Here is a 118,958-nt window from a genome sequence, read left to right on the forward strand (position 1 = left end):
TCCATGACTTTGGCCTCTACACATGGTGGTTCTTCTGATAAAGTGGTTGCTTGGACCACTCTTGGGAGCAGTCAAATGAAATCCTAAAATAGAATGGACATTTGTTTTTAATCTGAACACCAGCTATTCTCCCTTCTACACCCCAGCTTTGCTTTGGAGAACCTTTGTGAGTAGATAAAACTTTGGTAGGATTGTGGAAGTCGTACCCTCCTCTGGCTAACGGGTTGAATAGTCCAGGCCTGTGTTCTCTACATGGAAACAGCATCGAGTGGAATGACAAGGGCTGTAGCAGCTCATTCTCAGCAATGGAAACACTGAAGCATAGGCCCCTCATTGCTATGACCTCAGACCTACCTGCTTCCTGCTACTCCTTGAGATTTTCAGCTTTTCTTCAATTCTGTAAGCTACTTTGTATTGCCAGTAAATTCTTTTTTTTATTAGTCAGATTTGGTCTCTACTACTCACAACCAAGTAACCCCAAGAGATCCCAAATCCCCACTCATGAGCACTTTCACATCCAGTCCTCGGATTTACTATTAACTCACAAGATAATACCAGGCTCTACGTGTACATGGAAAATGTGTGCCTGGAGTTGGGTGACAAGAGGTCCAAAAAATCTATTGCTCCCTGAAAATGAAATGAATACAAACCAACACATGTATCATAATGCTGTGCTCTGAAAATTGCACTTTTTTATTTTCAGTGCCAGGTAGGGAAGCACTCTACCCCTGAGCTATATCCCCAGTCTGAATAGAACTTTTGAGGTTGAGTTAAGTCTCCACCACTGCAATAGAACTTTTGAGGTTGAGGAAAGTCTCCACCACTGCAATAGAACTTTTGAGGTTGAATTAAGTCTCCACCACCACAATATGGCAGAAGAAGAAATTATTCCAAAGTATAACTAAGGTAAAATAAGCTAGAATCCTGGAAATCTCACCTCAAAGCAATAATGACATAAGAGCAAAAGTCTTAGTGACCCCCAAGTAAAGCATTCTGAAAAATGACAGGATAATAAAAAAAATAAAAGATAAAAATATGGTACACTACAGTCAAACTGCTCAAATGGAGCTGGTCTTTAGGATGTAATTATGAAGCTGATGACTTCAGGAATTTCTAAATGACATCACTGTTCAAGAAAGGAGATGGCATTATTTTTTAATTCCTTCTTTCTTTGTCCAAATTCCCAGAAGACAGTCTGGCTGATTCTGACCACAAATGATTGCTTCCCCCAATTATCAGATGCCTACCTATGGTTCAATCCCCTGAGGCCACACTTGAATACGTAATATTTAAAAAAAAATTGTGCAAAGGCCCAGCTCTGAGAGAGAAGATAGTCATGAGAGGTGGTGAACAGAAGTGCATGCTGCAGCAGGGTAATTTTAGAACAAGAAAGGGTATTAGAGATGAGGTCCCAGTTTCAGACTAAGGCTTCAACTACGAGGCGACATTGTCACTTATAGGATTTATGATAGATAGAGAGGGTCAGGTGAATAATTGCAGAGCACTGTGGCAGAGTTAGAGTATAGCTAGAGGATTATTTTATTAGTAAACACAGAGCATCTATTCACAGCATAAGTTTCAGTGGAGGAACATATATTATGTGATGACAGATGTAGCATAGATTTTGGAGTCAGGCTCCCCAGGTTCAATTGTGACTTACCATGTATCTCTGGTTTCACAGAAGCTCTGCTGTGTTACCTTTTATGTTTACCACCAGGTATAAATGAAATCACTGACACAAAGGACTCGTTGCAGTGCCTGGCATTTTATTATCATGAAATATAAAAACTTTGCTGTGGTTTTAGCTGCAAAACAGCGTATGGACAAAATCATTTCTCTCTCTGCCTGATTCCAGTTCTCCATCACATCATAAACTCATAATCTTGTATCAACCTTTTGCAAAAGAAATCAATGTGATCTCAGGAATAATTCTTTATTACGATGACCTCTTAGAATAAAGTAGGATGAAAAAAACCAGAAGTCCCTATTTCATCACTTAAGCATTGGTAGTAGATGTTTTCAAGTGATGAGGGGAAAGGAAGGGCATTTCTCATTAACTCCTGGCTCACAGAGTGAATGTTAACACCGACTCCCACCTTTCACCCCCTGCTCACACCCACCCCCTCCCGCTGCCTTCATCCTTCCTGTTAGCATCTCCCTAGCACTGTCCCAGCTTCTGTGATGTACCCTCCTAGGACTATCTTCAATAGAGGGAAAAAATACACTTTTTATTGATTTCATTTCATATACATTTATGCTGTTGGTTGGCTGCTTTTATGTTACATCCAACCTTCAGAATTCAGGTTGAATATGTCATGTCATGATGTGCAGGAGGCTTCGCAGAGTCCAAAAGAGACTGAGGCCTGCAGAGAGAGCGCCCCTGGACTTTAATGGGAGCTGAGTACATTCAAAGGAAGAATTTTGCTTTCAGTGTATTTAACACTGCTTGCCTGGAGTTCTGTCTCCACAGGGGCTAACATCTGTGTAAAGACAGCAGGGAGAGGAGCTCCTGACCTAGGCCCTGCTGAGAACAAAGCCAGGACACCTGAGAATTAAAGGGCTCCCATTCTTCAAAGCATTGCTTATCATTCCCCTGAATATCTAGACACTTTTAGTGCCTCTGCATGCATCACTAAACAATTCGTACACAGCATCGTTGTGCGAGTTTATAAACTTGATATAAATGGTATTGTACTGGATGTCTCCGATGATTGTGAATTCACTTGCTCTTTTTGATCAATGTTATGTTTTTGAGATTTATCCGCATGGCTCTGGTTTATTTATTTTAATAGCTGTATAGCATTTTATTGTTCATAGTGTTTTATTTCTTAGGCAAATGATGGATACTTTGGGTGTTTGTTATATTCTTTTCTAAACTTTATAGGAAGTCTGAAATATCGATTTAAAAAACAAAGTGAGTACTATCCTATGGACTTTCCTGGATGACATAAGGCTTCTTGCTGTAACACTCAGCTGCCCTGGTAAGTAGCACAGCTACCCATGCTTCCACATTCCCAGCTCTGCAGGCTTGAGCTCAGCAAGCAATAATTTTGTAATAATATCTAGTGTATTTGTTGAACATTTATGCTAAGGCCAGGCACTGTGCCCAGTGCTTTGACAGGGTGATCTCATTTAATCCCCGTAACAATCCTACAGGGAGGAGAGTATCATTATTACCCTGCATTTATAATTTAGCAAACTGGGGCTCAGAAATTTAGTAACATGGCCAGTATCTCACAACTAGGAACATGCAGACTCATGATTTAAAAGAAAGTCTCCAGGATTTGTGTTCTCACCACCATGCCATTGTTTGAATAGTTGGGAGAGGGAGTCATGCCCGCAGCTTGGTATGGACACACTCAGTTTGCCTCACCCAGACACCAGTGGTAGGATGGGAGGATATAAGGAGCACTGGGATTATAATTCTCACCCAAACCCTTGTAAAGAAAACCTACTTTAACGTTGTTTGACCTATATATTAAAATAGTTCAAAGGACTAGACACACCCATGTCCACCTCCACCCCACTGAAGGCAGGCAGAAATTACCCCATCTCTTTTTCCATGCAAGGCTCACCAGGGCTGGGAACTTACTTCAGGGTCTGGCCCAGGTTTTTTGAAGCAGGGGCTTTAGGCTTTTGAAATTTTTTCTCCAAATAAGATTTTATTTGCCAGGTGTGGTGATGCACACCTGCAATCCCAGCAGCTTGGGAGGCAGAGGCAGAAGTATCTCTAGTTCAAAACCAGCCTCAGCAAAAGCAAGGTGCTAAGCAACTCAGTGAGACCCTGTCGCTAAATAAAATACAAAATAGGGCTGGAGATGTGGCTCAGTGGTCTAGTACCCCTGAGTTCAATCCCTAGTACCCCCCGAAAAAAAGATTATACTTACAATTATTTTCATTTTTTTAAATATTTTTTTCCTTTTGGTACTGGGGATCGAACCTAAAGGTGTGTTACCACTGAACTACCTCTCCAGCCCTCTTTATTTTATTTATTTATTTATTTAGAGAGAGAGAGAGAGACAGAGAGAGCACGAATTTTTAAATATATTTTTTTAGTTTTCGGTGGACACAACATCTTTATTTTATTTTTATGTGGTGCTGAGGATCGAACCCAGCGCTCCGCATGCCAGCCAAGCGCGTTACCACTTGAGCCACATCCCCAGCCCTCTCTTTATTTTTATTTTGAGACAGGGACTCACTAAATTGCTGAGGCTGGCCTTGAACTTGTGATCCTTCTGCCTCAACCACCCTAATCTCTGGGATTACAAGTTTGCACCACCATGCTTTCTCATTTTCATTCTTCTTTTTCCTTTAACCATTCTTCCTTCTCTTCTTCCTCTTCTTTAAATGCCAAAAGCATTTACATTATTTAATGTGAAAATTTAAATATGCCAGTTTCATAGTTCTGCTTTGACATTTTTAATTTTGTAATATATTAAGAGCTTTTAAAATATAGAAGTGGCCTGGACCTCTGAGAAGCCTGGCTTTGGCTCTGGGGAGTGGGAAAGGCCCTAGGATCTCAGAGATCTTTCCCTGAGTGCAGGGAACTCCCTTGGGTGCCCTGGAGAACCCTCGATTTTTCACAATAGCTAAACAACACAAAAACTCTTGGATGATACTGAATTCACTGTCTGTAGACCTAATAAAAGGTAACCTGAAAGATATGAGAGTTCCTGTTTGTTTCTTTGTTTATTTTATCATGTGTTAAATCCAAATTAACCCTGGCTGTGGATGAGTAACTATCTGGAATTGCTCTTGCAGAGCCAGCCTTGCAGGTGACACCTCTCTCCAAAACCTGTGCCAATGTCCCTGCAGCTATTAAACCCATTCTACAGCTGCACTACCAAAATCCAAGCCAGGGGGTGAAAACAGAAAGAAATTTGATGCCTCTGAAAATTCAGCATTTTCTTCATCAATCAGACAAGACTGCCTCTAAGCCTGGGATCTGATCCACAGTTGTAATAATTCCAAACATTTCTGAGAAGGGCTGCTGCTCCTTTTAAAACACTGCTGTAACTTCAGCCACTTGTGACAAAACCCGGGTGAATTATGAGACACTTTCATGCTGGTTTGCAGAGTGATTAAAACAAGTGGCCTTGAATGATAGCATATGTTATAAAGAGATGGAGCCTTTTGGTTATAAAAGATGTATCAATCAGGGGAAAGCAAATACAAATTAAAGTTTGATGAGCAATTGGATATTAATTGGTACTAACTCTGCTTTTTATGTCACTTTGATGTGGAGTGGATCATAAACATGGTAAGCGATACTAATAATGTATATTCACTTCAATACAACTTTATGGCTCCATTTATTAAAGAAACCAATATTGAGATTGAGTTGAGAGTGCTCTTTTCCTATTGTACCTTCACCTAACTCCTGCCATGCCGCCTCTTGGCCACTGCCTGCGGGGTCCACTGAAGTTCGTTAGACACGCAAGAGTCACTGCCTGGTGTTTCCTTTCTGCATCAATTCTAAATTACAGTGGGAATCAACTGAACAGCAAACTGGGACTTTATGCTTTTTTTCTGAGTTTTTTTTTTTTTCACAAGTTTGTCTACTCTTCTAAAATTCAAACAGAAATCACAAAGGAAGGAATGTCAACCTGACATCAAGGAGACACTAAATAAACATTGCAGTATAGTCCTATAAAGAGCCATATGTTCTATGTCAAATAGAACTCAACATATTTTATTTCAAATATAAAAATGACTTTTTTCCAATCATAAAAAGGCAAAGATGATACATGATTACTGGTAAAAGAGAAAAAGAAAAACTATTCTTTTAAAAAATTAAAATGAGAGGTTACTGGATAAAGTTTCTTAATGTCATTTTCTCCTTTAACAATTCCTTTGCTTAATTTTCCAAGTTTCATATACCTGGATTCCTAGCCCAATTCTGCTATTTCTTCTCTGTGTGATTCTATGCAAGCTACTTAATCCCTTTGTGTTTTAAAACTTTCCTATCTGTAAAATGGGCATACATTCTTACATACCTTAAAAATTATTATAAAAATACAAAAAAATTTATAATAAATTATCATAAAACTACATGATATATTTTTAAAAACATTCTTTAAAACTACTTAACACTCATGAAAATAGAAGGAATACCAATACAGCAGAGGAAGGAAGCCAGGGAGAAGGGAAAGGGGAGGTTCTGGGGAATAAAATTGACCAAATCACACTGTTATATTATGTGCATGTACAGATATGTAACAACGAATCCCACTGTTTTGGATAATCATAATGCACCAATAAAAAGGTGGAAATCCTATTTAATACTTAGCACTATGCTTGACCTGTTCTAAACAGTTAACTATTTTTATTAGGACAATATTATTTATAATCAGTGTAGTCTATTCCATTATATTGCCATCCCATAATTTATTTAATCAATCTGCTATTGCTGGTCTTTCTGGTTGACACTAACATTTCTCGTTAATACATGGCATTGTTATCTTGGGGGTACCAGACCTTCGGGAGCCAGCAGGTCTAAGACAACTTCCAAGAATACTGCTCAGTCTGTCCCACAATGGCTGCCATTACTTAGAATTTAGCACAGCCACTTGGGACTTACACACTGGTCCTGCATTTGAGGCACACACTTCTGTATAATCAATGTAATTTACTAGTTTTTTTGTTTTGTTTTTAAACCAATACCAACTTGCCTATGATGAGTGAAGTGTAGCCCCCCTTACAGGGAGGCTGAGTAATTTCTCCAGATCCTCAGAAGACCAAGAGGATGCATTGCTGATACTAGAGGTGAGATTTGCCTGCCCTGAGTGTCAGAACCAGGCAAATGCTAATGTGTCCCTCTTTTCATAAAAGGAAATCAACTATTAATCAGGAAAAAGCCCTCAGGGAAGTATTTTACTGGGCTATTTGTCTCAGAACCTGTATTTTTATTACCTACTCATTAATTGCACCAGCTTATTTATACTAGATATATATTAATAAATAGCAGGATAGGAAATGAACACTAAACTGGGACAGGGTTCTGTGTATATGTATCAGCTCAGAGGAGACCTCACCACCACCACAGCTGTCAGGCAAAAAAAATGGGCTGTTTTACAAAGAAAAGGGAGACAGGAGGTCAAGGGCAGGCCTAGGAGGGATAGTTGGGTTTTGGATCTGTTTGATTAAAAGGCAGACTTGTGTGGAAAATTAAAGAAACAGATTGATAAACAGACACTTTTGATGCAAGGCCCTAAGCAAACAAAAGACATGATGCATCTCAGTAAAACAGGCTTTCTCTTTTTGCCACTGATGGACGCCAATGTCATAATTTTCCCTTAAAACTAAATGGCCTATTTTCAAAATAGACAGAGTCCCTGCTCCTTATATCTGGTCTTAATTCAAGAAATATATCTAACCGTAGTCTAACAAGAGTCAGTTTCAGAAGAAATTAATGAGGAACATCCATTAAATATTTATGCTCTGAAAGAGTAGGTTCACTAATGTTTCTGCTAATCACCAAAGCTAAACAGATGTATCTTCATAAAGACACTTCTGAAGAATAGAATGAGCATAAAAGAGGCACAAATAGGAAAAAAAAAGTGTATATATAGTGATGACAGGAACTAATAATAGTGAATGCATCACTGCCCCAAGACAATATTTGTTTAAACTGGAATGAACAATAAAATTGTCAGAGCGAGTTCTCTTCGTGTTTTCCAATATTTAAATATTATATTAAGCAATAATAATAATAGGAGGTAAATTTATGGGAGCCAAAACTAATGCTAGGAATGAATAGAGTTAGCTGCCTACTCTTTTAAGCAGCATTTGGAAATTTCTATAACTATTCTAAAAGCAGCCTCGTTTATGGTTAAGTTACCAGCCTCGTTCCTGGTAACTTTTTAAATTTTAAAGTCATCCTAGGCAAATCTGAAATGATCCAAAACCTCATTTTTGCTTTTATATAAATGTGGCCAAAATAAAACCTGTTGGTTCCTTTTTTTTTTTTTTTTAAGTTTGTGAAGATGGTGTAACACAGCCTCCCTGTCACACTCTGATCTGGGATACGGAGTAGTAAGGTGGGGCCATTTGTGAGAGCTGGGCCGTGTGCATTGAAACATTCATTGGCCTTATCACTCACTAGCTTTGTGATTTGGGCAAGTTAACTTCTCAGCCCTTTGAGCTCCTCATTGGCAAAATGGAATAATACAAGTACCCACCTCAAGTACCCACCTCTTCAGAGCTGGGGTCCAGTAACCACAAATAAAATGAGTTCTTAGGACAGCCTAGAATATGTGCTCAGTTTTTGTGAGTTATTATCATCGTCAAGATCAGCTTACTGTGGTCAATGGACAAGAATGACAGTGGTGTGTATTTTACCCAGAATTCAGCCTTGGTACAGTTAAAGCTTTCACCATGTGTTGCTAGCACAGGCTCCACCTTACCTCCTTGCATATTCTCCGTCCCAGTGACACTTCCCACAATTCTTTGAGTGGAGCATAATTCCCCTTCATGTGCTAGGGAAGATCTGCAGAAGGTGAGTACTGACGTGGTGACCAGGATGGGGTCGTAGGAGACATGATTTGCTAACCTTTTTCCAGTGCTCTGCCCTTACCCATGCTGGAGACTGTGAATTCGAGTCCTTCAATGACATTAGTAGCACTCAGATTTTATATGCAAAATGTCACAGTGACTGTGTCCTTAACCCTCTTTGGGAACATAACCCATATCCTGCTTGCTGAATTATGTGTCATCAATATATGGAATGATTTTAGAAAGTATTTTTCCATGTTACATGACTGAATCACTCAGGGAAGTTCACTATATAATTTTTTTCTCACGCATACATGCCTATGTTTATACTTAGCACACATGTTTATATTGACAGTATGTGTGTATGCACTCAAACTCCTCTTTTAGGACTATCGAATTAGAATCTTCAGAGCTGGGGTCCAGTAACCAGCATTTTTTTAAACATTCCCTAAGAACCCACTGGTGTGCAGTCAGAGTTCAGAGTTGCTATTCAAAGACAGTGATTCTCAACATCTTGTGCAAGGTACATTTTCTCTGAAGAGTGTCAACATTTACGAAAAATCCACTGTCATAAATTAGGGTAGATCTGAGGTTATCCCCTACAATGAAGTCACTCTCTCCTTTGCATTCTCTAATGCTTTCTTGCATGGAGAGGAGAGGGAATTATATTGCTAGTACATAAACTGGCATCCTGTGTAATCTCTGTAGTATTCTTTGGTGAGTGAGTGCCACTGATGGGCCGTTAATAAAAGTGTTGTCGGGCTGGGGATGTGGCTCAAGCGGTAGCGCGCTCGCCTGGCCTGCGTGCGGCCCGGGTTCGATCTTCGGCACCACATACAAACAAAGATGTTTGTCCGCCGAAAACTAAAACAATAAATATTAAAAAGTTTTTTAAAAAAAAAAAAAAAAAAAAGTGTTGTAATACTGCTTTACTTACCTGAAAAAAAAAATTGAGTGGATTCAATCGCTAGTCATGACAGCATACTGCTCATGAGCATAGACAGTCCACATCAAGTGGGGCAGGGCAGAACCCTATCTACCTAGGACAGACCAACAGCATATTCTGCTGTGGCCTGGAATGACCATCTCATCTTTCAAGCAAGGACCTCTGTCTGACACAAGTCCACCATCAAACTCTTCCTAAGGCCCCTCTATGATTTCCTCCCCATTTCTGCTCAACTGATGGCCACAGCTGAGGATTCACCGGAAATCCTAGAGGAAATTGAGACCTGACATAATACAAGAATGGTAGATTGCTTTAGTGTTCATCCTCCCACTGCTTTCCATCCACCCCTGTGACATATCCTTTAGCATCAATGATTCTTGAAGCAGATGCTAGGTTGTGAAATTAAAATAGAAATACCACAAAGAGAAGACAGCTTATTACCTAAAACCAAGCTCTCTGGAAGTAGTGCATTAGCTTATTTATCCAAATGTGGGGAAAACACACAGGGGCTGTGCAAAGCATTCATGCCATTAGCTGAACTAACAAAACAGAAGTGAGTGTGCAACTAAAGCTTTCTCTGTTACTTCTAGGTTTTTATTAGACAACACAAACTACAGGTCATGCAACTGACACAGTTTTCTGTACACAGACCTACTGAATTCCAAGAACTGCTCCAGTGTCAGGCAACTTTTTATGTAGTTCTTCCTACCCACATGCTTCACATTTCTATTTCCCTCTCCATACGTTTCTAGCCTACAGGACATACTTAGTTACTGGGTAGTCTGTAAAAGTACATAGCTCTCACATGGCAAAATGCAATTAATCTGAAGTAGAATCACAAGCACTTTGTAAGCCATAAAAATTTTAAAAAAAAATCAGTGGATATGTAACCGATGTGATTATGCAATCTGTATACGGGGTAAAAATGGGAGTTCATAACCCACTTGAATCAAAGTGTGAAATATGATATGTCAAGAACTATGTAATGTTTTGAACAACCAACAATAAAAGTTAAAAAAAACAATGAAGAGACATATTTTAATGACCACCCCAAATGATGATATTTATGGGTTTTGTGCCCCATTGCAGCAAAACTTTCTAACATATCTATGCATTAAAAAAAATCACAATTTTCAAGCCACGTTTTCATCTAACTGATCCTCACCAACTTCAGCTCAGGAATTTTTACTCTAGGATAAATATTACCTTTAAGAAGAAATATCTAGAATTGCATTCATTACTGAAATATCTGCAGTGTCTTAAAATAATAGTTAAATCAGATAGTGGGAAAAGAATGAAAATTTAAAAATTATTTTAGAGTTTCTCTTCTTAGTGTTGCCAGCTTCTGATTGCTCAGAAGATAGAGATAATTCTTATAAAAATCTGAGCTACCAAGGTTATGCAGAATCAGCATGCATGGGGAGGAAATGGCAAAGATCTATCTATCCTCTGTGCTTATCATATAATGTTATATGCCCTTAAAACAAATGTGCAGACGACACTCATTTGTTCCTGTCATAATGCAGTGGTGAAAAGTTCTTCATAAATTCTCAAAGTTGCTTTATGGTATAACTACTAATGCATGGAGTAGCAATAGCAAATGATCTTTTCTTGCATGAAAGCCCCAGACTCACATGCAGTTTGTCATCCTGCAGTGGAAAGTACTATAACCATGTAAAGGTTTGAACAAATACATAGTCCTTGAGTTTGTTGTATCAGTTATAAGACAGGCTTGTTCTGCAGATGCTTACCTTTTTGGGTTACAGTATAGTGTTAAAACGCAATCTACAGGTAATATTATTGGCAGAAAAAGTCCCTTCATCTAATATTCCAGATCTAGTTTGGTAAAGCCATTATCAAAAATTTCACACCTGCTATCCCTGGTTTTGCTTTTAAATTTGAAGTGCAACTCTGCCTCTGGCTTCTGGGTAGTCACATTAAGCTAATCACTCCAATTATAAGAAAGAATAAAGCAGAAAACAAAGAAGAGGGTCTCCCTGCCCCCGGTTTATCCCTGAGGGAATCATGTTCTACAACCTCTTTCTTCCTTCTTCCTACAGAAGAATCCTTTGCCACAAGAAATTGGTTTAAAAAAAAAAGACTCAGAGTTTTCTAAATAGAGAGCCATATTGTCCTAAGGAAGTATAAAATAGAGAAATACAAATAGTCCCACAAAAGAACAAGACTCCCTTGGGTCACATTGAATGGACTGACTGATTTTCATGGTAGTGGGGATTGAACCCAGAAAAACTTTACCATTGAGCTACATGCCCAATCCTATTTCATTTATTTATTATTAATTAAATTTTTTTATTGAGATTAAACCCAGGAGAGCTTTCCCACTGAGCTACATCTCCGTCCTTTTTATTTTAATTTTGAGACAGGTTCTCACTAAGTTGCTAAGGGTCTCACTAAATTGCTGAGGCTGGCCTTGAACATGTCATCCTCCTGCTTCAGCCTCCTGAATTACAAATGGAATTACAGATGTAGGCCATTGCCTGGTGAAATGATGATTCTTTGCTGTGCGTGCCTCCTTCCTTCTCGTCACTTTTTATACACCTCTATTAAAATGATCAGGAAGCCAAGAACAGTGGCATACCCTTGTAATTCCAGTGACTAGGTAGGCAGAGGCAGGAAGATCACAAGTTAGAGATCATTCTAGGCAACTTATGGAGATTCTGTCTCAAAAAATAAAAAGGACTGACAATGTAGCTCACTGATACAGCACCCCTGGGTTCTATCTCCAGTACATTTCAAGATGTAATGTGTAGAATATTTTCATGTGTTTAAAACATTTTATATTATGGATTGTACAATAAATCATTTGCTTAATGGTTATGATAGAACCCACTAAAAATAAAAAGTTTGTTTTAATAACATGTTTTTTTCCAGAATATATTGAGATGATAATTTTATAAAGTTGTGGGATGGCAAAAATGACAGCTTTCTTCTTTGTCAGTACTTTTCTACCTTTTTTACCCAGAAACAAAGTTCAAGAATGAGTTGTGCAGTTATTTCACAGACTTTGTACTAAAAACATATCTTATTCAACAGCTATTCTATTATCTACCAAACAAATCTATTCTCTATATAAAATAATATCAATTTTTGTATTATAATTATCCTTTGATTGCAACCTAAAGCACAATTCCTTTTTATATGCAAGTATATACACCTCACAGAATTAAGGCAAAGAAAAAAAAACCTCTTTTTTACATAACTAAAAGATTCACTCTAAAGGATTCATCAGACTGGAGCAGATCATATCATCCAACAGAACAACCAGTAAGGATCTTTTGAGGTATAACTGTTAAATGCATCAAAGAGCAAAAGACTGGGGAAATATCTATGTTTCTATGTGATATTAAAAAAAAACTGGTAGGAATTCTGTTTAACATAGTTCTTGAAACACTATCCAGAGCAATTAGACAGACAAAAGAAATTAAAGGGATACGGACAGGAAAAGAACTCAAATTTTCACTATTTGCCAACAATATGATTCTATACACAAAAGACCCAAAAAAATTCCAACAGAAAACTTCTAGAACTAATAAATGAATCCAGCAGAGTAGCAGAATAAAAACTCAACACCCATAAATCAAAGGCATTTCTGTTTATCAGAGACAAATCCTCTGAAAGAGAAACGAGGAAAACTACTCCATTTACATTTACAATAGCCTCAAAAAAATATTGGGGAATCAACTTAATGAAAGAAGTGAAAGACCTCTACAATAAAAACTACAGAACACTAAAGAAGGGAATTAAAGAAGACCTTAGAAGATGGAAAGATCTCCTTTGTTCTTGAATAGGCAGAATTAATATTGTCAAAATGACCACACTACCAAAAGCACTATATAGAATTAATGCAATTCCAATCAAAATCCCAATGACATTCCTCATAGAATTAGAAAAAGCAGTCATAAAATTCATCTGGAAAAAATAAAAAACCCAGAATAGCTAAAGCAATCCTTAGCAATAAGAGTGAATCACGTGGCATCACTATACCAGACCTTAAACTATACTACAGAGCAACAGTAACAAAAGTGGCATGGTATTGGCACCAAAATAGACCAGTGGTACAGCATAGAGGACACAGAGACAAACCCACATAAATACAGTTATCTTATATTAGATAAAAGTACCAAAAACATATATTGGAGAAAAGATAGCCTTTTCAACAAATGGTGCTGGGAAAACTGGAAGTCTATATGCAACAAAATGAAATTAAGCCCCTATCTCTCACCATGTACAAAACTCAACTAAAAGTGGATTAGAGACCCTGCACCTAATAGAAGAAAAAGTAGGCCCAAATCTCCATCATGTCAGATTAGGCCCTGACTTCCTTAATAAGACTCCTATAGTGAAAGAATTAAAATCAAGAATCAATAAATGGGATGGATTCAAACTCAAAAGCTTCTTCTCAGTAAAAGAAACAATCAGTGGAGTAAATAGAGAGCCTACAGAATGGGAGCAAATTTACAACCAATCAATAAATATATGAAAAAATGCTCAACATCTCTAGCAATTAGAGAAATGCAAAATTAAAACTAAGATTTCTTCTCACTCCAGTCAGAATGGCAACTAATAAGAATACAAACAATAATAAGTGTTGGCAAGAATGTGGGGGAAAGGGCACACAGTTACATTGCTGGTGGGACAGCAAAGTAGTGCAACCAATCTAGAAAAGAGTATGGATATGCCTTGGAAAACTGGGAATGGAACCACCATTTGACCCAGCTATCCCACCCCTCAGTTTATACCTAAAGGACTTAAAAACAGCATACTACAGAGACACAGCCACATCAATGTTTATAGCAGCACAATTCACAATATCTAAATTGTGGAACCAATTCAGATACCTTCATATATGAATGGATAGAAAAATGTGGTATATATACGCAATGGAATGTTACTCTGCATTAAAAGAGAATAAAATCATGGCATTTGCAGGTAAATGGATGGAGTTGGAGAATATAATGCTAAGTAAAGTAAGCCAAATCCCCAAAACCCAAATGCCTAATATTTCCTCTGATATAAGGAAGCTAATTCATAATGGGGATGTTGGGGGAAGCATGGGAGGAATGAATGAACTTTAGATAGGGCAAAGGGGAGGGAGGGGAAGAGAGGAGGCATGGGGGTAGGAAAGATGGTGGAATGAGACAGACATCATTACCCTAAGTATATGTATGAAAACACGAATGGTGTGACTCTACTTTGTGTACAACCAGAGATATGAAAAATTGTGCTCCATTTGTGTAATATGAATTGAATTACATTCTGCTGTCATATATAACAAATTAGAATAAATAAAATTAAAATTTAAAAAAACTGGTAAGAGAGAATTCTAATTTGGAAAGGAAATTCCTTCAATTGGCTGCAGTAACTCATAAGACTGTCAAAACAGACTGTATTTGGTTCCTTTCATGGCTGCATGTATTGTGCACCAAGGATTAGAAAATATTGTTACCTAAGATCTGGTTGTCTATATACATAGTTGATTATTGTGATGTATTATACAAACACAGAGGTGCAAAGTCAGGTATGAAATGTTTCCTTCTCTTTTTTCCAACAATGCTAACACGTTCTGTTAGGTGATTCCACATGACTTAATATCCCACATAGGAAATTCAATTGTGGTTGAAAATAATTCCATTCAGACAATGTAATGAAGCTTAGATGACGTGCTAATGGTGATAAACACTTCACAAAGTACCTTTAATGATACTATCTCATTATAATGCTTCCAATCCTGTGAACATTAAATGGGTACTAATTTTAAAATACCCATTTTATATGAGTAAACTGAGTCTTCAAAAGGCTTAATTAATCTCAGCTCACATAGGTAATAAGAATTGAAATATGAACACAGTTATCAAACAGTGGTTAAATACCATACTTGTACAAACTTAGTAGTACTTAGTAGTACTATATTTTTTTCACTAAAAAATATACAGAGTATATCATGTTACCATAATAGTTTTTATAATTTCATTTCCAAGTTTGCAAACATTTCTTCTTAGCACCATTAAAATTGTGGTAAATAAAATGAAAAGGAGCCAAATCAAAGGCAGAGAGGTTGCTCCTTATTACTTCTCCTAGTTCTTCATTAAATCATTTATTCAATAGTTACTAAAGGGCCTCTGTAGGCAGAATTTTTTACTCTGTCTTGCCTAGTGTTTTCTTAGTTTCTTTGTATGGCACACATATAAAAAAATCCATGTTTCTGGGCAAGAATGACAAAGGATGTTGAACATAATCAAACCTCATTGTACCTTCCAGCTATTTTAAGGGCATACATTTTATTTGGATTCTGACTCATGTAAGCTGCAAAGAAAGGAAAACAATTGAAATCTTTTATTGTAACCAATTCTGCCACCTTAAGCCTATGGAACACGAAATTATTGCCAATGACAACAATCAAAACCTCAGAATGAATAAAAGGGCAATCCCTGAGTCATAAAACAGGAGAGACAACAGGAGGCTGAGGCAGGAGGATGGCAAATTCAAGCCAGCATGGGCAACACAGCAAGACAAAATAACTGGGAAGCTATGTTCGTAATGTCAAAACAGCTCTGTGCACATCTTAATGCCCCAATTAGAGACCATTTTTAGAGGAGCAGGAAGCATTGCTGAGAAATTAATAGGTGTCTAAACTCACAAAAAGCTTTCCAAAAATAATAAAACTCAGAACAGAAGTGTTCCATAAGGAGTCCTTATATAAGTATGTCCTCATCCTTAAGTAGATTTTAATAATTTACTTCAATCTTTAAATAGACTCTCTCTTCAACTTTATCTAATTTATCAATAATATTCACTTGAAAATATAAAACTAAGAGTGGATTAAACTTCTTTGACATACTTGGAGCCTCAAGAGACCACACAGCACCATTCTATTGAGATGACTCCAAATAATTTTCACATGAATGGCTAAAGTGCAGAAATGTATAATTTATTAGGATTTAAATAAATCACAGGGACAGAAGTGCTTCAAAGCTATTGGTAGACAATTTTCAAAAAATAAAAAAGTTATAACTCTAAGAAATTAACTTCTCTATATAAAATTCTTCCCAATCTTTTATATTCAGAGCAAAACAGTTGATAATTCTTTAATAAGAGCACATAAACTTTTTTTTAACCAGTCAATGGTAGAAATATTTTTAAAATACATAATTCAGTTTCATTTTTAGTTGGAATTACCTTTCTAAAACAATGTACTATGTTACCAGCAGAATGTTATAATCATCTTCTTTTATCTCAGCAATTTCCTTGATATAGTTATATTGGAAATATTCCTTTTGGCTATAAAATTTGTCAAAAACTAAAACCTTTTCATTGGGCTGTCAAAGAACAAAAAGTCCCCACTCTCTCAAGACTGATTACTCTTCTTTTTTTCAGATGACAATTGTTGCCATAAAATTATTAGTCAATAAACATTTCTAGTTGCTAAAACAGTGAAAACTAGAAAGCATTACTAGAGGATTATAAGAACATTACTAAAATTAAAAAATCTGAACATATAACAATTCTATAAATAGAACAATGACATGAACATCAGTTTTATTCATTGAGAATATATTCTTTTTAAAAAATCTATGGCTTAAAAACAACTGTAAGAGAACACTGCTATTCTCAGCACTTTGCCTAGAAAATTTAGTATACTATATGAAAACACCATTAAATTAAAGCATGTAAACTTATTTATGTACAACATGATTTTTCTAATGCCAAGGTTAAAAAGAAGAAGGCACCAGAAATATTGAAAAACACAAAGGAGCAGGGTAGAAATACTGCAAGATTATCATAATTCAGTTTGCCACAGGGAAAATAACTAAGATAAAATTGAAAATAAAATAAACATAGGTTATGATATAGCCAAATTGTTGTGAAATGTATCAAACTGGCTGGCTGTACACTGTGGAGGTCACAGAAGATTATTACTTCAAAATGTTTTTCTACAAATTAGCATAAATAAACCTTTCTCTGTGGTTTCCTACATGATGTTGCTCCCCAAGGGAGCTAGGTTCCAATCCAAGGCAGATAAGCCAGATGAAACCAGAATGGCAGTATTTGACAGACACTAATATAAAAGATCAGTGACATTCCACAGGCTTGCAATTTTCCATTTTATTAGAAGCAGTAGACCACAGAGGTTAAGAACATGAACTCTGGGGCTGGGGTCGTAGCTCAGTGGAAGAGTGCTTGCCTAGCATGTGTGAGGGACTGGGTTCTCAGCACCATATATAAATAAATAATAAAATAAAGGTCTAATGACTAAAAAAAAAAAAAAAGAATATGAATTCTGGAGTCAAACTCATGATGTTCAAACCCTGATCCCATCACTATAGGTTGTGACCCTCAGAGGAGTCTCTCCAAACTGAGTCTCTCCAAAAATCCATTTTCAAAACTAAACAAGGAGATAAAAGCATCTTTCTCAAAGGCTGTTGTAAGCACAGAGTGCAGGCAAATTACTCAGCTCATTACTTGGGCCAATCAGTCTACATTCAATATATGGCAGTTATTCTTTTTTAAATGAGTAGTTAGAAATCATAATTTATTATAACTGAAAATATTTGCTTGGAACCATGGTGTTATGGGAAAGTAAGGTTTATTACCTAAGGAATTCCAAAAGAAATGTATGAGAGATTTAAAAATACTATATTTGGTACCTTCATAGATTTGTACTTTATAAACTTAAATGGTATTCTTTTATGCACTTCTGAAGATATTGCAACATTTTCATCATGTTTCCAATCATTCTCTTCACATTTTAGAAACTGAAAAAGTTCAGTTATGTATACAGAAATAAACCAGGCATCTATAGCCAACTGATTCTCAACAAAGGCATCAAAGTTGTACCCTGGAGAAAGCACAGCCTCTTCAATAGTGGTGTAGAAAAGCTGGAGATCAGAAGGTTGAAACTCGACCCCTCTCACCATATATAAAACAAATCAACTCAAAGTGGATCAAGGACCTAAATGTAAGAGCCAAAACTATGAAATTACTAGAATAAAACATAAAGGAAACATTTCAAGATGTAGATATAACAATGGCTTTTTGGATAAGACCCCAAAAGCTGAGGCAACAGAAGCAAAAAAAGGCAAATGGAATTATATTAAACAGGTAACTAAACAATCAACAGAACAAAGGAAACAACAGAACAAAAAAGACAACATAATGCATGGAAGAAAATACGTAAACTATTCACAGACAAAGGATTAATGTGTAAGATATATAAGGAACTCAAAACCTCAAGGAATAATCCAACTTAAAAAAATGAGTAAATGGGGCTGGAGATGTGGCTCAAGCGGTAGCGTGCTCGCCTGGCATGCGTGAGGCCCGGGTTCGATCCTCAGCACCACATACAAACAAAGATGTTGTGTCCGCCAAAAACTAAAAAATAAATATTAAAAATTTTTTTTAAAAAATGAGTAAATGGGGGCTGGGGTCGTGGCTCAGTGGTAGAGTGCTTGCCTAGCATGCATAAGGCACTGGTTTAGATCCTTAGTACCACATAAGAAACAAAGTAACGTGTCCACCTAAAATTAAAGATAAATATTCTTTAACAAATGAGCAAATGATCTTAACAGATATTTCTCAGTAGAATACAGATGGCCAACAAGCATATGACAAAATGCTAAACATCAGCCAGGCACAGTCACACATGCTTGTAATCCCAGCTGTTCAGGAGGCTGAAACAGGATTGCGAGTTCAAAGCCAGCTTCAGCAAAAACGAGGCGCTAAGCAACTCAGTGAGACCCTATCTCTAAATATTTTATTTTTTTAGTTGTAGTTGACACAATACCTTTATTTTATTTATTTATATGTGGTGCTGAGGATCAAACCCAGGGCCCGCCATGTGCTAGACAAGTGCTCTACCGCTGAGCCACAGCCCTAGCCCAAGAGACCCTGTCTCTAAATAAAATACAATACAGCTGGAGATGTGGCTTGGTAGTTGAGTGCCCCCTGGGTTCAATCCCCAGTACCAAAAATAAATAAATAAGAAAATAGGATTGGGAATGTGTCTTAGTGGTTGAGAACCCCTGGGTTCCATCCCTGGTACCAAAAAAGGGGGATGGGGAGGTAGACATCATTAGCCATCAGGGAAATGCAAATTAAATCCATGAGTTACTTCACCCCAGTCAGAATGGCTATTTAAAAAAATTGCTGGGAAGGATGAAAAGAGAACTCTTACAGACTGTTGGTGGGAATGTAAATTAGAACAGCCATTATGGAGAATGGTATGGAGGTTCCTCAAAAAGCTAAAATCTGGGCTGGGGTTGTAGCTCAGTGGTAGAGCGCTTGCCTAGCATGTGTGAGGCACTGGGTTTGATTCTCAGCACCGCATATAAATAAATATTCATTGACAACAACAACAAAAAAAAAAGCTAAAATGATCCAGTCAACACACTTCTGAGATATCCAAGGAAATGAAATCAGCATATCAAAGAGATACCTATGCTACCATGTTTAATGCAGCAACATTCACAACTGTCAGGGTGTCCCTTGAATGAATGAATGTATAAGGAAAATATGGCATGCATACACAATGGAATATTAGCCATAGAGAATGAAATCCTGTCATTTGCAGCAAAATGGAGGAACTGAAGGACATTAACCATAAGCCAACACAGAAAGACAAACGTCACATGTTCTCTCCCATATAGATGCTAAGGAAGAGAGTCAATTTCAGAAGAAATAGTAATCACCAGAGGCTAGGAAGGTCAGGGGGAGTGGGGGCAGTGGAAGAGAAAGCTGGTAAGAGGTGCCAAAGGCCATAGGAAGAATTAAGTTCTAGCGTCCTACCTCAGAGTAGGATGGCTATCACTCACAACAACATACTGTATATTTCATGAAGGACTAAAGAGGAGCTTGAAGCTTCCAAACATAAATGATAAGGAGATGGAAATGATAATTACCCTGTTCTGATGAGTACTCACTGTATACATATATAGAAATATCACATTTTACCCTCTATGTACAAGTATGTGCTAAAAATAAAATTAAAATTTTAAGAAACATAGTGGAAAAAAATCAATACAGAAGTTTAAAAAATCATAGATTTTTTAAAAGAAATAGGTTATTAATTTTATACAGGGTTTTATTGTATTTCTTATAAACTTACAGGGATACTTGGTTCAAAAAGTGTGAAAATTCAATGGCACAATATTAGAATATGCACAACTTTTTCATAGAAATTAAAATTGGTTTGTTTCGAATCATCGAAGGCTAAGGTGAACTCTAAAATAAGTACAATCAAAGCCAAGTAACTTTTATTGATTTATAGACACTAAGTAGTAGTAGTTGTTGTATGGACTTCACAGGCATTTCTTTTATGTGTGTGTGTATACTTTCTGCAGTGAACTGAATTGCAATAAAAAGTAGCACCAATGCACTAATATTCTACCTCCTTCCCAAGAGGACAAATAACAAAAGTACAAAATCTGTATGCAAGTTTAAAAAGGCACACAGAAGTTGTCTTTTTAAAATAAAATAAAACACCCTTCAGGTTTAAGGAAGAGTATCAAGTAATTAAGAAGTTAATGCGGCTAGGGTTGTGGCTCAGAGGTAGAGCACTTGCCTACCATGCATGAGGAACTGGGTTCAATCCTCAGTACCACATAAAAATAAAAATGAAGATATTGTGTCATACACTTATAACTAAAAACTAAATATTAAAAAAAGAAGTTAATGTATGCCTTTTCATTTTGTAGACTAAGGACTAACTTTAGACTCCAGACCACTTTTCTGAGCAAAAGAGTTATTTTATACTCAAAATAGTATTTATAATTTCACAGTGAAAAAGACAGTAATTTAAAAATTCAACCCATCCTGCAACTCATTTCCAAACTAAAACCTTGAAAGTCCAACAGTGGATATAGATAAGAATTTTTATCTAAAAGAATAAAACCCCAACTGTTTATTGGGTAGTAAGCCTAAATGTTGTATGGTAAACTTGTTTGGGGTGTGCTATATACTGGATTATAATATGAAATGTCTCATTGCAACTTGCTGTGAAGATTCAGTCACTGCTCTAAGACTAAATCCTGTCTTCTGGAGCCCCCTACAGGCTCTTAGGCCTGGTGGTACACACCTATAATTCCAGCAACTCAGATGCTGAGGCAGGATTCCAAGTTTGAGGCCAAACTGGACAACTTTGCAAGACCCTCAGCAACTTAATCAGACCCTGTCTCAAAATGAATAATAAGGGCTGGGGTTACAGCTCTGTGGTAGAGAGCTTCCCTAGCATGAGTGAGGCACTGGGTTCGATCCTCAGTACTACATAAAATAAATAAATAAAGCAACTGTGTCCATCTACAACTAAAAAATATTTTTTTTAATATTTTTAAAAAATGAATAAAACTGGCTGGAAATGTCACTCAATGGTAAACAACTCTAGGTTCAATCATCAGTTAAAAAAAAAAAAAGCAGAATTCCATAAAGTGGTTAGAAAACTGACATAAAAAAATGAAGGCTTACTTTCATCCAAAACAAGCTATTAAGGTTGACTTTTCTTGCTCTTTCACGAAAAGGAAAGATAATTTAACATAAACACAGAAATAGCAATGTTTGTCATACTTAATGACTACCACAACCACCAAAAACCAAATATATTGCAAATAATCAACAAAACACTAGTCTGACCTTAATTTCACCTGTATCAAGTCACCTATCAGAATGCTGGAAAGGCTTAGTTAACCTAAGGTTGACTGCAGAAGAGGTAAGGGGCCAAAAGGTAGAGATAGATGATCCTACTGAAAGCAGATTTCTTCACAAAAGCAATTTAACATAAATGAAGGCTAGTTCATAATACCATAGTAGTTTTTTGTTGTTGTTGTTTTGTTTTTTTGGTCAGTGATGGTTGGCCCCTAACATAGGTCTTTGAGATTAAAAACAAGTCCAAAGTGCTGGGAAACTATGTTGGCCAAATTATATTATTATATTGTGTGTATGTACAAATATGTAACAACAAATCCCCATCACTGTGTACAACTATAATACACCAATTTAAAAACAGAAAAATTTAAAAATAACAAAAAGTACAAATGAGCCCATCTGCTCTACAGTATAATGTAGGTCCCATTTGGTCTCAGGCAACCTTGACTCTTACTCAATATTCCATGTTTCCGGGTATGATGGCACACTGTACTCCCAGTGATTCAGGAGGCTGAGGCAGGAGGACCACAAATACAAAGCCAGCCTCAAGCAACTTAGTGAAGTCCTAAGCAACTTAGTGAGACATCTCAAAATTTAAAATTTTGAAAAAGGAATGGAGATATGGCTCAGTGGCTGAGCACCCCCGAGTTCAATCCCTGGTACCAAAAAAAAAAAAAAAAAAAAAATCCATATGTTGATATATATAGTCATATCTGTTTACTGTTAACTAAATCCAGACTAGGTAATATGCTGGAGTTCAAAATGTGTCCTTGGTTTTAGCACAATTACCTCAAAAATCAGTAAAATCATCAATAAAATCAATAGTTTCTATTAAGGAAAGTGCCGTCTAAGTAATAACATTTGACTTGTCTTCTTTAATATTTATTTTTTGTTGTAACTGGACACAATACCTTTACTTACTTATTTATTTTTATGTGGTGCTGAGGATCGAACCCAGGGCCTCCCATGTGCTAGGCGAGCGCTAAACCTCTAAACCACAACCGCAGCCCCTTGACATGTTAAACAGATATAACTATGTTCAGAACCTTGCTCCCTGAAAAAGGCCCCAGAATTTTATTATACATATATACAGGATAGGATCACTTAACAATCTATTCAAAACAAATGGCCACATAAAGCTTATTTGCCATTTACATAATACATACAATACAAATAAAATTTGTTTATTTGAAAAGAATGAAATAAACTTTTTAATGTTTTCCTGAATAAGCTGAAAATTATAAATGTCCTTCCAAACAATACACTTAAGGAGAATTATAAAAAGAGCAATTTTTTAAATGAGAAAATAGGAACCCCTGTGAAATATTCCTCCTTCCCTTTCCCATCACCACCCAGTCCTCAGTGTGTAAGATCACTGCCTTCTCTAGTTAATCCTTACAAAATCTTCATCACATTTAGAACTTAAATATCTTTTAAGTCATCTCTTCTAGGTATTCTTTCTCTTTTTCCTGTTCTACATAAGGAAAATGTCCTTCCTATTATTGGCACACAAAGTGAATATCTTCACAATAATATAACTTTTCATAATATTGTTTGTGCTTTGTATCTAGGATACTAACATCTATCCATGACCAAAAAAAATATGGCTATCAATGGTCACTTACAAGGAGCACTTTAATAGACTTCTCTTTCATTCTCTAGACTACTCTGTTCAGGGAGTTGTTCTCCTGGACATTTAATAGCCAGTGATTCTGAACCCAAATTCATATTGAATAACATTCGTTCATATACTTGAACCCAACAGAAAGCACACATACATACCTACTGCTCACACTCTCTCTCATGAGCAAGCATACACACGCATATTCTTTCTTTCCAGAACAAGCCAGAATTACAGCTCTTTTGGTGATTGTTATAATTTTTGGAATGGTTCATAAATTTTCTGAATTCTTAAATTTGTAATACTTTCATTTTTTTCTTTTTTTCCCAATTGTGAACCATTCCATATTGCATCTTTATTGCAAAAGTCAACATGCTTCTTAGAAATTCAGATTGTAATCAATAAAACAAACATTACATATATGAATTTAAATGTATAAACAGTTAGAAATTCAACAATATCTCCTATTTTACTATTACACAAGTTCACAATTTTGTAAAAACTATAATACAGGCATACTATACATCAAGAGGAACCACTATTCCTTTTCACATGATTTTTTTCTTCTTTTTTTGAAATAATGATCCATCATAATGGACCTTTTTCACTTTAACAAGACTGTTTTCCAATTTATCATCTTAGCTGGTGACAATATTTTCCCAATATGAAGAAATTGAGAGAAATTTTGTATTCCTTAAGGTTACCTTTTTAGGCTTGGGCAGAAATCCAGTAACTCAACCTGACCTAGCCATATTGATGGCTTTTATTGCTTATCAACTACACATTAAGAAGAACAGCAGAATTTGCCTCTGATGTTGTATATTATTTATGTAAATAAAGGTGTCAAGAAAAAAAAAGTCATGGTAGTTATTTGCTTTTTAGAGAATTCTAAGAGTTTGAGAGGGTGCCGGTAAAAAAATTCCCAAAGGGGAAAAAGTGTGTGGTGTGTGTGTGTGTGTATTCAACTACTTAATACTAATCTTAAATTTTATAATATAATTAATTCATGTTCTGAATTCATTTGAGAATCAAGCATGTTTTAGAACATTTAGGACATTTTAATATTTTTTAGTTCTATTTAAGGTACACTGAAAATGAAGTCTTATAGAAACGACCTCAAACCTTAATGAAAAAAACTATCTATCTGTTCTTCACTTCAGCACCCTTCTCTTTCATCCCCTGCCCCCAGTAACTAAAAGTCAAAGAAATTCTCAACTCACTCTATAGTGAGAGTACAGTTGTCAACTTTGAAGTTAAAAAATCATATGAAAAGGAATCTCATTCTGTTGAACTGTCAGTCTACTGAAAATTTTCTTACAGCTCCATTAATTTACTGTAATTTTCAGTTTCCAAATACAAAAATACAACAATTCTTATTGAAATCTATACGCTGGTAGTTTTAGTACACAAAAGAAAAAAAAAAACCAAACAAATTATTTACAAAATTATACAGTTTAAGAAAAAACTTTGTACAAAAAATATATAAATCCTTTGTTCCCTCTATCACGTTTAAATTGTCAGGACTCAAAATATTCACCACAATGAATCTTTCAAAATATATACTGACTGAGCCACAGACATCAAGAAAATTTCATTAGAGATGATGGAGGAGTAAGGAGCAAGATTGCTTATTCTAGGTACCCCATTCTAATGTTCTCCTTCTTTTATAAGCTTATTTTAGCTTCAGTGTTATCAGAAATATAACAATAACCTAGAAAGAGGAAGTCCTTATTATGAAGGGAAAATTACACGCACTTATAAATGACCCTGGTTTGACACATCATTCCAGGAAAATATGTAGAAGGAAAAGGATGATCAGAACATGGGATTTAACTTTTTGAAGCTACGTAAATCTAGAGTCCTGAAGGTTTTAAGTTTCTTAGTGAATAGTTTCTCTTTTCAGAAACAAATCTTTACCTCAGGAAACAAAATCCTTGATATAGTGATCACCAAGAACCTTCTGAAGCCAAAAGGTTTCAAATTTTCACACCACACACATATAAAAACACAGATGTGTATATCCTTGAAAAAGTAACATCCTATGTACATTAATCATTTTATTTCCCTAGGGGTCAATACAGTGTAGTGTTGCTCCTCTGCTTTTCCATCTAACATTTAGAACACAAGGACATAAATTTACATATATATTTTACTTAACAGATATACTATACAGTGTACAGTAAAAATGCACACAGTAAAGGAAGCTGTCTACTAAAGGATGCATATGTTCATGGATAGCAACAAGCTACAAAATTACGAAAATATAAGGTCATCTGATCAAAGTCAAGTTATGACTCCCATTTATTACTAGCATACCCAGCCTCCTACCCCACCCCCATCCTACCCCCAGTCACCTCACCATCATGGTTTAAATTTAGGAAAAGAATTTCAGACACATTTTAACCCTTTTGTCTAACTATAACTAAACTGAACCTTTAAGGGGTGGGGGGAGAAGCTGGTGACTCTCCCCTTTTATTTATCAAAATATCACTTATTTATCAAGGTGGTGTTTTAAAACTTTTTATTGGGGAATGACTCTTGATGGCCCAACTAAATCACTCATCTCAATAATGGGTAAGTCACACCTATGACTAAAAAGGCAACAGGAAGAAAACAGGGAACGAGAAAGGGTGAACAGGTGAAAGCCTTTTACATTTTGAGTTTTTAAAAAAGGGGATCAACTGAACCAATTCACTAAATATCAAAGCAAAGATCAGCAGCAGGAAAAGTTTAGGAGTTATTAATATGAGGATAGAAATACCTCGTAGCTAGCTACCATTGCCTTGTAGCATTTGAGAACAGAGTTTGTTGTGATTTTCACTGAAATAGTACTACTGCACATAAAAACCCTGAAAAAACTGAGAGTGAATACAAATTGGGCTGCTCCACAGTAAAAAAATTAAATTTACTTTTCTTCCAAGACAACTCTTGAAAGCAAAAGGGTATTTTAATTACAAATATCTCCTACTGTCTGACGACCCATTCATAATAGCTGAGAGTTAAGAGATTCCAGGCGATTTTGACATTTAATGAAATTTTATCAGATTATAATCCAAAATAAAATTTCTGAACACCCTGTCATTTACATCATAATCCAACACCAATAGCAACAAAAACAGGTGGTGTGGAAAATAAGGCTCTAGAGATTATCCATGTCATTCCTGTGGATCTTCACAACTGCATAAAAGTCACTAGGCCTTTGGTGCTTTAATATCATGTACAATTATGAGATGTGTTTAAATAGCAAACTTGCTGTCCTTAAATCTACTGTGTTGAAAAGAAAAATAAAAAAAAATTTTTTTGGCTCATTGACTTCTTTAAATAATTTTAAAAAGTTGTTCTTCTAAACAATATTCCTAAAAATTATACAGCTTGCATCAGATTTCATCTTCGCCATGAACGAGACTCATATTCATCTTCATCTTCATCATCATCATCATGCAAGAACAAATCTGAGGATTCTGTTTCCTGAAGAAAGAGAGGGTAAAATTCGCTTAAAACATTAAATACTTATTAGGCCAATGGAGAAACAGACTAGTATACAAAGACCAGGCTATATTTACAAGTGATATACTCAAAAGTTATCTCTCAGGGCAAAAAAACACCCAAAATTTTTTTGTTGTTGAACAGGCTGGTAACTTTTTTTAGAGTATAGTATGATGTTTTGGTACATTCAAACATCATTTTTTTGTGTGCTAGGGACTGAACCCAGGGCTTTGTGCATGTGAGACAAGCACTCTACCAACTGAGTTGTATCCCAATCCCAAACATCATATATTGATCAACTCAGGGCACTCAGATTATCATCATCTCAGAAGATCTTTCTTTGTGATGACAACATTCAAAACGCTTTCTTCTAGCTATTTTGAATTGTATGACATTGTTAATTATAACCATTCTGTGTAATAGAACACAAGAACTTATTCTTCCTGTCTAGCTGTGACTTTATACTTGTTAACCAAGCTTTCTCCCTTTCCCCAAACACTTTTTAAAAGAATATAAATTCTCCTCTGCTAATTTTAATATATTTTCATTCTAATTATCATCAGGAAAATAAATACCTATGTGTGTGAATGGTAGAAAAAAATTTAAAAATATCTATGAGCAATGTCTCTGATAAATTAATTTCATTCCATTAACTTGAGGAAATAAATGGTCAAACTACTAAGTTTTTCCTTTTATGTTTATCTAATTATTTATAAGGAATAAATATATTACTCTCCAATGACACTTGATATTCCAAATCATATATGAGAATCTAAAATTTGACACAAAGTAGCCACAAACATTACAAAAATACTAAGACTTAGCTTTCTTTCTGTTGTGAGGATTTCTACTTCTGCTATATAAAATTACCCATGTAGTCAGAAGACACTTGATCAATTATAAATTCTTGACATCTTTTAAAGCCAAGACTACGATGAATCAGAAGTAATTTGCAACACAGCTTAAGTGTTCACTTTAATAAACTAATTAGAAACACAACAGTAAACCAGGCACAGTGGCATATGCCTGTAATCCAGCAATTCGGGAGTCTGAGGCAGGTGGATCCCAAGTTTGAAGCAATCCTCAGCAATTTAGCAAGGCCCTGAGCATCTCAGTGAGACTCTGTTTCAAAATAAAAAAATAAAAAGGGCTGGGGATGTAGTTCAGTGATAAAGTGCTTAAATCTCTCCATTACCAAACAAAAAGAAAAAAGTAAAGAAAAACCAATATTAATACAGCAAAATAAATTTTCTTGTATTTTAAGACTGATTATTATTTCTAAACTGATCTAACTAAAAGCATGAAAAACACCATATGTGCACGTGCATGCATATGTATGCGTGTGTGTGTGTGTGTGTATTTTTTAAAGTTGTACTATTTAGTGTGAAGGAAAATATCTAATTGGGAAATGAGACGTGATCTAATTCAAGTCTTAATCATTCAATCATTGAATTTACCTCTTCCTTGACTTCTTCTTCCTCGGTCTCAGTGGATATAGATGGTACCTTGGGCTTGTGCCATGATATTTGTAGCCGACGGTCTTTGAACTTTGACCCTTGGTTTGCAGCCTAAAATATATTTTAGAAAAGCATGTAATTTTGCATCATATTTGTAATGATTTTGTCAAATTCTATATTATTTAGAAAGTATAATGATCTGGGGGAAAATATGTTAAGGTGAGTCCACAATCTATAAAGAAGGAAGTCCCTTTTATTTAGAACAATTTGTTCTGGTCTGTCTTGGACAGTCCACCATTTCTATATAAGTCAGTAAATTTTACCACTTATCACATTTGGGATGATGTATATAGTCGTCGTTCTATATAAGTCATGATGAGAATAATAAATATTCTTTTCTTGATTATTAACCTTTGATTTTGATAGGTACAAATTTAGATTCATACCTTAAAGTATCTAATTCTTTAAAAAGGTGAATCAAAGAGCCAGGCACAGTGGTGCATGCCTATAATCCTAGCTACTTAGGATTCTGAGGCAAGAGGACTGCAAATGCAAGGCCAGCCTGAGTAACATGTCTTAAAATAAAATTTTAAAAAGGGCCAAGGATATATAGCTCAGTGGTAGAGTGCTGGCCTAGCATATATAAGACTTTGGGTTCAATCGCCAGTACTGTAAAAAAGAATAAGAAAAGAAAAGGGAAAAAAAAGGAAACAGTCTAGCGTCCATTCACTTCACTGCTAAAGATTGAACCCAGTGCTTCACACATGCCAGGTAAGTATTCTGCCACTGAGCTACAGCCAGGGCCCCTTATTTACTTTTTAATAAAGCTATTCCCATTTCCTCTTCTAAAGTGCTATTCAATGACAAGTACTCCCTAGTACATCTACCTATTCAATGAGCATTAATTAGACACATATGTCCTAACTAAAGGTAAAACTGCTCTGTTTCAAATGGGCTTCTTGGTACTAGTTTCTTAACATTTTTTTTTCCTCAGCAAATTTCAGTTGAAGGCAAAAGTTTCATTTTAAAGACAAAGTAACAGAGACAAGAAAAAAAGGATTCAAAGTTTCATGAAAGTGAGTGCTTAGTTACTTGATAGCTTTTCTATCAAAGGTACTAGATTGCAAAACATTCCATTCTGCGTGCAGTTCTGAAAAACATAACAGAAGGGGTTCTTTCTAATTTCACTCTGGTTTGTCCATGAAAAAAACCTCTGATAAACCTCATGAAGCATTTTTCAAATATCTCCAAAGAACATGTGGACCTAAGGAAAAATTCTGACTTGAGGACATACCAAGATAATGCATCAAAATGACCCCCAAAGATACATTTACCATCCTTGAGCAATGTGTGCAGCAGATATCCTTTGCCTTTATCATTTAAACACACAGCCCAATTCATAGATGCTTTCAATGCTTCTTTTGTTCACTGCTGGATTACATAAATTCTTAAGTAAAAATATATTAATTTTATAGCCAGAAAAGGCCACAGGTTCTGTACTCCAAAAGGAATTTTAAGGCATTACCTATACTGTATACATTTTTTGAAGGAAGAACTAGAAATTTAAGTTGTATGCTGTCTGACACTAAGAAATAATTCTCACCAACTAACTTATAACAAATAAGAATAGCAAATTACAATAAAGTATGTTCTGATGACACTGAGTCAGGAACATATAACTGGTGAGAATCTAAAACAGATGTGATTCACTCAGCAGTTCCACATGTATCCAGCAGAAATGCTTGAACATATGCAATAAAAGACATCTCAAGAATGCTCACAACAACACTTTATAAAAGTCAAAGTGAAAATAACCCAAATATCTATCAGTGGAATGATGGAAAAGTAAACTGGCATATGTATACAAATGAATAATATAAAACAATAAAAATAGCCAACTTATGTTAAATAACATCATGGTAAACAAAAGAATCAAAATCCTAAGAATACATACTGTGGGACTGCACTCACATAAAATTGAAAGACAGGGCTGGGGTTGTGGCTCAGTGGTAGAGTGCTTGCCTAACACACATGAGGCACTGGGTTCAATCCTCAGCACCACATAAAAATAAATAAAATAAAGGTATTGTGTTCATCTACAACTAAAAAAAGAAATTTAAAGACAAAACAATACAACAATGTTTAGAAATGCACATTTGGGTGATAAAACTACTGACAATTCTTGTTATTTTTGGTAATTATATTCTAAAAAGTTACTACAAACACTGAATGAGCATACCAAACCAGTGCTTCTAGAGGTAATACAGGGTTAGATTCTTCTGAGCCTTTAGAAGGTCATGGTATTTTTGTGAACTAGTTTAATACTTAACACTCATTTTATGTGTCTTTCTGCTTAAATACATCTTAATATATATTATCATCTAACACTGAACCATATATATTAGTATAGACCAATCTCATAGAATCTCATAGGTATTAAATGAAAAGAACATACACAAGACTAGGTACAGTGATGCATGCCTATAATCTCAGTGGCTCAGGAGGCTGAGGCAGGAGAGTTGCAAAGCCAGCCTCAACAATTTAGCAAGGCTCTCAGCAACTTCGCAAGAACCTATCTCAAAAATAAAAAAATAAAGAGAGATGGGGATGTGGCTCAGTGTTTAGGCACCCCTGGGTTCAAGCCCCAGTACAAAAAAAAAAAGAACATATGGAAGAATGTTATATAATACGCTATCACTTCTATTAAAGAAAAAATAAGGCCCTAAGCAACTTGATGAGATGCTGTCTCAAAATGAAAAATAAAATAGTGCTGGAGATGTGGCTCAGTTTTTAGGCACCCCTGGGTTCAATCCCTGGTACTAAAACAAATTTTTACTGGCATTTATAGGTAGGAGCTGGGGGCTAAAAAGGTCTTCAAAAGACTGTCCCACATAAAGAATAATCATCACACTTAAAACTGACTGTCAAATCCGCCACACAAGTTAGCACATGCCTATAATCTACCAAAACTGCATTTTTATCTGAAGAACCTTCTACACGGTAGAATGTGCAGAAAAAGTAACTTCCTGATCACTTGTGATAGATAGTGACAGTAAATATGATAAAAATCTACATTATTAAAAGTGTTTAAAACAAAGTCTGATGAATGGCAACCACTGAAGCATTATACAGAAAAGTTTTTCCAAATATTAAATTCAGAGATAGGATAAATTTTGTTCTGATAAACACAAAAGAAAATTACTTGCCTCACTATAAGTTATCATTTGAATGTATAGTGAAATTGAAATGTTTTTCAGACACTCAAAAAGATGAGAAAAAACTTTTTTGAGAAGCTATGGGGAGGGCTGGGGATGTGGCTCAAATAGTAACGCGTTCGCCTGGCATGCACGGGGCGCAGGGTTTGATCCTCAGCACCACATAAAATAAAATAAAAATGTTGTGTCCACCGAAAACTGAAAAATAAATATTTAAAAAATTATCTCTCTCTCTCTTTAGGAAAAAAAAAGAGAAGCTATGGGGAAAAGCTAACTGTTTTTGAGAAATTTTATATTACAGAGGAAGTACTCAGGTGTCTCAAAATTGGGGAGGTAGGGGCTGGGGCTGTGCCTCAGTGGTAGCGCACTTGCTTAGCACATGTGAAGCACTGGGTTCAATTCTCAGCACTGCATACAAATAAATAAAATAACAACTTAAAAAAAGAAGAAACACGAAAAGCAGAAGTGAAAAAAATGTTAAAAGAATCAGCTAAAAAGTTAAAACATATGTCTAATGAAGGGAAAATGAGAATGAAACAGGAGACTTGTAGTGGGTAAGTTAGTAGTCGTCTGAGTCTTCAAATTATGCATATGTATGAACTTTTATGTAAATAAAGTAAGAAATTTCCTAACAAGCTTGGCATAGTAGCACATGTCTATAATCCCATCACCCTTAGCAATTTAGTGGGGCCCTGCTTTAAAAAAAAAAAAAAAGACTGGAGATAGTAGTCCAGTGGTAAAGTGGCGCTGGGTTCAATTCCCAGTACCAAAAATAGGTAGGTAGGTACATAGATAAGATTCTTTCCTTTTTAACAAATCCTGACTTAAATCAGCAATAACAACCACATGTGATTCTTAGCTCAGAGGCCAAACCATGATTAGTTTAATTCAGTCATGGTAACTCTGTTTCCCTCCAAGACATTAGTTTAGAAATGGGTATAAGATACTTCTGGCTAAGGTGCATGAAGGTACATCACTGGTTGGGAGTGATGGTGGCTGGCGAGGTAGGTAGAATGCTTTCTGGAAAGGTTTTCTTCTCTTCCCTACTTTAACAACTGGCATAAGAAAGGTAGTATCCTTACTTTTCTGCCTTTGTGCATTCTTGTTAGATGTTGTGTATGATGTTTGTTATTGCTGCAGTCACCCTAATACCATGAGGAAAAATGCCCAAGATAACAGAAAGACCTTGTGTAGTTAAGTTTCTGAATTAACCATTTCTCAAACTTCTCGGTATGAAGTTGTCATCCTCCTCCTCCTCCCCCACCCCCAAGCCAGGGGGGAGGCAGGGGCAAACCTCCTTGTGTTAATGCAGGAATGTCTGGAAGCAAGTGGATTATGAGAACTATAACCTTACCAGTCCATCCTTCTTTAAATAGGCTGGTGGGGTGTGGCTGGAATAGGTGGGTAAGTGGGGACATGCCTTGGAAAGGTGCCCAGTGGTCCTTATCTCTGTGCTTCCTTTTGGCCATGAGGGGAGGAGCTTCCCTCTCCTATGCCCTTCCCCCATCGTGTTCTACCTCAACATGGGCCTACTGCAATGGAGTCAGCCATCCATGGACTGAGACCTCTGATTCAGTGAACCAAAATAAATTTTTCCTCCACTAAGTTGTTCCTGTCAGGTACTCTGGTCACAGCAATGAAAAACTGACAAAAACACTCCGTGCCTCATGATTTCTTGAAAAGGGAGAAAATACATGTTTATATGTTCAAGTTATTTATCTGTCACTTGCAGCCAAATGTACTGAGAGAACCATGTATTACCTTTATAACCAGGAAAGGAAAAAAAAAAGTTCCATCATGTAACACTGAGTATAATGGTTAAACCACACTACCACAATTCAACACTCTGCAAGTTAATTGATACATGCTACTTGAAAAATGCCAACACCAAGTCCAAATATTCCAAACACTTAGGAAAATAACTTCCCTTGTTGAAACCTGTCAAATGTCTCTTTAAACCAGAGATAAACTATTGTACCTTAGTTCTTGCCCTGTGCCCTTAAGTAAGCTTTATGACTTACAACTTTCAGCTGCTGAACAAACCTGCAATGTTAAAATACTTAATGGAATTCTTCATAAAGATCTTTAATAATCCTTAAATCTCTGAGGTAAAAAACATATAAGCAAAGATTCTCTTTATAAAAATTGTTTCTGAATTGATTTTGATATTTAAAATACATAAAATTTTATTTATATTTTTATATATTCCGTGTTTTTAAAACAGATATTTAATATATAAAATAATTTGAGGTAAAAAGTCTGATTTTAAAAAATTTATATGTTCACTGAAAGTTAGAGATAGGGCCTCCAGAATTAGATTCTTACACTAGCTTGCCTATAACCCATCAGTTTTTTATATAGACTTGGTTATATATCTATATCTATATTCACATACATATGGTTCATCCTTTCACAATCACTAAGAACAGCATAAAAATATTAAAAAGAAAACAATTAAAAACTTGAAATCTGCTACCTACAACTAACAATTCAATGCACTTTTCATTTCAAGTTTATATGTAGTTTGGAATCTTTTTTTTTTTTTTAGTACTGGGGACTGAACCCAGGGGTACTCTACCATTGAGCTACATCCTTACCCTGTTATTTTCAAACAGGGACTCACTAAATTGCCCTCGCTGACCTCAAACCGGCAACCTTCCTGCCTTAGCCTCCTGAGTTACTGGGATTACTGGAGGTACCTAACATTTTCTTAAACTAATAGTTAATCCCCAAATTTTCCCCATATTGGTCAACAGTCTTTTAGAACATGACTTTAGGGGCTGGATTTGTAGCTCAGTGGTAGAGTGCTTGCCTAGCACATGTGAGGCATTGGGTTCGATCCTCAGCACCACATAAAAATAAATAAATAAAGGTATTGTGTCCATCTACAACTAAAAAAGAAATTTAAAAAGAACATTTTTTAAAAAATCTTTATTTTTCTTTGTTTATTTTTATGTGGTGATGGGGACCGAACCCAGGGCCTCATGCATGAGAGGCAAGCACTCTACCACTGAGCTACAACCCCAGCCCAAGAACACATTTTTAATGACAAGCAAAATACTATTGAATAATTACATGGTTCCCATTTCACTAAGAGTGCTACAATGAGAATACTTAGGCACTATTTGTACATAACCACAATTCCCTTATGATAAATTCCTAAAAGTAAACTACTGGATAGAAGAACAAACTACAAGGGCTTCTAGAATTAGATTCTTACACTAGCTTGCCTATAAACCATCAGTTTTTTATATAGATATGGTTATATATTTATATCTATATTCACATACATATGGTTCATCCTTTCACAATCACTAAGAACAGCATAAAAATATAGATTTCATCATCTTGGCCTTTGTGGGATATAAAAGAAATTAAGAAGAGTTCATTTTAAGTATGCTAAATTTACTCACAATAACATCTGCACACTGTTCAAAGAAAGCATACTAAATTACCCAAGTAGCTAATCCGGGGGTATTTTCCTAGTACTCAGTATTGTCAGCTGACTCTCAAATCTGGACTCTCTTTATAATAGACTATTGTTTTCCAAGAGTCAAGGTAAACAAAATTAATGAGCATCAAATTAATAAAAACACTTGGAGTGAAGCCTTGCCCTTCATGATTTGGCTCACCATCTTTAACACATTTTAAAGTAGAAAATATTTTCACTCAAAAAAGTTGTCTGAGAAGAAACCTAATTATCTTGGTTCTGGCCTTTAATAACTGAATGGCCTTAGTTGGCATTTTAAGCTTTGGTTTTCTTCACATCTGAACACATAAAATGATACATAGAGATTCATGTTTTCACTTTCACATTTATATAATTATTTAAGATTAAATGAGAGCAATGTATAAAAATATTCTAGCTCAATGAATATAGAATAAGTGGTTGGAAAGAGAATATACTCTGTATGTCAGAATAATAAAGACATCTGCCTGTAACAAATTTCTATTTGTATGTTTGCCTTAAAGGAAGTGGGCCGCCACATACAGAATATAACTAAACATGTCTACTGGCCTAATAAATTCTTTGTTTTTTTTTTTTTTTTTTAACCTCTATTCCAAATCAATTTGGGGCTGGGGATATAGCTCAGTTGGAAGACTGCTTGCCTCGCATGCACAAGGCCCTGGGTTTAATCCCCAGCACTACAAACAAAAAAATTAATTTTACTTATTGACTAGAATTATCTGATAAACCATGTAATAATCCAAGAACAAAAATCAAATGCAGCTTTGGAACAACTTGTCACCACACATGCATTTACATGGAATATCATGGAATTATAAAGCAAGATCTACTTTTTGACCTTCAAATAAATTAGTAAGAATTTACTAATACGCATATTTTTACAACTAAAATTTCTAATGTATAAACATTGGTATTTGTACAGACTGTAGCAAAGAAAATGCTGAACACAGTGTTTTTGCAGTTAGCATTTGCTGCTTCAAAAACTTACTGAGAAATGCTGAAGTAATTCATCTTTTTCCTCCTCAATGAATCCCCTAACTGTTAGTGCTTTGGGGCGGTGGTCCACCACCATGTGATTTAGTGAGCCCCTCCCTCTTCCTCCACGGCCTCGGCCTCTTCCTCGACTTTGAGAGGACATGGTCTTTCCTCGACCCACAGGTAAAATACCTAATCGTGCAGCCTGAATAACAACAACAAAAAGTAGAATGTAACATACATTGTTAGACTAAACCTTCGAAAACAGAGGAAAAGCTAACTTTTGAGATGTTACATGTGGTGGGTTAAATCTCACCTCAACCTGTAACTGATTGAGTTTTTTCCGTAATTCTGTTGTGTCTTCTCCAGAGGATAACCTCTTATGAAGGTCTAGTTCAGTATCTAATAACTCTTTCTGGGCCTATGGAAAAATTAAGAGTAAAAAGGTATTTTTTAAGGTAACTTCCAAGATTTTATCAGAAAATTACAGTTTTACAATGACACATCTGCCTTTTGAGAAAATAAGTGAGAGGATGCCAAGAAACATGTGCTTTAAGGAAAGCAACTTTACAAACATAGAACTACAAAAGTGTAGTGAGCATAATGACAATAAATAGTAGTAAAACAGCATAAGATGACCTATAATTTTGATCCTGGAAACAGTCACCTAAGAAGAGGGAGCTGAAATAATTTTCACATAATAATGCATCATAAATGAAACATAATGGGGCAAAGTAAATTAAATGGTAAGCATTTATTAACTATACAAATGTAATAGTTACAGAATTACTTTCTAACAGGAACTCCATAACTGTTGCCATTCTTTCTTGTATGAGATACAAAAAAAGTCACGTCTTTAGGCGGCATGACTGTGAGAGAGATTTACCCTTCCATGCACTTTTCTTTTCTTTTTTTTTTTTAATTAATTGCTGTAACTTTATTTTCATCCTTTAGAACAAAATTACTTTCTACAAAAAATAAATAGTTGTTAATGTGTTTTGTTGTTGTTGTTCTAATCAGTTATACATGATAAGCAGTTTTATATATTTTTCTTTTCTTTTTTTGGGGGGTGGTAGTGGGGTACTGGGGATTTCAGCCAGGGGTGCTTTACTACTGAGTCACATCCCCAGCCCTTTTTATTTTATCTATCTGTTATTTATTTGGTAATAAGGATTGCACCCAGGGGTGCTTAACCACTGAGTCACATCCCATCCCTTTTATTATGTGTTTTATTCTGAGACAGGGTCTTGCTAAGTTGCTGAGGGTCTCACTAAGTTGCTGCGGCTGGCCTTGAACTTATGAGCTTGTGATCCTCCTGTCTTAGCCTTCTGTGTTGGTGGGATTACAGGCATGTGCCACCATGCCCAGCCCTCCCATGCCCTCATTGATTTTAAAACGTACCTATGGTTGGGCATGATGGTTTGCACCTATAGTCCCAGCTAAATGGAGATTGACATTGGGAGGATCACTTGATCACAAGAGTTTTAAACTAACTACTATACGTCTAAAAAAAGAGTAAAGTATATTATATTCTTTCTAGAATTGGGGAATATCTCAATAAAAACATTTTTTATTTTATAAAAGCAATCTTAACTATCACTTTATATTCCTACACTGACAGAGAACCATCATTTCAAATATATACAATAATTACATTTTATGTATCTGACAAATTTATTCCCAGCTCTCAAAGGGTGGAAGTGATCTAAAATCCCACTAACGAAGTTGTGGTATAAGGGAACCTCTGCATAAAGCAAGTACTCTCCCAAGATATAGAAACAGATGAAATAATAAAACTAGACTGAAAGAGATCTAGAGCTTATTATTCTTTCTAATAGCATACCACATTTTTATTCCTATTAAGACCAATGATATCTTTTGACTATTAAAAGGGAATGTCTTTGGGGATGGAGATGTGGCTCAACAGTAGAGCCCTAGACAAGCATGTGTGAGGCCCTGGGTTCAATCCTCGGCACCACATAAAAATAAAATAAAGATATTACTAAAACAAGATATTTTAAAACGGGGTGCGGGGTGGAAATAGCTTTATAGAAAATAGTTCTTTCCTCGCCATTACTTGAGCAGTTTCCTTTTCATCAGCACAGAAGACAAAAAATTCAATTAAAAAATACACATCTTTGGAGCTGGGAGTGTAGCTCAGTGGTAAAGCCCATGCTTGGCATATACAAGGCCCCAGGTTTAATCCCCAGCACCAAATGAAAACGAAACACACTTTTGTTCCAAAAGGGAATTATCACCTCTTCTCAAAAAGAGTACAAACAGCATCTATAGAACCACTGAAAAAATATACTATCACTGTTTACCTGTCTCTATTAGGTTAGTAGCTATCTAAGGGTTTCACTACACTTTCAAAGTACCAAGAATGTGGCAGATGTAAATAGATACCTCTGTTTTTGTCTTTACTTTCGATGGTGTGGAGACTGCAGAAGAAGTTTTTAATTCATCTTTTAATTGTGAGATCTTTTCTCCAAGCTCTTTCAAAGTCTTCATTATATTTGCTCTTTCTTCTGGTTTCATGGTTTTGTTTTTTTCAAGCTTAGATATCAGCATCTACAAAATAAGCAGAAAAAGTAAAACTATACTTTGTAAATTGCAATCTTAAAAACTCAGAAGTCTGGATATCTTTGTAAACCAATTCTAAACATCAATTCCAACAAGCAAATAATGAGTTCTTATCTTACCTTCTGACATTCTATTTGTTTTTCCAACATTTCTTGCCTCTTTTTCCTCATATCTTGTTGCAGCTTCATTGCTTCCTATATAAAGAGGTTAAAAAAAAAATTAGTAACAGATAACAAAATTTACCAATGATATATAATACTACTATACTCTCATTTCTTCTGAATTATTCCTAAGATTTTCTAATTAAAAAAGAATAGCTAAAACCAGGGACAAAATCGTGGAGTATATTTTCTCCCAAAACTTTTAGTATAAGAGAATTCACATTTAAAATTTATAACTGCACTTTAAAAAAAAATATTTAAAATACTGGATACTGACTAGCTCTATGAGATTTACTGATTAAAATGATATGAATATCTTTAAAGAAAAACAAGAGCTATTTTCAACTTACCAATGTAATAAGCCAAATCCTTAATTTTGAAGTTCCAAATTTAATAAAAATGTGAGATGCAGTTATAGGTTAGAAATCACCAAAATCTATGGATTTTTGCCAGAAAAATTTTGCTTTCACCCCTGAGAAGTGAATCTTTCTACTAAGACAGTACATATAAAAATCTACTTTATTTGGAAAAAACCTCTATGAGTAGCTTAAATCTAAAATGACAATGAAACTCAGAACTGAATAATATGAATGACTATATATGTTCATAACTATTTCAACACTAAATAAATGTTATAGTTTATGTGAAATATTATCCAATAACAAAACCAAAAAGGATACAGTAAAGCAAATGCTGAAATAAAAAGGTTTGCTTTTCACTAGGTGCTTTGGGCTAGGAGTGTTGCTCTGTGGTAGAACACTTTCTTAGCATGTATCAGGCCCTAGATTAGATCTCCAGCACTATAGAAAAAATAAAGAAAGTATGTGCTTTTTTCCACTGGAAAGAAAAAGAAACATGACAGAACAAGGGGCAATGGTGCAAGCCTGTAATCCCAGTAACTCGTGAGGCTAAGGCAGGAGAATCCCAAATTCAAGGCTAGACTCAGCAACTTGGCAAAAACCTGTCTCAAATTAAAAAATAAAAAGGGCTGGGGATGTGGATTAGTGGTAAAGTATCCTTGAATTCAATACCTGGTCCCCTGCACCCCCCAAAAAAAAAAAATTACATAAAATTTAAGGCTGAGGGTATAGCTCAGCAGTAGAACATGTGCTTATTATTAACATATGTGAAGTCTTAGGTTCAATCTCCAGTACCAAAAAAATAAAAAAGTTATTCCTTTTGTTTGATATGGCCACTGAAAGGCACTGTGAAACATTTTTTCTGTTTTGTTCATTCTTTTTCAGTTTTTGACTGCACGTTAAATGGAGAAGATATATGTTCTATAACATGAACTGGTTTAAAAGTATTAACATAACTTCTCAAAATTCAATAGGTCATTTCCTCTGCAAGACAAGAACTGAGATTGGTACCTGTTTTTTTTTAAGAACTTCTTGAACATCATGAGATTTAGACCCTGAACAAAGTTTTGAAGGTGTCTTTAAGTTTGAGGAGCTGTAAATCGTTTTTGGATGGCTTGGACTTGGAAATAACTAAAAAAAAAACAAAACAAAACAACACAAGAATATGATTAAATTAAACCTTACTGGTGCTTAATGAAGACTACATATAGTTCTAAATTTCTTAGGGGTTAATTTTTTTTTATATATATTTTAAATGCTTCATTTACAAAAGCTGGTTCTTCACACATGACTCCAATTGTCATTCAACATTATTAATTCTTAGCCACAACATTTTGTTTCTAAATGCAATCCCTTATTTTTCTTCAAGTTTTAACTGTAAGAAAAAGAAGAGCAGCTCCCAACACCTAGAACCTGGCCTGCCTCTCAGATCTTAGAGCCCTTCTGTTAAACACAATTTCACAGAATAGTAATAGCAGACAAAGCCACTGTTCTGAGTGGGATGAATCAAGACAAAAATCAAGATCAGTGCACAATCAGGACTGAATACAGATTAAAAACATTAATATTAGCCAAAACATAAAAATGACTACCCCTCTAATCATGCTCATAAAAATGATAGATACTTCTTTACCAACTATAGCTTTAGGTTCTAGTCTACCCTCTTTTCTTTCTTTTTTGTGATACTGGGGATTAAACTCAGGGCCTCACACATTAGGCAAGTGCTCTACTACTGAGTTACATCCCCACCCCTAACCTTCCCTTTCTTGGTATACTGTATTGAGATATCTAATCGTACTTTCTTTAAATCCTGCACCAAAACCACCTAAATACAGCCCAAATCTTAAAATAAATCCTTTTAAAATCCATGGTTTCATTGTGTGTAACTTCCCCCAGAAAATAATGAATTCAGCTTGTTTAAACTATGGTTCTGTTCCTGGCTGTCTTTGGCTGTATTATAATGAAGTTATTTTCCATAAGCAAAATGCCAAATAAGGACCCATATTTTCCAATAACTGGAAATCCTTCTAGAATCAAGTTATTTCAAATTATAATCTTAATATCAATTTAATAAAATAATATGTGCTTATAATAAAATATAAGTACTTGGCTCACAAATTTAACTTTGCAAATAACCAGGAGGTGTCCATCTTCACTTTGCTGGTTTTGGTATTAGATTCCTTTCCTTTTCTATATAGATGACTCTACAAGTACTTTCCCTTCTTTAAGGCACATACAGCTACAAAGGATACTACATTCTATATGGTTCAAGTCTTCCCTTTCATACTGCTCTTTTCTTTCCTTCTTTTTGCTTTTTAATTAATTTTGAATATATAAGAGACGCAGAAAATAAAAGGAATTCATAGAAATTGTAACAACATATATCCAAATATAAAACTTCTCTCAATCTCTATAAGATTTAACTATCCTCAATATACAGGAAAATAATAAAACTATACAGGAAATTAACTATACAGGAAAGCCCCTTAGATAACTACAGAGCTAACATTCACATTATTATTTTATTATTCAAATTAAAATGTCAACACCTACAATTTACTGAGTACTTATTATATGCTAATAACTTCTTGTTTACACTTTATCAACAACAAATTTTTAATTTCCATAGAAACTCAGTTTATTGAAAAAGAAGTTAATGTTTATGAACTGTCTATCATAGCCAGTTAAACAAATCAACTAAGGATTTGTCTTTAAAAAATCATTTTTTTTCTTTGTTTGTTTTTCATAATGGAATTTCGGACATTCAAGAGTAGAATTGTAGAAAACACTTGATATATCCATCACCAAGCAGCAATAAATAATGATCAGTACATAAAATAATCTTATTTCATTTATATCCCCAAGTACTACATTCTTACCCAAAAACCTTACCACATCATCTGTAATATTTCAGTTATAGTTCTGAAAGAACTTCTTTCTTCTTCTTACATAACCAACCCCAATACCATCATCACACTTAAAAGATAGCACTAATTCTTAAATATCCACATCTCCAGTAATGTATTATAATTTTCTAAACATTTTTGTCTCATAAACGGATGGACTAAAATCCAGATAGTACAATTCAGTATATTTCCTTTAATCTATATTTTCCCTCGCCATCTCTTTCTAGTTTTGCAAATTACTTGTTCAAAAAAACAAGGCACTTATCCTGTAGTATTCCCTGTAGAATCCTGTAGGGATTCTGTAGAACGCTTTAATAAGTTCCTCTGTTCCCCAATTTTCTTTTAAATCAGCAGATAGGATCTAGAGCCTTGATAATATTTTTTCTCTTTGACAATGTTCTGATAATCTTCAATAATTTAGGGTTTAACAAAATATTCTATATCATCCATAACACCAGACTTTAGACAGCCATTTCTTCAAGGACCCACGTTTCTTTGAATGTTAAAGGTGTTTAGACCTTTTCAGATAAAATATAACTATATATATCTATACTGATACTCTCAACTTAATAGCAGGCCTACAGTGTTGTTACTTAATCTCTCCTCTTTTCAACCATTCTGAAAAATCTCAGTTGTCAATGACATCAGCTTATTAATTCCTCATTTGATTTATCCTACAATGCCTACAAGTTAGTTTCATAACACAGGTTGAGCATTCCTAATCTGAAAATCCAAAATCTTAAATGCTCCAAAAATCTGAAACATTTTTAAGCATCAAGATGATACCACAAGTGGAAATTCTAAAGTGTAAACAAGAAGTTATTAGCACATAACAAATACTCAGGGAAATAGTTTCACACACAAAATTATTAAAAATATTGTATAAGACTAACTTTTAAGCTACAATAATAAGGTATATATGAAACATAAATGAATTTCATATTTAGACCTGGGTAGATAGCATTAAATATATGTAAAGATTCCAAAATGTGGAGAAATTCAAAATTGAAAATTTGTCCCAAGCATTTTAGACAAATACTCAACCTGTGCCAACATTGCCAACAACATGATTTTTAAAAAGAGCTTTTTAAAATTGCTTTTGGGGCCTTTTAAAATGCATGTACAACATTTTAAAGGAATTAGACTCTACTGATAGGCACTTGGGTTTTTTGCAATTACAAGGAACTTTCAATTAGTAGTAGCCTTGCACATATACCTTTTCATATTTTGGCTACCATATCTTTAGCAGAGATTCTGAGAAGGAAGATTACTAGTTTAAAACAAATGCACACAAAATTTTGCCAGATACTGCCAGATTTCCTTTTATGAGAGTTGTATCATTTAGCATTTCTATTAGCATCTAAACTTCAGCTATAATTGGAATTATCCTGGTTATGAAGTGATTAATAAATCTAATTTTATCTAATTTTATCTTTTCCATATGGCTATTCAATTATCCCAGTATCATTTATCAAAAAGTCCTTTCTTTTCTTCACTGATATAGGATATTTTGTTAGAATATAATAAATTCCAAGTTGCAAATGAGTCAATTTCTAGATTTTCTATTATTTTCTATTATCTGTCTATTCATACGCCAATACTAAATTGTTTTAGCTAAAGAGACTTTTTATAGTATTTTTTGGGATAGCCCTGTGTTCTTTTTCAGGGTTTCCCTGGTTCTCTTTCTAATAATCTCCATGCTAGATATTTACTGTATAGATATATTCCTAAAAGCAAAAGAAGCTACAAGACATTTCAAACTAAAATTTCTAGGAGTAGGGGTATATAGTTCAGTAGTAGAATACTTGTCCAGCATGCATATGGAACCAAGTTCAATCCCCTTTTTTAAATTATGACGAATTCCCTTCACTATGTTTTTATTAATGAGGGAAAATGAGTAAAGAAATAGACTATGAAAGGTATCTACCTATTAGTAAGTACCTAAAATTCTCAGATTCCTACTTAACTTTTTTTTTGGTCATGCAGGGAATCAAACCCCTAGCATTCCACCATTGAGCAACATTCCCAGCTCTCCCCTACTTAGCTTTAAATTGAAAAAAAATTAATTAGCAAATTTCTGTAACTATGAAATTAGGAAGATATACCTTCCACATTAAGGTCAGCTGTCACACTTGCCTTGATTAAGGAAGTAAGATGTTACCAATCTAGATGATAATCAATTTATTTAGGCATTTGGGATTTTTACATATAAGGAACTTACAATTAGTAGTAGCTTCTCTTTGTGTCACTGAATGATTCTAAATATATATGAAATTCACAGAAACATATATGAAATCCACACACCTGGCAATCTTCCCCAGCACCACCGGACTGATTCAACAAGTGTGACGCATCACTCTGGTTACCACTTGCATGTCCAAGACGATGTTTAACAGGAACTTTGTTAAGAACATATGCACCTGATGTCTGTGGTTTGCCCATCATCTGCATACACAAAACAAACACACATGTGGAAAACATTTAAAAACACACCTAAGAATGACATACATGTAAGATAGTGGTAACCTGGGAAAGAAGATAAGGAAATGAAAATGGGACAGTGTGTCAATTATCCATAGTTTTTATTTTTGGAGATGGGTGAATATACAAATGATTATGTTACATTATGCACACATTTTGGATATCTAAAATGTTACAACAGCTGGATATGTAGCTGAGTTGTAAAGCATGAACTTAGCATTCATGAGGCCTCTGCCTTCGGTGCCAGCACAAAAAATAAATTAATTAAATATGTAACAATAAACTGCACACACATATATTTTTTAAAATGCTACAATTTTTTATTGTTCTAATATATAATGCTTTGAGAAAGATGGTTTAAAATCACAGTAGCTTAGTATGAGTCCTGATGTAAAATGATGGTCTCAAAAGGCAATCTTGAGGGCTGGGGTTGTGGCTCAGTGGTAGAGTGCTTGCCTAGCATATATGAGGCACTAAGTTAGATCCTCAGTACCACATAAAAATATAAATGAAAATAAAGTTAAAAAAAAAAAAAAAAGGCGATCTTGAGCTACATTAAAAAAACTTGTTGAGGGCCTAAGGATATAGCTCAGTTGGTAGAGTGCTTGCCCTGCATGCACAAGGCCCTGGGTTCAATCCCCAGCAAAACACACACACACACACACACACACACACAGAACACGGTTGAATAATCATAGAGGGGATGGTATCACTCTTTTCTTCACTATTTATCCAACAGCTAGGGTAAGTAAGTACTCAACTCTGGGCCCTAACGTGATGCAAGATACAGACAAAAATGAATGAATGCTTAGATGCTTCAAGACAGATGACTGATATATATATATATATATATATATATATATATATATATATATAAAATACATATATACATATATATAATATAAATATATATAATATATACACATAAACATATATATATACTATAAATATATATAATATGTATACCTTATACATATAGACACTATAAGGAATACCTTTTTGTCTTTAAACGCATTTAATATAAACATGAAAACACCTAAGTAGAGATTATCATTATTGTCAGCAACTAAACGATTCTAACACACGGTGTTTGTTCTTTCCTTCCTTTAACTATTCATTAAAATGTCTTTAAAAATAGGTACCGGGCATGGTGGTACATGCCTGTAATCCCAGTGGCTCAGGAGGCTGAGGCAGGAGGATCGCAGGTTCAAGGCCAGCCTCAGTAACTTAGTGAAACTACAAGCAACCTAGTAAGACCCTGTCTCAAAATAAAAAATAAAAAGGGCTGGGGATGTGGCTCAGCAGTTGAACCCCTAGATTCAATCCCTGATGCCATGGAAAAAAAAAAAAGTACCAGGCCCTATGTAGTCACTGAATAAAATCACAGTTGGAGTTTCCATTCCAGCTTGAAATGGAATAGAATTTTTCTTTTCTTAAATTTATTCGTTTTTTTTTTTTTTTTAGTACTGGGATTGAATCCAGGACCTTGCACAGGCTACGCAAGACTTCTACCACTGAATACAGCTCCAGTCCCCAGGAATAGAATTTTCCTACGTAAGAAAAAGTAGGTCAAATAGATACAGGGAGAATAAAATAAGTAAATCATCTTTAAATTTAGAGTTGTTCAGTGGTGGGCAGTTGTTACACTTCAGTTCGCATATAAATCACTTAAAGAGTACTTTTTAGCCAGGTGTGGAGTTCATGCCTAGAATCCCCAGTGATGCACAAGCCTGAGACGAAAGGACTGCAAGTTCAAGGCCAGCCTGAACAACTTAGCAAAGCACTAAGCAAGTTAGTGAGAACCTCTCTCAAAATAAAAAATAAAAAGGGTTGAGGATATAACTCTGTGGTAAATTGCCCCTGGGTTAAATCCCCACTACCCCCAAAAGAGTACTTTTTTTTTTTTTAAAGAGAGAGTGGGGGGGTGGGGAGAGAGAGAGAGAGAGAGAATTTTTTAATATTTATTTTTTAGTTCTCGGCGGACACAACATCTTTGTTTGTATGTGGTGCTGAGGTTCGAACCCGGGCAGCACGCATGCCAGGCAAGCGCGCTACTGCTTGAGCCACATCCCCAGCCCAAAAAGAGCACTTCTTGAAACATATAAATTTGGGGGCCTCACATCTGAGATCAATCTAGATTTGTCCTACAGGTGAGGCCAGAAGTCTGCAGTGAGAACAAGGATAATAGCACTTTTCAAATTTTTTAGTGTACATTAACAATCACATGGAGAGCTTGTTAAAACATGGATTCCTTGTCTTCACACTAGGATAGGATGGGTGAAGCCCAAGAATCTCCATTTCTACTAATCAGATGCTGCTGGTTTGCAAATCAAACCATGCATGAGTATGTCTAAGGTAGAAGACTCAAGAGCCAGTTGAGGATGGTGGCACACACCTGTAATCCCATATACTTGGGAGGCTGAGGTAGGAGGATTGCAAGTTCAAGGTTAGCCTGAACAAATTGTCAAGATCATGTCTCAAAATAAAATAAAAAAAGGTCAGAGATGTAGCTCAGTGGTACAGTGCCCTAGTAAAGTCAAAACAAACAAACAAACAAAAAACAACTCAAGGGACACAAATTGAGAAGTACTGACCTACGGGTGGGACCAGACCTCTAATCCCTACTGAACCAAATTACCTTCTGGATACCTCCGTGCACTGAAGGAGGAGGAGACTGGGGCACCAGCACCTGCTGCGGATGAAGGTGCTGTGGCAGGTGATGATGCTGCTGTGAGAGATGACTCAATGTTTGCTGTTGTTGCAGGAGAAGCTGTGTTGGGGACTGCAGTGCTGGTTGCTCGTTGTTTTCCCTGTGCCACAGGACTCGAATAAATCGGTTGTTTAGAACTGCTTCTGTGCTAGAAATAGCCTTCCTGGCCTCCTCGTTGGTAAGGTATTGGATGAGGGCTGCTTCAGGATCACCCTTAAAAGCAACCTTTAAGAAAATAAATGGAAACAACATAAATTCCCAAAATAGGGAATAGTTAAATAAATTATGAACCATTGCTATGAGCTGAATTATGTCCTCCCAAAATTGTATGTTGAAACCCTAACCTCCATAGACAGTCTTTTAGGAATTAACATTCAATGAGGTCATAAATTTGGGCCTTAATTGGATAGGTGGTTTTGTGAGAAGAGGGCCAGGTATCTGTAAGCCAGGAAGAAAGCCCTCACCAGGAACCAAATCAGCCCAGCATCCATGTCAGTGATTTGCACCTACCTACTTTAAGTCATGTACATTTTCTTAAATGCCATAAAGAAATAATGATGTAAGAAAATTTTAACAGGAAAAAAAAAGAGGGTTATTTGGTATAATCACATTTTTTTGTGATTTTAAGTGAAGCATTTTTAAAAAGAGAATATGTGTTATGTATACTTCCATATAAATATAAACAGCATGTCTTTTCATCAAAAGATAAACAGTCATCACTGCCAAGCAGAAAGATTTGGTGATTTGTTTTTTCACTTGTGTTTAATGTATTTCCAATTATTTATACAACTGAACATCTACTACTTTTATACCCAAGGAAAAAAGTATGTTTACAAATTTCTCAAAAAAAACCACTTTTTTTTCAGTATATTGAAATACCAAGTCTCCCAATACTATTTTCTTAAATTCGATTATATTTTGGCTTAATGATAACTAGCAACTATCAAATTGAAATTTCAAATTAAACTTGTCTTTCTTTATGTGTTATAACACCCAACCACAAATTCAAATATCTAACAAGAACACAACAAAATAAAAAGGCTATAGCTTCTTTGGTCCTGGATAACATATTCTACTGCCTAAAATTCTCAACGTTAGAACCATCCTAAAACAATTAGTATTTCACCAAGATATTAAAAAAAAAAAAAAAAAATCAGTCAACAGACAAGATTACAGGCTTAGAAATTACCAAAAATCTCAGTTACTAAGTTGTAACACTAATATAGGGGAGAAAAAGTCATTTGTTAAGATATAGGACTATCTTTTTTAAGAGGGGTAGCAGAGAAAAAAATCAAATGAATTCACAAGAACAATTCAGCTTCACAATTCCACTATAAAGGTGGGTATACAGATACACAGTGTAACGTTCATAGCACTTAAAAGAAATGATCATAATTACTACTGACTCATTTAAGCAAGGTGAGCTGATAGAACACTACCAAGACACACAGAATACATGGATTCTGTTATTGACATAGCAACATTTACCTGGATATTAACAATCGTTCCAAATTTGCTGAAGTGTTCATTGAGCTTGGTAATGTTGTTCAATTCCTGAGGGATTTTCTTGACTTCTAATTTGGTGTTTGTATACTGATTCTTTCGCAAGAATCCTGGTTTATTCTGATTGTTATTCCCTTGCCTGAAACAAATATTAATAGATCCTCGTTAATTCTCCCACCTCATGCTTTCCCAAGAGGTAAATTAGCAAAGTAAGTAAAATTCCTATTTATTTAAAAGTGTTTTTGGGAGAATGGGGATATAGCTCAGTTGGTAGAGTGCTTGCCTTGCAGGCACAAGACCCTGGGTTAAATCCCCAGCACCACAAAAAAAAAATTGTTTTTTGTAAGTTCTTAGCATTCTTCAGAAATTACTAAGCAATTCTCACATACTCCTTTTTTTTTTTTTTTAAGTTGTTGGACACAATACCTTTATTTCATTTATTTTTACGTGGTGCTGAGGATTGAATCCAGGGCCTTACACGTGCTAGGCAAGCAATCCACGGCTGAGCCACAACCCCAGCCCAACATAACCCTTATCTTGATAAAACAGGTGGAGAGAAAGAAAAAAAGAGACCTGTGTGATATTACAAAAAGAGGCCAAATTGACATTAAAAATCATGTTGGGAGCTGGGGATGTGGCTCAGGCGGTGGCGCGCTTGCCTGGCATGCGTGCGGCTCAGGTTCGATCCTCAGCACCACATACAAACAAAGATGTTGTATCCGCCGAAATCTAAAAAATAAATATTAAAAAAATTCTCTCTCTCCCTCTCTCTCTTTAAAAAAAAAAAAAAAATCATGTTGAGCTGGAGATGTGGCTCAAGCAGTAATGCACTCGCCTGGCATGCGCGGGGTGCTGGGTTCGATCCTCAGCACCACATACAAATAAAATACAGATGTTGTGTCCACCAAAAACTGAAAAATAAATATTAAAAAATTCTCTCTCTCTCTCTCTCTCTCTTAAAAAAAAAAATCATATGTTAAAAAGACCTACAACAGGCTGGGGTTGTGGCTCAGTGGTATGATGCGCTAGGGCTTGGGTTGTGGCACAGTGGTACAGTGCTTGCCTAGCATGCATGAGGTACTGGGTTTGATCCACAGCACCACATAAATGTAAAATAAAGATATTGTGTCCACCTAAAACTAAAAAATAAATATTAAAAAAAAAAAGACCTACAACAATTACCAAAGCCTAACATTAAAGCAAGGATAGAGCACCATATTTTTCTTTTTGGGTACTGGGGATTGAACCCATGAACTACATCCCCAGCCCCCCCCCCCCTTTTTTTTTTCCTTGAGACGGGTCTCTATAAATTACTGAGGCTGGTCTTGAACTTACGTTCCTCTGGTCACAGCCTCTGGACTCACTGGAAATACTGGCATGTACCACTGCATTCAGCCTAGAGCACCATTTTTTTTTTTTTAAATATTTTTTTAGTTATTCATGGACACTATCTTTATTTTGTTTGTTTTTATGTGGTGCTAAGGACTGAACCCAGTGCTTCATATGTGAGAGGCAAGCACTCTGCCGCTGAGCCACAATCCCAGCCCTAGAACATCATTTTCCTTTTTTTGGGTGTGTGTGTGGTGCTGGGGATTGAACCCAGGGCCTTATGCATGCAAAGCAAGCACTCTACCAACTGAGCTATATCCCAGCCCTAGAGCATCATTTTTCAATAATGAGTTTTTCAACTTTTGCAAAGGTACAAAACTTTTTTCTTCTTTTCTTTTTATTTCTAGTGTCACAATAATTTTTAATATTGCATTAAGTATAGAAATACATACGTTACAAATATCTATTATGTTATTGTTAACTTTTCAATTTTTAGGACATTCTAAACATGTCTCCTGGAAGCCTAAATTTGAGACACATAATTTTCAAATAATGGTTAATGACAACTCTTAATTTTAACAATTTTACTAATTCAATCAAATCTCAAAAACACCAATTAAATGTTACTATCAAGAAAATTATCTTACTTTCCCAGCCAAGGTTTCTTTGTGAGTGGCCCTTCCAAACCACTCATAGCTCTTTTTCGGCTATCTGGTTCAAGAACTACTCTGGTTATGTTGCTATTAATTGAAACAGGAACTGGTGGTTCGGTCTGGATGACAATATTAGCAGCTGTTGGAAACAAAAATTCATATTACTGAGTTTTGTGGGAATTTCAGATGATTAAAGTATTTAGTCTAAAAAAAGATCTATGAATAGCTTGCAACTACTATCATTGCCTTTTTGGAAATGCCTAATAGCAAGAAAAATTACAATGCTTCTTTATTCTCTTTTAAAAAATAAAAATTCAAGTAAAAAACTTAAAGGCAACCCCCAATGTAATAACTAATTCAGGCATGGATCATCAATGCGTTAAAAAAATTACTGGATAAAGGTTACTGAAGAACACCACTCTACAAATTACTTACTTATAAAATAAAAAGATAATATATCACCTTAGAGAAATAATCAAACTTAGCACCATTAATGAAGGGACATTATCTGTCTTCAGATGTAATCCCACAAGAAGTTCACCATATTGTACGAACTGGATAGTATATTATGGAAATATGATTCTTACTGGGCAATAATACTGTGCTTATTTAGGACTATGTATTATTCTTAGATGTAAGCTAAAAGTTTTAAAGTGTCACAGCATCTGTCATTTACTTTCAAGTCATTCAAGAAAAACATGAGGGAAGAGGAAGGTCAATACTATATAGTGACATAGTTTACTCAAAACAGTTATGAACAAAACACTATAATAATACTGTAAAACTTATACTTATCAATGGCGGGAAGAAATGAATTGAACAAAAAAGTAAAATCACACAAAACCATGTATATTATACCCTGAGTATTTTCCCCTAAATTTAGCAACTCCATCAAGCAAAGAATAACTTATCGGGCATAGAGGGATGGACACAGGTGGGAAGTGCTATGTTCCACTTAATCTATGTGACAATCAAGGAAATTATGACATAAAAGCTCATTCATTTCACATGTATTTCTTAAGCAACTATTTTATAGCTCTGAAAATGTAGAAGATTTTGGAAATAAATTAGTGAATTAATCCTGCCCAGAGAGGTAAATAGGGATCCTACATCATGGGAACAAATTTTTACTCCTCACACTTCAGATACAGCCCTAATATCCAGAGTATACCAAGAACTCAAAAAATTAAACAATAAGATAACAAATAACCCAATCAACAAATGGGCCAAGGACCTGAACAGACACTTCTCAGAGGAGGACATACAATCAATCAACAAGTACATGAAAAAATGCTCACCATCTCTAGCAGTCAGAGAAATGCAAATCAAAACCACCCTAAGATACCATCTCACTCCAGTAAGATTGGCAGCCATTATGAAGTCAAACAACAAGTGCTGGCGAGGATGTGGGGAAAAGGGTACTCTTGTACACTGCCGGTGGGACTGCAAATTGGTGCAGCCAATTTGGAAAGCAGTATGGAGATTCCTTGGAAAGCTGGGAATGGAACCACCATTTGACCCAGCTATTGCCCTTCTCAGACTATTCCCTGAAGACCTTAAAAGAGTGTACTACAGGGATACTGCCACATCGATGTTCATAGCAGCACAATTCACAATAGCTAGACTGTGGAACCAACCCAGATGCCCTTCAATAGATGAATGGATAAAAAAAATGTGGCATTTATACACAATGGAGTATTACTCTGCACTAAAAAAATGACAAAATCATGGAATTTGCAGGGAAATGGATGGCATTAGAGCAGATTATGCTAAGTGAAGCTAGCCAATCCCTAAAAAACAAATGCCAAATGTCTTCTTTGATATAATGAGAGCAACTAAGAACAGAGCAGGGAGGAAGAGCAGGAGGAAAAGATTAACATTAAACAGAGACATGAGGTGGGAGGGAAAGGGAGAGAAAAGGGAAATTGCATGGAAATGGAAGGAGACCCTCATTGTTACACAAAATTACATATAAGAGGTTGTGAGGGGAATGGGAAAAAAAAAAACAAGGAGAGAAATGAATTACAGTAGATGGGGTAGAGAGAGAAGATGGGAGGGGAGGGGAGGGGAGATAGTAGATGATAGGAAAGGTAGCAGGATACAATAGTTACTAATATGGCATTATGTAAAAATGTGGATGTGTAACCGATGTGATTCTGCAATCTGTATTTGGGGTAAAAATGGGAGTTCATAACCCACTTGAATCTAATGTATGAAATATGATATGTCAAGAGCTTTGTAATGTTTTGAACAACCAATAAAAAAAAAAAAATCCTGCCCTTGTACGATTTGTGTTTTAGAAGGCTAATGGAGGAGACAATAATTGTGATGTTGTAAAGCATTCTAGAACTTGAGATGCCCTTGCACTTTCCTTAAATAGTTCTTATGATTACCACTTCACATTGCCTAATGCTTTTCTTGATTGAGGTGCTTCGTTAAAACAACAATAATAAAGATATCTGGAGGTTTAGTACTTATACAAGACAACAAAGCAAGTATTTAGTATACAAACCACATGACTTCTTCAGTGACAGAGATTATCTATGGATTACTATGTATGAATGTACAGACAGACCAGACCAGGTTATTTACAAAGGGAAGACATGAAATCATTGAGAACCTGAACTTCCCACTAATTTCAGGTAACTAGGTTAACAATATGTGCAACAAAGAAGGTAAGAACATATTCTTTGGAGTTAGGTAGACCTGGGTTCAAATTCCAGTTCTGACCCTTAGAAGTTGTGTGATTTGGGGCAAATTCTTTAATAATATGCCCCAGTGGCTTCACTTTTGAAAAATAAGTATAAAAACAGTATCTCTTTTATGAGCTGTTGTAAAGAATGAGAGAGAGAACTATATGTATGCATAAATATAAATTGTCTATAAATTTATGTTTATACAAATTTAAGTATAAATATAAGTTTTTACAAATGTATTTATACATACAAATAAAATCATATATACCACATATTTATATATATATTTCTGTGTGTGTGTGTGTGTAAGCACATTATAGGCATTTGGTATAGTCTTTTTTTTTTTTCTTTTAATTTTGGTACCCGGGTATTGAAATCGGGGGTACTCAGCCAATGAGCCACACCTTCAGCCCTATTTTGTATTTTATTTAGAGACAGGGTCTCACTGAATTGCTTAGAGCCTAACTGCTGAGGCTGGCTTTGAATTCGTGATCCTCCTGCCTCTGCCTCCCAAGCCACCTCACCCGACCATTTGGTACAATCTTAAAACAAAAACCACAGTGGTAATAATATTATTAACGACAGTAAAGACAAATAAAATCATGACAGCAAATAATAGAAAAGTGTTCACCACATGATTAAATTAGAAAATATGTTAAATATGGCATGTGGCCAGTAACGCAAGCTGAAATTAAATTTTGGAAATTTAACTAAAGCAATAGTAACTGGAGTCACCACACTTGTTAAATAATCTTCTTTTGGCCAGGCGCAGTGGTACACACCCGTAATCCCAGCGGCTCGAGAGGTTTAGGCAAGAGGATCACAAGTTCAAAGCCAGCCTCAGCAAAAGCGAGGCACCAAGTAACTCAGTGAGATCCTGTCTCTAAATAAAATACAAAATGGGGCTGGAGATGTGATTCAGTAATCAAGTGCACCAGAGTTCAATCCGTGGTGCCAAAAAAAATAATAATCTTCTTTTGGAGGGTGGGGAAAAAGAGGTTATCAACCCATATTAAAAGTAAAGGCTAATGTCTAATCTTGTTTTGTTTTTAATTTCTTTAATTTTTAACATTTGTGCCTAAGAGCTATAATAGGTTCTAAACTATGGTTTTACTTAGAAGTGATAAAAATGGTCCAATGATAATTTAATTGCAATGTTTTAGGTCCTCAGTTATTAGCATGAAACAGAACTCTCAGGGTACAAATAATGAGTTATTTGAGGGAAAGAGAACAATCATTTCATCTTCTATACTAATATCTAGCATAATACCTTGTATATAGCTTAAACAGTATGAAGTCCTATGCCCCAAAAAGCAATTAAATAACATTAATATTATCTGTATTAAAAAATGAATATATTCTAACTATTGCTTTAAAATCAAAATTGGAGATAAAATTTTTAAAAATTTGAAGTGATTGCATAATGCCCTTCAAAAAGAGTATATACATAATTTCCTCAAATGAGGTCAGAAATGCAAATGTGATAGCTATCCAACTACTGCATTACACTTATTATCAGAAAAAGTTCAAGACATTCTCACCTCTTGGATTTGCATCCATATCTCCAGATGTTAGACCAATCAGGTTGGGACGCTGTGTCTGTGTTCTTGAAAAGAACTGTCTATACTGTGATCTACCAGAGCTGGTAATACTAGGAGCTTCTGGGTTATAACCATCAGGTTCATAAGTATCTAAGGGAAAACAAAACAAAACATATAACAAATCAGAAAGAAGTTAAACTACTTCCCATTACTATAAATAACTGGTAATAAATAAATAATAATAAATATATATTCTTCAACAAATATAATTACATCAACCAGCATACATTTCTTTTTGAGTTACAGTTTATAGATACTCTGTTTGGAAGTGAAAGAAAAAATACTATTATCACAAAACATAAATATACCCATTTTCAAACTCTGATATACTACCAGATTCATTCACGTAGTCATTTCTACCCTATATATTAACTGCCTAATCCAAACTTCAATACACATTTCATGTATATGTATACCATATATGGAAGATTGTTGAGTTTCATGTCTTACCAATTCGTTTGACTATCTGCACTTCAAAGTAAAGAAGTATTAGCTGGTTTTATGTATGTATTAAAAATTTTTTTCAAATAAAACATCTAGATAAGTTTTATATTTACAAATATAATTATCTCAATATGACCTTCTTCACTTTTATCAAATGTCCTATATCTTCCCTAAACTAAGATTTTAATTTTTAAAATTATAATATTAAATAATTATTATGTTAATGCTAAAAAATTTCTGAAAGTGTTTTCCAAATGGTATAAATCCTTTTCATCTTCCATAAAAGGAAAACCTTTGAATTAACTGAAGAACTAATTTTTATAAATGTTATTTAGAAGTCCTTGCGCCCTTAAGTGGTTCACATTAAAGCTATAAGATAAGGTACATTCAAATCTTCAATAATGATCAATTACTTCTACGATCCAAAGTATAAGGTTAGCAAATTTAGGGATCTTTCTGGACTCATATAAGCATTTGAAACTGCAGTGCCTATCTAAATGAGCACTACTAGGATTCAGAAGTCCTCAAAGCAGCAAATTTCTCACAACCCTCTTAGATTAAACCTCTCCCCTGAATACTGTGTTTTCCCTAACTTTACATTCATGAGCAAAATTTATATTCTCTCCTTGCACAAACCATAAACAAGCTACCATGAGCCTAAACAATAAAATGACATTAAAGCACAAATGATTCTGAGATATTTGGCATTAGAACTAAAACTGCTAGTCAGTACTTCTTCTCCCTACCTTCCCTCCATTCTTCCCTTTCTGGTTTTGAAGGAGTTCATGGGAGTAGCACAGAAGGGATATCAGTGTATTAAAAACTGATCCTCTCTTATTGTTTACTTCTTGAAATGTTTGTCCATTTTATTTATCTTTTCAAATGTTAACCAATGTTGAAATTAATCACCGGAGCCCTTTGTGCTGCCCTACTCAGAAGACAATGACTCAGGAGATATAATCAATTATTATCACAATAATGTTCCTATCGTAGAATTTACATTTTATTCTCAAAGCTTTCATTAAGCTTCAAAGTAGTCTGATGATAGTTAACAAAAGCACAACCAAACAGATGCTTTCACCTCAAGAATTAGGAGGCTATACTTACACTTATCTGGGTTTTATATTCGGGCTTCACATTATTTAAATATTTCAGCTTCTGCTCTAAGCCACGCCCCCACTTTTTTGTTTGTTTGTTTCAAGACAACTATAGTTTTCAATAGTGAGTATACCCTTTTGACAGAAACGTGCATTGGAACAATGTGTAGCTTGAAAATAAATATCATCTACTTGCTTAATTAAAGCTGAATGTGTTTAAGACTGACATAATTTGATGATACGTAAAATAATAATTTCCATGGTTTTTGTAAGTGTCTAAAAATTATATAACATAAAAAATAAAAATGCCATTTTATTTTTTTAAAAAATCAGCAAAATATGTTTAAAAGTTTTCATTTACCATGTGGCATTACTAACAAAATCTTGTACAGTCAAGGCTACAGAAAGTTTTAAAGTTACATAATCAAATGTCCCTGTTCTATAATTCCTGGGAATACACATAACGCCAATAAACTTAAAAGTCCTTTAGTTAATTATGATGAACTGAAATCTAAAGACAAAGTGAAAAAGGTTAAAAAAACAGTCTCATGAGACAAAGCAATCCACAGATCTTCAAAATATACACATCAACAGGAGGGAAGAGTTCTTTTCAAGAATCACCACATTACATTCAATTAGTCCATACAATGAGAGGTAGAAGGGGGGGAGGGTAGGGATATTTTATCCATAATCAGCAAGAAACCAATTTTTTTTTGTTTATTTTAAAGAAAAATTACCCTAATTTTTCCTCATAATGTATAACTAATTAATTAGAAAACACTCAAGTAGCTGGGTGCAGTGGCACATGCCTACAATCCCAGCAGTTCAGGAGGCTGAGGTGGGAGGATCATGAGTTCAAAAACAGCCTCAAAAACAAACAAACAAACAAAAAAAAAAACAGCCAGCATCAGGGGTGGAGCAAAAAGCCAGCCTCAGCAACTTAGCATGTCCTAAAGCAACTTAACAAGATCCTGTCTCCAAATGGAGTATATAAAAAAAAAAGCTAGAGATGTGGCTCAAGGATCAAGCACCCCTAGGTTCAATCCCCAGTACCAAAAAAAAAAAAAAAAAAAAGGAAAGAAAACACTCAAGTAGATACTACCTTCCTGTCTACTCAATCAGAAATTAGCATGACTTCATTACTGAGACACAGAAAGTAAATACAGAAGACACCAGAAGATGACAGACACACAGGGGGCCTATTCATCCAGTAGCCAATAAAAACAAAGAAAAGCAGCAGAGGAACAGATAATAAAACCTAAGAGTTTAAATAGGAATATGCGACAGCAGATCAGGATGTCAGGCCACCTCTTAGGTGACCAGCTTCAGGTATAAAAGATCAGTAAGGTGGATGGCCAACTGCAGCAAAGCTTACCTGGGACCAGAGGGGTGGGGCTGGAGACTGAGGTATGATACCCAATGGAGGATCCCATGAGGTTTCGAGGTGGCACCAAACGAGCAGCCAACAGAGGAGGCGGTGTCCCCAACTGAAGTCGCTCAGATGCAGCAGCACCATGTTCACGAGAGTACATGGGCTGTCCTATAGAGGAAAGAATAGGAGGGCAGCTGGGATTGAGAGTCACGAGCTTCTCTTAGGTAATAGTGTACATAGTGTACTTCCTGAGACTGAGCCAAGACACAGAAAATTATACCAACAGGAACAGTAGTTGAGCAGGAAGTTACTGAGATTCTTTCTAACTTAAGAAAGTACAGACTCGCCATTGGTTAGGATGCATTCAGGTATAAACACAATAAGAACTAGGTAGTACAATTACATAATCTCCATCTTTTAGAATCTTAAATGGAACAACTATGTGTTCATTATATCCAAAGCCAAACAACCAACCAACCATGTCAAGTTACCAAAGGAGTCCTGAGCTATTATTCACATAGCATTTTGTATCCAGAGATATGCAATTGATGGCTATCCGACATACACTGGCCTCAAAACCACATATTTTAGGTTTGCACAAAAAATACTCTCCTGAGAAAAGAAAAGATAATAATGGACTACTACCAAAAGCATAACCTCACAAAGAATAAGAAATGTTCAAAGAGAGCAATAATTTGTTATTCCCCATGGGTAAGTCAATAACAGAACAAAGACAAAAACCTTGATACACAGACAAGCATTGGACATATGAAATTATCCCAGATACTATGAATCATGTTTTTAAAGACAGCATGCGTGTGTGTGTGTGTGTGTGTATAAAATATACAACAATATAGCCACAATGAAGTCAAATTCTGAAGAACAAGATTAGAAAAAGAATAATCATATGGGTAAGGTCCTGGATTTAATCTCTAGCACAATTTTAAAAAGAGAGAAAAAATATATCAAAAAGCAAACTTTCCTTTGGCTATTTAATAGTATCTTGGGCTGGGGATGTAGCTCAATAGCTACATCCCCAGAACTTGCTCCCTGAGTTAAATCCCCAATACCACCAAAAGAAAAAAGGAAAAAAACAAAGCATATTATTAACTGACAACTCCACATGAGACATACAAATTTATAAAGTTTAATCAGCGTATTATATCCAAAGTCAGACATTCTCTATAATACACGAACCAAATTAAAGTGAATTTAGGACATGTGTGTATATGGGTGAGTGTGTATTTGTATGTGGTACTGGGAATTGAACCCAGGAGCATTTGAGCTCTAAGCTACATCCCCAGTCCTTCTTTAAGTTTTACTTCAAGCTGAGTGGGTCTTGCTAAGCTGCTGAGGTAGGCTTTGAATTTGCAATCCTCCTGCCTTAGCCTCCCTAGATGCTGAGATTACCAATGTGTACCACCATGTCCAGCTCCTGAAGATCTTTAATACACCTCAACAGGAGAGGCTATAAAGCAAAACTTTATTACTCTTCTCTTCCTAATATATGAAGAAACAGAGGTGAGAAACCATATAATATAGCAGACAACATAACTGGGCACTTAACACCAATCCTCTCAAAATTTCTATTCAAAAAGGATCAGTTAATCATTGTACTGTATACATGATTCAACATTATCTTCAATGATCTAAAAATAGTTTTAAGCATGAACTAACTGCTTAAAACTGGGGATGGGGCACATTGGTTACAACACCCCTAGGTTCAATCCCCAAATAAAATTTCTGATGCACCATAAAATAGATCAAGTATATCTAATTAGCAATAACTAAGCCAAAGAAAACTGAAAAGTAAAAGGCTAGTTTGTACAGTGTTTTAAAAACCATTGACAACACGCTATTCAAATACTTCAGAAAGACTGCTGTTATTCAAATAAAATCTGATTTTTCTTAACATCTGTTAAGGTCCCTAAATAGTACTTTTAAAAGAAAATGTTCTTGGGCTGGCGATGTGGCTCAGCAGTAGAGCGCTCGCCTAGCACGTGCGAGACCCTGGGTTCGATCCTTAGCACCACATAAAAATAAATAAAGGTATTGTGTCCAAATACAATGAAAAAATAAAATATTAAAAAAAATGTTCTTTAGACAAAGGGCTGATTCTAGGTCTGGGCAGAAAATATTTAAGATGAGTTTGCTACGCCATGGTATAACTTATCCTTCCAAAAGACATTTACCAAAGACTAGTGCATGGAAAATAAATAAAAATCCAGCAGGAGTCAATAGGAAATGATACAACAGGTCAAAGATGAGAAAATCTGAACATCAAAAAGGACTGTAATGGGGGCTGGGGTTGTGGCTCAGTGGCGGAGTGCTTGCCTAGCATGTGCGGGGCACTGGGTTTGATCCTCAGCACCACAAATAAATATATATAAAAAATAAAGGTTCATCAACAACTAAAAAATATTTTGTTAAAAAAAGGACTGTAATGGAGTAGAACATTATCAAATATAATAAAAATACATGAGTTCATAATGATACATTTTTAAATATTTTTTGGGGGGGGAGGGGGACCGGGAATTGAACTCAGGGGCACTCGACCACTGAGCCACATCCCCAAGCCGTCTTTTGTATTTTATTTAGAGACAGGGTCTCACTGAGTTGCTTAGCACCTCGCTGTTGCTGAGGCTGGCTTTGAATGCGTGATCCTCCTGCCTCAGCCTCCTGAGTCGCTGGGATTACAAGCATGAGCCACCATGCCCGGCCATAATGATACTTAAAAAAATACAGGCAGCCCTTTTGGAATACACAGAAAATCAACTCATCACTCTGAAAACTGAAATAAAAGAAAACAAGCATATTTTTCTGTCTTTCTTGTAAAACTGAATTTCAGGATAACCAAAGGTTTAATACTGCCAAGTTTTACTTTATAGAATTATAGAAATAATGAAAAAGAAACTGCAGAATTAGAGTATCACATGAAACAGAGATCCATACATCATCAAAACTGGCTATTAAAACTGGCACCAAAACAGGCTGGTAGACCAATGGTACAAAATAGAGGACACAGAGACAAATCCATAAAATTACAACTACCTTATATTAGACAAAAGTGCTAAAACCATGCAATGGAGAAAGGATAGCATCTTCAACAAATGGTGCTGGGAGAACTGGAAATCCATATGCAACAAAATGAAATTGAATCCCTTTCTCTCACCATGCACAAAAGTCAACTCAAAATGGATGAAGGAGCTAGGAATCAGACCAGAGACTCTTCGTCTAATAGAAGATAAAGTTGGTCCTAATCTTCATCAACGTGGGGGCAGGCCCCAAATTTCTTAATAAGACACCTATAGCACAAGAGTTAAAACTAAGAATCAACAAATGGGATGAATTCAAACTAAAAAGTTTTTTTCTCAGCAAGAGAAATAATATGCGAGCTGAATAGGGAGCCTACATCCTGGAAACAAATTTTTACCCCTCAAACATCAGACAGAGCTCTAATCTCTAGAGTATACAAAGAACTCAAAAAGTTAAACAACAAAAAAAGCAAATAACCCAATCAACAAATGGGCCAAGGACTTGAACAGAAACTTCTCAGAATAGGAAATACAATCAATCAACAAATACATGAAAAAATGCTCACCATCTCTAGCAATCAGAGAAATGCAAATTAAAACTACTCTAAGATACCATCTCACTCCAATAAGAATAGTAGCCAGTATGAAGTCAAACAACAATAAGTGCTGGCGAGGATGGGGTGGGGGAAGGTACACTCATACATTGCTGGTGGGACTGCAAATTGGTGCAGCCAATTTGGAAAGCAGTATGGAGATTCCTTGGAAAGCTGGGAATGGAACCACCATTTGACCCAGCTATTCCCCTTCTAGGACTATACCCAAAAGACCTAAGAAGAGCATACTACAGGGACACAGCCACATCAATGTTTACAACAGCACAATTCACAATAGCTAGAATGTGGAACCAACCTAGATGCCCTTCAATAGATGAATGGATTTAAAAAATGTGGCATTTATACACAATGGAATATTACTCAGCACTAAAAAATAATGAAATCATGGCATTTGCAGGCAAATGGATGGCATTAGAGCAGATTATGCTAAGTGAAGTTAGCCAATCCCTAAAAAACAAATGCCGAATGTCTTCTCTAATATAAGGGGGGTGACTCAAAATGGGATAGGGAGGAAGAGCATGAGAAGACTACCACTAAATAGGGAAGAGAGGTGGGAGGGAAAAAGAGGGAGAGGGGAGTTGCACAGAAGATGGAAGGAGAACCTCATTGTTATACAGAATACATATGTTGTAATGAGAAAAAGGGGGAAAAAAGTGTGTCACACTAGATTGGATAGAGAGAAAGGATGGGAGAGGAGGGGAGGAATAGGGAGGATAGGAAGGGCAGCAGAATAGAATAGACAATATGATTGATGTATGTACATTCCATGTATGTATTATATATCAAAATGTATTCTACTGTCATGTATGACTAAATAAATAAAAATTTTTAAAAAATAAAATAAATAATATACGGGGAATGCATTTATAAAACATGAATGATTTATGTAAGAAAAACCATAAAATGTTCCTCAAACAAAACAAATGCCTAAATATGTTGAATAAATGCAAAAAAAAACTGGCTATTAAAACTATGAGCAAATTTTCAAAATGAATTGATCAGGATGAAAAAAATCTGGGTGCACTGATCAATATTATAACACAGAAAGGAAATACCAGACATGAACATAATGATGTTCTACAGTAGGAAGTACATAACCCCATCTACAAAACGTTCTTCCAAAAAAGAAGAAAAAGAAAATAAGTATGAATCTTATTAATCAACTTATAATTTACAGAAAATACAGGGGTAGAATTATGTGTTAAATGATACCAGAGGATGCAAGCTGACAAGGCTAGATTGTGAGAAAATTCTCTAGGAGAAATGATCTGTTTCCTCAACAAATAAATGTCAGTAGGGGCAGTGGGGGGGGGGGGGCAAGGGAAATCATTACAGATTTTAAGAAACCTATAAACTATAATGTGTAATCTTGTTTGGGTCCAGCTTCAAATGAACCAGTTGTAAATGGACATTAATGACACAACTGAGAAATATGAACACTAACTGAATATTTGACAAAATAAACTTATCAATTGTGAGGGGAGTGTTACAGTATAGTGATTTTGTTTTATTATTCTTATTTAATCCTTATGTTTTAAAGATACCTAAGTTTACAAAGGTAAAATGCTATGTTAGGGATTTGTTCAAGTTACAGATGGGTTACAGACAAAACAAGTTTAAGTATATATCTGTTGATAACTATTGAAACCAGAAATAAGAACAAGATTCACAACATTATTTGTTTTCCTTTTGCATATATTTGAAATCTTTTGTGAGTTTTTAAAATATTCAATAGGTTACAATAATGGTAAAGATAAGCTAGTCAGAATTTACACTCTTTCAATTAGGTTTGCTCAGTGTGCAGAGTAATGGGATAGTTCCAAGCTACAAATACCTCAAGTTCGTTTGCCCCTCTTAAGTTCATATTTCTTAACATGCCTGATAGCATTCTTAAAGAAATCAGAAACACATTAACACATTCTTAAAGAAATCAGAAAAATTGAAAAAAAAAATTAACACATTCTTAACATTAACTCTAGTTAGTTGAAGAGTCTTTACTCAAACTGAAATTTCAGTTGATTTTTAAATTTTTCCTAAATAAATATTCTAAAGGATATTTAGAATAAATTTAATAATTTAGAATATTCTCAGGTAAACAAACATAGGGTTGGTCTTAACCTAAAAGCTCAAATAGAGAAAAAATAAAAAGCCACACCTTCTGTGGTTCAGCCATATTTATTATGTGTTGTCTCTAAAAGACTACAAGGTCTTGGTATACTTTAGAAGTTCCAGGACCAAACTGCTGCCTGCTACACAGTAGAAACTCTAATAAAATAGTCACCTAAAGAAGGAACTAAAGGGGCTGGAATTATGGCTCAGTGTTTGCCGAGGATGTGTGAGGCACCGGATTCGATCCTCAGCAACATAAAAATAAATAAATAAAATAAAGGTATTGTATCCAAAAAAAAAAAAAAGGAAGGAACTAAAGTTTAAAGGACACAAATGGCATGTATTTCTTTGGATGAATATCTGTATGTTGAAAACGGGCATTGTAACAACTAACACAACATGAATCAAAGTAAAACACAAGGAGAAAAAAACTTAAAATAATATACAAGGTTTAAAATGCAATTGTTAGAATCCAGGACATTATATACTACTATTACTTTTTTGCACCTCCAGTACAATAATCTTGGCAGTTATATTTCCACTATATCTTTTTCAAAGAAGCAGAAGAAGCAAATCAAATGTAAAACAAAAAAATAAAAACATACTTTAAAAAAAAAAAATGGTCCTGTGAGTTAATATTAAATTAGGTGGCATTAAATTAAAAAGCATCTGCACAGCAAACAAAACAATTAAGAATGGAAAGAGAGAACCTACAGAATAGGAGAAAATCTTTCCCAGCTACTCTTTTGACAGAGAATTAATATTTACAATATATAAAGAACTCTCACACCAGCCAGAATGGTAGTCATCAAGAATACAAATAGTACAATCAGAAAAATGAAAAGTTGAGCTGCAATTGTGTACAATGAATCAAAATGCATTTTGCTGTCATAGATACCTAATTAAAATAAATAAATAAATGGGGGGAACAGCTGGGCTGATTGACCATCATGGATGTGTACAGCAGGCCAACATCATCGGATCAGACAATTTGGGAAGAGTGTGCCTGAGTGGAAATGGACTGGTGACCAGAGGGACCACCCAAGGTCTTTGCCTTTTATCTTTGAGGTAGTAGATTCTTTTCCTAATATTTGCTAAATGTTATCAATTTGCAATAGTCTCAATATAATTGCTTATAACAAAATAAAGAACTGGACTTACATCTTACCTAAATTTATGGTTGCAAATATATGTATATTAATATAGAATTAAATCTTTTAGCTCTCAAAAAAATACAAATAATAATAAATGCTGGAGAGGATGTGGAAAAAAAATAACACTTTTTATAAATTAGTGCAACCCCTATGAAAATCAGTGTATGGAGGTTCCCCCAAACACCAGGCATGGAACCACCATATGACCCAGCTGTACCCTCCTTGGTATTTATCCTAAAGAATTAAAAATCATGGGGCCGGGGATGTGGCTCAAGCGGTAGCGCGCTCGCCTGGCATGGGTGCAGCCCAGGTTTGATCCTCAGCACCACATACAAAGATGTTGTGTCCGCTGAAAACTAAAAAATAAATATTAAAATTCTCTCTAAAAAAAAAAAAAAAATTAAAAATCATCATACTATAGCAATACATGCTTACCCATGTTTATAAAAGCACAATTCACAACAACCAAAATATAGAATAAGTCTAGATGTCCACCAATGGATGAATGGATAAAGAAAATGTAGTATGTATACACAATGAAGTTTTATTCAGTAATCAAGAGATACTGAACATGAAACAAGAAGGAAAATTACTTAAATGTCATATAGATTTTGTTCTAAGGAGGCTCAGCTGAATGTACAATTTACATACAACAAAAATCAAATGACAAAGGAAAGTATGTCAGTTGCTAGATATGGATGAAACTAGAGATCATTATGTTAAGTGAAATAAGTCAAACTCAGAAGGTCAAGGGTTGCATGTTTTCTCTCATGTGTCGAAGCTAAAAAGGAAAAAAGAAAAGAAAAAGATGGGGTGATCTCACAGATATCAGCAGATGAAAGGGACCAAGGAGTGGAAGATGGAGAGGGAGGAGAAAGTGCTAGGAAGTGATATTAGCAAAATTATATTATTCTATTGTGTGTGCATTTAAGAATATATAACAACAAATCCCATCAGTGTGTACAACTATAATGCACCAATAAAGAATGCAGAGGAAAAAAGAGAGAGTCTATGGCCCCACCAAAACAAAAAAAAAAAAGCTTTTTCAAATTAAAAAAAGGTCTTGTAGGGGGTTAGGGATATAGCTCAGTTGGTAGAGTACTTGCCTCCCATGCACAAGGCCCTGGATTCAGTCCCCAACACCATAAAAAAAGAAAGTCTTGTAGGGGCTGGAGCTAAGTAGTTGAGTCCTTGCTTAGCATGCGAGAGGCTCAATTCCCAGGACCTGGAGTTGAAGGGGACAGTTTACACTGGGCTGGCGATGTTAAAGCTGGGTAAAATGTTTAAAAATACTTCAGTGGAAAGAGTTGACTTAAATGTGTGCGGTGTTGTAGTCTTTTCAAAAAATTCCAACTACATCAAGTCATTTTCATATGATGCCATTTTAACTCAATAAAAACAACAAATTTCAGTCTTTTCTAAATCATAACCAATTTGATATTAACTTCTGAATAGCATGAGCAGGAATCACATATATCCAGTTTTATAATAGACTAATTTTTTCCATATTTTTATTTGTTTTAATTAGTTACACATGACAGTACAATGATCTTGACATATCGTACATTTGAATCAGATGGGATATAATTTTTCATTTTTCTGTGTGTACAGGTTGCAGAATTATACTAGAGAACTAGTTTTTTTTTTTTTTTTAGTTGTAGATGGATACAATACCTTTATTTTATTTATTTATTTTTATATGGTGCTGAAGATTGAACCCAGTGCCTCACACATGCTAGGCAAGTGCTCTACCACTGAGCTACAGCCCCAGCTCCCAGCCCCTATTCTTATGCTTTTAAGATTCAATAGTCCTCTTCCAAAACAAGTGATAATTACAGCTTAACTAAATGCTTTACTCACAACAGCTAGACTATGGAACCAACCTAGGTGTCCCTTAATAGGTGAATGGATAAAGAAAATGTGGTATATATACTCAGTAGAATATTACTCAGCTTTAAAGAAGAGTAAAATTATGGAATTTGCCAGGAAATGGTTAGAGCTGGAGAATATCATGCTAAGCGAAATAAGCCAATCCCACAAAACCAAAGGCTGAATGTTTTCTCTAATATGCGGATGCTAATTCACAATAGGGAGCACTAGGGAAGAATAGTGTTACCTTACATTAAGTAGAGGGAAGAAATGTATATCCCATCTATGTAAGATATATCAAAGTGCATAAATGCATTCTACTGTCATGTATAACTAATTGAAACAAAAAAAAGTTTAAATAAATGTTTTGTATTTTACAGAATTCATTTCTTTATATACATATATTTGGAACTGGGGATTAATTGAACCCGGGGTCATTTTACCATTGCACTACATTCCCAGTCCTTTTTATTTTGAAACAAGGTCGTACTGAATTGTTCAAGGTGTCATTAAGTTGCTGCTGAGGCTAGTCAAATTTTGATCCTCCTGACCAAAGTTGTGAATCACTGGGATTACTGGTATGTACCACTGCATTCAACCAAAATACATTTCTTTGTGACCTGTGCTTCTCAGGAACTCTGTCTAATGGCAAAATATACTGTAACTGGCTTTTCTCTTTTTCTTTCTGGTACTGGAGATTGAATCTAGGGGTGTTTAACCACTGAGCCACATTCCCAGACCTTTTTATTTAAGACAGGATCTCACTAAGTTGCTTAAGGCCTTGCTAAATTGCTGATTTTGAATTTGTGATCCTCCTGCCTTATCCTCTCTCTTACCACCATGCCCGGATGTAACTGGCTTCTGATTTTTATGCTAGTTTGCTTTTTTGTCTGTTTTTGCAATGCTGGGATTGAACACAGGGCCTTGTGCTTGCTAGGCAAGTGTTCTATCAGTGAGCTACATTTCCAGTCCTGTTTACTTCTTAAAAAACTTACTTCTTGGTTGGGTGTAGTGGTGCACTCCTGTATTATCAATGACTCTGGAGGATGAGGCAGGACAATTTCAAGTTTAAGGTTAAGACTCCACAACATAGGAAAACCCTATCTCAAAATAAAAAATAAAAAGGACTAGGGATGGAGCTGGGGTTGTGGCTCAGCGGTAGAGAGCTTGCCTAGCACATGTGAGGCGCTGGGTTCAATTCTCAGCACCACATAAAAACAAATAAAAAAACAAAAGTATTGTGCCCAACTACCACTAAAAAACACACACACACACACACATATATATATATATATATATATATATATATATATATATATATATATATATGAATGACTAGGGATGTAGCTCAGTGGTAAAGCATTTCTGGTTTCAATCCCCAGTACAAAAAACTAAAAAGGGTTGAAGATGTAACTCAGCAGTAGAGTACTTGCCTACCAATGAATGGCATGGCTCCAGTACCACAAGAAGAAAAGTTTTCAAATTTCTCTATAAATTTTAGGCTTTTAAGAATGGAAGAAAAACCTCAAATTTGTTTGCATAGCAAAATTCTGAAATGTCCACAATGAATGTTAATAACACAACTTTAAAAATAATCAGTTGTCATCTAATTAAAAATCTTCATAAGCATACGAGACTACCTTCTTGGGCTGGGGTTGTAGCTCAGTGGTTGAGCGCTTGTCTCACATGTGTGAGGCACTGGGTTCGATCCTCAGCACCACATACAAAAATAAATAAATGAAACAAAAATATTTATTTAAAAAAAAAAAAGACTACCTTCTAAAGCAGTCAAGCACAAATGCCAATGGAAAGTTACTGCCTTTTATTGGTCTTGAAACAAAAAAACAGAAATATGTAGTAAATATTTCATAAAAATAAATATTAAATAATGGTCCTTTACTCTGATATTGTCTTTTTTGATGTAAAACTATTTTTAAAATTTAAATACTACATATTTTCTTATATAGGCCTTATTCTAGCAAAATAAGAAGCTGATAAGTGTATTTGTCCCCCCAATTTGCTTACATATTATCAGTCTCTGAAAAATGAACGTTTGCAATTTCTGTTCTAAAAGGCCTTTACTGCTACATCACAGAATATTCTTCCTTTTAGAGAAAAGAAAAAAGTGGACATCAAGCAACATGAGGTCTTCTATCATATTCATCTTGGATCTCTAGTATCTAGAATAATAAGCACCGGCACATAATAAGTACTCAATAAATATTTGCTGAATTAATGAATATTAAATTATATCAGTGAAATATTCAGAACTGCCAGATTTTAAAAAATTAAAACCAAATGGAATCTTTATCTCATGAGTCACAAAACTAAATTTAACAATATAAAAATTTGCCATCCAATACAAAAATATGCCATTTGCAATAGACTGGGATAAATAATGTTTTTTCCTATTTACAAGTCCAAAAGGCATTCAGAAATAATGATAAGGGCCAATCAGGTGGAAATAGATGGAAGAGAATTAGCTATGAGCTGATAACTACTGAAGCTGGGTGATGGATACACAGGACTTCATTATCTTGGCACCTACAAGTTCACTATACTATCTTCTTTATTTTTATATATATTTGAGATTTCCCATAATTAAAAAATGAGAGCAGCAATAGAACAAACACTAAAAGACACTACAGTAATCAGAGATACTGAACATGAAACAGGAAGAAAAATTACTTAAATGTCAGATATAGATTCTGTTCTAAGGAGGCTCACCTGAATGTACAATTTACATACAACAAAAATCAAACAGGCCTACACATATGTCAAATTATAAAATAAATGCTTTTTGGTAACATAGGAGTTTAAAGCAGAGCAACAATGTTCCAATTTGAGTTTTTAAAGAGTTATATAACAAGCATATAATTAGGGGTGAAAAAGAAAGTTGAGTCATGACAGCACAAAGAGGGGATATAATTGGCCTGATCAGAAAAGACACCATGTTGGAAAAGAATGAAAACAGATTACCAAGAAGGAGAGGAATAGATTCTGGATATAAGCCACAGAGAGATTCATTGATGGTTCCAGAAGGAAACTCATTAAGAACCATCTGGGGGTACTGGGATTGTGGCTCAGCAGTAGAGTACTTGCCTGGCACGTGCAAGGCCCTGGGTTCAATCCTCAGCACCAAATAAAAATAAATAAATAAAATAAAGATATTATGTCCCTCTACAACTAAACAATAAATATTGAAGAAAAAAAAAAGAACCACCTAGTGGGCTGGGTTATACCTCAATGGTAGAGCGCTTTCCTACCATGTGTGAGGCACTGGGTTCAATTCTCAGCACCACATATACATAAGTAAACTAAATGTCCATTGGCAACTAAAAATATATTTAAAAAAAAAAAAAAGGAACCATCTAAAAAGAATGTGGTATGGGTGGGGACAGGGGATTTGAAACGAAATGTAATGATGTTAAGGAGGTTGTAGCAATAATTTAAATTATTTAAATATAGAGACTAAAATGTTGCTACTTTATAGGGGAGACTTCTCCAAAACAGAAGACCTTGCCTTTATCTCCCAGATCACCAAAAAAATAAATAAAATAAAATATGGTTATACATTGAGGGTAGGAAAGAAGGTGGAATGAGACAGACATCATTACCCTAAGTACATGTATGAAAACACAAATGGTGTGACTCTACTTTGTGCACAACCAGAGATGTGAAAAACTGTGCTCTATTTGTAAAATATGAATTGAATTACATTCTGCTGTCATAGATAACAAATAAGAAGAAATAAAATAATTTTTTAAATTATGGCTATCTAGCATAATCACACAGTAAACTGCTTTGTGGATATAATTTTTGTAATTCATAGTCCATAAAAATAGAAATTAATTTTATAAAAGAGTTATACTGATGGGACAAAACTCAACAATTTTAAGTCAAATGTTTACTTACGTTCTGATACTGTATAAAGGAGGTTCTGGGGTAAGGGAGGAGGTAGTCTTGCTCCCACTGGTGCAAGATTGGGCACTGCACTTGTCCCAGGCTGGTCACGACTGTTTATCAAGCTTGACTGTGATATGGGTGGTCCTACAGATTACAAAAAATGAGAGGCAGAGTATTAATGTTTCCTAATAAAAATGCTCACTATACTAGTATTAACTTACATGTTCACCCTTTAAAGCTCTAATTGGGCTGGGCGTGATGGCACATGCTTATAATCCCAGCTACTCAGGAGGCTGACACAAGAGGATCTCCAGTTCAAAGCCAGCCTCAGAAACTTAGCAAGGCCTTAAGCAACTCAGTAAGACCCTGTCTCAAAATAAAAAATAGAAAAAAGGGTTGGGGATATGACTGAGTGGTAAAGTGACTGTGGGTTCAATCTCAGATGCAAAAAAAGAAAAAAGGAAAAAAAAAAAAGACCTAATTGGGCTATGAATAGAATTAATGAATTTCAGATATGCAGGTTTAAACACTGCTGTATAATTAATTAAAATGACATTCTTTTTCAGGACAGGCAAAACTAATCAAGGGTGAACAAAACTGGTTGCCTTGAATGACTGGAAAGGAACTTGAGGAAATTTCTGGGGTGACAGTAGATTGCTTTCAACTGTTGGCTTGAAATTTTTCATAGCAAAATACTGGAGGAAATGACACTCTTGGGTTTAAATTTTATACCAATATGTTCCTATATTGAGATAACATCTTTTAATATTAGATTTTTTTAATTTCTTTTTTTTAAAGAGAGAGAGAGAGAGAGAGAGACAGACAGAGAAAGAATTTTAATATTTATATTTTAGTTATTGGCGGACACAACATCTTTGTATGTGGTGCTGAGGATCGAACCTGGGCCGCACGCATGCCAGGCGAGCGCGCTACCGCTTGAGCCACATCCCCAGCCCCCTAATATTAGAATTTTTACATATAAAGAATATTTCATTATCTGGAGAATAAAATCTCAGCTTCAACTTTACTATTAAACTGTGTGACAATATTAAAAATTCACAAATGCCAAGTTAGAAAAACCACGTTTGTACTGACCAAATTTCTGCCACCAGTTACCAACTCTGAAGTGTCCTCTATAGTATTATATTGCAGATAAAATTTATACACAGGATCATGCTAAACTATTTTGGCAACTTCCTGTGAATCTACAATTATTTCAAAATAAAATGTTGTGTGTATTTGGGTGTGTTGCTCGGGAATTAATCCAGGACCTCACATATGCCACGTAAAAGCTATACCACTGAGTTAAATCTCAGGTCCCAAAATAAAATGTTTTAAAAAAAGAAAATTTATAAAAGTACAGCTTTAATAAGTTAAATGGCAATAATTTTTTAAATAATTTGCCAGTCTTATGTTAAAATTTCCTCAAGTAAATGTTTCTCATACTTTTGTATATATGTAAATAATTCATGCCATCATTCTGTCAATTACATCTTACAGTCTAACTCTGTTTCTACTATACTAGTAATTGTTAATAATGTTTTTTTATTTTTTTATTTGTTCTTTTTAGTTATACATGACAGTAGAATGTATTTTGACATATCATACATACATGAAATGTTATTTAAAAGACCATTTTTAAACATGTTTCTTTTTGTGTGTGTGGTGCTGGGAAAAATTTCTTACTCACATATTGATTTTTTTTCTTAAAAAGCAACAAAAACAAAAATAGCCTTTGTTTAGTGTAGTGGCACTCCTGTAATTTCAGCGACTCAGGGGCTGAGGCAGGAGGATAGCAAGTTCAAGGCCAGACTCAGCAATTTACCAAGACCCTAAACAATTCAGTGAGACCCTGTCTCAAAATAAAATTTAAAAAGTGCCAGGAATTGGGCTGGAATTGTGTCTCAATGTTAGAGTGCTTGCCTAGCACATGTGAGGAACAGGGTTTAAATCTCAGCACCACATAGAAAATAAATAAATAAAGGCATCAGGTCCATCTACAACTAGGAAAAAAAAAAAAAAAGTGCCAGGGATGTGGCTCAGTGGTTAAGTGCCCCTGGGCTCAATCTCTAATATCAAAAACAAATAAAATCTTCTTTTATTATTAAGGAATTCCACACAGAAATACAAATTAGTAAAATGATTTGACATTTGGAATTTACTTGAGCAAAAACCCACCAACCCAAAAAGCTGGGGGATGGGGGGGGGGGGTGCACCTAAATACTGATAATCACTGAGGCTGGATGATGGTACGTACATGTAGGGTCTATATTTGTCTTCAACCGCATGTATGTCTGAAAATTTCGATAAAAACTGTTAAAATGTCATTTGAATATTCTTGAAGAGGTTTGCTTTGAAGACTGGAAAATTTCATTAAATTACTAGCATGTTCTCTCTCTTGCTATCAACTAACAAAATTCTGACCACAAGTCACTATATGATAGGCTACCATAAGCAAAATTTACATTGCTAAGGTATGACAAATAATTCCATGCAACAATGGATGGCAAAAAGGAAGCAATGGCATCTTAATTATGGGAATATATTCCAAATTCTATCATTACTTTATTTTTCAAACAGTTTAAACAGTGTCAATTTTACCAAAAGGAGGAAGTTCTTCTGAATAGAATTCACCATCAAAAAAAAAAAAGGATTCAACTAGCATGTACTTACTTGGTATGGGAAGCACAACAGAAGGTGGAGGTTGACCATGTCCTTGTGGAACAGGAAGTCTCATACTATGGCCAGGACCTGGGCCTGGGCCTGGACCAGGGCCTGGGCCTGGGCCTGGCCCTGGGCCTGGCCCTGGCATTGGAGGCATTAACATTCCAGGAGGTGGTGGAGGAGGAAGCCCAGGAGGAGGGGGTGGGAAAGGAATCATACTTGGCAGAGCAACTTCATCAACAACTAGAGGATCATTTCCATGATCAAACTGACAAAGGTCCCCCAGTACACAAAATCCTCTTTCTGTAAGAATAAAAAAAGAATCTTATTATGACCTACTTACAGATCAGAAAATAAAACAAATCCCTGAAAAATCCACCATTCTGATTTAAGAAGGTTTTCTCTAAGGAGTCTTAAAGTCTCCTTGGTGTCATTCTACTAATCATCATATGTCCTTGAAGCAGAAAAAGGTGTATTCTCTTCTTTTTATACTATAAGACTGACTTGTTGAGATAACAAATAACAGGGAAGAATAAGCTACTAAGTGCAATGAGATTAAACCATTTGCTATTAAGTTTTTATAATAAAAACTCAAGGTATTTTTTGGTACTGGAAATTGAACCCAGGGGTACTTTACCACTAAGTCACAACTCTAGCTCATTTTTATTTAATGAAAAACAGTCTTGCTGAGTTGCTAAGAGTCTCGCTAAGTTGCTGAAGCTGGCATCAAATTTGCAATCCTCTTGCCTCAGCCTCGAGAGTGACTGGGATTACAGGTATGCGACACCAAAACAGGCAAAACTCAGATATTTTAAACAAATATCAATTTAGAGAAAGCTTGTGGAGGAAAGAGGATAAATGTATTGAACTAGATGACTTAATTTCAATAATCTATCTTCATAATGTTATTCTAAAGTGACCACTCTTTCTGTATTTGCAAACTGAATTTTTGGTTTACAATATCCAACTAGATAGGAGAAATAACTTTTAATGTACAACACAAGATATCTGTGATTTACAACAAATAATTGAATGCTTCAAAATAGCTAGTAGATGTAGCTAATAAAAAAAATAGCTAGTAGACAGGATTTTGAATGCTCTCAGCACAAAGAATAAATGTTAAAGTGATAAACACACCAATTATCCTGATCTGACCATTCCATTCTATATACATAAACTGAAATCTCATTTTACCCCATAAATGTGTATAATTACTGCCAATTATAAATAAAAATATATTCAAAAATAAATAAAATATTAAAGTAGGCACTATATACTAGTATTTACTACAGCACTGTTTATAACAAAAAAATACTAGAAACATCACAAGCATGCATCAATAAGAAATAGGTTGAACATATTTTTGTACAGATAGAGCTATAAGAAGCCTATAGAAATACTGAAGAAATTCTTTTTGTATTAATACAGGATAACCGTCAAGAAATACTAAGTAAAAATACATGTGAAAGTATGAAGAGAATACTATCATTTATGTAAAAAAGAAAGTAGGGGAAATTAAGTTTAAGATACATATACATAGAGCATGTTTAGAAAGATATATATAAGAAACTGACATCATTAAGTTGGTCTTGGGAAGGAAGATTCAGAAACAGGAGTAATGAGATTTTTAACACCTGAACAATAATTTCACTCTATTCCCCATTAAAAATAAATAAAATGTAAAAATACATGCATTCAATATAGAGGAAAAATGAGGGCATGGAGGTTGAGCTCTGTTGTAGAGAGAGTACTTGCTTAGTATACACAAGGCCCTGAGTTCAATCCTCAGTACCTCAAAATAATAATGATGATGATGATAATGACCTGATGATGACAACAATGCTACGATGTTTCTGTTTTGCTTAAAATAATACAAGCGAGGGAGAAGTGCATAGGGTCTAAATAAAAACAAGATTGCTAATGAGTTGGTAACTGTTGGAACAAGGTGATGAATATTCAGAGTCAATTATATTTTGTCAAATTTATATTTATTTCCATAATAAAAATAAATAAAATACGCACATGCTGATGCATTCAAATGGAAAATCAGCAAATCAAATTTCTAAATGTGCTTAGTAACAAATTCCCAGCACCAAACAATATTCAAAAATATTAAAATTCCTAGTATCTACCAAATTTTATGGTATACTTACAACGTTTTATGTAACAATAAGAATAAAAACTAAAAAAAGGGTCAAATTTAAATATTCTCTTGTCAAGAGCCAAAGCACTATATAAAACAGGTATATAAGCATATCCCAAAAGAGACTCTTTCATTAATCCCTTTAACAAAAATCTGAGCTACAATGAAAAAGTATGCAATATAGGCAACATTTGTTTTACTAAAATATTTTCAGAAACAATATAAAAGAAAGTCATAGTTTTTACCATCATAATCTCTGCATCGCCTCTTTGGTGGTGGGTTTCGACCAAAAGAATTGGAAGAGCTATGATTGTTATAATAATTAGACCAACTCTCAGTTGTGTTTTCAGAATGGTGAGCAGGTGCAATCACAGTAACAGTGCTGGGAATAGATTGTGCCCCAGAGGAATACTGCTCAGAAGAGTTTGGAGGTGGTGCAGACACAGGCACATAAGAACTCTCCAGGTCATTCCTTTCACTCTTAAACTTTGATCTTTCCCTGTGTTCTGCTTTAGAGACAAAATAAAAACAAGAAACAAAGAAATCACACATTTTACGTTCCTGAATTTGTTTATTTTCTCACAGAAAGGAAAGATGAGAACATTAAACTTACAAAGCTATCTGTATTCCAAAATGCCCTTGTTATTAATTTATCCTAAAAGCTAGATCAACTTATTTTCTTACAGAATAAGCAAGATGAGAACACTGGAGTAAACTTACTAAGCTATCTTTCTATATTCCAAACTGCTCTTGTTAATTTATTCTAAAAGCTGGAACATGAATAATGTGACATGTCTGATCTATAACTTGTAAAACATCATCTTTTATAATAATATCAACATCAACAACAATACGAAAAAGGGTCAGTTTCTACTAATATTTAATAGGAATTATTCAAGTTAGGAGACCAGTGATTAGGATCTTTTCAATTTTATAAACTTTAGGCAATTGATATAAATCAATTATATTCACAAAAAACACAACAAAAACCAAAAGCAGGCAACCCTCTTCCTCAAGTAATAGCTTTGTTGATGAAAGGACATTTAAAAAATTACACAAAATTACTTAAGTCTAGACATGTACTTTGATATCTTAAAAATAAATTCTTTTTAATCAATCGCCTATGATTCCAACCCAATAGAACCCTATCTTTCTAACAAAAATCAATATTTAGTTTTTTGAGGTAATTCTAGTTTTTATATTGTTTAGGCATACTGAAGGTACATTTGGCTTTAAGGGACTCTCATATACCCCCATGACATAAGCAATAAAACTTTTAGGGGGATACCTCTTGTCTACTCACCAACATTCCTATTTGGATCCCGGTCTTTGCTGCGCCCCCTACTTCGGCTTCTACTTCGACTCAGGCCTCGGCTCTTACTCCGGCTCTTACTCCTGCCTCTTCTCCAGTCATACTTCTCACGGTATAATTCATTCCGTTCATAGTACCGGTCATAGTCCCTCCACTTGCCATCTTCTCTTTTTTTCTCACGTGTCCTATAATACACAGATATAAAAGCCATATAAAGGCTATAAAATTGAAGTCTGCCAACAAATCCAGAATATGAAATACTCTCAAGTCATCCAAACTCATAACGTTTGTGTTTTTATAGGAAAGTGTAAGACGATATCACATAATTCTTCTAATCTATCATATAAGAAGAAAAAAATATTCCCACCACAAGTAAAATGGGTGGGGTGAAATGAAAAAAAAAAGAGAAGAACCCAAAGTATAGAAAGAAGGGGGGAACAATTTAGAAATGAAATAGAAACAAGGCTCAAAAACAAGTTTTCCTAAATAAAGAGCAGTATTTTGGAGATAAGTTCTTGATTCCACACGTAAACGACCACATGTAATATAAAAATGATATGTATAATTTTAATACTGAGCACCCCTGACCAAATGGAACATTTCTTTATTACTCTCTAAGGAGACTGCTTCCACCCCACTGAGCTCTTGGGGAAAGAACATAATAATGATTGTTTATAAAAGAAATAGAAAGTAAGACAAAGACAAAAACAAAGATAAATAACATTCTTTCTTTTAATGTATTTAGAGAGAGGAGTTGGTACATTTAAAACTCCTTTTAATGCCTTATAAAGCAACTAAAAAAAATCAATGTCTTCCTAATTAAAAACAAACAAACCTTCGTTCACTAGATTCTGAACGAGTCTTCTGGGGACTAGGATATTTCTTTTTTCTGCCATCTCGCTCTTCCTCTGCTGGTTCCTGAAAAACCTATATAAAAACATTCATTAAAAATAAGAACAGTTCTTATATAAAATTACAAAACAAAGTCACTTGATGACCTTTCTAGCACAAGAGGGGACAAATATACATATTGAAATACTGAATCAAAACATTTTCAGGGACTGGGTTGTAGCTTAGTGGTAGATCACTTGCCTTGCATGCGTGAGGCACTGGATTCTAATCTAAGCACCACATAAAAAACAAGTAAATAAAGATATTGTGACCATCTACAACTAAAAAATATTTTTAAAAATTCCAAAAAAGTTAGGCAATAGGAAAAGACACTCAGATTACTTTAACAAGCACTTTATTAATTGTTAAGAGATGAAATGGTAATAAAGGATGAAAACAAGCAACTCATTCTTCTTTGTTTTTGTTAACGCCTTTATTTTTTATTTTATTTTTTTTAAAGAGAGAGAGAGAGAGAATTTTAATATTTATTTTTTAGTTTCCGGCAGACACAATATCTTTGTTTGTATGTGGTGCTGAGGATTGAACCCAGGCCGCACGCTTGCCAGGCTAGTGCGCTACCGCTTGAGCCACATCCCCAGCCCCAAGCAACTCATTCTTTAAACTGAAATAGAAATAGTAAATCACTAAGCACCATAAAGTAAAATAGTTTTTATATTCCTAATTATAAAATATATTCACATAAAGAGGACTTTAGATTTATTTAATAGAAAAGGTTTCAGAAACAGTTAATTTAATGAATGCTATAAAAAGAAGTTATTGGGCTAGGGATATAGCTCAGTTGATAGAATGCTTGCCTTGCATGCACAAGGCCCTGGGTTCAATTCTCAGCACCACACACACAGACACACACACACAAAAAAAAAAAAACTACACTATTTCAAGTAAATTATAGAAAAGTGGTTTTGGAAAATAATGGAAATGTTAAGGCTTTATTTAGGCTTTATTTATTTAGTTACTTATTTTTGCAGTACTAGAGACAGAATCCAGGGGCACTATACTGAGCTACATTTCCAGCCCTTTTTACTTTTCGAGAAAGGGTCTTGCTAAATTTTCCTGGCTGGATTCAAACTTGCAATCCTCTTGCCTCAGCCTCCTGAGTTGCTAGGATTATCGGGTATGTGCCATCAAGCCCAGTTTAAGGCTTCTTTTAAAGCCTAACAATCAAGAGGGACCAGAAATAAAAAGAGAACAATTGGGCATGGTGGAACACACCTGTAATCTCAGAACTCAGAAGGCTGAGGCAGAAGGACCACAAGTTCAAAGCCAGCCTCAGCAATTTATCAAAGGCCTTCAACAACTTAGCAAGACCTGTCTCAAAAAATTTTTTTAAAAAAATAAAATATATGAATAAATGACTGGGGATAATACCTCCTTGGTAAAGTACCCATAGGTTCAATCCCTAGTACCAAAGGAAAAAGAGAACCAGTCATCTTATTATCTTTAAACAAGTTGCTCTCAAACCACAAATATAGCCTTCACTTGAAAAAGGTGACATAAAGTCATCTGCAAGAACTAAACATCTAACGCAGAAGCTTACTTATAAACAAATCTCAAAGTGAGTGAACAGACCAGGAGATGACAATTTAATTCACACAACTAAAATACAGCCACAATGGCAATGATGTGGCACCAGCAAAACTATATAATCACTACTTTGTATTTAAAAATCATTCTCTCTACAATTTAAGAGAAACATAGAAGATGTGTTACTCCATTGGAATACAATCAGCTAAACCCAGACAGTAAATAAACTCCACAGGACAAATGACTGAGTTTCTCTAAAACACAATTAAGAAAAAACAAGGGGTGAAGAAAGGAAAAAATGTGGTCTGCTTCATAAATCATGGCATATATCCTTTGTTGTTTTTTCAGCATCAGGATGAATTGTACCAATGATCCAATTCTTTCACCTGGTTCCTCCTGTGATCAACAGTATAATTATAAAATACCTAATGGTACAATGCAGCTGAGGATCAGGGAAGACAATTAAGATGGACAGTCCATAAATTTGTTTCATACCCTGCTTACAGTAACTGCATCCACAGACCAGAAAAAGAGATAATTAGCCAAAGATATGTGCTGCTTCAAACAGTCCTGCTTGACATTAGCTAACAGAATTACATTAGATTATTTTATTTAGGCACTAATATGTGAACTATTATTTATGTCAGAAATCATATAACAGTTGAATTTATTTAAACATCAATTTATTTTTAAGCATTTCTTGTTTCTAAAATTTAAGTTAAATTTTAGAATTTAATTCAATTTAAATTAAATTTTATAAACAAGAAATGCCATCAAGTATTAGCTGGAGTAGCTCTATATAGAAGATGATATTCATTTTTCACAATTTTCAAAATTAAGATTTATTGGACTGGGAATGTGGCTCAGTTGTAGGATACTTGCCTGGTATGCATGAAGTTGTGGGTTAGATTTCCAGAACCGACAAAAAATTAAAAACCAGGATTTACTTCAAAAATACAAATAAAGACTGGGAGTAATGGTGCATGCCTATAATCCCAGTTGACTCAGGAGGCTACAGTAGGAGGATCCTGAGTTTGAGGCCAGCCTTAGAAACTTATTGAGGTCCTCAGCAACTGAGTGAGACCCTGTCTTAAAATTAAAAAACTAAAAAGGCTTGGGGATGTGGCTCAGTAGTAAAGTACCTCTGGGTTCAATCCCTAGCACCAAAAAATAAATACATAAGTACACAAATAAAAGTGAATCTAGCCAGGCATGGTAGCACATGCCTGTAATCCCAAAGACTCAAGGGACTGAGGTAGGAGGTAAGAGGATTGCAAGTTATAGGCCAGCCTCAGCAACTTAGTGAGACCCTCAGCAACTTAGCAAGGCCCTGTCTCAAAAAAGGACTGGGTATAGCTCAATGGTAAAGGGCCACTGGGTTCCATCCCCAGTACCAATAAAAAAAATTTTAAGGGCTGGGGATATAGCTCAAGCGGTAGCGCGCTCGCCTGGCATGCGTGCGGCCCGGGTTCGATCCTTAGCACCACATACAAACAAAGATGTTGTGTCCGCTGAAAACTAAAAAATAAATATTAAAAAAAATTTTAAATCCAAAACTATTGTATGGATGTTAAATTTAATGTAATTGATAATGGAATTATATTTAAAAGAATAATATTATTCTTTTTTTTTGGGGGGGGGGGGTACCGGGAAATAAACTCAGGGGCACCACCGAGCCACATCCCCAGCCCTATTTTATATTTTATTTAGAGACAGGATCTCACTGAGTTGTTTAGAGCCTAAGTTGCTGCGGCTGGCTTTGAATTCAAGATCCTCCTATCTCAGCCTCTGAGCCACTGGGATTACAGGTGTGCACCACTGTGCCCAGCAAGAATAATATTCTTATTCTAAGGAAATACACGTGTTAAAAGGTGAAGCGGGGCTCAGGCTATATATAGGTCAGCAGCAGAGTGCTTGCCTAACATGGGTGAGGCACTGGGTTCGATCCTCAGTACCACAAATAAAATAAAGGCATTCTGTCCATCTACAAGTATTAAAAAAATAATAATTTTTTTAAAAAGGTGAAGGGTTATATCTATGACTCACCACCACTAACAACAACAATAAAAAGTTACAGATATAGACCTGCAGAGAGCAAACAGAGCAAATCTTCAATAAATATACCTTGCAAATGTCATATGGGAGTTTGAGTTACTATTCATGTTGATTCTTATGTCAGTTTAAAATTATTTCCAAGTAAGGAATATCATTGGGATTTTGATCAGAATTGCATTAAACCTGTACAGTGCTTTTGGAAGTATGGTCATTTTCTTTTTTTTTTTTTTTTTTAAAGAGAGAGAGAATTTTAATATTTATTTTTTGGTTTTTCGGTAGACACAACATCTTTGTTTGTATGTGGTGCTGAGGATCGAACCCGGGCCGCACGCATGCCAGGCGAGCGCGCTACTGCTTGAGCCACATCCCCAGCCCAGTATGGTCATTTTCATCTGGAAAAATAAGAGACCCAGAATAGCTAAAGCAGTCCTTAGCAGGAAGAGTGAAGCAGGTGGCATCACTATACCAGACCTTAAACTATAATACAGAGCAACAGTAACAAAAACAGCATGATATTGGTACCAAAACAAACTGGTAGACCAATGGTACAGAGCAGGACACAAAAACTAACCCACAAAATTACAATTATCTTATATTAGACAAAGGTGCCAAAAACATGCATTGGAGAAAAGATAGCCTCTTCAACAAATGGTGCTGGGAAAAATGGAAATCCACATGCAACAGAATGAAATTAAACCCCTATCTCTCACCATGCACAAAACTCAACTCAAAATGGATCAAGGACTTAGGAATAAAACCAGAGACCCTGCATATAATAAAAGAAAAAGGAGGCCCTAGTCTCCATCATGTGGGATTAGGCCCCAACTTCCTTAATAAGACCCCTTTGGTGCAAAAATTAAAATCAAGAATCAATAAATGGGATGGACTCAAACTAAAAAGTTTCTTCTCAGCAAAAGAAACAATCTGTGAGGTGAATAGAAAGCCTACATCTTGGGAGCAAATCTTTACCCCTCACACAACAGATAGAGCACTAATCTCTAGGGTATATAAAGAACTCAAAAAGTTAAAAACTAAAAATACAAATAACCCAATCAATAAATGGGCCAAGGACCTGAACAGACACTACTCAGATGATGATATACAATCAATCAACAAATACATGAAAAAATGTTCATCATCGCTAGCAATTAGAGAAATGCAAATCAAAACCACTCTAAGATTTCATCTTACTCCAGTCAGAATGGCAGCTATTATGAAGACAAACAACAATAAGTGTTGGCAAGGATGTGGGGAAAAAGGTACACTCATATACTGCTGGTGGGACTGCAAACTGCTGCAGTCAATATGGAAAGTAGTATGGAGATTTTTTTGGAAAATTGGGAATGGAACCACCATTTGACCCAGCTATCCCTCTCCTTGAACTATACCAAAAGGACTTAAAAACAGCATACTATAGAGACACAGCCACATCAATGTTTACAGCAGTACAATACACAATAGCTAAACTGTGGAACCAACCTAGATGCCCTTTAATAGATGAATGGATAAAAAAAAAATGTGACATATATACACAATGGAATATTACTCAGCAATAAAAGAGAATAAAATCATGGCATTTGCAGGTAAATGGATCAAGTTAGAGAAGATAATGCTAAGTGAAGTTAGTCAATCCCAAATAACCAAGTTTCAAATGTTTTCTTTGATATAAGGAGGCTCATTCATAGTGGGATATGGAGAAGAAGCATGGGAGGAATAGACAAACTTTAGATAGGGCAGAGGGGTGGGAGGGAAGGGGGAGGGGCATAGGGTTAGAAACGATGCTGGAATGTGATGATCATTATTATCCAAAGTACATGTATGAAGACCCAATGTGATGATCATTATTATCCAAAGTACATATATGAAGACATGAATTGGTGTGAATATACTTTGTATACAACCAGAAATATGAAAAATTGTGCTCTATATGTGTAATAAGAATTGTAATGCATTCCACTTTCACATATAAATTTAAAAAGTGAGACAGAAGAAACCTGTAGAACTGCTTCTGTAATTCATGCAGCCTCATTAAAGAATTCACATTCTTCTCATATGCTATGTTATCTATATATGAAAGGAATTGAATGAACTCTAAAACTTCCATCTTGGTTTAAAAAATTAGGTATCCATCTATTATCAGTCTTTATATGCCAATATTGTGAAGCCATTTTTGCTTTTCTAATATTGACAATGATGTTTATAATTAAATTAACCATTTAAAACAACTATGTGGTTTAAAAAAATGTCTTCTTTACATATATGAAAAGCTTTACCTAATGATTTCTTTTCAGGTTTCATTAATACTTTATTTTCAGCGAAACATCCATATTTGATGAAATTTTTTTTTCTAGAAGTCACTGGATTTAAGATTTCTCTGAATTCCTCACTACAAGTATGACTTTGAGCCCTAAATAAGTTCTCTGAAATTTTTTCAATTTTCAAGAAACCCTAAGTATCTGCACCATGCCCCAAACACAAAAACATCAATCAATAGATAATTACTTCTAAAAAGCTCAAATTACAAATAAGAATACTTTGAGAAGTTCCCCAAAGCAAAAGAATAATTTTACATTACCTCTTCTTTAATTTCTTCCTTTTCTTGGACTAGTGGTTTTGGTTCAGGTTTAACTGGTTCCAAAGGTGGAAGGTAGTTCTTAGTATAGAGACTTTCAAATAATTTGTCCACAAAACCTGAAGTTTCTGAGAAGAAATAATATTAAAGTGTTATACAAACAAAAAAAATTTAAACATTGTTAGCAAGGTTCTGGAAAAGAAACAATTTCATACACTGCTGATGGCACTAAAAACACAACCTAACTTAAAGTAAAGAATCCCACTTCCAGGTTTTATTTATTTTTCCTTTTCCCCAAAATATAGGGGAATGATCCCCGGGTGCTCTACCATTGAGCTCCACCCTCAGTCCTTTTTATTTTTTATTTTGAGAGTCTTACTAATTTTCCCAGGCTGGCCTTGAACTTGAGATCTGCATAACACAGCCTCCAGAATAGCTGGGATTACAGGTGTGCAACACCACAACCAGCTCACGTCTGGGTTTTTTAGTCCCTCTGACATAACTAAATGTATGCAAACCATATCCATGGAAGAATATTTCTTGGAGTATGAAACAGCAAAAGACTGGAAACAACTCCAAATTTCCATAAAAGACTAGTAAAATAAATTATGGGACAATCATACAATAGAATACAAAACATCTACCAAAAAAATGAGTACTGATAATACCAAGCCTCAAAGACATAAGATTTTTTTTTTCTTTCTTCTTTCCCTCCCCCTATACCCTACCAGCAATGTAGAATGCACCCAGGGCCTTGTACACTGAGCTCTGGCCTCAAACTTTCTTATCCTCCTCCTTTTTTTTTTTTTTTAATTTTTTTTTTAATATTTATTTTTTAGTTTTCGGCAGACACAACATCTTTGTATGTGGTGCTGAGGATCGAACTCGGGCCGCACGCATGCCAGGTGAGCGCGTTATCGCTTGAGCGACATCCCCAGCCCCTTATCCTCCTTCTTTAGTTTCCAAGCAGCTGGGATTACAGGTATGGGCCACCCTGCCCAGCTCATTACAATATTTTTATGTTTACCTACATAAAAAAACTCAAAGATGTAAGAACTGGCAAAACTATGTAGTATAGGTGGTATAGGGATGCATGTAGAATAGTAAGAGTATTCTCATGATATGTCTTCTTTGGGGAGGAGATACTGGGGATTGAATCCACAGGCATTTTACCACTGAGTTATATCCCCAGTCCTTTTTATTTTTATTTTGGGACAAGGTCTCACTAAGTTGCTGGGGCTGTTCTCAAATGTGTGATCCTCCTGTCTCAGTCTTCCAAATCCCTAGAATCTTAGGGGTGCACCATCACACCTGGTTTTAATATATAATCTCAATTAAAGACATAAGTCTAGAGGGGCACTGTCCAATAGTTTAATATGGCAACTACTTAACTACATGTGGCTGTTTAGATTTGGGTTTAAATTAATTAAAATTAAATTTAAAAATCAGTTTCTCAACCATATAAACCCATTTCTAACACTCAATAGCCACAAATAGCTAAAGGCTACTAAACTGGAAAATACATATATAAATCATTATCTACAGTTGCACAAAGTTCTCCTAGACAATGCCAATCTAAAAAGCTATACACAACAGTGATTTCGTCTCTGGTGGTAAATTTCTGGCTGTTTCTTCTCTTCTTTTTAAAATAAATTTTATAGGGAGCTGGCGATTGTGGCTCAGCACTAGAGCACTCACCTCACACGTGCAGGGCCCTGGGTTCAATCCTTAGCACCACATAAAAATGAATAAATGAAATACAGGTATTGTGTCCAACTACAACTAAAAAAATAAATACTTAAAAATAAATAAATTTTTATAGGGCTGGGTTTGTGACTCAATGGTAGAGTACCTGCCTACCAATGTGAGGCACTGGGTTCGATCCTCAGCACCACATAAAAATAAATAAAGATATTGTGTCCACCTACAACTAGTTAAATAAATAAATAAAATTTAGAGTTCTTCCTCATGTGTATTATTTTTAAAGTTTAAAGAATTACTAAAAACTTTTGTAGCTTTTTTTGATAAATGCTTATTTATTTTTTGCAATATATTTTTATTGGTTCTTTTTAATTAGATATAACATTATGATTCTTTTTTGCATACTTATAAAAACATAGAATATAATTTGCCCTAATTCAGTCCCTAGTACTTCCTCTTTTCCCCCTTTCCCCTATTCCCTTCCCTGTACTCTACTGATCTTTTTGATATCACAGTTTTTTTAACTAGTGTCTTGTGGATACACACAATGATATATACCACATTTTCTTTACCTATTCATCTGTGAAGATCACCTAGTTTGATTTAATAGCTTGACTATTTTTTAAAATTTTTTTTAGTTCTCAATGGACCTTTACTTTTTGTTTATTTATATGTGGTGCTGAGAATCGAACCCAGAGCCTCATACATGCTAGGCAAGCACTCTACCACTAAGCCACAATCCCAGTCCATGGCTTGACTATTGTGAATTATGCTACTATAAACATTGATGTGGCTATATCTCTACAGTATGCTGATCTTAGAACTTTTGAACATATAATAAGAAGTGGGATACAGCTGGGTCATATGGTGGTTCCATTCCTAGATTTTTAAGGAATCTCCATACTGCTTTCCAGAGTGGTTGCACTAATTTGCAGTCCCACCAATAATAAAAAGAACTCAAAAAACGTAATCCCCAAAAAACAAGTACCCCAATAAATACATGTGCATAAAACTAAACATACTTTTCGAAAGAAATACAAATGACCAATAAATATATGAAAAAATGTTTAAGGGGCCGGGGTTGTGGCTCAGCAGTAGAGTGCTTGCCTAGCACATGTAAGGCCCTGGGTTCAATCCTCAGCACCACATAAAAATAAATAAATAAAGGTACTGTTTCCAACTACAACTAAAAAATAAATATTAAAAAGAAAAAGGAAAAAAATGTTCAATATCTCCAGCAATTAAGGAAATGCAAATCAAAACCAAGTTGAGATTTCATTCATATCAGTCAGAATGGCAATTATCAAGAATACAAATAATAGTAAGTGTTAGAGAGGATGTGGGGGAAAAGGTACACTCATACACTGTTTGTGTTCAAGATAAATCTTGAACTTCATTTCCAGTTTTTTTGTAGCTTTTTATAACAGTGAGTTCTTAAATGTCTAATCATTCATTTGCCTCATACTCCAAATATCTTTACTATATTTTATTTTTTTTCTTTTTGGCTCTACATTTCACATGAGTCATCTTCAATATAAATTAACACATTTAAAAAAAAGAACACTCATCTATACTAAAGAGGAATTTCTGTATGCATGTTTTCTTTTTCAAACAAAAAAGTCTTAAAATGCTTGAAAAAAAGATGTAATCCTATGTATTAAAATGAGAAGCCATCTTCTCTTCACCAGCTGATATTTGAGTTAAAGGATATTTTCTCATCAATCTAGATCAACAGGGGCTGGGGCTGTGGCTCAGCAGTAGAGTGCTCGCCTAACATGTGGAGGCCCTGGGTTCGATCATCCGCACCTCATAAAATTAAATAAAATAAAGGTATTGTGTAAAAAAAAAAAAAAAAACCTAGATCAACTGATAAGTGTTATCCATAGTACTACTTACCTAATAATAATACTTATCAAGCATTTATGTGCCAACCACTGTAGGTTTCAAGTCTCCACTTTATATATATATATTTTAGTTGTCAATGGACCTTTATTTAATTAATTTATTTATATGTGGTGCTGAGAATCAAACCCAATGCTTCACACATGCTAGGCAAGCACTCTACCACTGAGCCACAACCCCAGCCCATCTAGTCTCCACTTTAAACAAAAGAAAAGACAAAGAAGGTGGGAGGAGAGAGATAAACAGGAAAATAATCATGACATAGAGTGATGAGTACTCGAGGTTGAAAGAAATGACTGGGGAGCATGGAATGTTATGTGTTGTATAAAGAGCAATCAGGGGAAACTGTTCAGAAACGATATTTGAAAATGGACCAGAAAGAAATAAGGGAAGAATTCATGTTTCAGTCAAGTGTAAAATAATTTCAAAGGCTCTGAACTGTTGGACAAGTTTGTCATTTTCTCTCTTTTTTTGCGGGGGGGAGGGGGGGGGGTACTGGAGATTGAATTCCGGGGCACTCAACCACTGAGCCACATCCCTAGCCCTATTTTGTATTTTATTTAGAGACAGGGTCTCACTGAGTTGCCTCGCCATTGCTGAGGCTGGCTTTGAACTTGCAATCCTCCTGCCTCAGCCTCCCGAGCCACAGGGATTACAGGCAAGTTTGCCATTTTCAATAAACAGTAAACTGGTCAGTGGAACAAGTGAGGGGGAGTGGCAGAAGATGTCAGAGAGACAACAGGGGAAACCTCATGGAAACTCTGTAGATCATGGAAAGGACTTTGGTAAGAAGAAATTAAATATATAAAGAGAAGAGGATCACACCCATCTCTTTATCAAGAAGCCCCAAGTGAAAGGAAGTCTAGTGGAGTAGAGGAAGGAGAATGGGAGAGGGAGGGAAGATGGGAAAGAAAAAGAAGGGAATCATGAACTAAAATCGATTTCTATGCATGAATGAGTTTGTCAAGATGAACCCAACTATGTACAACTATAAGGCTCTTTAAAAAAAAAAAAAAAAAAGCCCTAGCCAAGAAAGAAAAAAAACTGATGGGCTCATTGTTTAACAGTAAGATAAGCAATTTCAATACCCTTAGACTGTTTTTTGAGTTTTGTGTTTTGGTTTTTGAGGTGCCAGGGATTAAACTCAGGGGTACTTAACCTCTGAGCCACATCCCCAGCCCTTTTTTAATACTTTATTTAGAGAGAGTCTCACTCAGTTGCTTAGGGCCTCATTAAATTGGCTGAGGCTGGTTTTGAACTCTAAATCCTCCTGCCTCAGCTTCCCCAGTTGCTTGGATTACAGGAATGTGACACGATGCCCAGCATAATCTTTAAACTGTTATCCCTCAACCAGGATCTGCCAAAATCTGCAAAGGTCCCAATCACGTAAAAAGCATTACAGCATGCACTGCCTTATTAAGGAAAGAGAAGAAATTCAACAAGATTTAAATTCAAAATCTTGGCGCTAGGGTTGTGGCTCAGCAGTTGAGCACTTGCCTCGCACTTGCGAGACCCTGGGTTCGATCCTCAGCACCACATAAAAATACGTAAGTAAAATAAAGGTATTGTGTCCAACTACAACTAAAAAAATAAACATTTTTAATAAATAAATAAATAAATTCAAAATCTTTATATAAATACTTGGTTGAAGGCCCATAATAATTACCTTTTTGTAAAAAGACATCAAGTTGATCAGCACAAAAGGCTTTCAATTCTTTCTCAGGTTTGTCCTTCTTGACCAGTGCTACAACATAGTTGGCTAAGGCTGATGGGTCAGCATCACATCTATTAGAAAAAGAGAAAAAAATGGATGAAAAACATCGTTTTCAAACAGTGGTATCATTAATAAAATAAACCCATTTTGGAAAACCGAAGATCAAAAGTTTAAGTGACTGCCAAAGGCAACTATCATAATAAATAACATACAAATACTGCAAATAAGATTTTCTTTATTTCTACAAAATAACTACTTTATCTTAATCTTTGAGCTTCTAATTACACCAAGAATCTTATACCACGTCTACATTTATTTGCTCTCTCAGTGAAAAGGGTGGCACCTGACACTTAAAAGTTGTTGCTTGTCTCCTAGGCAATAATAAATAATACCCTTAGGAACTACCTGTCCAAATGGCCAGCAAGGAAAAAACTGGGAGTGATGGGCTAGATTTCTCCACTCCTCAAGCACCAGTATCCAAAAATGGATGGGCATGGGTGGGCACACGTTTACTTTCAGCTATTGCTCAGTTTGAGGCACAAATATTTCAAGTTTGAACCAGACTGGCAGCATAGTGAGATCTTCCCCCATCTCAAAGGAAAAGAAAAAGCAATCAACACCACTGTTCATTTTTTCAATAGGTATCTTAAAGACTTTATATATTTGTTGATGAACTTTATTTTATTCATTTATTTATATGTATGTGGTGCTGAAAACTAAAACCATTGAATGCCTCACACACGTGAGGCACGCACTCTACTACCAAGCCACAACCCCATCCCTTAAAGACTTTTTTAAAAACTGAGAACATGACCGAGCAGGTGGCTCACCGCTGTTAATCCCAGCAACTAGGGAGGCGGAGGCAGAGGATCACGAGTTCAAAGCCAGCCTCAGCAATTTAGCAAGGCACTAAACAACTCAGTGAGACCCTGTCTCTAATAAAATAGAAAGAGGGCTGGGGATGTGGTTCAGTGGTCCAGTGACTCTGAGTTCAAGCCCGTACAAAATAAATAAACAAATAAATAAATAAAAAGACAGACACATTTCCCACAGTCATTAAAAAAAACCAAAAAACCGAGAACATGAGAAGGATGACACCTTAAATATTACTGGTAAATGCTTTAGCAGCTATAAGCAAAGAAAAAAAAAATCTAGAGTCATTAGAAGTGGCAAAAGGGCAGCAGAGACAAACTTTATCTGCCTCATGTTTTTTCTAGTCAGCAGGAATCCAACTTTGACACTCAAAATCATCTCTTATGCCAGGCATCAAATGATCCTGGTTTGTCAATTCCTGTATACCCACTGGTCAGACTTAATGTTTTGTCTCCATCATAGAAAAATAAAAGTTTAGCTTAGTTTAATAGTCTAGATTCCAGCCAGGCATGGTGGCACAGGCCTGTAATCCCAGTGGCTTGAGAGGCTTTGGCAAGGATTTTCAGGTTCAAAGCCAACCTCAGCAACTTAGTGAGGCTGTAGGCAACCTATTAAGATACCATCTAGGGGCTGGGGCTCAGTTATAGAGCGCTTGCCTCATAAGCGTGAGGCACTGAGTTCAATCCTTAGCACCATATAAAAATAAATAAAGATATTGTGTCCATCTACAACTAAATATATACATATATATATATATATATTTTTTTTTTTTTAAAAAAGAGTCCATCTAAAAATAAAAAATAAAAAGGTCTGGGGATACAGCTCAGTGGTTAAACGTCCTTGGGTTCAATTCCTGGTACCAAAACAAACAAATATATATAGTCTATATTCCCCCATGAATGCTTATATTTAAGTAACATATATTCAATGTGGCTTCATAGGGTTATAAAAATAGAATGAAAATACTTGGGATGATAACAAAAAAAACCAAAGTGATCATATTCCTATAAAATATTATTCCATCTACTCTTGTTCCATAATTCCTTAGACCTCCACTATCAATTAGAAAGGGAAAAGTTTCAGCTCAAAAATATCAATTACATTTCCAAAAATTTTGAAATCAGTAAAAAAAAAAAAAAAGAAAAGAAAACTGAAGCACCAGCACCTTTACTTCTTCTATCTAGTTTTTAAAGTTCATATTTGGATAAAACAAGAAATTTTTTTTCACTGGCGATATTGACATGGGAAAGGTTGCATCTATGCACTTAATTATAATGAAAAATGTGTTGGGGCTAGGGTTCTGGCTCAGTGGTTGAGCGCTTGCCTAACATGTGTGAGGCACTCAGTTCGATCCCAGCACCACATAAAAATAAAATAAAGGTATTGTTGTCCACCTACAACTAAAAAATAAATGTTTAAAAAAAAAAAAGAAAGAGGGCTGGGATTGTGGCTCAGCGGTAGAGAGCTCGCCTAGCACGGACGGGACCCGGGTTTGATATTGTGTTATGTCCATCTACACCTAAAAATAAATAAATAAATAAATGTTTAAAATAAGAGAAAAAGAAAAATGTGTCAATTTTACAAAACACAGAATTCTAAAAATTATGGACAAAGGTCATAGATGATGGGTTACATATATTTTTAAAATACAATGTAGGACTGGGATACGGCTGAGTGGTAGAGCACTTGCCTGGCATGCATGATGCCCTGGGTTCCACATCCATGGCAAAAAGCAACAACAAAAAACATACAATTTAAAAGAAAGTCAAGATTCTTCTAAACTAAAAAATGTTACAGGCATATGGTAACATACACTTATCTGTAATCCTAGCAACACGAAGCTGAGGCAGGAGAATCGCCAGTTTGAGGTCCTCATCAGCAATGAGACCCTTAGCAACTTAGGAAGGAACTGCCTCAAAAAATGTTTAAAAAGCACTGGAGGGGCTGGGATTGTAGCTCAGTGGTAGAGCGCTTGCCTCGTACAGATGAGGCACTGTGTTTGATCCTCAGCACCACATAAAAATAAATAAGTAAATAAAATAAAGATTATGTTCATCTACAACTAAAAAATATTTTTTAAAAGTGCTAGGGATGGCCAGGTGTGGTGGTGCACGCCTGTAATCCCAGTGACTTGGGAGGCTGAGGCAAGAGGATCGGGATTTCAAAGCCAGCCTCAGCAATGGCTATGCAATAAGCAATCTAGATGTAGCTCAGTGATAGAGCACCCCGGGTCCAACCCCCAATACCAAAAAAAGTTCCATTTTAGAGAACACATTATGAACACATCACTTTAGTAAATCCAATTGCTAAATTCTGAAGTGTTGTATGCATATTATATACTTGAATTTGCTGAGAGTAGATCTTAAGGTTCTTACCACGCACATAAAAACAAAAAATAATTGTGTGATAAAACAGATATTAATTAGCTTGATGGCAGTCATCATTTCACATTGTACATATCAAAACATCATAAACATGTCTTATACACACTTTTTAAAAAATTCATTTATAAACAAAAAGCACAAGAAAGCAGTTACATTTTCAAAAAATATTATACACGCAATGCTAAACTTAGTATTCTATAAACACCTTAAAATGAAGATGTATAGGTAGACTTAACTTCACCGAAGAATAAGACATTTGACCAGTGAGAGAAAGGGGGGAAAATCACATTTCCGCCTTTACTCGAAAAGTTCAGATCCTAGATAAGAACATCTTATATGCAAGAAGAGGATACAGAAAAATAAGAAAAGAATGGCAGAAAATGGCAATGCTATTTTCTCTGAGCTACATCTTCACACTTTTTTATGTTTTAATCTGAGAATAGGGTCTGGTTAAGTTACTGAAGCTGACCTTGAATTTGCAATCCTTCTGCGTCAGCCTTCAGAGTCACTGAGATTACAGGCATGCACCACCATACCTCACTATCCCTATGCTTTTCTAATGTACATCTCCAAGACTGATCAATGTATTCTAAGTCTCAACAAACAGTTACCTTTTAACTAAAATAATCAATAAATTTACTAAAGCTTAATATAAGTTACAATTACAAAGACACCTTAAAATTTTTAAATTCATTCTGTATAATAAGGTTATGTTTTAACTATCCTGTAAGTTATTTTAAAAAATAAAATCTATTAGAATGAATTTTTTTTAGGAAAATCTAACAGAAATATTGCTCTAACTGCCTTATCTGCAAAAACCTCAAATTATCTGCTGAGTAGGCACATCAACTTCACAGAAGATTTCAGACATATGTTAAATACCAAGATCAAAGAGTAAAAGTCCTACCTTTGACCCCAAGCCAAGAAACATTACTAAAAAACTATTATTGTAGAGCCGGGCACAGTGGCACAGGCCTGTAATCCCAGCAGCTCAGGAGATTGAGACAGGAGAATCACGAGTTCAAAGCCAGCCTCAGCAAAACCGAGATGCTTAAGCAACTCAGTGAGACCCTGTCTCTAATAAAATACAAAATAGGGCTGAGGACATGGCTCAGTGGTCAAGTACCCCGAGTTCATTCCCTGGTACAAAAAAAAAAAAAAAAATTGTAGTCTATTTGTTTCAGGAAAAAACTACTTAATACCTTTTCCACTTTCAGAAAAATGTACATCTTTCTGAATATGGATCTAATTTTAAGTTCTTAGTACAATCTCTATTTTACAGGTAAGACATCTAAGAAATGTGCTACTGAGTCATAAGCCAGGGAGAGGAATCTGATTCTAGTAGGTATCAATAGCCATTAAAAAGTTCATATTCAAAGAAAAGAGAAAAAAAAGTCCATATTCCTTGACCAGTAGTTACATATATGGAAAACCAAACTAAAGAAACAAAGGCAAAGATAGAAAATAACACAGGTATCTAGAAATACTTTTAAAAAATTTATTGCATAAAAATGATATTACTTCTAACAGAAAAGTACAGTAAAGGAACCCATTCTCTTGCTGCTGGAGGTTTATAAAATATACTTCTGTTTGTTTTTTTTGTTTTGTTTTTGGTGCTGGGAATTAGAACCCAGAGCCTTGTACATGTGAGGCAAGCACTCTATCAACTGAGCTATATCCTCAGCCCCCTATAAAATATGCTTCTGATGTTATGTCAACTGAAGATATCAAGACACAAAATTTTACACTGAGTTGTCTTGTAGCTACATACAAGTTCATATACAGACTGGGGTGTAATGGTGTATGCTTATAATCCCAGCCACTCAGGAGGCTGAGGCAGGAGAATCAAAAATTCAAGGCCAACCTCAGCAATTTAACAAGACCATGTCACAAAATAATTTTTTATTTGTTTTCCACTGGTGCTGGGGATTGAACCCAGGGTCTTGTGCATGCTAGGCAACCAATATACCAACTGAGCTATATCCCCTAAAAAAGTTTTTTTTAATATTTATTTTTAAGTTTTAGATGAACATAATATCTTTATTTTACATTTATGTGGTGTTGAGGATCGAACCCAGTACCTCATGCATGCTAGGCAAGCACTCTACCACTAAGCCACAACCTCATCCCTCTAAAAGAGGGTTTTTTTTTTAATTTTATTCTCGTTTATTGCTGAGTAATACTTTTTTTTTTTTTTAAGGTTTTTAAAAAGTTAAAAAGTTGCCGAGAGTGGTGGCACTGGCCTGTATGTAATCCCAGCAGCTCAGAGGGCTGAGGCAGGAGGATCAAGAGTCCAAAGCCAGTTTCAGAAAAAGCAAGGCACTAAGCAACTCAGTGAGACCCTGTCTCTAAAATATAAAAGACGACTGGAGATGTGGTTCAGGGGTCAATTGCCCTTGAGTTCAATCCCCAGTACCCAAAAAATAAAAATAAGTTTTTTAAAAAAGTCTGGCCCCCTGGGTTAAATCCCCAGCAACCACACACACACACACACACACACACACACACACAACTTCACACATAAAAGAAAAACTGAAAATAAATATCTACAAATAATTTTATTTCCTTTCTAATTTTTCTGTAATGCAATAATAAAGGTCCTATCTCTTAAAACTATCACACAGGAGACTAAGTTCTAATGTGAATATGAGAAGAAACCAATATTCAGATCAATAGCATTTTTCTTTTAATTTTTTAATTTTTTTTGGCGGAGAGGTACTGGGGATTGAACCCAGTAGTGCTTAACCACTGAGCTACATCTCCAGCCCTTTTTTATATTTTATTAGAGACAGAGTCTTGCTAAGTTGCTTAGGCCTCACTAAATTGCTGAAGCTGGCTTTGAATTCATGATCTGCCTGCCTCAGTCTCCCGAGCTGCTGGGATTACAGGTATGCACCACCATGCCCAGCTTCTTTAATCTTAATTAAGTGCTTTCATGAAAGAATAAGTTATGAAAGAAACACAACAAGATTTGGGGTGAAAAATATACATGTAACATCTGTTGGTTGCAAAACACCATTTTGATATTTGGACTATAACTCCTAAAGCAGTAGGAGCTATAATCCCAGTGAATCTGTAACCCCAACAACTCTCAGGAGGTTGAGATAGGAGGCTTGCGAATTCAAGATCAACTTGGGCATCTTAGCAAGAACCTGTCTCAAAATTTAAGAAAAAAGAGCTAGGGATGTACCTCAGAAGCAGAATGTTCCTGGGCTCAATATTTTTTTTTTTTTTTTTTTTGTGGTGGGGAAATCCAACCCAGGGTCTTGAGCATGCTAAGCAAGCATTCTACTATTAAGTTATATCCCCAACCCAATTTCACTTTTCTAATTGTCAAAACAATCTAAACGTATTTGAGGATGCTCATTCATTTAAATATTGACTGTTAAATAAGTGCCACACATCTTGCTTGGTAATAGAATTACTCTGAGCAAGACAGATCTTGCCCTTCAGTCACATGACCAAGAGATGAGTATGAAAATAATCATACGTAAAACAACAAATGATATAAAAAGAGATTAATAAAGATATAAGTAATGACACTGTGAGAAGATGAGCCTAGAGAGTGGTAGGAAACACAGAGCTATAAAAGCAACTTCTGGCTTCTGCTCTATAGCTATTGGACCAGGAAGAATGAAGTCAGATATATTTAGGAGGGAGATCAAGGACAAACGAACAAATATGTTCTTAATTCAGTAAACCAAAACTTGCCAAGAAGTCTCTGGACAAAATAAGACCTTTCCTATGAAACAGGAAATAGTCTCCTTAAGTTCCACAGTATGTTAGAGGTACACTGATTCTTTGAAACCACTGGTACAATTCAGAAAATTATTAGTACTTCTCAGTCTTAAAAATGTAGCAGCAAAATAATCATTTAACCCAGTTAATCAGGAGATCACGTCTAACAACAGCTAGATAATAATTTTTCCTCCCATTTGAGTAACCATAGAGATTACCAGCCAGAGTTTAACTTGGTAAGGATTGCAAACCTATTAGCCACATGTAAATTCTAGCATTCACATGTATACATACCTGCCATGACCACAAAACCAATGAATATGAACCAATAAAATAATCTTTGTTAATCTTATTACTGTATTTTCCAATATATACTCCAAGATGACAACATATTCAACCTTCTAGAATATTTTTAAAAAGACTTGAGTACGGAGCTCGGAAGGCTGAGACAGGATGATCACAAGTTCAAAGTCAGCCTCAGCAACTTAGCAAGACCTGTCTCAAAAAAATAAAAATAGCTGGGGATGTGGCTCAGTGGATAAGCACACCTGGGTTCAACTGCCAGTATCAAAAAGAATTTTTTTTTAATATTTGTTTTTTAGGTGTAGTTGGACACAATACCTTTATTTATTTATTTTTATGTGGTGCTGAGGATTGAACCCACATGTGCTAGGTGAGCGCTCTACTGCTGAGCTACAACCCTAGCCCCCCCCCCAAAAGAATTTTTTAAAAAGAATCTGATATAGGGCTAGGGCTGTAGCTCAGCAGCAGAGCGCTTGCCTAGCATGCGTGAGGCACTGGGTTCAACCCTCAGCACCACATAAAAATAAAGAAATAAAATAAAGGCATTCTGTCCATCTATAACTACAAAAAAAATTAAAAAGACTTTGATATGGCCAGAATTCACAGAAACTGCATACCAAATCAGACTTTCATTAGCTATTTCTGTTCCTACTTATGGAACCTGCAATAAGACTCTAGCCTGCATAAACCTGATGAATATTATTTTAAATGGTAGTGGTGCTTAACATTAATAAGATATTTTTGCTGGGCATGGTGGTACATGCCTATAAACCCAGCAGCTCAGGAGGCTGAGGCAGGAGGACCACAGGTTCAAGGCAGCCTTAGCAATTTAGTGAGACTGTAAGCAACCTAGTGTGAATCTGTCTAAAACTAAAAAAAATAGAAGCTGGCTACAGTGAAGCATGCCTATGATCCCTGTGGCTCAGGAGACTGAGGCAGGAGGATGGAGAGTTCAAAGCTAGCCTCAGCAAAAGTGAGGTGCTAAGCAACTCAGTGAGACCCTGTCTCTAATAAACTACAAAATGGGGCTGGGGATGTGGCTCAGTGGTTGAGTGCCCAAGTTCAATCCCCAGTACCTTAAATAAATAAATAAGCAAAAAAAATAAAAATAAAAAATAGGACTGGGGATGTGGCTCAGTAGTTAAACCTTTTGGTACCAATCCCTGGTACCAAAATAATATGTATAATTTTGCAGAAAGTTTAATGTATATTCTATTTCAAAAATCATAAAATTTATATTATAGTATGATTAAGGTACACAAAGCACTTTTTAGTCTGCATCATTAATATACAATTTTTGTTAGGCACCCATCTAAAAAGCTAATATATCTGTTTAAGAGAAAAAGGTTAGGAGCTTGGGTTATGGCTCAGTGGTAGAGCCCTTGCCTAGTATGTGTGAGGCACTGGGTTCAAATAATAATCCCTTCTTAGGACTGCATGTAAATAAATAAATAAAGAGAAAAAGGTCAGACAATTTCTCCAAATTCTCCAATTCTAAAATAATGCTCCATTAGTATACACAAACAGACACTATCTAACAAGTTTTAAAAATCCATTACTCTTTTAAAAGCATATACCAAGAGCTGTAGATATAGCTCACTCATAGAAGACTTTCTTGTTATGTACAAGGCCCTGAACTTGATCCCTAGCACCAAAGCAGGGAAAAGAAAAACATAAAGATAAATTTATCTATTAAGTCTAAAAAGCAGCAGCAAATGTTCATATATGTTTTGTATATATAAAATAACTTCCTAAAATTCCCCATTAAATATAATGTTTTGGTAGAAATGCAGATTTGTTACTGAAAAACGCTTCCCTGAACTTTTTCTAAACTTGCAGAAATTTCTTCAGTGATTCATTTATCTCCTGGATTTTCTTAGAATCTTATTTTTAAGGGGTTCACATACTTAAAATAAGTAGTCAATTCTCACAGAATGAAACAACAATTCTAAATTGTGCATAATCCCTTCGTCTTATCTCTCACTACAATATCATGGGGGAAAGATGAAGACCCCAAACAAGACCTGCTACTCCAGTCTGTTCCTGCACCTCTAACAAAGAAATAAAACTTCTTGACTAAAATATGGTATCCCTCCCCTTTAATGGATTACCAAGAAAAAAGGTTGCTGATCTGTGTTTCTCCAGCCAGCTAAGGTAACTAACGGGTTATTTCTTCCAGTCTCCCTCCTTCCATCTTTCCACTAGTAAGATTAATAATAAGAGTTCCATATCTACAAAAGGAGAAGGCAATAGATAAGCTCTAACCATTTGTGTATAGGAAATAATCACATGCAAATTGCATTGGTTTAAAAATACCTGCTACATACCTTTGTTTCATCAATGACAAGATGCAACATGATTGAAACCTCCTAAAAATGAGATGCTTTTATAAATTTAGTTAAGGCAAATTATGCTAAGAAAGTGCAACAAGAAATCATGTGCACAACCATAGATTCCAACCTAGACACTGCAACTACTTTATCTCAAAGACTAACAACTGCTCTGAAATGCTATGTTGTAGCAACATGTCAATCTGCCATGAAAATTTTTTTGAATCTGGAATATGCAAAAAAATAAATTTACAAATACAACCCACTTTAGCATACCATTTATCATATTTTAGGACATATAAACAAAAAATAACCTCCATAATATAGCAAGAATGAAAATATGATATTCATATTGCATTTTCTATTTCTTATTAATATCTCCCTCCAAAACCAATACTTATGTGAGTTAAACATAAGCATATTTGTCACTTCAGGAAACCACCTACATTGTTAAAGTCTGAGTAGTGATTTTAGGTCTTTTTTAATTTTTACTTATTTATTTTTGCTGTACTGGGAAACTAAGGCCTTGCACATATGAGACAAGTGCTCTGTAATATCTCCAGCCCAGACCTTTTTTTTTTTTTAAACATTAAATGAGTGAAAAAAAACTTTTTTTCTAAATAACTATTTTTGGCACCAGGGATTGAACCCAGGGTAGCTTAAGCACTGAGTCACATGCCCTGCCCTTTTTATTTTTTGAGACATGTCTCACTAAGTTTTTAAGGGCCTCACTAAGTTGCTGAGACTGGCTTTGAACTTGAAATCTTCCTGCCTCAGCCTCCCAAGCCATTGGGATGATATGCATGTGTCCCTGTTCCCAGCTTAAAAAAAATTTTTTTAAGAAAAAAAAAAAAAAAGTAGAAAGTGGACTTTAAGTAAAACATTAACTCAAATGGAAAAATTAAATTCAAATAATTATAATTATTTTAAAATATGTTTTACTCAAGAAAATTACAAAATAATTATATTTACTCCAGCCAAAAAAAATCTCGTGAACATGCTTAGTAAAATAAAGTTTCTACTCAAACTAAAATTTGACATTAAAAAAAAAGAACCGGGCTGGGGATGTGGCTCAAGCCGTAACGCACTCGCCTGGCATGCGCAGGGCGCTGGGTTCGATCCTCAGCACTACATAAAAATAAAATAAAGATGTTGTGTCAGGGTTGGGGATGTGGCTCAAGCGGTAGCGCGCTCGCCTGGCTCGATCCTCAGCACCACATACAAACAAAGATGTTGTGTCCGCTGAAAACTAAAAAAAAAAATAAATATTAAAAAAAATTCTCTCTCTCTCTCTCTGTCTCTCACTCTCTTAAAAAATATAAAAAAAAAGATGTTGTGTCCACTGAAAACTGAAAAATAAATATAAAAAAAAATCACTCAGAATAGCACATTTTAAAGAATTTTTTCAAAAAGAAAAAGCAATCAACTATAATTTTTAAAAATTGTTACCTTCCATCCAAGACATAAAATGAACATTTAATACTTTTTAAAAGATCTCTACCAACAAAATCAGAGCTTACATGGAAAATAGTTTTTTTAAAAAAAAGGCAACAGAGGGCTAGGGATATAGCTCAGTTGGTAGAGTGTTTGCCTTGCATGCATAAGGCCCTGGGTTCAATCCCTAGCACCACAAAAGAAAAAAAAAAGGCAACTGAAATAGCAAGTATACAAAGTCAATTTTATGTTTAATAATACAAAAGATAACTAATTTTCAAGAAAAGGTAACTAATTTTTTAAATATACATACCTTTTATCAGTCTTGATAAAAGACACATATGGTCAATTTCACTAAATTTATCTAATTTCCAAACTTCACAATCCATTTCCATCTTTGTGCCCCAAACCTTTTTATTTGTAGAAAAAGTAAGATGTACATTCAAGGAGCTCATATTCTACAAAACTTTCAAGTGTGTCCAGAAGCCACTTTCACACTAACTAGACCACCACTAATTTAAAACTCAGAAGCCCTAATTTCACATTTATTCATTCATTTATTTATACCCATGCTGTACTCACACACTTCTCATTCTGCTAATGCAAATACAACTTCAGACATCAAAATTCCCCTAATGTTTCCTCCCTTCCCAATCCTGCCTTCCCAACTAATACAATGAACTCATAAAACTTGTCTTCCTAGATATTGCCTTCCCAACCCAAGAAACCAAAGTAGCAAAACAAAAACAATTAGTTACCAGGTTTCTCAGGGGGACCCAGGAAATAGATTAACAGGGAAGAAGCTTGACAGTCTCCCAACAGCACCAATTTACCCTGCCTCCACACTACCAAAACTACTCTGTATTTCCACCCCCTGAAAAACACTCAATTTTTCCACTAAAGCAATCTAATCTAATGAATCAAAACCTGCCCATCCTTTCTCTAACTCTCCTTCTTCAAGGCCTAACCTCCAATAAGAGGAAAAGAAGCAGAAATGAGGAGGGGGCAGGATATGATCCCTTCCCCTCTATTCCCTTCCGGTGCCCTCTTCCAAAAGAATTGGTTGTGGAAAAAGTAAGATGCACATTCAAGGAGCTGGCCTTTTCTTTCCTGATCCTAGAAGATTGTTCCACAGATTTTTATCCCAGAGTCCCCACAAATAAACACTCTACACAACCCTACCTCCTTAAAGTAACTATAAAACAGAAAGTTGATGCCTCTACTATATCCTCTTCAAGCATCTGATAATATTTTCACAACTATCTAACGCTACTCTACTTAAAATATATTAAAAGGACAGGTCTCTTGTTTCTTTTCACTGCTTCAACAACAATCCTAAACCCCAATTAACTTCAGTTGTGCTATCAACCTTTCATCAATATTTACAAAACCCTTATTCTTTCTACTACCCCATTTACTCCTCCAACACCCCGTATCTAACAAAAAAAAAATCCCTAGATGTTGCAGGTATACCCCTTAAACCCTTCCACCAATATTACGTCCAAGTGTAGTTCTTTCAATCCTCAAACTTATTTTAAAAATTCTCAATTTTTTCCTAACCTCCCATGACAACTAAAAATCATTGGTTGGTTCTCTTAGCATTATCAACTCCTCAATAATACTTTAAAAACCCTGAATACCCTTACTGCCACACTTATCAGCTCCCCAATAATTTTTAAAACCCTCTGATGCCCACATACCCTTTCGGCTCCTCCATAACATTTTTCAAATCCTTCAATACTCTTGAACCCTTCGAGCTCACCAATAGCTACATAGCATCAAAGTCCCTACTACCTCTTTCTTCCCTAATATTTTGAAAAGGCCCTCGATACTCTGCTTCTAGATCTGTTAGTCCTGGATTAATACTGGTTTGTAAAGCCCTCGATCCTGCTGTCTCCTTCAAGATTTGATTATTCACATTTAAAAATCCCTCGATAGCCCTGCCATCTCCCTCAGATCTCAAACAGCAGTATTTTAAATTTCATTACCCCAATAGGCATATTTTAAAAGCCCTCGCCGTCCTCGTGACCCCCCCCCAACCCCACATCAACACCGCCTCTACGCCCCTCGCTCTCCCTCTCCCTCCGCCTCCCTTCCCCCCCACAATGGTGATAGTACTACAGAGAAGACGTCGCCGGGACCTCCCCACCGCCGCCCCGCCGCGCCGCCCACCTAACGCCGCCTCCCCTCCCCCACGCCCCCGCGGGCCCCCAACGCCCACGTTCGCCGGCCCGGGCCCTGCCAGGCTCACTCACATCGGCTCCAGTAACTTGGCCAGCCAGGACTTGAGGGCATCCACATCCTCTATGAGCATGGTGCAGGGAAGGCGGGCTCGGCCGCCGCTCTTCTTCAGGCCTGCCGTGGGTCTCCACTCGCCGCCTCCTCACGCTCCCTTCACAACCCCCAGTATCTTAGCCCACCGGGCATCTTACGAGACTTCAACCTACTCCCCCGGCTGGGGCCTAACAGGAACTAACCCAAGAGCCCTCACTCAACCTAGCCCGAAGGCTCAGGTGGGCGGGAGATAATGACGAGTGGCGGGTGTGATACCCAATAGAAGAGAGAGGGCCGTGCGCGCAAAGCCAATGAAAAGGCTCGCTCTCCCCGCCGGCCGGCCGTACCCAGTTAGGGAGGAGGGATATAGCAAGGTAGGTGGAGAGCTTAAGTGAACTCCTGGTGCAAGATGGTATCTTGGAGAAGGTGCTGTGCCTCTTAAAGGGGCCGCGGCGCCTTTTTGGACCACGCCGTCGCCCGCCGCGGAATACCGGTGTCTGCTGTTGGGAGTGCCTAGGGGAACCCGGCGAGCCCCTTATCCTGGTTCCTTCCTCTCGTTTTTTCCTGGAAACCCACACTCGTGTCCCGAAATGACTCAGCTGTAGTAAATCTGCAACACAACGTGCAATAGGGTCACATTCGACACATTGCAAATAATGCAAAATCTTACTTTTTTCCTTACACACTCGTTTTGATCCGCACTCGTGCCTGTATTTTTTTTACCGCTGTGCTTAAATTACGCAGAATGTTTCTGACAACCATACCTTGGAATCCAGTAATCGTCACTTTAAAAACGTGGCGCACGGATGTAGAAGACTGAGGCCATTTCATTTTTACTAGTATTATTAATAAATGCCTTAGGGGGAAATTATTCTAATAAGTTTGTGTTTTGTTTGTGATTAGCAAAAGAGGTTTTAAAAATAATATTAAAGAAGAATTTTAAAATTACCAAAATAGGCAACTTAGTTTTATTAGGTAAGAAATTCCTTTGGAAGTCCGAAATCTGTGGCTTAGCACTGGTGATAGAGTGTTTATCCAATAACAAATGCGGAGCCGCTGTTATGTGCCAACACTGTGTATGGCACCAGGAGTGCAATGGTGAACAAAGCAAACTGAGTCCCTCCTTTTAGGAAAGAGAACAATTTATGATACATTTGGAAAAATACCTGATGAGCACACATTTCATATAAAAGAGATGGATCAACCCAAAATGAGTAAATAAACTAAATATACTGTACCTAGAACAGATGTAGGCAAGCTTTTTCTGCAAGGGGTCACAAAGTAAATATTTTTGGATTTATGGGCCTTGAGTTTTCTGTGGCAAATACTCAATAGGCAATGTCTTGGCATGAAACTGGCCAGAGATAATACATAAGAAATATTTGGCTATATTCCGAAAACACTTATAGGAAAATTTCATTTTATGTAATTTACATGTCATGAAATATTATTATTTTAATTTTTTTCCCCAACCATTTACAAATCTAAAAGGCAACAGCTGGGATGTGGATCAGTGGTAGAGCTCTTTCCCAGCAAATGTGAGGCCCTGGGTTTGATCCCCAGTACTAGAAGGAAAAAAAAAAAAAAGTAAAAAACATTGTAACCTTACAGGTATACAAAAACTGGTGCCAGCAGGGTTTGTCTTGCTGGCCACAGTTTTCTGACCCATTATATAGAGTAATAAAAGCAGAAGTGCACTTAGAAACCATCTAATGAGCCTTCCTCGCTAACACTTCCCCTGCAACTTTGCAAATGAGGAAAAAGCCCAGGGAAATTAAGTAGTTTACCCAGAATCACAGGTCTGTAAATGGAGCAGAAGTAGCATCCAGAAATTCTAACAGTAAGTCCAGAACTTTCTCACATCCAATTGTTGCCTCTTCTTCCCTGTCTCCTCTTCCCCTTCTTCCTTTACACTTATCTACATTTTCCCTTTATTTGTTTCCACAAAGGAGATGAAGTGTTACCCTAAAATGACAACATTTAAAAAGAAAAATACAAAAGTGACCTATAGGCCAATGGCTAGTCAAAAACTGGATAGGATGCCTGGCATGGTGGTGCATGCCTGTAATCCCAGCAGCTTTAGAGTCTGAGCAGGAGGATGACAAGCTCAAGTTCAGTCTCAGCAATTTGCCAAGGCCCTAAAAAACTTAATGAGACCCTGTCTTAAAAATAAAAAAAAAGGGGGGGGGGGGGGCTGGGATGTAGCTCAATGGTAAAGTGTCTCTAGGTTCAATCTCCAGTAAAAAAAAAAAAAAAAAGGAACTGGATAATATTATAGAAATGAAACAGGAATTGCTTTTATCACATTACATCAGCCTTTTTCAAGAATGTCAAAGTGCTTTTCAAATATTTTAATTTATGTAACAAATTTTGCAGATTTTACTTCAGAAGACAAAGGTTTTATATATATACACATACATACACACACATATATACATACATATTACATATATGCTTCCTGGTTACCATGGGCATCATTTAACCAACAACATTACAGAGAAAACAACCATGATTATAGTGGTAAGATTTGGTTTTGGGGATCCTGAGAAATTTTCTCCCCTTTTTCTTTCTTTCCTTCCTTCTCCCCCCACCCCCATCCCTCCTCACCTCCCTGCTCGTGTGTGTCTGTAAGTGTGTTTTGAGGATTTAACCCAGGGGCACTTTGCCCTGGATTACATCCTTTTTTTTTTTTTTTTTTTTTTGAGATGAAGTTCTCTGTTGAAAGTTTCACTATATTGCTGAGCCTGGCATCAAACTTGTGATCCTCCTGCCTCAGCCCTCTGAGTCGCTGGAATTACAGGCATGTGCCACCACACCTGGCTCCCCCTTTTCTCTACTACACTGTTATCATATTATTTCAGTGAATTGAGTACATTTTATATACATATAGAAATATTGCTTTGACGGGCTGGGGTTGTGGCTCAGTGGTAGAGCGCTCGCACGTGCAAGGCCCTGGGTTCAATCCTCAGCATTACATAAAAATAAGTAAGTAAAATAAAGGTATTGTGTCCAACTACAATTGAAAAATAAATATTTTTTTAAATGAAAGAAATATTGCTTTGAAACTAGATATTAAAGCATTTATAAAAAGTTGCTTTTCCTAAAGTAGGAATGAGATAATATATATGTAGTCAGTTCTACTCCCTGCCTGGCTCACTCCCATTTGCTAAATGGTTCAGCTTTGGTCACTGGCCATGAAACAGAATTTTTCCATTTACTTTATTCAGTACCATGCATTGTGTGCACAGGACTGACTCATCTGCAGTCCACTAATGGATGAGGTTCATAGTTATTGGCCTCTCCTGACTTCAGTGCATGCATATATGTATTAATTCAATATACACATACTGAGTGCTGGTTACCATGTGCCAGAGTCTATGCTGGGGCAGAGACAAAGAGAATTTTGAAGTTATATCCATTCACTAAGTCTTTGGAAAGCATTCTAAACTTTTGGGGAGCTCAGATTCTGGTGATTTATTGGGCATGGAAATAATTATCATAGCTAAATTTGTTGAGCACATACACATACCCTGTACTCTCCCTATGTTAAGTGTTTCAGTGTACTGTGTCCTCTCATCTTCACAGTACCCTTATATAATAGACCTGTTCACAAATAAATTACATTCCAGAAAGGTCTTGAAAATAATGGATGGAAAGGTTCAGCCTTGACTATTTGACTCCAAAGCCCACACCTGTAACCTTCACTAAATCATCTTGCTAGTAAACATTAAAATATGAGCCAGATGTTGTGGCACATGCCTGTAATTCCAGCAGCTTGGGAGGCTGAGATAGGAGGATGGAGAGTTCAAAACCAGCTTCAGCAATGGCAAGGCACTAAGCAACTCAGTGAGACCCTGTCTCCAAATAAAATACAAAAAAGGGCTGGGGATGTGGCTCAGTGGTCCAGTGCCCCTGAGTTCAATCCTCAGTACCAAAAAAAAAAAAAAAAAAAAAGCACACACACAAAAAAACCCTATGTGTATCATTCAACAAATACATGCTGAGCTCATTACCATCTGTAGTCACTGTTCTTGGGTAACAGAAAATAAGACTGATCTTTCTCTTTTATTCATATATATATATATATATATACATATATATATATATATATATATAAAACTTTATTTTATTTGTTTTTATGTGGTGCTGAGGATTGAACGCAGTGCCTCACACATGCTAGACAAGCGCTCTACCACTGAGCTACAATCCCAGCCCCAAGACTGATCTTTCTCAATGGTGCTGGGGATTGAACCCTGGGTCTTGTACATACAAGGTAAGCACGCTACCAACTGAGCTATATCCCCAGCCCAAGACTTATTTTAAATACATTTTCTTTCCTTAGTGACGGTGGATGTTAAGTTGGATAGTTAACTAAGTAAGATTGACTTACTTAAAGTTCTCTTAGATGCTAATTTGATTAAGAAAAGAGATATTGTTAATAAGGGACATTGATGGGGCTGGGATTGTGGCTCAGTGATAGAGTGCTCACGGAGCACGTGTGAGGCCCTGGCTTTGATCCTCAGCACCAGATATAAATAAATAAATTAAATAAAGGTATTGTGTCAACTACAACTAAAAAATATTTAAAAAATAAAAGTGGGGGGGGCATTGAGGAGTGAGTGACTACAAGAAAGTGGACATTTAAACAATTCTCATTCAAACCAATTTCCTTTTATTGGCTTGGGGGTAAATTGGCCTCAACCAGAAGAACTGTCAATGTTGGGATCTCATGCAAGTGTTCAGAGAAGTAAATAGGTCCTCCAGAATCAGAGTACATTATGCTAGCAAATGGATTTTTTTTTTCTGTCCTTATTCTTCACCCTATAGCTAAAAGCTGACCCAGATGTACAATAACAAAGGTTGAGAATCATTTTTTTGTTGTTCATTTGTTTTATCTGTAAAATTTACAAACACAGTTTTCTTTACTTGCTTAAACAAAGCTTTGGTAGAATTTCAAACTAGAATGCCCAAGCTTACAAACAGATCTCTTCTTGTCTGTACATCTGTAAATAGTCAACTTAATAAACATCAGTCTCTCCAGAGTCATCTATAGCAGCTCATCTGGCTCTGAGAAAAGTCACTCAAAAAGAGTTGCTGGAATCTTTGTTATGCAAAGGTAAAGTGTGTGTTTACCTTTACCTTTGCAAAACAAATGCCGAATCAAGTTGAATAATCCCTTCTTTCTGGGAATGTAGATTTGTTTCCTGTGTTATAAGAGAGAGAGAGAGAGAGAGAGAGAGAGAGAGAGAGAGAGAGAGAGTTAGAAAGTTGTTTCACACTACATACCCATAAAAATGGCTAATATTTTTTAAAAGAACTAGCATCACTGAATGTTGTTATAGATACATAGAAATTGGATCATCCGTACCTTGCTGGGAGTAATGTAAAATGATGCAACCCCTCTGAAGAGCATTTGGCAGTTTCTTAAAAAACAAAACCTGCAACTACCATATGAACCAACAATTGCATTCCTGGGCATTTATCCCAGAGAAATGAAACCTTATGTTCACACACACAAATCTGTACACAAATGTGTATAGCAGCTTTATTTGTAATAGCCAAAAAATGGAATCAGCCCAGATGTCTTTTAACAGGTGAATGGTTAAACAAACTGTGATACATATCATGGAATACTACCTGGCTATAAAAAGGATGAACTATTGATACATGAGAATTTGGATGAATTACACAAAGCAGAAAAAGCCAATCTCCAAAGTTTACATACTTTATAGTTCCATTTGGATAACATTTGAAAATAACATAATAACAATTTGAAAAGTGGAAGAAAGGTGGGAGGTGACTTCTGTATGTATGTTTTAAAAAACTTAGCATTTCTTATCTGGGGAATGCTGGTCACTATGTAAGACATTTAAGTAGTCTTATAAAGAGATTTACATAGGCACTGAGACCTGTTGCCAATAGAGGGAAAGTGGGTGTAGTTACAAATGGGCAAATGAAGGACACTTGTGATATTGAAACTATTCTGTATCTTGACTGTAGTGGTGAATCAGGGTTGTAATATTGTATAAAACAAACTATACACATACACAAATTAATACAAGTATCAATATTCAATTGTGATATTATACTATATAGTTTTACAAAATGTTACCAATGGAGGAATTAGAGAAGGTATGAAAAAGTTTTCTCTGCGGGGGTGGGGTGGGGGGTGGGGGGGTTGTTTTAGGCACCAGGGATTGAATTTAGGGGCACTCGGCCACTGCCACATCCCCAGCCCTATTTTGTATTTTATTTAGAGACAGAGTCTCACTGAGTTGCTTAGTGCCTCGCAGTTGCTGAGGCTGGCAGTGAACTCTCCATCTTCCTGTCTCGGCCTCCCAAACTGCTGGGATTACAGGTGTGTGCCACTGTGCCGGGCTTCTGTGTTATTTCTTATAGTGGCATCTAACTCTACTAGTATCTCAATATTAAAAAGTTATTTCAGACGGACACCATGGTACATGCCTATAATCCCAGCAAAACAGCAGGCTGAGGCAGGAAATCACAAGTTTTGAGATCTGTCTGAGCAACTTAGCCAGACCCTGTCTCAAAATAAAAATTAAATAGGACTGGATATGTAGCTCAGTGGTAGAATGTTCCTGGGTTCAATTCCCAGTACCAAAAAACAAAAACATAAGTAATTGTTTCACGTGTTAAGAAAAGTGTTACCAGAAAAAAAGAGTCAGAAGTGGCATTTCTGTATGTGTGATTACTTGAGTAGTCCTTGCCCTATTCTCCAAGCTTTACGGAGACCTGTATGGGACCTAGATCTGATAAATCTGCAGATTAAAAGAGCACTTTGAAGAACCAGGCACGGTGGCAAACACCTGTAATCCCAGCAGCTCAAGAGGCTGAGGTGGGAGGATCACGTTCTCAAAGCCAGCATCAGCAATTTAGTGAGGCCCTAAGCAACTTAGTGAGATCCTCTTTCAAAAAATAAAAAGGGCTAGGATGTGGCTCAGTGGTTAAGTGCCCCTGGGTTCAATTCCTGGTGGAAAAAGGAAAAAAAGAAAAAAGAAAAGAAAAGAATAGAAAAAGCAAGCATCTGGGAGAGATGTACAAAAAAATGTGCAAAGTTCCACTTCAATAGTAACTTTTTTCCCCCCTTGCAAAACAGCAACAGTGGTGGACTGACCAGATTCCAGTTTCCCCTGGTTATCAACCTTCTGATGTTAGAAGGGAACTGCCTCCTTTTTTTTTTTTTTAGATTGAATCAATCTTTTGGGATTTGGACACATCAAATAATAAAATCTTGTGCTTGTGTGCCAGGCACTCTGCCATGTGACTTTACATGGATTACTTTTCAGTTCCTGCAAAAGAAACAATCTGTGAGGTGAACAGAGAACCCACATCCTGGGAGCAAATTTTTACCCCTCACACATCAGATAGGGCACTAATCTCTAGGATATATAAAGAACTCAAAAAGCTAAGCATCGAAAAAACAAATAACCCAATCAACAAATGGGCCAAAGACCTGAACAGACACTTCTCAGAAGAGGATATACAATCAATCAACAAATATTTGAAAAAATGTTCATCATCTCTAGCAATCAGAGAAATGCAAATCAAAACTACTCTAAGATATCATCTCACTCCAGTCAGAAGGGCAGCTATTATGAAGACAAACAACTATAAGTGTTGGTGAGAATGCGGGGGAAAAAGGTACACTCACACATTGCTGGTGAGACTGCAAATTGGTACAGCCAAAAGGGAAAGCAGTATGGAGATTCCTTGGAAATCTGGGAATGGAACCACCATTTGACCCAGCTATATCTCTCTCCTTGGACTATACCCAAAGGACTTAAAAACAGCATACTACAGCGACACAGCAACATCAATGTTTATAGCAGCACAATTCACAATAGCTAAACTGTGGAGCCAATCTAGATGCCCTTAAGTGAATAAATGGTTTTAAAAAAATGTGGCATATATACACAATGAATGGAATTTTACTCAGCATTAAAAGAGAATAAAATCATGGCATTTGCAGGTAAATGGATGCAGTTAGAGAAGATAATACTAAGTGAAGTTAGCCAATCCCCAAAATACAAATGCCTAATGTTTTCTCTGATATAAGGAGGCTGACTCATAGTGGGATAGGGAGGGGGAGCATAGGAGAATTAGATGAATTGAGATAGAGAAGAGGGTTGGGAGGGAAAGGGAAGTGGCAGGGGATTAGCAAGGGTGGTAGAATGTGATGGACATGATTATCCAAAGTACATGTATGAAGACTCGAATTGGGTGTCAACATACTTTATATATAAACAGATATGAAAAACTGTGGTATATATGTGTAAAAAGAATTGTAATGCAAAAAAAAGTACATGTATAAAGGCATGAATTGACATGAACATACTCTATATACAAATATATGAAAAATTGTATTCTGTATGTGTAATAAGAATTGTAATGCATTCCACTGTCATGTATTTAAAAAAAATAAATCAATAAAACTAAAAAAAAAAAGAAAGAAAGAAATATTGTTTGAAAACTTATCATAGGAAAAGCCCTATTATAGACCCTGGGGATAGACCAATGAAAAAAAAAATAGGGATTCTTGAGAAGATCTATTTTAGCAGGATGAGAATGGTGACAAACAACTATATGTCAAGTGGGATATATTCTATACAAAACAATGAGACAAAGTGAGGGAATAGGGAATGATAGGGATGGGAAAAAGACTCTTTGAGCTCTGGCCTAGAGGTAGTAAGGTATTAGTTTGTGGATATTTTGAAAAGCAGCTTTCCAAGGAAGTGCAAAGACCCTGAGGTAGGAACTTGCTTGGCAAATCTGAAGAAAAGCAGGAGGCAGTGGGATTGGAACAGAGTGAATCAAGAGGAAAGTGATGGGTTAGCTAGGTAATTAGAGGTCAGATCATAAAAAACTTTGTTAAGCTAAGAGCTCTGGATTTGAATACTAAGGGAGACCGGAAGACATTTAAGGTTTTAAGAAGAGGAATGAAATGATCTAACCTACCTTTTTTTAAAAAAAAAAATGTAATCACTGCAATTGCTCTATGGCCATCAGAGTCCAGGGGGCATAAGTGGAAGTAAGTAGGGAAAATAGGAGACGAGTGTGATCATCCAAACAAGAGATAATGCTAGTTTGGACTAAACTCATGGTGAGAAGTTGGACTCTGGATTTATTTTGAAGATAAAGCCCCCATTTTTGCTAACAGATTAATTATGGATCTAAAAGACAAAGAAAAAATCAAGGATGACACCCAAGTGTTTGTCCTGAGCATCTGGCCTGAGATGGGGGGAAATGATGGAAGAGAAGGTTTAGAACATTGCTAATTGATCCCGAATTCAGTTTTAGACATTGTGGTAGCCAGCTTCAAGACATTGCCCTGCCCCCCTGTTTTTCCTCTCCCCCTTCAGACCCTCAGGTACTTTCCTCTCACATTGGATCAGTACCAGTCTGTGTGACCAACAGAGTATCCCTGAAGTGACAATGGTGACTTATGAGTCTAAGGGTTTTTTTTTGTTTGTTTTTATTTTTTAGTTGTAGTTGGACACAGTATCTTTATTTATTTATTATTATGTGGTGTTAAGGATTGAACCCAGGGCCTCACACATGGTAGGTGATGCTCTACCGCTGAGCCACAATCCCAATCTGAGTTTAGGTTATTAAAAGCATTTATTTTCTACCTTGGACCTCTTGTTCTGGAAAGCCAGTTGCTATGTTGTGAGACAGCCCATTAGAGAAGTCCACACTGAGAAAAACTGAAACCTCTTACCAATATCATGAACTAACTTTCCAGGCTTATGGGGGCTCATGTTAGAAGCAGATCCTCTAGCCTCGGTCAAGCTTCAGATAGATGACTGTACTTCTGGCCAATATCTGACTGTGATATCATAAAAAAAAAAAAAAAAAAACCCAGGCCCATCAAAGTGTTCTAAAACTCCCAACTTCCACAAACTCCTAGAAACAATAAATAACTTGGTTTTAAACCATTAAGTTTTGGAAAATTATTTTGGGCAGCAATAGTAATTAATATAAAAATCTAAGTAATGTTGAGTAGGTAGTGGGATCAGTAAATCTAGACTTCATGAGAAGAGTTGGGTCTGGAGTTAAAATTTATTAGCCTGAAAATTGTGTTTAAAGCCAGATATTTTAGTTATCTTGAAAGTGAGTAAGTTTAGAATGGAAGGCCATTAGGGCATTCCCCTGTATAGAGGAAAGGTGAGGACTATTCAGTAATCAATCAGAAGGCAAAGCCAGAGGAAAAAACAGAGAAGAAACATTATTCAAGAAAGTTGGAATTTTTAAGTGTATCAACTCGAGTTCATGGGTCAAGTCAGATGAGGACAGAGAACTGACCACTGGATTTGGCAGCAGGGGGTAATTGATGAGCTGGACAATTCCACAGAGGAAAGGAGGTGAACATGTGATTGAAAGGGGTTGAGGAGAGAAATTAGACAACATATGGCAGTTCTCTTGAAGAGTATTATTGTAAATGGAAATAAACCACCAATGAAAGTACCAGAAGGTATTGTGAGGAAGAGAGAAGGATGGGGTTTGTTACTATTTTGGTTTCCCCTGCTTGTCTGCTTGTTTGCATAGAAGATATATGAATGTGGATAGGTACAATCTATTTTTTTTTTTTAGAATTTTAATATTTATTTTTTAGTTTTTGGAGGACACAACATCTTTGTTTGTATGTGGTGAGGAGGATCGAACCCGGGCCGCACGCATGCCAGGCGAGTGTGCTACCGCTTGAGCCACATCCCCAGCCCCAGATAGGTACAATCTAGAGAGAGAAAATATAATGGTGCAGGTGAGGTGAGCAACTTGGGAACAAAATCTCTAAGCATGCAAAAGATAATGGGGTTTAGTGTACAAATGGAATATAAGTCTTAACAGAAACCTTAATTATTCATCATAAGTGCAAAAACAGAGCCCATATTGGTAGGTAATGATATGATGGAGATGCGGTAAAAGAAACTCATGGAAGTTCCTCACTAAATGCTTCTAGGTTTTCAGTGAATTCAGAAGCAATCATCAGGAGCTGGGCATGGTAGTGCACTGTAATCCCAGTGACTTGGAAGGCTGAAGCAGCAGGACTATTTGTTTGAAACCAGCCTCAGAAACTCAGTGAGACTTCATCTAAAAATAAAAAATAAAACAGTGCCAGGGATGTTGCTTGGTGGTAGGATGTTCTTGGGTTCAATCAATCCCCAGTACCATTAAAAAAAAAATCAATCACCAATTTAGTGTAAAGAGGGGTTTCTGGATGTTTGAGTCAGATTGTCTTTTTGGAGGCAGGGGGGTACCAGCGATTGAATTCAGGGCACTCAAACATTGAGCCACATCGCCAGCTCTATTATGTATTTTATTTAGAGACAGGGTCTTACGGAGTTGCTTACTGCTTCACTGTTGCTGAGGCTGGCTTTGAACTCATGATCCCCTTGCCTCAGCCTCCTGAGCTGTTGGGATTACAGGTGCAGATTGTCATTTTTAGCTCTGGTTCTGGGGATTGGACCCACAACCTTGTGCATGCTGGTCAAGTGCTCTACCAATTGAGTCTGGATGTTTATGGAGAGAAGTTATCAAGAGAAAATTTATTTTGTTTTTCAAATTCAACTTTTTTTTTTTTTTTTTTTTTTTTTTACCTAGGCTGGCTTGAACTTGTAGTCCTCCTGCTTCAGTCTCCCCAGTCTTTGTGACTACAGGCATTACTACCCAAACCAGTTAGTTTTTCAGATATTTTAAGCTCCTTCCCACCATGGAGCCTGTGCTCTTGTATTTATTGGTCCTTTCTTCCTGGAATTATTTTCCTCACATCTTTGGATGGGAAGACCTCTTCATGAGAAGAGTTGGGTCTGGAGTTGGGTCTCCACACCTTTTTGAGAAGGTCTTCCCTGACTATCAATCTAAATGAATACTCTATTTCTTTGCCCTACTTATTCTAAATAATATCATCCTGGGGGGCTGGGGATGTGGCTCAAGCGGTAGCGCGCTCACCTGGCATGCGTGTGGCCCGGGTTCGATGCTCAGCACCACATACAAACAAAGATGTTGTGTCCGCCGAGAACTGAAAAATAAATATTAAAAAAGAAATTCTCTCTTTCTCTCTCTCTCTCTTAAAAAAAAATCACCCTGTTTTATCTTTGTCATAGCGGTTTTTACTATCCGAAATAGTTTTTTTTCACTTATTAATGCTCTCTACCCCACCCCAACTAGAACATCTTCATAAAGTCAGGTATTTTGTCTTCAGTTATATCTGTATTGCTAGCATAAAACCCCTAATATGTAACAGATGATCAATAAATATTTAATGAATAATCTAACATAATCATTACAACAATATTACTAAATAAGTACTATTATTATGATATTGTAGGCCAAAATCAAGTAATTTGCCCAGGGTCACACAAAAATTGAGTATAGGGGGATCCATGATTTAAAATCAGGCAATTGGACATTAGAGTCCATGCTCCCAGATATTACATGAGAAAGATAGTAGTCTTCTTTTTTGGAGGGTAGTGGATACTGGTGATTGAACCTAGGGCTGCTTTACAATTAAGCTATATCCCGGCCCTTTTTATTTTTAATTTTAAGACAGTTTCTCACTAAGTTACTGAGGGTCTCCTTAAGTTTCTGAGGCTGCCCTTAAATTTGTGGCTCTCTTGCCTCAGCTTCCTGAGTTGTTAGAATTACAGGTGTGTGCCACCCTGTGCAGCAAGATAGTAGTCTTCTGGTTAATAAGATATTGAGAACCTGAAGCAGAGCATGGTGGCACACTCCTGTAATCCAGTTACTTGGGAGGCTGAGGTAGAAGGATTGAAAGTTCAATGCCAACCTAGACAAGTTAGTAAGAACTTGTCTCAAGGCAAAATAACTTTTTTTTGGGACTGCGGATGTAGTAGTAGAGTGTTTGCCTAGCTTGTGCGAGGAGGCACTAGGTTCTATTTCCAATAATGCAAAAAAGAAAAAAAAAACTGGGGGGGCCTAATTAACAGGGGGTGGAGAGGGGGACATGATCCTGGTTGTTTCCCTAATTTATAGTGTAGATCAGTCTAGTTTCATGATATAATAGAAACAGGAACCTTAAACATCATAAATGCACAAAATAAAAATTTAAAACTAGTTAGTAAGATTGAAATTTCAACAATATGTTAGTAGTTATTTTTTTTTCTTCCTTCCTTTTTCTGTTATGGAGTCCTTGGATTATTCCACACTGATGATGATGATAATGGTAGTGGCAATATGGATAGTAGGCTGTTTGGGAACTACAAACAGTGTTTTGATGACTCAGGTGTCACATTGCCCATATGAGCCCATGACATAGGGTTCAGTGCTCTGTGGAATGTTAACAAGAGGGCAGGCTGAATCTTATGGACCCTGAGTCTGCAGTTGTATAGAATGAGTGAGTGATTTCTAATTCCTCAGGATCACAATATCCAACTTTAGAAGAAAGGTAGACATTATAGAGGCTTTTCAAAATTTTTGCATCTGAGCAGTGCAATTTCTCTAATTTGGTTACATTTGTTTAAATAACAAGGCAGTCTCCCTGAGTAACATAGCTACTGTTCCTAGCTCATGTCAATCAGATTTAGAATTTTCACTCATTGATTGACCAAACTGGCTTCCAGTGGTCTCCACATTTTAATTTTATTTTTATTTTTGGAGCCTGGGATTGAACCTAGGGACATTTAACCACTGAGGCACATCCCCAGGCCTTTTTACTTTTATTTTGAGACAGAGTCTCCCTAAGTAATTTAGGGACTTGCTAAGTCCATGAGGCTGATTTTGAACTTGTGATCCTCCTGCCTTAGGCTCCTGAGCTGTTGGGAAAATAGGTGTGCATCATCTATTTTCTTGCTTTCTTGACTATTTGATATTTCTTTCTTTCTTTCTTTTTTTTTTTTTTTTGGTACTGGGGATTGAACTCAGGGGCACTCAACCACTGAGCCACATCCCCAGCTCTATTTTGAACTTTATTTAGAGACAGGGTCTCACTGAGTTGTTTAGCACCTCACTTTTGCTTAGGCTGGCTTTGAACTCTCCATCCTCCTGTTTCAGCCTCCAGAGCCGCTGGGATTATAGATGTGTGCCACCATGCCTGGCTGTTTAATATTTCTTGAGCACTTACTGAGTACCAGGCATTGGTTAATCACCTTGCTTGGTAAAGCTCGTTTTATTCTCACAGCAAGCTGAAGAGGTAGGTATTATCATTATCTACATTTTATATGGGAGGACTCATAGGTCCCCAGGGTTGAAGGAACTTGCCTAAAGTCATAGAACTAGAATGGGACAAGGAAGGCCTCATCAGACCCTGGCATTTGAATCCAAAGTCCATGAAACAACCACTGAGCATAGTACCTTCCTCCACTGAAGTTGCACAGAGGAACTCCAGCATCAACTAAGCTCCTGAGTTCTAGAAGGCTTTTATATTTCTACTCTTTGTGTCATTTAAAAGATTTTTTTTCAAGTACTGGGGATTGAACCCTGGGGCACTATATCATTGAGCTACATCCCTAATGTTATTATTATTATTATTTTTTTTTGAGACAGGGTCTTGCTAAATTGCTGGGGCTGGCCTTAAACTTGGGATACTCCTGCCTCAGCCTTCCCAGTTGCTGAGATTATACTCATGCACTACTGTGCCCAGCAAAAAACAAGTATTTAACTATTCTAGAAGTGTAAAGATAAAGGTAGAACATGTAGTACCTTGTGTCTGAGAAAAAAATAATTTAGGAACTAAAGGTGTATAATAGGGTAAGGAGGTAGTCACTAGGAGCCACATGCCTTAGGAACAGAAATATCCAAAGAAGTTCTCATAATTCTTTCTTCAGAGGACCCTGTCATATAGAGAAGTTAGGTAAATATGGATAAAGAGCATATACAAAAGGACTCAAAGACATGCCAAAATTAATTATAGTCTGTGGATCTAAATTTAGAAATGTTGACTATTTACTGAATTGAGTGGTGTAACCAGTAGGGCAAGTTTGGGGGAAAAATCAGGGAGCAATTGAGTTCTGTTAAGTAGTTTTGAAGAACGACTGCCATATGGTTCGATGGTCTGAAAGGGTATGTCATACAATTATACGATGTTAACCAGCTCAGTTAAGCCAGGAAAGAGTTTTATAGAGTACAGGTATCCTTTTTTTTCCATTTTAATCATTGTTTTAGTTTCCTTAAAACAATGTTAACAATAGCTGACTTTTAAAAGTTTATTATTTTAAAATTTAAATTAAAATTTTTTTGAGGTACTAAGAACTGAGCCCAGTGATCCTCTACCACTATATTTCTATATCTCTATCCCACACCCCATATTTTTTCATATTGAGATAGGGTCTTACTAAATTGCCCTGGCTGGCCTTGAACTTACCATCCTCTTGTCTCACCCTCCAGAATAAAAGGAATTACAGATGCGTGTCACCAAGACCAGCAAAAATGTCTGACATTTTAAAGTGCTGAGTATATGCCAGACATATTCATCATGTTCATATGCATAAACAGGGTTCATATGCTTATTATTTCTTTAATTCTCATAGCTGTACTATGAGCTACATACTATTATCACCTTTAGTGTTTAGTTGAATTGCTTGATGTCACCCATCTAATAAATGATGAACTGGATCTGTTTGACTTCGAGCCTGAGCTCTATCTACTATGCTTGCTTGTTTCCTTTCTTGCTTACTTTTCTTCATACTGGGGATGGAACCCAAGAGCACTTTATCACTGAGTTACATCCCCACCCGTTTTTATTTTTTAATTTTGAGATAGGTTCTCACTAAGTGGCTGAGTCTGCCTACAAACTTGCAATCCTCTTGCTTCAGCCTCTTGAGTCACTGGGATTACAGGTGTACGCCACTGTGCCTGGCTATTGTACTACCTTTCTAATAAAATTTATCTAAAGAAGGTATTCCACATGGGCTAGCAAATTTCTGAGGCTGGCCTCAAACTTGCTATCTTCCTGCCTCAGCCTCCTAAGTCTCTGGGATTATAGGTATGCACCACTTTATTGTCCCTGGCCCAAAAAATGATTTTTGGAGGAATCTTAGTCATTAAAATAGGAATATTTATAAGAATAAATTTGGAAGCATGAGGGCAGGTTGTACATAATTTTTTTTAAAGAGACAGTGAGAGAGAATTTTTTAATATTTGTTTTTTAGTTCTCGGCAGACACAACATCTTTGTTTGTATGTGGTGCTGAGGATCGAACCTGGGCCCCACACATGCCAGGCGAGCGCGCTATTGCTTGAGCCACATCCCC

At 35.9% G+C, this 118,958-nt stretch overlaps 1 protein-coding gene across 8 annotated transcripts; it reads right to left on the bottom strand.

Annotated features, from left to right (window-relative positions):
• Positions 1–24,054: 24,054 nt before the first annotated feature.
• Rbm27 (RNA binding motif protein 27) lies at positions 24,055–102,967 on the bottom strand. 8 transcript variants are annotated; one of them, XM_046460224.2, is made up of 21 exons: positions 102,715–102,967; positions 89,350–89,468; positions 84,084–84,208; positions 77,853–77,944; positions 77,009–77,202; positions 75,951–76,211; positions 73,572–73,865; positions 70,908–71,042; positions 58,215–58,379; positions 55,239–55,388; positions 50,996–51,140; positions 49,005–49,158; positions 47,445–47,741; positions 44,630–44,770; positions 40,431–40,550; positions 39,019–39,093; positions 38,723–38,887; positions 36,633–36,737; positions 36,330–36,521; positions 28,658–28,768; positions 24,055–27,182 (listed from the first exon to the last, which is right to left on the bottom strand). In XM_046460224.2, exons 1-21 carry the CDS (start codon positions 102,771–102,773, stop codon positions 27,099–27,101), a joined length of 3,183 nt encoding a protein of 1,060 aa, XP_046316180.1. In that variant the 5' UTR covers positions 102,774–102,967; the 3' UTR covers positions 24,055–27,098. The 8 variants fall into 8 exon arrangements, with proteins under 8 accessions (XP_046316180.1, XP_046316179.1, XP_046316182.1 ...); XM_046460223.2 differs by having other exon boundaries at positions 75,951–76,214; XM_058584248.1 differs by lacking the exon at positions 24,055–27,182 and adding an exon at positions 27,202–28,322 and having other exon boundaries at positions 75,951–76,214.
• Positions 102,968–118,958: the final 15,991 nt, after the last annotated feature.

Source organism: Marmota monax, unplaced genomic scaffold (assembly GCF_021218885.2).
Source record: "Marmota monax isolate L192 unplaced genomic scaffold, Marmota_monax_Labrador192_F-V1.1 WCK01_AAM20220418_F8-fsc00006, whole genome shotgun sequence".
Lineage (NCBI taxonomy): Eukaryota > Metazoa > Chordata > Mammalia > Rodentia > Sciuridae > Marmota > Marmota monax.

Excerpts from the sequence above, each read along its gene's own strand:
- Rbm27 (XM_046460223.2), bottom strand. The coding sequence starts at position 102,773 with ATGCTCATAGAGGATGTGGATGCCCTCAAGTCCTGGCTGGCCAAGTTA. Across the intron at positions 58,380-70,907 it reads CCTTTATACAGTATCAGAAC|GACAGCCCATGTACTCTCGT; the intron begins GTAAGTAAACAT and ends TTTCCTCTATAG. Across the intron at positions 47,742-49,004 it reads GAACGATTGTTAATATCCAG|GTTGCTTTTAAGGGTGATCC; the intron begins GTAAATGTTGCT and ends ATTTTCTTAAAG.